This window comes from Hypanus sabinus, unplaced genomic scaffold (genome assembly GCF_030144855.1).
Source record: "Hypanus sabinus isolate sHypSab1 unplaced genomic scaffold, sHypSab1.hap1 scaffold_1288, whole genome shotgun sequence".
Classification (NCBI taxonomy): Eukaryota; Metazoa; Chordata; class Chondrichthyes; order Myliobatiformes; family Dasyatidae; genus Hypanus; species Hypanus sabinus.
The window spans coordinates 1-115,205 of NW_026779354.1; the positions used below are offsets into that span (position 1 = coordinate 1).

Here is a 115,205-nt window from a genome sequence, read left to right on the forward strand (position 1 = left end):
CACCTGCACATACACAAGTTTGTGGATCTGGCTCCCTTACGATAACGCCAGCATTCCATCGAGGAATCTCGTTCTCGTCCACAATAGTTTTTATTTCGACTTCCCCAACAAAGACAACCCTATCAATACAGCTCACCATATCTCAGTCTATTCATTTCTAAGACACAGAACCACAGTCAGTGCCAGACACCTGACCGGTAAGACTTTCCCCGCTTGGTAATTTGCACCTATCTCCTCCCATCCAGAAGTATCCAGAGTGGTCTACCTGTTATTGAGCGGGTTGTCCACAAGGGGTCTCTGCACTGACTCTGGCTTTTAACACCTTTTACCTTCCTGGCTCTCACGCAGTTTCCTGTATCCTACACATCAGGTGCAAATACATCTCTGTATGTCTTCCCTATCACGCCCTCGGCTTTCCGAATGATCCCGAGTTCATCCAGTTTCAGATCCAACTCTGTAATGTGTGTTAGACTGTGTGTTAGAAGATGCATCTGGATAGCCTTCCTACAAGTGAAGTTGTCAGGAGCTCTTGAGGACTCCCTGCCTTCCCACATCTCGCAAAGGAGTATTCAACTGTCCGGCCAGACATTGCTACTGCTCTGACCTTGCGAATATAAAGAAAGAAACAATAATTAATCAGTAAACAAATCCACCAACAGTTCTGTGTCTTCTCTCACCCAAGCTTCCTCCTTGAAGATAGAAACCTTCTTATTTCCGCTCAAAACCAATTTCCCGCTGCTCTATCCCTCTATTCTGGCTCATCACTCACACAAACACACACACACACACACACACACACGCACACACACACACACACACACACACACACACACACACAAACACACACACACACACACACACACACACACACACACACACACACACACGCACACACACACACAGACACACACACACACGCACACACACACACACACAGAAACTCTCTCCACACCATCCCATTCAACACGTCTAGGTTCAGACACAGACTGGATCTCCATCCACACCGTCTCATCATACACTTCCGGGGTCAGACACAGTGAAGCTCCCTCCACACTCACTCCCGGGAACAGGCACAGAGTGAAACTCCCTCCAAACAGTCGCATCACACGCTCCTGAATTTAGACACTGGGTGACACTTTCTCCGGACCGTCCTAGCGCACACAACCGGGTTCAGGCACAAGTTGAAGCTCACTGCCCCGGGTCCCTTCAGAAACTACGATGTTCCGAAGCTTCCCTCTCACCAATCCCCAAAACTCTGCCGATCCTGAAGTCTTGAATTGTGTGCCGGCTCGTAGAATGTGTATGCGTTTCTGTTCCGGAAGTGTGCAGGGAACAGGATGGAATTGGAAGAAGGGTTGGTTTTGTCGGGAGCACGGATATGGTGGTGAGATAGCGGTCACTGGGATGAATTGTTATCGATCCACACAGCACATTGCAGAGGCTCAGAAGCGAGAGATCGATATCCGGAGGAAGGGGGCTGGATGGAGAAACAACAGAGGTTACTTCTCCCCCTTACTCCCCAAATATCTATATAAACTGAGAGAGAGGGAAACGGGTCGAGCAGGGAAAGGATTAATAGAATCGTGGTGGACCTGCAGGGGATGGAGCGCGTTCGGGAGACGGGGAGAGGATTTGGGGAAGGAGGAGATAACGGAGGCGGCACGGAGTGTAGGGGATGGAGGGGTGATTTAGACAGGGTTTGTAGAAGTAGATGGCGGTGGCGGAAACGGGGAGTGCTGTAGGGGAAGTCATGGATGACGGTGACGAGGATGGTCGGCTGGGAAGGAGGTTTGACGACGAACAGGAGACTGAAAACTCAGTGAACCAGGAACACCTTCTTCCTCTCCGCCAGCATATTCCTGAACACATGAGCACCGCCTTCACATTTCTGCGGCATTTATAAGCTTTTTGCATTTGACATTAATGTTACATATTTGCGCGCTGCTGATCCTTCGAAATAACAAATCTCAGGTGGTCTAAGTCACAGATAATAAAACAGACCGTGAATCCGGTAGAAACGATGCGATACAGGTGGACAGGAAATTTGACACGCTGGCCTTCATCAGTCAGGACACTGAGTCCGGGAGTCGGAGGTCACGTTGCAGTTGCAGATGACGTCGGTCAGGCCGCACTTGGAGTATGGAGTTCAGTTCTGCTTGCCTTGCTCCAAGAAAAATCTCAACGAACTGGAAAGATTGCAGAGGGAGATTTCCAATGATTCTGCCGGGACAGGGGGGACTCAGTAATGGAGTGAGGATGGGAATTCTGAGACTTCTTTCAGTGACCTCATAGAGGTGCATAAAACTACAAGGGGCACGGCTAAGGCGGATGCATGCACTCTATTTCCCCAGGGCGCAGGTACGAGAACATTGTCAAATATGATTAAGGTGAGAGTAGCTGAAGACAGAAGCGGGAGAGCGAGTGGTGTAGAGTCAAGGGAACAAGAGGAATGCGGAGAGTGTGTAGAGGGGGAATAGAGAATCGAGGGAGAGACCGGGATAGAAGGGGGAAGAGTTGGGAGGAAGGGAGGCGAGAGTCGTGGTGGGGGGAGGGGGGGTAGAAAAATGCAAATGAGATGGAGGAGCCGAGAGTGGAGAGGGATGAGAGAGAGAGTTTATCGGGACGAGGGTAAAGAGAGGGTGAGATGGTAAGATTGCGATAGAGGGAAAGAGGAAAACAGGGTAAGGGTAAGGGGCAGAGCGGATGGGTTAATGTGAGTCAGAGAAGGAAATGGGTTAGAAAGAGCGCGTTATCATTTGTTTCAAGTCGGACCCACTGCCTGTTGACAGAGAATCTGGATCTGGTCAGAAATCCCTGGGCATAAATGTGCAGACTTCTCACAGATGAAGCGCTGACGAAACTCAGTGCAAATCTCAAACTCGCCGAACCATTCACATGTACCGCATTCGAAGCCTCCAGCTTTCATCCGGTACACGACATTCGTGGCCATTTTCCTATCAGGGAGGGGTAAAGAATTTCAATGCACCTCCAGCTGGCAGCTGTGTGTGTCAATCCCCTACATCACTGACGCCCTCCCTCACCATTGGCCTGTGGCACCCCAAAATCTCCCACATCCCCCCTTACAATAACCGGAATACTCAAACTGACCCACTCTCTCACTCTGCAGCCCTGCGTCAGACCCCAAAGTAATCCCTCCCCTCACTATCTCCCCACAGACCGGTTTGAGAGACCAGAATAATAACAGTACCCACCATTCTCCTCACAGCTCCGTGTCAGTCCCCAAAATATTCCTATAGCGCCAGTGTCCCCCAATTCCCCATGTCAGTCCTCAAAATGTTCCCACGTCTTTAATGTCTCCTCACAGAACTGTGTTATCTGTCTAAGTACTCACACTCACCACTTCCACCCCACCGATCAGTGTCAGTCCAAGGTACACCCACTGGCTGACTCTCTCCCCACAGCACCCGAAGTCCCCGAAATAATCCCACTGCTCAACCCTCTTCTTAGAGACCTGTGTCAATCATCAAAACATCTCCCACGTCCCATGCACTCCACGGACGTGTCTCTGTGCCCAGAGTACTCCCACTGAACCATTCTCTCCCCACAGATCTGTGTCTGAACCCAAAGTACACCCCTCCCTCATCTTTCCCCACGGACATGTGACAGACCCCAACATACTGCCACTCCTTCACACTCTCAAACAACGTTGGTCAGTTCCCAAAAGAGCACCATAGTCCCCAAACGTTCCCGCAGCCTGTGCCAGACAGCAAACTAAACCCACCGCCCACTCGACTCTCGCAACCTGTATCAATCTCACGACTCATTTTATTCTCAGGAACATGCAAGACCCCAAATCTCACCCATCTTTGCATTTTCCAATCCAGAATGCACTGCCTTGGTCCTGGACAAATTTGTTTACAAAATTCTGTGAAATTAGAGTACTATCATGAATGACTGAATTTCAGGTGTGTCACGTTATGTCTGACCCAGGGAGAGTGTGAAGGGGTAGCGCAGAAGGAGTTATCTCTGTATCTCACTCCAGGAGAATGAGATGGCAAGATGCATAAAGCCTTACTCAGTGTCTGACCCCGGGAACATGTGATGGGACGGTGTGGAGGAAGATTCACCCTGTGTCTGACCCTGGGTGTCTGTGATGGGACGGTGTGGAGGGAGCTTCACTCTGTGCCTGACCCCGGGAGTGTGTGATGGGACTGTATGGAGGGAGATTCATTCTGTGTCTGACCACGGGAGTGTGTGATGGCGCAGCGTGGAGGGAGATTCACCCTGTGACTGACCCCGGGAGTGTATGATAAGACGGTGTGGAGAGAGCTTCACTCAGTGTCTGACCCCGGGATTGTGTGGTAGGACGATGTGGAGGGAGATTCACATATACACACACACACAAACACACACACAAACACACACACACACACACACACAAACACACACACACACACACACACACACACACACACACACACACACACACACACACACACACACACACACACACACACACAAACACACACATATATATACCTTCCGTCGATCAGAAACATACCTCTTCCTCTGTTGAATTTATTTGAATTTATTTCAAGAAGAATTGATTTTGAGTTACAACAATGCTGCTTCGCCTCACCGTAGAGAATTGCAAACGGGGATAGAAAATAAAGCCGGTCTTCATTTCTGATCCAGTCCTTGGAACAAGCATGGTCTGGAATTCAGAAACAAGCAACAGTGATTCTCCCTCCGTCCGTCCCGGAGTCAGGCATTGAATCGGTATCCCTCCTCACTTACCCATCACACACTCACCGGTTCAGAGACAGAGTGAAGCTTCTCCACACCGTCCCATCACACACTCCCGGGGTCAGACACAGAGTGAATCTGTCTCCGCGTGGACCCATCACACTCTCCCAGGGTCAGATACAGAGTGAATCTCCCGCCGCACCGTCCCATCACGCACTCCCGGAGTCAGACACAGAGTGAATTTCCCTCCACGCAGCCCCATCATACGCTCCTGCGATCAGGTTCAGAATGAAGTTTCCTCCACACCGTCCAATCTCACACTCCAGGGGTCAGAAACAAAGTGATCCTCTATCCACACGGTCCCATCACGCACTCCTGTGGTCAAACACAGAGTGAATCTTCCTCCTCCCTGTCCCATCGCACACTCCCGGGGTCAGACACTGAGAAATGTTCATTGTACAGCATCCGAAAACACGATCCTGGTGTCAGAGAGGGAGTGAATCTCCCACTGCACCGTCAGACCTCACAGTGCCGTGGTTAGACAGAGATTGAGGCTACCTCCCCACCGTCCCGGCACACACTGCCGAGGTGAGGTACAGAGTGAGGCTTTCTCCAAACTGTCCCATCGCACATTCTCTGGGTCAGACACAGAGTGAACCTCCTTCCACACTGTCCCATAGCTCTGGGGTCAACCTCGGTCTGAAGCTTTCACTCCACCGCACTATCACACCCTCCTTTGGTCAATCATGGAGTGAAGCTCCCTGCACACTCTCCCATCACACAGTACTGCGGACAAACACAGAGTGAACCACCCTCTACACTACCTCTATACACCCTCCCGTGATCAGATAGGAAATGAGACAGTCTCTGCACCATCCCGCCGCATACTCCCGTGGTCAGTCAGAGTATAATGCGCCTTCTAGCCAGTGACGTCACACAGTACAGGGGTCAGAGAACGAGGGAAGCTCCCTCCGCACCGTCCAATCAAACAACGCTGGTTTCAGATATGGGGCGGCATTCCGTCCAGGCACGCGTCACCGTTACTGGTGTAAGACACAATCATGACCACGGCACATCCCATCCCAAAAGCACTCACCCCCCACCGCCCAGCCAGACCTTCCCATCACACGCACGCACTGTCAAACACAAAGTCCCATCACAAACACACGGGGTGAGGGGTGAGACTTAAACTCCCTGCACACCGTCCGATCACACACTCACAATCAGACGGAGAATGAATCTCTCTCTCCATGGCCCCATCACACACTCCACCGGTCAGACAGAAGGAGAAGCTGCCACCAAATGGTCCCATCGCGCACACCCTAGTCTAACACAGCGCGAATCTTCTTCCTCCCATCTTATCACACAATTCTTGGCGTGTCAGAGAGTGAAGCTCCCTCTGAACCGTTCAATCACACCCCACAGTGTTCACACACAAGGCGAAGTTCCGTCCACATTCTCCAATGGCGCACTCCACAACATCGAATCACACAATCCATTGTCACACAGAATAAACGTCTCTCAATAACGTCCCATCACACACTCCCGATATCAGACACAGACTGAAGCTGTCTCTCCACGAACCCATCACACACTCCGGGATTCAGATTGAAACTCTCTTTCCAAGGTGCCATGACACACTTCAGGGGTCAGACATGTGGTGAATATCTCTGTGCACTGTCCCATCACACAATCCCGCTGTCAGACACAGAGTGAAGCTGGATCCACACAGTAGTGAAGATGCAACTTCTTCCACGCAGCCTCATCACACATCACTGGGTCAAACACAGAGTGACGCATCGTCTCTCCATGCCTGTCCTGTGATGAGGAGAGGGTGAAAGAGGGGGATGATGCCTCACCTCTTCTGCTGGTCAACAATTCACAGATTTGAGCCTTGGTTTCGTTAACAGATCTGTACTTCGTTTCCATCTCAGTGAACTGCTGACGGAGATCGCTGTGCATTCGTTTAAAAGACGGACGAATCTGTGATACTGAGAGGGATGGTGAAGGATGTTTAGCGTTTACAGAGAAACGGGAGTCAGCGTCACGCTACCGAATGGGTCACAGAGAGTATTGAGTCAGTGTCACGGTGAAGCGTGTCACAGTGAAGGATGTGCCGGTGTCACAGTGAGAGGCGTCATCGGAAACATGAGGGGCGTGTCTGTGTATCTCTGAGGGGTTATCAATGCCCTGGTGAAGGTTTTGTTGTTGTTACAATGTGGTCTGTGTCAGTATAGTGGTGATGATCAATTCACAGTCTCAGCGCGGGGCATGCTCGTGTTGCTGTGATGGAGGTGTCTCTCGACATCACGGAGAGGGAAATGTCAAAGTGAGGAGTCTGTTCGTGTCACGGTGGGTGGAGTATCTGTGTAACGTGTGGATGCTGCTCTCATTGAGAATGGTGTCTGTGTCACCGTGGGAGGCATGTCATGGCCACGGTGTGTGTTCGGTTGCCACGCTGAGGTGTGTGTCGGTATGATGGATAAAACTTTGCTGTCATTGTGATAGGTGTTTCTAGTTCAATGTGAGAAATGCACCGGGTCATATCGCGGTGTTTCTCTATGTCACGGTGAGAGATATGTCGGAGTCACAGTGCGAGGTGTGACGGTGTTGCAAAGAGAGACTCGTCGGTGTCATAATGTCCGGTGTATTGGTGTGACAGTGGACAAAATGCCGATGTCACGGTGAGGGGCGTGTCTGTCTCACGAGGAAAGACCTGTTGTTGTCACGGTGGATGTGTCGGTGTCACGGTAAGTGTAGTGTTATTGACACGGTGCGGACTGAGTGGGTGACGCTCTGAGGGCTTGTCGGTGTCACGGTGAGGAAGGTGTCATTGTGACGGTGAGTGTTACGTCGGTGTTTCGGTGAAGTGGCAGTTACTGTCATAATAAGAGATAAGTCGGCTTAAAAGTGATGGACATGTCTGTGTCACAGTTAGGGATGTTTCTACGTCACAGTGCGGGACGTGTCAATGTTACAGTGACTCGGTATTACATTGGTATTACGTTGAGGGATATGTTGGTATCATGTTGAGGGATGTGTTGGTGGGGGTTGTGTCGGTGTGACGGTGAGGGGTGAGTCGTGGTCATGCTGAGAGACCCGTCAGAACCACAGTGAGGGGTGTGTTGATATCACCGTAAAGGGTTTTTCTGGGAAATGATGGGAATGTGTCGCTGTTACAGTGGCCATTTTTATTCTCTGCGGTTTTGTCGTTCCGACCGGTGTGAAACTCACCATGAATCCTCCAGCAGATACCCGTGATAATGAGGGTCGCTGTTAAAACGAAGATTATCCATCTGCTTGAGTCTGATCTGTCACTCCTTGTGGCTCGATCACTGCCCATTCCGTCTGCTGAAAAATCATTCCTTGTCTTTGCCAATCCATCGTCATAGTCCCTGATCCCTGCTGTTCCCACCCTCTGCGTTCAAATCGCTCTGTTTCCTCATGCCGAGCAGTGACCAGAAATCACAGAACGGAGCAGACCCTTCGGCCCGAAACTCGGCTATATCAATTATATATTCTATCTAAGTCTGTTTTACGACTTAGTTGCTCATCTCCATGCAATCCCTGCACATACACGTGCCTACCAAAGAGCCAATTTAACCCCAATGTCGATTTGCCTCCACCACCAACCCGGAAAGCACATTCCACTCATCGCACTCTCTGGGCAAACAAAACATTGCCGTTCACCTCTCCTGAAAAGATACTCCCTCTCCACTTCCACCGCGCTATTAGTCATTTCTCTCCGAGGATGGATGAGAAAGCTACCGGTTGCCTTGTCTATATCTGTCTTGTTATCCGTCTGCTTGTTATATTATGCATCTGATAGTTATCTTTCTGTCTTGTACATTCCCTCTGTGCTTTGCGCCCTGCGTGACCGCAGGTTTTCTGTTTGGCATTCGGTGACATTTTCCCTCCCGAGTAATGTCACCCCACCTCCTTTAATTCCTTCCGTATGTAGACGGCTGAAAATAGGGATCCCAGAAATATTGGTCTGTCCGACTTGTTCCTCCTGCAAGGACTCAATAATGTCTACAATATCATCAAAATGTGTTAATTCATGCCCTGAGCTCACCCGCCTTAAAAAAAAAACTTACAGCATTGAAATATACACAGCTCAGAACACCAGTATCATCGTTGACAAAGTTCCGCACGGAAGGTTAGTGAGGAAGTTTCAATCGTTAGGTATTAATTTTGAAGTCGAAAAATGGATTCAATAGTGACTGGATGGGAGGTGCCAGAGAGTAGTGGTGGATAACTGTTTGTCAGGTTGGAGGCCAGTGACTAGTGGTGTGCCTCAGGGATCTATACTGAGTCCAATGTTGTTTGTCATATACATTGATGATCTGTATGATGGGGTGGTAAATTAGATTAGTAAATCCGAAGATGATACGAAGATAGGTGGCGTTGTAGATAATGAAGTAGTTTTTCAAAGCTTGCAGAGAGATTTAGGCCAGATAGAAGAGTGGGCTGAAAGATGGCAGATGGAGTTTAATGCTGATAAGTATGAGCTGCTACATTTTGGTAGGAATAATCAAAATAGGACATACATGGTAAATGGTAGGGCATTGAAGAATGCAGTAGAACAGAGTGATCGAGGGAGGATAGTACATTGTTCCCTGAAGGTGGAATCTCATGTGGATAGGGTGGTGATGAAAGCTTTTGGTATGCTTCCCTTTATAAATTCGAGTATTGTGTTTAGGAAACACGGGGAAATCTACAGATGCTGCAAACTCAGGCAACAGACACAAAAGGCTGGTGGAACACAGCCGGCCCGGCAGAATCAATAGGAAGAAGCACTGCCGTCTTTTCGGGCCGAGACCCCTTGTCCGGACTAACTGAAAGAAAAGATAGTAAGAGATTTCAAAGTCGGAGGGGAGAGGGACGCGAAAATATAGGAGAAGTCCGGAAGGGGTTGCGTGAAGCAAGGAGTTGGAAAGGTGATTGGCTAAAAAAAGATACAGAACTGGGGAAGGGAAAGGAACAAGGCGCTGAAGTCCTAGGGAGAATGAAAAGGAGAGGGGAGCACCAGAGGGAGATGGAGAACAGGCAGTGATGGGCAGAGAGAGAAGTAAAAGGGGAAGGGAGAAAATAAATAAATCAGGGATGGGGTAAGAGAGGAGGAGGGGCATTAAAGTAAGTTAGAGAAGTTTGAACAAGTTAGGTCTTTATTCTTTAGAACGTAGAAGGTTGAGGGGGGACTTGATGGAGGTATTTCAAATTATGAGGGGGAAGATGCAGTTGACGTGCATTGGCTTTTTTCATTGAGATGACGGGCGATTCAAACAAGACAACACGAGTTGAGGAAGAGGGGGCAAAATTTCAGAGGTAACACAAAGGGGAATGTCTTTACTCAGAGAGTGCTGGCTGTGTGTAACGAGCTTCCAGTATAAGTGTTAGAGGCAGGCTCGATATTGTTATTAAAGTTAAACTTGGATAGGTATATGGACAGGAAAGGAATGAAGGGTTATGGGATGATCGCAGGTCAGTGGGATTAGGTGAGAGTAAGCGTTAAGCACGGTCTACAAAGGCCGAGATGGCCTGTTTCTGTGCTTCGATTTTTAGATGGTTATATATAATACAAAACATTGCATTTCTTCCTTCCTGATGACATTGCCCAGGAATTTTAGTTTCCTCTCATTTAATGTTCTCACTAAAGATCTTGCTGTATGGGGACGTTGGAGTATTGTCTCATTAGTACCCCATCTCTATGTGATATTTTCAGCATTCTTCTAAGAAACCACCTTCCTGTTGCTTCTAAGTTTCTTTTGAGTTCTGGTCTTACAGTCCACGTTTCGGAAGCACACAGCAAGATTGACCAGAAGTAGTATTTCAGTAGCCTAAGCCTTGTTGTCATAGCAATCTGTCAGTAGGTAAAATGGGTTTCATTTTTTGGAAGTTGGTTTTGGCAATGACAATTCTTATTTTTATTTCTACTCTACATCCAGCATCTTGTGACGTAAAGCTGCCAAGGTAATTAAAGCTCCAGAAAACATGTTGTCCAAATCCACACATTCCAGATCCTTTCTGTACCCAAGAAATATGGCCTTGCTCCATTTCCGAATCTCAACCCAACGACTGCCCTATACTTTTCTATAATCACCTGGAGACAAATGACTTTATGATCACTCGATACAAAGTCTGCTCCTGCACAAAGCGCTGACACCTGCCGTCTCATTCCGCAGTAGATTATAAAGTAGTGTTTTCTCTCACTGGGACTGATCAAGGAATCATCCCTGAATATTTTTGTTAAACTCTATCCCACTGGTCCTTTAGCAGTAGGCGACTCAGTCAATACGTGGAAAGCCGAAATCACCTGCTATAACAATCTTATATATACTGCAACAGTCTGCGATCTTTCTGCAGGTTTCTTCCTCCTAATCCAGCAGACTGTTTGCTGGTCTATAATGTAGCCCCATAACATGACCACGCATTTCTTATTCCTCATTTCCACCGATAAAGTCTCACTTAGACGAGCTGCCTTGTATGTTCTGCCTGCGCTCTGTGGTGAGATTTTCTCAGCCCTGTAATGTCACCAATCTTTCTGAAATTCTTCCGCTTTCTCACGCCTAAAAATAGGGAACCCCGAAATATCGTGCTGTCCTGCTTGTTCCTCCTACAACCAATTCTCAATAATGGTCACAATATCATAATCGAATGTGTTCATCCATGCCCTCAGCTGGGACGGGTAGTTATCCTGTCCTTTAATTTAACAGATAAATCCCTGACTTCACTTTGCAAAACCACCTTCCCATGTCGCTGGTACCGATATGGACCAGGACATACTATTGTTCACTCACCCACTTCAGAAACATATAGAAGGAATGGTGTTGGGAGAATAGAGGAAGGAAGGGGAGGAGATTGGAGGCTATAGAAAGGGTGTTCAGACTGCAGCCGTTGGAGCAGAACGTGTGAGTTGCCATTTTGTGGCACCCATCTCTATTTCGAGTCAGCTTAAACGCCGAAATCCACTGACCCGTGACTAGGAGTCACAGACAGAGCGAGAATCCCTCCATACAATCTCATCACACGCACCAGGAAACATGCACTGAGTAACGCTCCCTCAGCTACGATCCATCACACACAGTCCGGGGCCAGGCACAGAGTGAAGTTCCGTCCACACCTCGCGATCACACACTTCCAGGGTCACACAACCAGCGAAGCTGCCGAAATATTAAACCATTACTCTCCCGGAGTCAGACATCTGAGGTACCTCCCGCACCATCGCAGCACACTCTACTAGAATCAGAAAATGTACCAAACCCTCTCCCTTCTCCGGTCACCCCACTCACCAGTACCCAGCATTTCGGTTTCCCATTAGTACGAATTGTGTGTGTCTCTCGGAGATTGTTTGTGTGTGAGAGTGGACTGTGTGCTGCCGAATGAGGAAGGAAGGGGAGGAGAGAGGAGGCCAGGGAAAGGGTGGTGAGATTGCAGTTCCTGATGCACGTGATGTGGAACCACACGACCGGACTGTGTCTGCAGAGCTGTGGTGAAGCTCAGATCCTGGTGATAGATACCCAATTGAACGGGGGAGTAGAAATACCAGACGTCATCGCTCCCCCATACTCTCCAATATTGCCTGTGACACAGAGTGGAAGGAGAGTGGAGGGACGGCGTAGATGGGGAGCGTTTCGCGGGTGGAGTGTATCACGGAGACGGGGGAGGGGCACCTGGGTATGTACGGGATTATGGAGAAGCCGAAGTGCGCAGGATAGGTTGTGGGTCAGGGAGACGCGATAGTTTGAGTGCGAGGGATGGGTGACGGAAACGGGAGTGGTGTACTGGAGACGGAGTGACAGTGACGGGGAATAGTGGAGGAGAGAGAGAGTTTGACGGATTCGGGAAGGGGCTTTGGAGAGGGAGGATGTTATGCATGCGGGGAGGAATGTTTTCGAGTGTTTTCGAGTTACAGAGCAGGCTCAGTTACTCCCACTGTGTCCTCGCTATCACACCCTTGCCTTTCCGAATGGCCCTGAGTTCATCCAGTTCATTTTCCCACTGCTTAACGCGGCGTGTTAGAAGCTGCAGCTGGATGCGTTTAAGACCGTATGGCAAAGGAGCAGAGGTCGGCCATTAGGCCCATCAACTCATTTTATTTTCATGAGTTGATCCATTGTCCCATTTAGTTCCATTCCGCCGCCTTCTCACCATAAACGTTGATGTCCTTACTACACAGATACCTATCAATCTCTGAATTAAATACACCCAAGGACTTGGCCTCCACTGCCGCCTGTGGCAACAAATTCCACAGATCCACCACCTTCTGGCTAAAAAAAAAATCTTTGCATCTCTGTTCTGAATGGGCGCCATTCAATTCTCAAGTCATGCCCGCTCGTACTAGACTCGCCCACCGTGAGAAACCACTTTTTCACATCCACTCTCTCCATGTCTTTCAACTTTCAAATTGTTTCTATGAGGTTCCCCCCCGCCCTCCGGATTCTTCCAAACTCCAGTGAGCACACTCCAAGAGTGGTCAGACGTTTTCCATATGTTAACCCCCCCTTTCCGGGAATCATTCTAGTGCATCTCCTCTGAACCCTCTCCAACGTCAGCACATCCTTTCTTAAATAAGGGTCCCAATGCTGCTCACAGCCTCAACGTCACATCCCTGCACCTATATTGTTCTAGAAATGAATGCCAACATTGCATTCGCCTTCTTCACCACCGACTCAACCTCTTCTCTTTGTGTGTGTGTGTGTGTGTGTGTGTGTGTGTGTGTGTGTGTGTGTGTGTGTGTGTGTGTGTGTGTGTGTATGTGGGTGTGAGCGGATTGTGTGCTGCCAGAATTGGAAGGAAGGGGAGAAGAGAGCAGGCCAGGGCAAGGGTGTAGAGATTGCAATCACTGATGCATCTTGTGTGGAACTACTCGAACGGCATGTGCATACGGAGCCGTAGAGAGGATCAGATCATGTTTATGTATATCCAGTGGAATGAGGGAGGTGTAACTCTCCCTCATACACGCAACAATTGCCTGTGTCACAGAACGGGAGGAAAGACTACGACGTAGATCAGGTGCGTTTAGCGAGTGGAGTGTATCACGGAGACGGGGCAACGTATGGGAGGATGAAGAAGGCGATGTGTGCAGGAGAGGGCATGGGTCACGGAGACGAAGCTGCCAATAGGCGAGGGATGAGTGCCGGAGACGGGAGTGGTGCACCAGAGACTGAGTGACGTAGGCTCAACTTTTTGCTTCCTGACTTTGTCAGAGGTCTTAACAACATCTGTCCTAACAACCACTCAACTATTTGCAATGGCATTCTTATTTTCATAAAGTTTTAGAGAGTTCTTACAACATTCGTTCATACCAGCACTACCCTCTTTTAATGGTAAACCTCACCGATGGGGTAATAGTTCCAATCCAGTTGAGGTGTAAAAATGAGGGAGTTGTTCATGGGATACGACATGAAGCCGCTGAGCAAGGTGATGACGGTGGCCGCTGCCTCAAAGCAGGAGCCTCTGCTGACCCCCAGTGTTCACGTGGCAGAAAACAATCTCTGTGGTGAACAATTGTAGATTACCGTAGCATTCAAAGTGCCCAGTGGCCTCAAGTTGCATAACTCTGTGTGTGTGTGTGTGTGTGTGTGTGTGTGTGTGTGTGTGTGTGTGTGCGCGCGTGTGTGTGTGTGTGTCTGTCTGTGTACATAATGCGTGAAGGTGTTTTATTGATATCCTCCATATGCTTGCTACGTTTCTATTGTATACATTTTATGTGTGTGTTGTGCCATGTTGGACTGTTGGTAATCCAATTAACAGCCAGATCCTGGCTGCTTTCATGGGCACTCCCGTGTGATGGAATTACAATTAAACTTAAATCGAATTTAATTGAAATGAAATGAAACCGTCTGGTCTGAGGAGTTCTCACCTTCCGTGGAAGAGAATCCAGGGATACACATACCTGAAGTTCTCATTCCAACCATAATGCTAAACTGAAATTTCTTTCTAAATTTGACCACAAATGAACGTACATAAATTTGCAGAACCTACTCCCCTTTTTTTTCCTATATATTGGCGTCTGAAGCGTAGACAACATAGAAACATAGAAAATCTACAGCACAACAGAGATCCTTTGGCCCACAAATTTTGCCGAACATGTCCTTGCCTTAGAATTACCTAGGCTTTATCATTAGACCTCTATTTTTCTAAGCTCTACTAAGTCATCCACGAGTCTCTCAAAAGACCCTATCATTTCCGCCCCCACCGCCGCCGCCGGCAGCCATTCCACGCCGTCACAACTCTCTGTGCAAATAAACTTACCCTGAAATCACCTCTGTTCCTACTTCCAAGCACCATAAAACAGTACCCTTTTGTGCTAGCCATCACAGCCCTGGGGAAAAAGTGTCCGACTATTGTTACGTACCCCGTACCTGGGTGTCTTACCAGCAAATATAGAAGTATCCGTTAAAGTCTGGTGGTACTATTTTCAGCAGTGTTTATTAGTAAAATATACAAGTCAATATCAAGGCAAATATACAGATAATACACGTTAGCAATACTAAACCTAAAATAACAATCAATGATATACAAGCTCTATCGTTGTATAGGGGATAATGAATTATCATGAGAAAGTATAAAGTTCAGTTCAATTCATGTAGGCTCAGGTAGTTGCTGGTCGATGTGTTGTAATTGTTGGAGAGAGAGAGAGAGAGAGAGAGAGAGAGAGAGAGAGAGAGAGAGAGAGAGAGAGAGGACGATCAAACAGTGACAGCTATTGTCTTCCAAACCCTTTACTTTCTGGATCCGTCGTTTCGTTGTGGCCATTGAGGTATGACCCCTCTGTTCTTTAGCTAAACCGTTCTTCCGTGGTGGACTCGTCACTCCGGCAAAGGTGGACACACACACAAGCCCCCACCGGCCTTGCTATAACCGCTGTGAGTGAAATTGACCGATCCGTTCGGTCCCCGATGCCCCACACTTTCTCGTGGGTTTCTGATGATCACTAGTGTGTCTCCTGCTGCGTCTGAGGGGCTGACACCCCAGGCCTCACTTTTATCCCCACTCACGTGGTCTCAGGTGTCAATCAGTTTTGAATGGCTTAGCCCATCAAACCTGCCCACACCGGCTGCCCACTGAGGAATTTTAATGAACAGAATAGTACCAAGTAAACAGCCCTCTCCGCAGCCATACGTCTTTCGGGAGTCATAATATGGTGGATAAACATAACTCTCTCTCAGGCTGTTATCGGTAACAGATGTCCTGGCATGTTTTCTTTTGTCTCTCCTACTCTCTCGTTAGCAGCGTGGTAACAGCAACAGTTTGTGATTCTCCCAGGGGAGGGGGACATTGACAACCTTGCACCCTTCTGCCCACCAGAGTTATTCATCCTTCGTAACACTATCCACTGATAAATGCCTCTCATTATCGTATACACGTCGACCTATTTATCTCTCTTCCTCGGTCGCTGCAAGGAGAAAAGGTCGATTTCACTAAACCTCATAAGGCATTCTCCCCAATCCTAGCGAGATCCTTGTACTTTGGGGACCACATACCATTGAAAAATCTCGTTCTCATCCACAGTATCTCTTTTCTGTTCCACTAACAAGGAACACTCTATCGATACAGCTCGCCACATCTCAACCCATTACCTGCTGAGCCACAGAACCACAGTCAGTGCCAGAGACCTGACCGTTGAGACTTTCCCCAGCTTCAGCATTTGCACCTCTGTCCTCCCATCCAGAAGTATCCAAAGGGTCTACCTGCTATTGAGCGGGTTGGTCACAAGGGGTCTCTGCACGTCTCTGGATCTGCACTGTCTGTCACCCAGGTTCCTGTATCCTGCACGTTCGGTCTAAATACATCTCTATATATCTCTATCACCCCTATGCACACAGCGAGGAAGTTTCCTTGTTGCAGTACCGGGTCTATCAGTGTGTGGCTGTCACTATGAGGGGCGTGTTCGTATTACGACGAGGGTTGTGTCTGTGATACAAAAGTATTGTAAGGGGTTATTCAGTGTCCCTTTGAAGATGGTGTCTCTGTGCGCCTTTTTCATTCCGTATGCCTTCTGTGAATTGGTCGTTCCCTCTTGTTATCGATAAATCGTCAAGTTCCTTTTCACAAACTAACTCCCTGCACTTTCCACCAGATGAGGTCAGATCACTCTGCTCTTTCTACAGAGCAGAGAAGGTAAATCACACAACAGAACAGACCCTTTGGTTCAAGAATTGTGATATCTCAATTCTGAATTTGTTCTCCCGACATCTGTCTCCTTCCATTCCTTGCACACCCACGTACCTATAGAAGAGCCAGTTAAAAGTCTGTATGGATTTACCTCCACCACCAGAGCTGCCAGAACTTTCCAATTACCCGCCAATCTCTGTGACGACAAAAACTTGCCAAATTCATCTCCTTTGAACCTACCCGCTCTTACCTCAATGCAGGTCTTCTAATATTAGACATTTCCATCCTACGGGTAAAAGATACAAGCTCTCTGGTCTACGTGCGTCCCGTATTGTTATAAACCTCAAAACTAAACTTAACTCGAGGTTGCATCTATCCTTTTCCATAGTTATCCTGTATCTAATGGCATTACCAACACTAGATGCAAATTGTTCCCTGACACACACTTCTGACCCCTGGCGTGTACTAATCGCTAGGATGAGATCAAGTATTGCGCTCTCTCATTGGGACTAACTATCTGCTGATTAAGGTTCCTTCCTTAACTGATTAAGAAAACTATCCCAGTGGTCCTTTCACAGTCAGTACCAAGAATCTTAAACTCACCCGATGCCACAACCTGATGTCTCTTACAACAGACTCCAAACTCTCCACAGATTTGTTCCTCTAAATCCCCCGACTGTACGGTGGTCGATAATGTTGCCCCATGAACGAGTTCATACCCTTCTCATTCCTCAGTTCCACCTCTGAAGCCTCACCTTAGCTTAAATTATATAAACATTAGTCCGACAAAAACAGCGGTAAACTGAAAGGCTGAGCTAACAGACTTGCCCCTCCTGCAAACAAATCTTACTAATGGCTAAACTCTCATGCTTTCAATCGTTGGCTCCGACCCTGAGCTCATCTGCTCTTCGTATAATACTTATTGCTTTGAAATGGACGTAGCTCAGAACATGAGATCCAGCAGGTTCAACATTTTGCTCGCAGACTTTATCTGAGGTCTTAACAACATCTGTCCCAACAATGACTCAACTTTCTGTTCAATCATTCTGGTTATCATCCCCCTGCAACTCTGGCTTAAACAACACATCGACCCCTTTCTTAATGGCAAACCTTCCCGCTGGGATATTAGTTCCACTCCGGTTCAGGTGTAAACTGAGAGAGTTGCCAGATGGCGGAGAAAATGAAGGAGCTGCACAACGAGGGGCGGTGTGGCGCGATCTCCAGGCAGGAGTCTGTGCTGTCTCCCAGTGTTCATTCGGCAGAACACAAGAGCAGTTGTTGTAGTTTCTAGATTTCGGTGGCTTTTACACTGCCTAGGACCTCAAGCTGATTATATATACATGTGCTCGTGCGCGCGCGTGCGTGTGTGCGCCTGTACATAAAGCGTGAATATATCTCACTGATACCCTACATATGCTTGCTATCTTGCTATTTTATACATATTACGTGAGCTTGGTGTATCGTGTGACAGTTGGTGTTGTGTTTTGAAGCTTGTGATGGAATTGCAAATAAACTTGAAATGAATTGAATTGAAATGAAATAAACCGCTCGGTTTGCAGAGGTCGCAGCTTCCGAGCAGGAGCGCCCAGTGATACAGATATCTCAGGACTTCGTTCCAAATCCTAACATTTCAGTCACAGTTTAAACTGAATGTTCTTTCAAAGTTTGCAGAACCGGCTCCATTTTCCTGCCTATATACTGGTTAGTATATCGACCGCATACCATTGAGAAATCTCGTTCTCGTCCTCAGTACCTCTTTTCTGCTCACCTAACAAAGACTACCCTCAGGATAAAGCTCGCCAAATTTCACTCCTTTCCTTTCTGAGCCACAGAGCCATAGTCTCTGTCAGAGACCTGACCGGTGAGACTTTCCCCTGCTTGGTAATTTGCACCCCTCTCCTCCCGTCCAGAAGCATCCATACTGGTCTACCTGTTACTGAGCGGATTGGCCGCAAGGGGTGTCTGCACTGGCTCTGGTCTAAAGTGGTCTAACGCATCTCTTCCGCACATCTACCCTCACCCCATCCGCCCACCACCCCACTCGGGATGAAGTTTTGTCCATACAAACGATCGGCCTGTTCACACAGAATAGAGCAAAGGCTCAGAACCGAGAGATCAATATCCGTTTGAAGGGAGCTGGTTGGTGTAACACTAGACGTCACCTCTCCCCCTTCCTCGCCATACTTCTATATAAACAGTGAGAGGGAGACGTGTAAAGGAGGAAGACGGTTAATGGAAGCGGGGTGGACCTGCAGGGGATCAAGCAGATCAGGGAGACGTGGAGAGGTGTTGGAGAAGGAGGAGATGACGAAGACGGCACGCAGCGCAGTGAACGGAGGGTTGCTAGAGTCAAGAAGTGTGGAAGAAGAATGCGGTGGCGGAAACGGAGAGGGCTGCAGAGGAAGTCTTGGCGGACGGTGACAAGGATGGTCGTCTGGGAAGGAGGGTTGATGAGGAACAGGAGGCCGAAATCTCAATGAACCAGAAACACCTTCTTCCCTTCCGCTAGCATTTTCTTGAACGTATGAGCACCACCTCCACATTTTTTGCGGCATTTTTTTAGCTTGTTGCATTTGACGGTAATTTTACATATTAGTGCCCCACTGATCCTTCAAAAGAACAAATCTCAGGTGGTCTGCGTCACAGATAATAAAACAGACCGTGAATCCGGTAGAGAAGATGCGATACTGGTGGACAGGACATTTGACACGCTGGCCTTCATCAGTCAGGACACTGAGTACGGGAGTTGGAGGTCACGTTGCAGTTGCAAATGACGTCGGTCGGGCCGCACATGGAGTATGGAGTTTAGTTCTGCTTGCCTTGCTCTGAGAAAAATCTCAACGAACTGGAAAGATTACAGAGGGAGAATTCCGAAGTTTCTGCCAGGATTTTAGGAGCTGAGTTATGGTGCAGTCGGAAATTTTCAGGCTTTATTTTGTGACCATGTAGAGCTGTACAAAACTACAAGGGGCACAGATAAGGCGAATACATGCACTCTTATTCCACAGGACTGGGGTATCGAGAACATTGACGCGCATGATTGAGGTGAGAGTAGCTGAAGACAGAAGCGGGAGAGCCAGTTGAGTTCGATAAAAGGGAAAGAGAGGGATTGGGAGAGTGTGTAGAGGGGGAATAGAGAATCGAGAGAGAGACAGGGATAGAAGAGGAAGAGTTCGGGGAAAGGGAGGCGAGATGCGGGAGGGAGAAAATGCGAATGAAATGGAAGAGGCGGGAGTGGAGAGGGATGAGAGAGAGTGTTTAGAGGAACGAAGGTGAAGAGTGGGCGAGACGGTGGGTAAGATTGCGATAGAGGGAAAGATAATAAGGCAAGGGTGAGGGGCAGAGCTGATGATGTAATGTGAGTCGGTGAGATAAAGACGGTTTTGCCACTTGTTTAAGTCGACCCTATTGACTGTTGACAGAGATCCTGGATCTTTTCAGAAAGATCTGAGCACAGAAGCTTCGACTTCTCGCAGATGAAGCAACGCTTATCCTCACTGCAATGTTCAAAGTCAGGGTACCATCCACATTCAATGCATTCGAAGACTCCAGCCTTCATTTGGAACACGATATTCGAGGCCACTCTCCTATCAAGAAGGGGTAAGCAATATCAGCGTACCTTCAGCAGGCAGCCGTGTGTTAGTCCCCAAAATCACTGACGCCCACTCTCGCCAACGACCTGCGGCACCCCAAAATTTCCCACAATCCCACTTTCCCAGCACAGCCCTGTGTCAGTATCCAGAATTTTCACAATGGTCCACTTTCTCCCTGCAGCCCTTTGTCAGTCCCCAAAATATTCCCACAGCGTCAGTCTCTCCCAAGGCCCCATGTCAGTCCTCAAAATGCTGCCACATCTTCAATGTCTCCCCACAGGCCTGTGTTTTCTGCCTAAGTACTCAGACTCACCACTCCCACCACACAGATCAGTGTCAGTCCAAACTACACTGCCTGACTCTCTCCCACAACCTGGGTCAGTTCCCAAAAGAGCTCTGCAGCTCCAGTCTCTCCCCACAGTCCCGTGTTAGTCCCCAAAATACGTGTACATCCCACTTTCACTCCAAGACCCCGCGCGAGTCCCCACGATAAACCCAATACCTAGCCTTCTCCCTAAAGATCTGTGTCAACCACCAAAACACTCCCACTTCGCACTCTCTTCCCACAGCCCATGTCAGTTCCCACATTAATTCAACTGCACACACTCTACCAACAGACTTTGTCAATCCCCAAACAAAGCCAATTGCACACGCTCTCCATACAGCCCTTATCAGTCCGCAAACTAATATCAATGCCCACTCCTTCTAGCAAACAGCGTCAGTCCCCAAACTAATCTCACTGCCCACTCCCCTCTCGCAGACTGTGTCAGTCCCCAAACTAATCTCACTGCCCACTCCCCTCTCGCAGTCTGTGTCAGTCCCCAAACTAATCTCACTGCCCACTCCCCTCTCGCAGACTGCGTCAGTCCCCAAACTAATCTCACTGCCCACTCCCCTCTCGCAGTCTGTGTCAGTCCCCAAACTAAACACATTGCCCACTCCCTTCACTCAGCCTGCACCGATCCCCGACTCACTCTTTTCTCAGAAACTTGCAATACCCCAAATCTCACCCATAGTTGCATTTTCCAATCCAGTATGAACTGCCTTGGTCGCGGACAGATTTCTCAACAAAATTCTGTGAAAATAAATTACTATCATTAAAGTTTGAATTTAAGGAGCGTCACGTTACGTCTGACAAAGGGAGAGCGCGAAGGGACGGTGTGGAAGGAACTCTGTATCTCACACCAGTAGAATGTGATGGCAAGATGCAGGGAGCCTCACTCTGTGTCTGAACCGGGGAGTGTGTAATGCGACGGTGTGGAGGGAGATTCACTCTGTGCCTGACCCCGGGAGTGTGTGATGGGACGGTGTGGTGGGAGATCACTCTGTGTCTGACACCGGGAGTGTGTGATGAGACGGTAAGGAAGGGAGATCACTCTGTGTCTGACCACGGGAGTGTGTGATGGGACGGTGTGGTGGGAGATCACTCTGTGTCTGACACCGGGAGTGTGTGATGAGATGGTATGGAAGGGAGACCACTCTGTGTCTGACCACGGGAGTGTGTGATGGGACGTACTGGAGAGAGACTCACTCTGTGTCTGAACCGGGGAGTGTGTGATGCGACGGTGTGGAGTGAGCTTCACTTTGTGTCTGATCAAGGGAGTGTGAGTTGGGACGGTGATGCTGGAGCCTAACTCTGACTCTGAGCCCCGGAGTGTGTGAGGAGACCGTATGGAGGGAGCTCTGTCTCTCTCTCTCTCTCTATCTATCTATATATATACTGCTCTTCAGTTCATCTGACAAATACCTCTTCCTGGCTTGAACTGATTTCAAGTAGATTCGATTTAGAGTTGCAGCAATGCAGATCGGCCTCAGTGTAGGATCTTTCAAACGTGGATATGTAATAAAGCCGGTCTTCATTTCTTTTTTTTAAAACTTTTTTTATTGCATTTTTAAATGGTTACAAAGTAAAGTATGAAAAAACAATGTATGTAACCCTTACCCCCTCCCCTTAACCCCTCCCCCCTAACTGCCCTATAGAAAAAAAAGAGAAAGAAAGAAAAAAAAAGAAAGAAAGACAGAATGCCTGGTTGTTGGAAGATCTCCACATGCTCCATGGAATTCGTAATAACTTTAATATGTATATTTATTTCTTTCCCCTAATAAGCAATTGTTTCATCTTCAGAGCATCTATATATTTAATCCTGTCTTTTGTAAATAAGGGCTCCAAATTTTCAGAAATGTTTCATATTTATCTCTTAAATTATAAGTATTTTTTTCTAATGGAATACAACCATAGATTTCTTTCTTCCAAGAGTCTATACTTAAATGTGTATCCGATTTCCAAGTAACTGCAATAGCTTTTTTGCCTACTGCCAGTGCAATTTTTATAAATTCTTTCTGATACTTATTTAGTTTGAGTTTCGGTTTTATCCCTTCAATATCACCTAGTAAAAATAATATTGGATTATGAGGAAATTGTGTTCCTGTAATTTGTTCCAGTAAAAGTCTTAAATTTGTCCAAAAAGGTTGAATTTTAGAGCAAGACCATGTCGAATGTAAAAAAGTACCAGTTTCCTGGTTACATCGGAAACACTGATCCGATAAATTTGGATTTATTTATTTTTTTTTTTTGTGGTGTAATATATAATTGATGTAGAAAATTATACTGCGCTAATCTTAACCGAAGATTTATTGTATTTGTCATACTATCAAGACACAGTCTTGACCAATTTGTTTTTTCAATTTTAATATTCAAATCACTTTCCCATTTTTGTCTTGACTTATGGACTCCTTGTTTATATACCTGTCTTTGAATCAAATTATACATACAAGATATAATTTTTTTATTATTTCCTTTTTGAATTAAAATTTCTATTTCATTAGATTTCGGCAATAACATTGTTTGACCTAATTTTTCTCTTAAATAAGCCCTTAATTGAAATAACAAAATGAAATGTTATTTGATATTTTATATTTATTCTTTAATTGATCAAATGACATTAATATACCTCCTTCAAAACAATTCCCTATATATCTAATCCCATTTTGAATCCAATTATATAAAAGTTGATTGTCCATTGTGAAAGGAATAAGTCTATTTTGAATTAAAGATCTCTTTGCTAATAAAGATTTTTTTGTCTCATCATCAACATTTATATTATTCCATAAATCAATCAAATGTTTTAATATAGGAGATTCTTTCTTTTCCCGTATCCATTTAGATTCCCATTTGTATATAAAATCTTCTGGTACGTTTTCTCCTATTTTATCTAATTCTATTCTAATCCATGCCGGTTTATCTTTCTCGAAAAAAGATGCAATAAATCTAAGTTGATTTGCTTTATAATAATTCCTAAAATTTGGAAGTTGTAATCCTCCTAGATCAAATTTCCATGTCAATTTTTCCAACGATATTCTTGACATCTTTCCTTTCCAGAGGAATTTCCTCACATATTTGTTTAACTCTTGAAAAAAATTCTGGGGTAATTGTATTGGTAATGATTGAAATAAATATTGTAATCTAGGGAATATATTCATTTTTATAGTATTTACTCTACCTACTAATGTTATTGGTAATGCCATCCATTTTTCAAGATCTTCCTGAATTTTTTTCAAAAGTGGTAAATAATTTAATTTGTATAAGATTTTATATCATTATCAACTCTTATACCTAAATATTTTATACCATTTGCTGGCCATCTAAATTGAGTTATTAATCGACATTGATTATAATCTCCTTTAGTAAGAGGTAAAATTTCACTTTTATCCCAATTTATTTTATAACCCGATATTTTCCCATATTCTTCTAGTCTATAAGATAATTTGCGTAGTGAATGTAATGGATGTGTTAAATAAAGTAGAACATCATCAGCAAATAAGTTAATCTTATATTCTTCCCGATTAACTCTGAAACCCTTAATATCTGGGTCCATTCTAATTAATTCAGCTAGTGGTTCTATTGCCAACACAAATAAAGCAGGTGATAGTGGGCAACCTTGCCTAGTTGATCTGGTTAACTGAAATGATGTTGAAATTTGACCATTTGTCACTACTTTAGCTTTGGGATTAGTATTTAAGGTTTTAATCCATTTTATAAATGATGTTCCTAGTCCATATTTTTCCAATACCCTAAATAAAAAATCCCATTCCAATCTATCAAATGCTTTTTCTGCATCTAAAGCAACTGCCACACTCATTTCCTCCCTCTTTTGTGCTAGATGGATTATACTAAATAACCGAGTTACATTATCTGCCGATTGTCTATTTTTGATAAATCCTGTTTGATCCATATGCACTAATTTTGGTGAGCATTTAGATAATCTATTAGATAAGATTTTTGCTGTTATTTTATAATCGGTGTTTAATAAATAAATAGGTCTATATGATGTTGGTTTTAAAAGGTCTCTATCTTTTTTTGTCAATACTATTAAAATAGCTGTTGAAAAAGATTCTGGAAGTTTATGCGTTCTTTCCGCTTGATATATTAACTCCATAAAAGGAGGAATTAATAAATCTTTAAACTTTTTTTATAAAATTCAGGTGGAAAACCATCTTCTCCTGGAGATTTATTACTTTGAAGTGATCCCAAAGCTTCTTCAACTTCCTTCAATGTAAAAGGCATACCTAATCCCTTCTGTTCTTCTGTATTTAATTTTGGAAGAGTTATTTGTGATAAAAATTCTTCTATCTTAACGTCATCATTCTTTGATTCTGATTGATACAACTCAGAATAAAAATTCTTAAAAGCCTCATTAATTTCTAGAGGTTTATATGTAATTTCATTCATTTTTGTTCGAATTGCATTTATTGTTTTAGAAATCTGATCTGTTTTTAACTGCCATGCAAGAAATTCACCTAGTTCATAATATCTCTGTTTGGTTCTCATAATTGCTTTTTCTGTTCAATATGTCTGGAGTGTATTATGTTTTGACTTCTTATGAATAAGTTGCCTTCGTTTTTCTTCTGTCATATTGCTTTGAGATTCTTTTTCTAATTTTATAATCTCTTTTTCCAATTGATCTATTTCTATCATATATTCCTTCTTAATTTTAGAAGTATAACTTATTATCTGGCCTCTCAAATATGCTATCATTGCTTCCCACAATAGAAATTTATCATCAACTGAATGTAAATTTGTATCTAAAAAGAACTGAATCTGCTTTTTCATAAAATCACAAAAATCTTGACGTTTTAGTAGAATTGAATTAAATCTCCATCTTTCAATTGATTCCTCTTTATCTATCATTATCATTGTCATTATTAAAGGAGAGTGATCAGACAATATTCTTGCTTTATATTCCACATTTTTCACTCTATCTTGAGTATTTGTTGATAATAGGAAAAAATTTATCCTTGAATATGTTTTATGTCTATTTGAATAAAATGAATAATCCCTTTCTTTTGGATTGATTCTTCTCCATATATCAATCAAATTTAAATCTTTCATCAATGATAGAGTTAATTTTGCTACTTTTGATTTTGTAATAGCCTTTGTTGATCTATCTAAAACTGGATCTAAACAAAATATTAAAATCTCCACCTATTAATATTTTATCATGTGCATTAGCCAAATTCAAAAAGACCTCCTATATAAATTTTACATCATTTTCATTTGGTGCATAAATATTCATAAGAGTCCATAGTTCTGAAAAAAATTGACAATGTATAATTAAATATCTTCCGGCCGAATCAATTAATATATTTTGTATTTTAATTGGTAAAATTTATTAACCAAAATTGCAACTCCTCTTGCCTTTGAGTTAAGTGAAACTGCAATAACATTTCCAACCCAGTCTCTTTTTAATTTCTGATGTTCTATATCCGTTAAATGAGTTTCTTGTAAGAAAGCTATATCTATTTTCATTTTTTTATTATATGTTAAAATTCTTTTTCTTTTTATTGGTCCATTAAGACCACTAACATTAAAACTTAAAAAAATCAATAAATTAGTAATTATTTTTATTTATGTCACTCCAATCTATAATAATACCTAATCTTTCAACTTTCATTGCATCCTGGGAAATCTTTTTAGAAGTCACCATGTTGCTATGTGTGTCCCCACCAATCATCCACGCAAAACAATAGAAGAAAAATAGAAAATAAAGAAAAAAAACAAAATACCCCCTTACTAATGTTGTGAAAGAAAAAAAACACAACATTACCCCCCTCTATTGTACGGGTCATGGCAATCGCCATGATTACACACGTGAATCCAGTAGTAACCGATTCAAAGCTCCGCAGCCCCCCGCAACATAAAAAGTATATATAAAAAAAACATACCATTCTCAATTAATATTTCTAAAATTTTACTTTTCTCCCTTATATCGTCCTTAAATGTCCATCAGTTCCATTTGCTTTCTCTGTCTTCGTCTTTAACCATTACATTTAGAAATCGCTACGTTTAATTAACGAAGAAATGGAAGTTTTTGTGCAAACACCTCCGCATCTTGATAATCAGAAAAAAATCTTTTTCCTTCCTCCAAAAAATTTATCAGTGTTGCTGGGTGATGCATTAAAAACTTATAACCTTTTTCACATAAAACCTTTTTAGCTGGATTAAATTCTTCCTTTCTCTTCAAAAGGTTATAACTTATATCAGGTTAAAAAAGAACTGGTTTCTCTGCTATCATCAACGGACCTTTTCTTCTTTTAGCACCCTGGGCAGCCGCCCTCAAAATCTTCTCTTTATCCTGGTATCTTAAACATCTTATCAAAATTGATCGCGGATTTTGATCATCTTGAGATCTTGGTCTTAAGGCTCTGTGCACCCTTTCAATCTCAATTAAAGTTTCTTCTCCCATTTCCAATTTCTCAGGAATCCACTTTTGAAAAAAAAATTATTGGGTCTTCTCCTTCGGTACCTTCTTTAAGTCCAACAATTTTAATATTGTTGCGTCTACTAAAATTTTCAAGCTTATAAATTTTTCCCACGAGTTGTTTTCTTTCTGATGTCCAGGCATCATTATCATCTTCCATCTTCTTCATTCTTCCATCCATTTCTTCCATTTTGACGTCCAAATCTGTAATTTTCTTTTCCATTTTTTCCTGTTTCTTTGTCATTTTATCAAACATAGCCTCCATATTTGTTATTGTTTTCTTTAATTACTTTTTGGTTACTTTTAATTACTTTTAATGCATTTAATTTATGCATTATTTGCCTCAAAATCTTTTTTGTATTTTCAGAGGAAATTTCATCTTCTTCTTCTTCTTCTTCTTCTTCTTCTTCTTCTTCTTCTTCTTCTTCTTCTTCTTCTTCTTCTTCTTCTTCTTCTTCTTCTTCTTCTTCTTCTTCTTCTTCTTCTTCTTCTTCTTCTTCTTCTTCTTCTTCTTCTTCTTCTTCTTCTTCTTCTTCTTCTTCTTCTTCTTCTTCTTCTCCATCTTCGTCTGATTTTTCCAGAGAGTCCGCCTCTCTCTCAGACTCGATTCACTGTCGGTTTCAGTCGTTGCTGGGTTTTGTAGTTCTGGTTGCTCTCTTTTGCGCATGCTCGTTCCTTTACGCTTGCGCAGTTCTCGTTGATCTTTTCCTTTAGAAATGGCCGATGCTGCCGCAGTCTCCTTTTCTGTTTCTGGTGTGTTGTACCTGAGTCCGCAGTTCTTCAGTAGAAGTAGGCCTTGATTCTGTTCCAACTTGAGCGGTCTTCACGGTAGCAGTTTTCTTCGTCCTCTGTTTATCAGGCATAGCTTAAAACAATCCAAAGTAATTGATAAGTAACCTTAAAAAAGTATTAATTACCTTTTCTTCACTTAAACATTAATTTATTAACTTTTTTACGGGAGGGCTGGGTTCCAGCGTCCCGATCCTACGTCATCACGTGACATCCCCCCCCCCCCCTCCCCGGTCTTCATTTCTGATCCAGTCCTTGGAACAAGCATGCTCTGGAATTCAGGAACAAGGAACAGTGATTCTCCCTCTGCCCGTCTGGGAGTCAGTCATTGAATCATTAACCCCTCCACACCGTCCCATCACACACTCCCGGGGCCAGACACAGAGTGAATCTCCCTCCACACCGTCCCATCACACAATCCCGGTGTCAGACGCAGAGGGAATCTCACTCCACACCGTCCCATCACTCACAACCGGTGTCAGAGACAAAGTGAACTTCCCTCCACACCGTCCCATCACACAATCCCGGGGTCAGACACAGAGTGAATCAACCTCCACACCGTCCCATCACACACTCCCGTGGTCAGACACAGAATGAATCTCCCTCCACCCCGTCCCATCACACACTACCGGTGTCCGACACAAAGTGAATTTCGCTCCATGCCGTCCCATCACACACTCCCGGGGTCAGACGCTGAGTGAATCTCCCTCCACACCGTCCCATCACACACTCCCGTGGTCAGACACAGAATGAATCTCCCTCCACCCCGTCCCATCACACACTACCGGTTTCAGACACAAAGCGAATTTCCCGCCACACCGTCCCATCAGAAACTACCGGGGTCAGACACAGACTGAATCTCCCTCCACACCGTCCCATCGCACACTCCCGGTGTGAGACACAGATTGAATCTCCCTCCACACCGTCCCATCACACAATCCCGAGGTCAGACACAGCGTGAATCTCGATCCATACCATCCCATCACACACTCCCTGGGCAGACACAGAGTAAATCTCCCTCCACACCATCCCATCACACAATCCCGGGGTCAGACGCGGAGTAAATCTCCCGCCACACCGTCCCATCACAAACTCCCGGGTCAGACACAGACTGAATCTCCCTCCACACCGTCCCATCGCACACTCCCGGTGTGAGACACAGATTGAATCTCCCTCCACACCGTCCCATCACACAATCCCGAGATCAGACACAGCGTGAATCTCGATCCATACCATCCCATCACACACTCCCTGGGCAGACACAGAGTAAATCTCCCTCCACACCGTCCCATCACACACTCCCGGGGTCAGACACAGAGTGAATCTCCCTCCACACCGTCCCATCACACACTCCCGGGTTCAGACACAGAGTGAATCTCCCTCCGAACCACCATGAGAGGCCTTGTTGAAAGCTTTTCAAATTCGACTAATACAATATCCACCCCGGGCTTCATCAATCAACCATTTTTCATAAACAATGTGATCAGGTTTGTAAACTATAATCTCACCCACACAAAGCCATTTTGCAAACCTCAAAAAAAATATGCCTTTACCGATGTGAGTTGAGTCTATGAGTAAGAATTAATGTAAAGACTAATGCACGAGTCAACCATTTACTGGACGTACAAAAAAGCTGGATGAGCTCAGCAGGGCCGGCAGCATCAGTTGAAAAAAACAGTCAATGTTTCTGGTCGAGAACCTTCGTCAGGTCTAAAGAATCAGGGGGCAGGGGCCCTATGAAGAAGATGGCGGAAAACCAATCAGAGGAAAGATCAAGGGGTGGGGAGGGGAAGCAGAGAGGGGTTAGGCAGGAGAGGAGAAGAAGGTATCTAAGGGGAAAGCACAATGGGTTGTTGACCACACCAGACCACCACACCAGCCTCCGGAACCAGCATATTATCCTACGCAACTTCCGCCACCTTCAACAGGACCCCACCACTAAGGACATCGTTCCCTCTCTACCCCTCTCTGCTTTTCGCAGGGATCGTTCGCACGCATCTATCCGAACTTCTCTTAAATATTGAAATCAAACTTGCATGCAACACTCATTCTGGCAGCTCGTTCCAACACTCTCACAACCGTCTGAGTGAAGAATTTTCCTTTCCTGTTCTCCTTAATCTTTCACCCATCATCCTTAACTCATGCCCTCTGGTTGTAGTACCTCCCAACCCCCATGGAAAAAGCCGACTTGCATTCACCCAATCACTGGGACTTCATCTGTGCAGGGGTGATCGATACCAAAGGGATGGTTTGCATCTTCACTAGAAAGGGGTGGTGGTCAGTATCCTGAGGTTCTGCGCTGACAAACGATCATCGCAATTGGCAAACAAGAGGAAATCTACAGCTGCTGGAAATTCGAGCAACAAACTCAAAATACTGGAGGAGCTTCGCAGGTCAGGCAGCATCTTTGGAAAAAAAAGTACTTCTTCTGTTAATGCTGTCTGGCCTGCTGAGTTCTTCAAGCAATTTGAGTGTGTAGACCATCGTACGTTATAGTCTGTAACTTCCTTTTGGAATTGAAGACAATTTGATGTGGCTGAACCGAGGCGAGATAGCCGATCCTTTGCTGAGAGCAAGGAAAACACAAGCTTCGATCGGTGTCAGCACCGTGCGAAAGCCAGTTGCAGGTGCTGAGGTTTGGGCAAGATTGAGTCTGTGTTTTACTTTAGTAGCAACGTTAGATCTGTGAAGGGAGCACTGGTCTGAACTGCCCAGAGAAATTACTCTTGCCAATGGAACTGTTTTGTACGCTGACATTAAATTTCTTATAATGGACTGCACGAATCCTAATCTCTGAAAAAACTTCACGAGAATGAGCGTGAAGTCTGTTATTGCAACTACGGGGTAATGGGATCAGATTTAGCTAACTGTACGGACAATAGCTATGTCACCAGTAATATCACAACTTCTGCTGATGGCAGTTACAGAGTCGGCTGGCAGGCTGAACAAACGCTGTCAAGGGGTTATTACAATTCGGCATATGTAGTACCAAATAAATACCATCTGCCAGCGTTGAAGGATAAGGGAGACTGAGCAACGTTACTGGATTGCAGTGTTCCTGTTCTGGGACCGTGGATAGACATGAAAAGCCAGAGAAAGTAGCACCTCCTAGTGGCCACATATTTTAATTCCGCGTCCCATTCCCATTCTGATATGTCTATCCACGACTCCTCTACTATCACGATGAAGCCACACTCAGTTTAGAGGAACAACACCGCATATTCCGTCTGGGTAGCCTCCAACCTGATGGAATGAACATTGATTTTTTTCTAACCCGTTAATAACCTTCCTCCCTTTCTTAGCCCATCCCTGATCGATTTATTCCCCACCCTCCCTTTTTACGGAGACACTAATCTTACCTCCACTAATGTCCACCTTTAAGTACTCACCTTGGCATTTTAAAGTTGCTCCTTGTCATATTTGATACTTGCACGCTGGGTAAGTGAATCTGCTTGTCTACTCCTCTCTTAGATTTATAAACTTCTACCATTTCACCTGTCAGCCTCCTTCACTTCGTGGAAAACAGTCCAAGTCAGTATGATCTTTCCTTGAAACTGAATCCCGCGGTCCAGGTAACATTCCTGTGAATCGTTTTTGCATCGTTTCAGCTTAACCACATCCTTCCTCTCGTGGTGACCAGAACTGCACAGGGTACTCCTGGTGTGGTTTCATTATTGATTTGTACAACTGTAATATGATATCCCAGCTCCTCCCAAAGCCTTTTGCCGATGAAGGCAAGCATGACGTGCACCTTCTTCACAACCTTGTCTACCTGTGTTGGCACCTTCATGAAATTATGTACCTGTACCCCAAGTCTTTCTTTTCGTCAACAATCCTCAGGAACCTATTTTTCTCTGTCTGTGTCATAACCTGCTTTAACTTTCCAAAATCCATCATTGTGCATTTGTCTGACACTGTAACAAAACCTCTCTATTTCTCTACAGCAATAAATATCAATGAACCATTCACCTCTGAACCTTGGTCATATATGTTTTTATGAACCACTCACTACACCCATCTCTACTTTGTTGTGCAGGAGAACACATTGACGCCTCTCTATTTCTCTCATTGACAATTTATCTCTACATAAATAATTGTCTGACTTTTGATTCCTCCTGCTTCTCTGCATGCCATCACACTTTACCACATTAAGCTTCATTTACCAAGTATTCTTCTCACCAGCTTCCCCCTGTCTTGTTGGAGAGACCAAATGTTCAATCACAACATGTCCCCTCATCACGTTCCCCATCATTGGCACCGTGGATTCCGCACATTCTGCCTTTCCATCGGGTCATTAATATCAATAAGTCATTGATGATCCAGAACTGGTCCCTGGAAAACTCCACCAATTATATCCTCCTTACACGTTATTCTGTCTCAGTATGATAACCTGACTTCAATCAATATTAACACACTTCCTTCCCAGCACAGAGCTCTTGTCTTGTGCACTTGCCTTACATGTGGTAAATGCTCCAGAAAGTACTAAGACACACTTCTCCAACTTCCCCTATAAAGTCTCAAAACTCTGGTATCACACAGAATGCTGGTGGAATGCAACAGGCGAGGCAGCATCTATAGGGAGAAGGGCTGTCGACGTTTCGGGCCGAGACCCTTCGTCAGGACTAACTGAACGGAAAGATAGTAAGAGATTTGAAAGTGGGGGGGAATGCAAAATGTCAGGAGAAGACCGGAGGGGGTGGGGTGAAGCTGAGAGCCAGAGAGGTGATTGGTAAAAGGGTTACAGAGCTCGAGAAGGGAAAGGATCATGGGACGGGATGCCGAGTGAGAAGGAAAAGGGGAGGGGAGCACCAGAGGGAGATGGAGAACAGGCAGAGTGATGCGCAGAGAGAGAAAGAAAAAAATAAAGGGAGAAAGGGGAAAAAAACTAAATATGTCAGGGATGGGGTAAGAAGGTGCATTAACGGAAGTTAGAGAAGTCAATGTTCATGCCATCAGGTTGGAGGCTAACCAGCTGGTATATAAGGTGTTATTCCTCCAACCTGAGTGTTGGGTGAAGGGTCTCGGCCCGAAACGTCGACAGTGCTTCTCCTTATAGATGCTGCCTGGCCTGCTGTGTTCCACCGGCATTTTCTGTGTGTTGTTTTAATATTCAGTAACCCAGGTTACAGGGTCCAAGACCAGGTTCCAGATGGACAGGGTGGTGAAGAGGGGTTTGGAACACTGTCCTTCAGTCAGGGCACCGAATATAGAAGCTGGGAAGAAATGGTGCAGATGTACACCACGTTGGTTTCGCCGTATTTTGCAAATAGAGTTTAGTTTAGGTCGCCCTGCTGTATGATAGACACCATTCCGCTGGAAAGAGTGCAGAGGAGATTTACTGGGATGTGACTGGATCTCAAAGGACTGAATTGTGAAAGGTGTTTTGGACAATTTTCCACGGAATGTCAGAGAATGAGTGCTGGTATTGCAGAGGTGTATTGCAGTGTGGGTCGAATAAAACAGTCTTTCTGCCAGTGTTGGGGAATCGGGAACCGGAAGGCATTGGTTTAAGAGGAGATCTAATAGGAACCTGAAGGACAACATTTCCAAGCACAGGCTGGTCAGCAAATGGAATGAGCTACCGGGGGAGTGGTTGAATCAGGTACATTGAAGCAGTACTCGGACAGGCTAATGGGAAGGAAAGGTTTTGAAGGATATGGGTCAAAAGGTGGGAAATGGGAAAAGGACGGAGGATAACATTGTTCATAATATCGTGGTGAGGCGGTTACAGACCAGAAGCTCAGATGGGAATTTTGGTCAGTGTGGACCATTTGAGCTGAAGACTTGTTTCTGTGCTGTGTGAATCTGGCTGTAAACCCTCTTGGTTTAGTTCAATGACATTAAACTTTTCTAAATGACTTGTCATTTCTTCACAGGTTATAGACTCCAGTACAGTTACCTACTTTGTTTTCCTTTCTCTTCCACCCTTCAGCAATGGTTTTCAGCTCCACTGGGACCTTTCTGTAACAGTGATTTTTGACAGATTCCAATGTCTCTACTTTCTCTCCAGCCTTCCTGTGAAACCGTCTGGTGCAGGTCGTTGGGAACTGGATATTTTTGCTTTTAGTCCCATTAGTTTATCACCCCTGATGGTGATTGCTACACATTATGGCACAGCATTGAAATGTCACCGTTAGATATCTGTAGGATGTTTGCTGTGTCCCCACTGAAAACACCAATGGAAATTATTGAGTTAACTAATCTGTTTTTTCCTTGATATTTTTATCTTTTGTCGCATCATGAGTTACAGGAAAAATCCCGACTGTTTTGTCCACCCTGTCATTGCCTCTTTGTTTGTTCTCTGATTTAATATTTACCTTGAACTCTTTTAACCACAGACTGTTGTTTGCTCTCTGTGATTACTCTGTCTGATCGGGATAAATGTCGGCTCTAACGAACCTTCTCCTTAAACATCTGCCACTGCTCATATTCAGGATCCTTCACCGCAAGAACTCTCTGTAATACCACCTCATTACACAGATTACAACTGAAATGGCATGTTCCTGGGTAAATAAACTACTGTATGAAACTGTCTCTGACCATTCCACAAATTCCTCTTCCAATGTACCAGTTTGATTATTTTAATCAATAAACAAACAGAAGCAAACACACAGAGAATGTTGGAGGAACTCAGCAACCAGTCGACAGCTCGGGCTGGGAACCATCATTCTGATTAAAGAGAAAGAGACAAAAGCCAGAATTAGGTGATGGGGGAGGAGTAGAAGGACAAGTGAGTGCGGGAGGGGTCTGGTTTCTGGAGGAACGATTATGTGAAGAGCTGTGACAGGCAGAAAAGGCAAAGAGATGAAGAGAAAGGAATCTAACAGGAGAGACGCAGGACCACGGGATTACACAAAAGAGATGGAGAGCCAGACAGAATTGATGAGGAGGTCATGGCGGTGCGTGAGGGGAAGTGAAGGAGTAAATAGCCACCAGAATGGGGTGGGGGGATCCGAAGGAACGTTGAGGTAGAGTGGGGGGAAGAAGCACAGGATATTCATCTCTTGAATTTGAAGAAATCAATGTTCATGCCGTCGAGGTTGGAGGCTACACAATCGGAATAAGAGGTGTTGTTCATTCAACCTATACTTGGCCTCATCGCAGCAGGAGAGGAGGCCATAGTCAGACATGCTGTTGATGGCCCTTCGCTGGTCAGGTTCGACCATGGATATTGTACCTTCGCGGATGAAAGTCAATATGCAAGTCAGGGTAGTACGATACATAAAGCAAGCTGTTGCCCATGCAGGGGTGAATGCTCTCCACGCAGCTGATGAATCCAGAGCAATGGTCAAGACCGATGCAGTCAGGCACCAGAGGTGTCGCAGAATTAGGGGTGTGCCTCGAAGTAGGGATGACCGTCTCTAACGACATTTGAAATATTTCTGTCACAGCCCTAGCTGTATCTACACTAACTTCCCTCAAGGTCCTAGGGGAAATCCTGTTAGGACCCGAAGGCTTTTGCCATTTCATATTCGTTAAAAGCGCCAGTACTTCCTCTTTTTTAGTCATCATAGTTTTCACAACTACCATACTTGTTTCCCTTATCTTACACGATAACATATCCTTCTCCTTATTGAATACCGAAGAAAATAAATTGTTCAAAATCGACCCCATCCACATATAGCTGTCCACTCTGATTCTCTAAGGGACCAATATTGATATAACTGTAGAAACCTTTAGGATTTATTTTCACCATACTTGCCAAAGCAACCTCGTATCTTCTTTTAGCTTTTCTATTTTCTTCCTTAAGATTTATTTACATTCTTTATATTCCTCAAACGCGTCACTTACACCATGCTGCCTATATTTATTATAGACCTTTCTCTTTTTCGAAATAATCTTCCAATGTCCCTTGAAAACCATGGCTCTCTCAAACATCTCACACTCTCTCAAACCCGGACTCCAGCACCATCAATACTGGTTCCAAAGACCATGGAATGGCCCCGCCGTCGATCTCGGCTGCCACAGCAACCCAGGGCATATTCAAAATCCGGACTCCAGCATCATCAATGCCAGTTCCAACGACCATGGACACCTTCAACGCGATTGCGCAGACCCCAACTGCGACTCCAGCATTGAACTCCAGGCCGGGTCTTCACGTGCTGCGGTTGTGACTCCTGTCTGACCTTCCCCAAGCACCACTCTGCAATCTCCTCTCCCTCAATCCAATCGTCAGCTCCTGGACCCTCAGAGGCTCCACCTTCCTCTCACCCTAATCCTCCGCTCTCCACCGACTTCACCAGCCTCTCCCCTGTGATCTCATCTCTCATCCGTGCCGGGTATTTACCATCCCCTCCGACATTCAACTCTCTGAGGCAGAGTGCTCTGTCCTCAGCAAAGACCTCATCTTTGTGCTCCTTCGCCCACACCTCAGCGAGTTCGGCGTACGCCATGATGCTGAACTTTTCTTCCGCCGGCTCCGTCTACGAGCCTAATTCTTCGGCAAGGACTCCCACCCCCACCCATGACCCGTCTTCAACCAAACTCCTCTTCATGGACACCCCGCTCTGGTCTTCTGCCTGCTCTGGATCTCTTTATTGCTAGCTGCTGACGGAACATCAACCATCTGGACTTCACCGCACCTTGTTCCACTTCCAACCTCACTTCTTCCGAACGCTCTGCTCTCCGATCCCTCTGCACCAACCCCAAACTCAGTATCAAACCCACTGATAAGGGGTCGCTGCTGTGGCCTAGTGTACTGACCTCTACATGGCCGAGGCACAGCGACAACTCACTGATACCTCCTCTTACTTACACCTCGATCATGACCCTACTAAGGAGCACCAGGCCACTGTCTCCCACACCATCACCAACCTTGTCAGCTCAGGGGAGCTCCTATCCCCTGACACCAATCTCATAGTTCCCACACCCCGTACTTCCCGTCTCAGCCTCCTGCACAAGATCCACAAATCCACATGCCTGTCCAGGTAGACCTATTGTCTCAGCTTGCTTCTGCCCGACCGGACTCATTTCTGCGTATCCTGACACTGTTTTATCCAACCTTGTTCAATCCCTTCCCACCTATGTTCGTGACACTTCTCATGTTCTGAATTTTTTCAGTGATTTTTAGTTCTATTGCCCCCCACTGCATTATTTTCGCCATAGACGTGCAGTCCCTATATACCTCCATCCCCCACCAAGAAGGTCTTAAAGCTCTCCGATTATTTTTGGATTCCAGACCAAACCAATTCCCATCTATCACCACTCACCTCCGTCTAGAGGAATTCGTTCTCACTCTCAATAATTTGTCCTTTGGCTCCTCCCACTTCCTCCATACCAAAGGTGCAGGCAGGGGCACCCGCATGGGTCCCATCTACGTCAGCCTTTCTGTTGGCTTTGTGGAGCAGTCCATGTTCCAAGCCTATACGAGTATCTGCCCCCCTCTTTTCCTTCGCTACATCGACGACTGCATTGGTGCTGCTTTCTGCACGCATGCTGAACACGTTGATTTCATTAACTTTCCCTCCAACTTCCATCCTGTTCTCAAATTTACCTGGTCCATTTCCGACACCTCCCTCCCCTTTCTTGATCTTCCTGTCTCCATCTCTGGAGACGGCTTATCTACACATATCTTCTATAAGCCGACTGAATCTCACAGTTACCTGGACTATTTGTATTCCCACCATGTCTCTTGCAAAAATGTCATCCCCTCTTCGCAATTCCTGCGTCTCCGCCGCATCTGCTCTCGGGATGAGGCTTTTCATTCCAGGACGAAGGAGATGTCTTCCTTTTTCTATATACCGTCTGGGCAGCATCCAACTTGATGGCATGAACATTGACTTCTCTAACTTTCGTTAATGCCCCTCGCCTTCTTACCCTAGCCCTGATTTAGTTATTCCCCCCCCCGCCACTTTCTGTTCTCTCTCTGTCCATCATGCTGCCTGTTCTCCATCTCACTCTGGTGTTCCTCTCCACCTTTCTTTCTCCCTAGGCCTCCCGTCCCATGTTCCTTTCCCTTCTCCAGCCCTGTATCCCTTTTGCCAATCAACTCTCTAGCTTTTTGCTTCAACCCACGCGCTCTGGTCTTTTCTTATATTTTTGCATTTCCCCCTCCACCTCCTATTTTCAAATCTCTATCTTTTCTTTCAGTTAGTCCTGACGAATGGTCTCGGCCCGAAACATCGACAATGCTTCTTTCTATACATGCTGCCTGGCCTGCTGCGTTCCACCTTCATTTTGTGTGTGTTTCTCGAATTAGCAGCATCTGCAGATTTCCTTGTGTTTACATTGATTTCTTACAATTTTAAAAGTAAGGTTGCTATTAATTGATACCAAATTATTCAAAGGAAAATGTTCATTCTTATGAAAATTTATTTTATGTCCTGAAAACTGGCAAAAACAGGAGAATGAAGGAAGTACGAAAGGTAATGAGGTCTTAACATTAAAAATATAAAGCAAAAGGTCATCGGCATAATGCAAAAGTTCTAAAGAAAGGGCATATTTGACACAGCTTTGTGGACCAAGGAGCCTGTATTGTGCTGTTGCAATTCTATGTTCTGTATGTTCCTATTCTACCTGTTTCCTCAACACTACATGCCCTTCCACGAATCTTTCTAACATATGAAACTTGGCAACACAACCATCTATTCTATCATATAAGTCATTATATACAGCAAAGAAAAGAAGTGATCCCAACACCGACCACTGTGGAACACCACTGGCCACTGGCAGGTAACTGGAAAAGGAGCATTTTATTCCCAATTGCTGCCTCTTACCAATCAGCCAATGACCTAACAATGTTAATAACATTCTAGTAATATCCTGGGCTCTTACTTTGGTAATCAGCCATCTGTGTGGTAACTTGTCAAAGGCCTTCCTAACGTCCAGATAAACAAAATCCGCTGCATCCCATTTATCTATCCTACTTGTATTCTCCTCAAAGAATTCCAACAGGAAGACGTGAATTATTCAAAGAGTAAATAAATAGACTAAGCTCAGAGATAGTGCTTAGCCGATGACGAATTATTTTGACACAACTAAAGCATCCATTTATCACTGACTGAAGAGTCGTGGAAGATTGAAGATTGTCACCATCCAGACTTTAGGTGATCCTAACCCTCTGTGCAATTCCCAATCTACAATACAAGGTCAGCAATATTCATTTGTTACTGAAAGCTTGGAGCCATAAAAATGTTATAAAATAAACATTTAACATTGAATCGGATAGAAAACCTAATTCATAAAGGTTTGGATACAGGAGGAAGTGGTTTATGATGAATGTTAAATTGTGCCAATGCTTAAAATAAGGGATAGCAAAAAATAAAGGCCTGAAAGAGGACCACAAGCTTTAGGTTTGGAGGCCATTGTGCCTCAATAACCCCGAGTTCTATGTTGTCTGGAGACAGGGGCTTCCGCTTTGGCTCTCGGCAGTATCAGCCGTACCAAATAGGTCAATAAGTAGAGGCCAGGCTAAGAGAGGTCCACGGGTCTGGGCGTTCAGCCAAGGAATAACAACTCTGACTGGTAAGACCAAACTGCTCCAGAAACAGCAATGAAGAATTATTCTAGATCTGAGTGTAATGCTTCTCCTCAGTCTCCACGTGGGATGTGTACTGGACTGCACTGAAACCCAAGAGGAATCTACTGACATGGTGAAGAAAGCCCTGACCACGGCCAGAGAAGGAAGACATTTATTTCTGCCCTAACTGTCAGTAGTGTAATTGGCAGAAAATATAAATAAAATAGTTGCACTTGGACTTTTAGCATTTTTCATTCTCAAATTATAACAGCTCAGAAGTGGTAGTCGGATGCAGCAAATTGAAGTACTTTATTACACTGAAGGAAACAACTCCAATGTCATGATGAACATCCTCTTATCATTAGTCGTGTGCTCTGAATCATTCACCAGGAAATGCTGATGGATATTTGCCATACACACACATACTCATTGCAGAAATCAAAATCATATTTCTGGAGGTGTATTTCCTTAGCAGCAGCTTGGCTTACAATTGAGACTGGATACAATTGGAAAGGAAGCTGAAATGTTTTCTCTGGAACACCAGAGACTGAGGCGGGATCAGATAAAAGTTTATAAGATTAAAAGAGGCACAGATAGATTAGACAGGGAGTATCTGTTTCCCGTGGTTGAAATGTCAAATACCAAAGGGCAGGCATCTAGAGTGAGAAGGCATGGGTTCAAGTGGCACATGAGAGGTAGGCTTTTGACTCAGAGAGTTGTGGATGACTGGAATGCATTGTTCTTACGAGCTCTTAACAGATCTTTACTTACCAAACGGTTACCTGCTGTGTTCTGGACAGCTATGTGGGAATATGCATCTCAGACTTTCGCACATATTTTCCTGTGAATTGACAAGAAACAAAGAACAGAGAATTCAGCTTGCAGCTCCGTTATCTCAGACTATTGACTTTGTTGCCCATGGAAGAATTCCACGGCATGCTTTCTGGAGTGCTGTTGCACTGAAAAGGGTTCAGGTATGAGGACAGGTGACAGAAAATAGTTGAGAGAATAACACACGCCAATCCTCATGGAGGGATCAGAAATTAAATGAGGGAGCTAAGTTCCTGGGTGTGAAAATATCCGAGGACCTAACCTGGACCCAACATATTTATGCTGTTGTAAAGAAGGTATTTCGGCGGCTATATTTCAATAGAAATTTGAGTAGATTTTGAATGTCACCAAAAACGCTATACTTTCTTGGAAGCTTGACAAAATTTGACATGTTAGCTGAAACATTTACAAATTTCCACAGTTGTATGTTAGAGAGTATATTGACTGGTTTTCTCGTGGCCTGATATGGAAGCATCAATGCCATTGTACGGAAAAGCCTGTCAGTAGTAGTAAATATGGCCCAGTCCGTCATTGGTAAACCAAACCCACTAATCCCTCCTACCTACACCATGTCCAAATCCCTCCATCTTCCTGCATCAGATCACCTCTCAGTCTCTGGAGTTGCAGTGAAAACAACTATTTTATTACCCCTCTTGTGATAGTACACACCCTTTAACTGAGGCAGCATCCTGGTAAACATACTCTGCACCCTCTACAGAGCCTCCACATCCTTCCAAGTGTGGGGCCACCAGAACTTTATGCAGTGATCCTGACGTGGCCCAACGAGAGTTTTACCAAGTTGGAACATGAATTTTGAACTCAGTACTTCGACAAATAAATGAAAGCATTCTGTAAGCTTCTCTGAAGCAACATATCAACCTGTGTAGCTACTTTCAACTAGCAATGAATGGGGATGCCATGATCTCTGCTCAGCAACACTCTAAAAGACCTTGTCCATAACAGAGTTCTGTCTCTTTGCATTTGCCCTGCAGAGTTGCAGTTCCTCACATTTCTCTGGGTCAAATTCCATCTGCCATTTCTCAGCCTATATCTGCAATTGATCTATATTTTGTTGTATTTATTGCCACTCCCTTGTACTATCCACAGCTCCGTCAATCCTGGTATCATCTGCTAATTTACTAATGAATCCATCTACATTTTCATCCAGGACATCTAGAGACATTACAAATAGCAGAGGTCCCATAATAGATCGCTGTGAAACTCCACTAATCGAAGACCTCCAGCTCCAATGTTTTCCTTCAACCACTCCTCCTGTCTCTTATGCGAAAGCCAGTACTGACTCCAAACAGCCAATTCCCTGCCAACCACATGCATCTGAATTTTCCGGATTACCATCCAAAAAGACTTTGCCCAGCGCCTGAGTAAAATCAATGTAGATACATGCACTGCCTACCCTTATCAAGCTCTATGTAAATAGCTTCTATTTGGATAAACAAGTTTGCCAAAAATAATCAATTGAAGGTGACCATGAACAAACAGGTCCTGACTCAGTGTCGTCAGTTGGGGGTCGTATGTCCACACTGTCCCTGGGATCAAATCCACATATTTAGACATCAAAGTTAACACTATTGCTGCCAGAAGAAGTGAGAAACAAGATACACTTAAACATCATCCATAACATTTCCAACCTGTTGAACCCATTTCCCTGCAATTTAGTGAAAGACTGTCTATAGCCGTAGTTATGTGACTTGTCAGGACCTCAGTCCGAGCATGATTCAGCTGTACCCTGTCCAATCAAATCATCTCCATTCCTCCCCAAAAGTGGGACCAAAGTATCATGAATATCAGCAATCTTCCTCCAGTCTTTGAGGCACACTTTTAACTCCCTAATCTAATTGATCCTGTAACAAGCGCACGCACTTTACATAACAATGCAGAGTATATTAACCTTTTGATTCTGATTCCTATATTTATTTCTTAGCTGCTTAGCAGTCACTTTTCAGTGGTTATCCTATTTGCTGGACTCACCTGGACCAGGACCACTGATCATTTTTTTTCTCCCACCCCAAATTCCTCCGCAGTTCAGATGTGATGCCCCAAATCTATTAGTTACTTATTTATTGAGATGCAAGATGGAACAAGGACTTCCATCCCCTCAAGCTGCGCCACCTAGTAAACCAAGGTACAAGCTGTGTAATCACAGGACAATTTGTAATGATCAATTCCCAAGCCTATCGGTCTTTGAACCGTGAAAAGAAACTCGATCAGTCGGGAATATCCCAAGCTTTCCACTCAGTGGATGTAAAGAGACTCCGAGCATGATGGGACTGGAATTGTTCTCCAAACTCCGGAACGTCCCAGTCGCCCCACTCTTTGAGAAATGTGAAAGGCAGAAGATAGGAAACAAGGGGCTAGGTAATCAGACTTTAGTGGTAGGGACGATGTTGGAGTTGATTGTAAAGGGTGTGGTTTAGAGATTCTGGAAGGCACGAATAGCTTGTCAGAGGCATGGTTTCCTTGAGAAAACCTTGCCTGACTAATCTGTTGGAATTCTTTGAAGAAAGAAAAAAAAATAAGATACGCAAATATGTTGATGTTGTGTCGATGTAGATACGTTGATGTTGTGGACATAGATTTTCAGAAGGCTTTTCACAAGCTGCCACACTGTAACACTATAACACTATAACAAACTATAAACCCATGGTATTATAGAAAAGATACCAGCACGGATTCAAGAAGTGCTGATTGGCAGGAGGAAAAGAGCGGGGAGAAAGGGATCCTTTTCTGATTCATTACCCTGACTATTGGTGTTCCTCATGGGTTTGTGTTGTGACCAATTTTTTTTTTATTATTATTATATGAGAATGATTTGAGTGATGGGATTGATGGACCTGATGGAATTGATGGCCTTGTTGCAAAGTTTGCAGACGATACAAACATAAGTGAATCGGCAGGTAGATTTGAAAGAATAGGGAAGATACAGAAGAATTCGATACATTAAGGGAATGGTCAAATAAGTGGCAGATGAATCCAATGTTGAGAGGTTTATGGTTGTAAACTTTGTTAGAAGAAATGAAAGTTTTACTGCTTTCTAAATGGAAATAAAACATAAAAATCTGAAGTGCAAAAGCATTTGGGATTCCTGTGCAGCATTTGAAAACTTAATTTGTTGGTTGATTCTGTGGTCAGGAAGGTAAATGCCGTGTAAAATTTTATTTCAAGAGAATCAGAATATAAAACCGAGGATTGAATGTCTTGTAATATGAAGAGCATTTAGAACATAGAACATGGAAAACTTCCAGCACAATGCAGGTCCTTTGGCCCACAATGGTTTACAGAACATTTTTTTGAATTTATAATTTACCCCGGATTACACATAGCCCTCTATTTTTTCTAAACTCCATGTTCCATCCCAGGAGTCTCTTCAAATACCCTATTGTATCCACCTGCACCATTCCACAAACTCATCACTCACTGCTTAAAATACTTACCCCTGACATCTCCTCTGTATCTACTTCCAAACACCTTCAAAATGTGCCCTCACACATTAGCCTTTTCAGCCCTGGGATAAGACCTCTGACTATCTGCACAAACAAAGCCCCTGATCATCTTATACACCTCTATTATGACACCACTCATCCTTCGTTGTCTGAGAAGAAAAGGACAAGATCATTCAATCTATTCTCAATGGGCATGCTCCTCACTACCGGGACCATCCTCGTAAATCTCCTCTGCACCCTCTCTGTAGTCTCCACATTCTTCCTTTTGTGCAGCGACCAGAACTGGACACAGTATTCCAAGTGGGGTCTGACAGGCGTACTATATAGCTGCAATATTAACCTCTCGGCTCTTGATCTCAATCCCACAGTTGGTGAAGGCCAATGCACCGTATGTCTCATCAACCACAGTCAAACTGAACAGCAGCTTTGAGTGTCTTATGGACTTGGACCCTCTGTTCCTCTGTACAGACAACCAAATAAAGAAATGTTCCTCCAAACCATGGTGCACTCAGAAAACATATACCCACAAAGCACAGCACATAAAACACACCATTATCACAAATAAATGGCTAAAATAAAATTCACAATACATGCAGTGGGCAGCACGGGTGAATTGTAAAGAGTAAACAGTAAACAATAAACAGCTCACATTGCTCGTGATGAGACCTTGGTGGTGCGAGGATATTTATTAGGTTCTCAGCCTGAGGGAAGAAGCTGTTACCCAGTCTGGCAGTCGTAGACCTGATGCTCCAGCATTTAATTCCTAAAGATTGTGGGTGTCAAAGAGATTGGCGGATGTGTGGTACGAGACCTGAACAAATTCAACTTTGTTATTTCACTAATGCTGCCCTCAAACGTTGTTAACATTCATTCTGTCTTTGTTCCTTGAGCGTGTCCTGACAACCAGCCAGTCCAGAATTCTTGTTGTCATGGAGAATGGCTGAGAACAGAAGCAGTTCTTGCAGTCTCCATTTCTCTAAGTTCATCTTTCTCCATCTTTATCACTCATCATTCTCTCAAAATCTACATTATGCAAGCTGTCCTCTTACTACAATTTTTCTCTGGAGAACCTGCTCAGAATGGCCTAGGACAATTAATCTGGGTATGTTCCCATCTTGGCCCACAGACACTTCATAACGCCAGTCCATGGGGTTAATTCAGTATTAAGCCCGAAAGCTGAGTGCTGCTTACTATATATAAAGTCACACTCGATAACGGAGTCAGCTCACAGGGGAGCTGGAAGCACCAGTGACAGTAGATCAGTTTGACAATTGATCCTCTGCACTGGTTTGCCAGCTGACTGCACATCAGCTGGACTCGAAGAGCACAGGGCCAGTTCCAGAGCGAGCTGCTGCTCTGCTGACATCGGCAATCAATGAGGAGCTTTTTCCACAAACTCAGTGTTAAAGATTCATCGGCTGAAAACACATGTCCACTATTACAAAAAGAAAATAATCTGAACTACTTAATAAAATAGATTTGGAGAAATATACTGCACAGAAAACAGGCACTTCGGCCAAACACATCCACGCTGAGCAAGTTACCTGAATGAGCTTCTTATTTGCCCTCAATGACCCTCTAAACCTTTCTAATCAATGCACATGTCCAAATGTCTTCTAAATGGTAAAAACATGTCTATTAACTTAGTTTGTACTTAGTAAATCTGAGATGAATTTAGCCAGGGGATTTCCCAGCTTGTGAACTGGGAAGATCTGTGAAATGTCACTCTCTCTTTTTGCACTCTATGGAAAGTCCATGGTGGAGCACAGGGGCCGTCTGTTGAGTCCAATGCAGGACTTACAGTTGTCCAGTTATGGGGATTTCCCTCCACAGATACGTATTAGTCGCAATTAGAGATCAGACTTGACATCTATTGCACAAAGACCAGCTCGTTCAATTCATACAAAGTCTGCAGGGTAACATAGTATTCCTCAGCTGACGAGAAATAAATCTCAATAATTTATTCACGATGCCTGATGACCTACCTTTTTCCCTTCAGGAGCTGGGGTTTGGATTCAAAGATATTAAGTGTAAAGTGCTGACCACTGATTTGCTACGTGGAAGTGGGTGAGATGCTTCTGCATTGACAGAAAAGCTGACGTCATCCTGTTACATATTCCGGCAACAATGAATATATGTTCGGCAAGGGGTTCTGTATAACAAATAACACGTTTATTAAACACAGAAAACAAACCCCCCCAAAAGTAACCAAACACTAACGTAACCGGAAACAGCTGCTGTGCGGCAGCTCAAACAGTCCTTAAAGCGATATTGCAAAAACAGTTCTTGAAAGTAGTATTGCCAAAAGTTCGATATGCTCACAGTTCAGCTAAAAGGAGAGACTTTATAAGACTATTTAAATTTTCTTTCACGTCGCTTCACTTCCATACCCGATGTCGAACTTCTCCCACGACGAATTTACAAAATGGAACGGCTTAAAGGCACTGACCTTTCCTTTATCACACTGTCCTCAATCTCCGGCTTTCCCGCAGAGATTAACACGTGAACAGTCCACGAAATCCTTTCGATTAAGGATTAAATAAGGTCGAACCCGTTTCACCGTCGAAATAGATCCTCCTCGATCTTCGATCTTCACTCTCCACTGATTTCGGAACTAGCAGTATTTCAAGAACCTGCTGGCAATGATCTTTTAAACTTTTGGCATTTGATAAAACTTCAACCTTCAGCTAAACTGCGTCATCCCATTAAATCACGCAGTGGCATGAAATCAACTTGACAAATCCAGCCACGAGCTGCCCCTCCTCACAGGGTGGGGTCTTCCTTTTATAACCAGTAAAAAAAAACTGTCACATGATCTCTACTGGCGGGAAAATGACGTCATTTCACCATCACAAGACCATTACCTCAAGTCCAGTACAGCTTCAACCCCTGTCAAGTGACAAGGGTACCACTGTCATGTCACGAGTACGTAACCATCCATTCGTGGAATATACTGTTTTTAACTTTCCATTTGTTTTACAGTACCCAGTGAAAAACATCCACTTCATGTGACAGAAGCCATAACAGATCATAAGTCTGTTGGTTATTCAAACTTTATCTGGAGACCTAATAGAGAAATCCCATCCTTACCCATTCTGGTTTTTCATCACTCTCATCCCTACATCTAGACTCCTGACTCTTATCTGCCTCCTGACAAGCCTTTTGATAGTATCAAGTCTCCAGGAGCTTGTCAGGACGGGGACAGGATTGGACCCGAATGCAGAACGCAGGCACTGAAGTACTAGGGGTAGGACAGGATGGGGATGCCGTGGCATGCAGGGGCTTATGCAGGCGGGGCTGGATCCCCGATTTCGTGATAGGGCAGGAGGATCCCAGAGCTCGTGGCGGGCCGCATGGATCCCGGGCAGGGCCACCTCCCAGGCTAAAAACACGGAGGCATCTGCAAGGAGCGGACACCTGGGCAGGTGCGGGGCACAACCCTTAGTGAGCAATGGGTGGAAAGGGCAGAATCCCCACCGGGCAGCGGCAGTCCAGCCGGGCCTGCCTGAGGGAGGCAAGGAATCAGAAGAAAGCTGCGTCCAGCGTGAGCAGTAGGGCTACCGTGATACACCGGTTTATTGGGAAGGGCAACCAACAGCGTGACAGCGCAGGCAAGGCGACTAAGGCGGAACAGCGGGACCAGCGCACACGAGAGAAGCAGTGGAACAAGTCCAACCGGACAGAACATATGCAGAAGAGGCCGGCAACAGGGCAAAACAGGATTCCGAGCAGGCCGGCAACCAGGGAAAGAGCAGAATTCAGAGCCGGCAGCCCAGGTACAGATCGGGTTAAACCGGCTTCGGAGTAGGACAACCCACACCCAGGCTCAGTCCCCGAGTCCCTTATAAACACCTGCCCCCTATTAGGCTACAGCTGTCCCTCCTTAAGTCAAGACGATCCAATGGCTGCGGGTGACAGGAGGGCTGGCTGGAGGAAGAGAAGAATGCTTAGATTCATGGTACTTTGCTTCCACTATTGCGGAAGGATGGAGATGATTTGATTGGACAGGTTCCAGCTGAAACATGCTAGGTCTGAAGTCCTGACAAATCACATAACTAGGGCTGTGGACAGTATTTCAATAAATAGCAGGGAAGTGGGTTCAACAGATTGGAATTGGAATGTTTTTATTATTGCCATAGGTACCGCAATAGTGAATGTTTTTGCATGTATACCCTTGAGACAAATCAAATCATATCGTTACACAGTGTAATGAGGTAGGATAAGGTAAAACATTAATAATGCAGAAGGTGTAGAATAATGTGCAGAATAATTACAATAGAATTAAGGAAAAGTATGGATGAAATAATAGCATCCATGACATCACTGACGAGCGCTGCCTCAAAAAGGCAGCATCCATCATGAAGGACCACCACCACCCAGGACATGCCTTCTTCCCATTTCTACCATCATGGAGGAGGTACAGGAGCCTGAAGGCACACACTCAATAGTTCAGCGACAGCCTCTTCCCATCTGACATCGGATTTCTTACTTATTTAACTTTTTTATACTATTTTTATAGAAATCTAACTGTGATTTACTGGTTTTATTATAATGTATTACGATGTACTTCTCGAGCATAACACATTTCAAGACATATAGCAGTGATATTAAACCTAATTCTTTTTGTGAATATTAAAGAGGATACAAAGAGTACTTTTACAGATGTATAAACAGTAAAAGAGAGTGTAGAATGGATATTGGACCTCTGGGAAATGACACTGGAGAAGTTGTCAGACACACTGAAACGGCAGAGAACTGTACACGTACTTTGTGTCAGTCTCCAATGTTTTCCGACATGAAGAGATGCCAGAAATTGAAGCCTGGGCGGCATTGAGTATCATCACTTTTAATAAGGAGATATTGCTTGGAGAGTTGTAAATCCTGACGGTGGATGGACAAGACATCACGGATTCGCAAAAAGAGGCTGAAGCGATTGTGAAGGCATTCACAGTGCAAGAATAATTAGTCAGGAATTGCTCCCCGTGACCGGGAAATCACAAATGTCACTCTACTCCTGAGGAACACAGGAAGGAAAAAGATAGGAAATTATTGGTTGCTGACCAAGATTGCAGTGGACGGTGCAATTTGAGAGTCCATGCTACGGATGAGGTATAAGTGCATCTTGGTTCTTACTTCTCCTAACAGTAAGAGTGTTCACTTTGATTGTGTAAATATGTGGATTTCATCTCCAGGCACAGTGAGTATATAAGATCCCCATTTGAATACACTAAGATATGAACTGTTTGTTCATAGTCACAGTGCATTGATTACTCTTCACAAACATGTTTATCCAAATATTTGCGCCATTGCAAAATACTCCATTTGAGGTTGTTCCCCTCCCTGAATCACAATATATAGGGGACAACCACCGAAATCTGATACAGCAGCTCAAAGAAAGCAACTTCGATTTCTTCGTTACAGGTAAATCTGATTTGTCTGAGTCTTTCTGAAATAATTATTGACAAGCATTAAATGGAGATGGCTTCATTGGTAAATTGGCAGATGATGAAACAATTGATGGAGCTGTGGATAGTGTGGAGAACTGGCAATAAATACAGCAAAATGTAGATCAATTGCAGATATAGGCTGGGAAATGGCAAATGGAATTTGACCCAGATAAATGTGACGAATTGCACCTCAGTAAGGCAAACGCAAGACAGAACACTGTTATGGGCAAGGTCCTTTGGTGTTGCTGAGCAGAGAGATCATGGCATCCTAGTTCATTGCTAGTTGTAAGTAGCTACACAAGTTGGTATGTTGTTTAGAAATAGGCGTACAACATGCTTGCATTTATTATTCAAATAATTTAGCTCAATTCTCATGTTCCTACTTTGTAAGACTCTCGTTGGGCCACATCTGGATGACTGCATACAGTACTGGTCGCCCCACACTTGGAAGGATGTGGAGGCGTTGGAGAGGGTGAAGAATATGTTTACCAGGATGCTGCTTCATTTAGAGGGTGTGTGCTATCACAGGAGGCGTAATAAAATGTTGTTTCCACTGGAGCTCCAAAGGCTGAGGGGTAATCTGATAGAGGATTGCAGGAAGATGGAGGGTATGGACATGGTATAGGCAGGAAGGATTAGTGTTTGGGTGTTTTTGATTTGCTTTATAGCTAGTTCATCACAACATTGTGGCCCTAATGGCCTGCTGTTGTGCTGTACTCTTCATTGTTCTATGTTCTCCTTAGTTCTCAAAGCATTTTCATAGCAAACTGACCCATTTGACAGTTACCTTGTAGCTGTTGGTTAAATCCTTTGCGATTTACAATTTGCTATTTCTAAACTCAAGGTAAAGATTCCAATTAGAATTTTAAATCTCTCACAATATCATTAGACATGTTGGCTCCTAAACTACACAAGCAGCAATGACGTTAAATTAGTTTCGACATTCCATGTTCATGAGATGTTCTTCTGCACACCATTGATTTAACATGTGGTAATTTGAGTTAATAGCACCTTTCTGTCACCTTAAACAGTCTGACATATCACAGAAACAAATATTTTCACCCATAGAACTGCCAAAGATCAGATGACTTATCTTTAAACGCTGGAATCTCTTGTACATGAAAGTCGCTGAAGGTTCTGAGATTCTCAAACCACCCTGCCTGGCACATGTGATCAATCCATGGTCAAGGTCACTAAGATCTCATTTCTCTTCTATGCTGATGTTTGGTCTCAACAGCAAATGAATCTCTTGACCATTCCTGCATGCTTTTATGCATTAAGTTACATCGAAAATTTTGGATGATGAGATATCGGCACTAACAAGTGTAGTGGGATGTACGGGTGTCCATAATAAAGTGGCCACTGAATGTATTATGCTCTGATTGGGCTGTCCTGAACCATTTCTCTGTCACTGAGGTATTTTAGAAGTAGAGTTTCTGATAAATTGAAAAAACAGCATCCAATCTCACTCATGCAGCAACGTTACGACAATGTGATTGATAATGACACTGATAGAAAGGACAAGGACTGAACACCAGGGAGAACTTGCCCATCTTTTCCAAGGTACATGGAAATCACTCAAGAGGCTTTAACATCTCTGTCTGGATTGCTTCAGAGCTGCATTGAAATAGCATCCTAGAATTTGAACTGTTCACAAGATTGGACCTTGAACCCATTCTATAGACTCAAGGGAAGAATCACACCACCTGGTCACACTTGACACTGATACGAACTCAGCATAAAAACAACTTTAGGGAAATGGAAAACAATCAGCTCAGCAAAGGCAGCAGTACAGGAACTTGCAGCTCATACGGAATGGAATCTAAATTCAAACTCTCTGTGATTAAAGAAGAGAATAGTAATTTTAATGTTATTCTATCTACAATTGAAGGGTGTTCTAAAGTAGTCTTCAAGGCTACTAGAGTCTGTACTTCTGCAGATAATCTATTACCTTGTGACAGGTATCTGATTGTACAAGACAATATGTGGGAACTGAATTCAGCACAGATATACTATAGCCTATTGTTGAACACACACAACTTAAAACTACAAAAATACAGTATTGCCTTTAAAACTGAACTGATTTACTGTCCCAGCTATCCAACGATAAGTCATTCTTGTCCTATAGAAGGATGTCTGTATTCACTTTACCTGTATTCTCAGTTTTCTGAAATATTCTACCTCTCAATTTGTAGTTTCCAAAAGTCATAGGAGCAGAATTAGGCCATTTAAACCCAAAGGGTTTGCCCCACCATTCCATTTTGGCTGATTTATTATCCCTCTCAACCTCATTTGCTTCCCCTGGTCAGGAACCTTTCACAAACATACTAATGAATAATCTATCAATCTCCACTTTACACATCCCCAATCACTTAGCTTCACAGCTGTCTGTGGCAAGCAATTCCAAAGATTCACCACCTTCTGGCTCGAGAAATCCCTCCTCATCCCTGTTGTAAAGGGACATACTTCTACTCCAAGGCTGTACCGTCTGGTCCCAAACTCCACCACCACAAAATACATCCTCTCTACTTCAACTCTATCTAGGTCTTTCAATATCCATAAGCTTTCAATGTCCTTCTTTTCTCTTTACCAGAGCTATCAAAAGTGAGATACCTTCCTCCAGATAATGGCCTTCCAAAAAACACTTGTCGTCCTGGTGTTTCTCCTGCTGCTTGTTAACACTGAGTTTTCCAAAGCCCAAATGTCCAGTCGTCATGAAACCAGATTAAACAGTAATGCAGAGGGAATTTCTTCACAGGTAGGATTGTCTTACCTCCACTTCTTTAACAGTGTTCATTGTTGAATTTTCTTTACAGATATACAACCAAACGAAACAACATTCCTCTACAACGTGCTCCAACCACAGAACATTGATCGCACAAAGCACATAAAACTAAATATTGTCAAAAATAAGTGAATAAAATATAATTCACAATGCATGCAGTGTGCAGCACATTAAAAAAAACAACTAACAGTAAAGAGCTCACTGTCTTGTGATGAGAGGTCGGGAGTGGCAGGGCATTCATTGGTTTTGTAACCTAATGAAAGAAGCTATTACCCAGTCTAGCAGTCATAGTTCTCAAGCCAGTGCCTCCTTCCCGATGATTATAGGTCAAAGAGATTGGGAGATATGTGCCAGGGATCCTCAATGATGCTTTGGGATTTGACTAAATCAAATGTGTCAGATCATTAATATTCCAAACAACATTTTATTTAAAGTCAAACATCTATTTTTTGATATAATGAACATACTGAAATGCAATAAAAAAACATTAATTTTTCCAAGTCAAATTGAGTTTATTCTTATTATCATAAGTTCAGTGAGGTACGGATTCAGTACCAAGGAAAATTTGCATGCAGCAACATCACAAAGATGAAGGGACAGACAGCACACAGAATATAGATTATGCATTAGCTCTTCCTTAAGTCATGCCATATGCAATAAAGTCGATTTGCCATCATGAGTATATATTTTCAGAAGTTAATTGGCTGGAATAGTAATGAATGGGAGATTGGTTTGACTAGACAAAATAGATGAATGTCACTTGAGGCAGGCATCCCCAACAGGGCTGAAAACATTGTCAATTACAATTTCCCACGAGACGTTACTCACGGACAGTTATAGAAAATCGGGTTGGTCTTGCAATGGAAATGTTCCCATGATAGTTCAGGGTTTATTCATCGAGAAGATACTTTGATTGATGCACCAGTTGGGTGGGAGGTGGACGGGGTAATATTTTGGTAATATTTTCTGAGGAGCTGACTGGTCAAACTAAACAGTGAGAACTGGTGCCGAATACTTTCCTGTGTTCAATGGTGGGTGAGGTTCACCAATGACGGACTGGGCCATATTTAGTACTTATTACAGGCTTTTCCGTACAATGGCATTGATGCTTCCATATCAGGCCAAGATGAAACCAGTCAATAAACTCTCTAACAGACATCTGTAGAAATTTGTTAATGTTTCAGATAATAATTCAAATTTTGTCAAGCTTCCAAGAAAGCATAGCATTTTTGGTGACATTCCAAATCTCCTCAAATTCCTATTGAAATATAGCCGCCGTCTCACCTTCTTTACAGCTGTATCAATATGTTGGGTCCAGGTTAGCTCCTCGGACATACTGGCCCCCAGGAACTTTAAATGGCTCCCTCACTGCATTTCTGATCCCTCCATGAGGATTGGTGTGTGTCATTCACACAACTATAATGTGTCATCTGTCCTCATACCCGAACTCTATATTCTCAAACCCGACCTCCGGAAAACACGGTGAGGAATTCTTCCATGGGCAAGAAAGTCAATGGTCTGAGATAACTGAGCTGCAAGTTGAATTCACAATTCTTTGTTTCTTGTCAATTCACAGGAAAATATGAGCGAAAGTCTGAGAAGCAGATTCCGAACATACAACAGGTGACTTTGTGGTTTGTTAGAAGTAAAGGTCTGTTAAGATCTATTAAGAACTGTGCATTCCAGTGATCCACCACTCTCTGAATAAAAAAAAAACCCTACGCCTCACATGCCCTTTGAACACACGCCTTCTCACTTTAAATGCCTGCCCTTTGATATTTGACATTTCAACCCCGGGAATCAGATACTCCCTGTCTACTCTATCTATGCCTCTTTTAAACTTATAAACCTTCATCGGAATTCCCCTCAGGCTATGGTGCTCCAGAGGAAACAACTCACCGTCCTTTCCAATTGTATCCAGTCTCAATTGTAAGCTAAGCTTTCGCTGAGGAAATACAGCTCCAGAAATATGATTTTTATTTCTGCATGTGTGTGTGTGGCAAATATCCATCGACATTTCCTGGTACATGCTTCAGAGCATCGACTGATGATAAGAGGGTGTTCACCATGACACTGGAGTAAACTCTAGATGTCACATTCTCCTGTGTAGTAAAGGACTTCAATTTGCTGCATCCTACTACAAGTTCTGAGTTATCATAATTCAAAAATGAGCAATGCTAAAAGTTCACGTGCAACGGTTGTATTTATATTTTCTGCCCATTACACTACTGGTGTTTTTGGCAGCAATAAAGGTCTTCCTTCTCTGGCTGTGTTCAGTGCTTCCTTCATCATGTCAGTGTTACGCCTGTGACAATAGACAATAGGTGCAGTAGACCATTCGGCCCTACAAGCCTGCACCGCCATTTTGAAATCATGGCTGATCAATTACTATCAATACCCTGTTCCTGCTTTGTCCCCATATCTCTTGATTCCCTTATTCATGATACCTATCTAGCTCCTTCTTGAAAGCATCCAGAGAATTGGTCTCCACTATCTTCCAAGGCAGTGCATTCCAGACCCCCACAACTCTCTGGGAGAAGAAGCTTTTCCTTAACTCTGTCCTAAATGACCTACCCCTTATTCTCAAACCATGCCCTCTGGTACTGGTCTCTCCCATCATCTGGAACATATTTCCTGCCTCTATCTAGTCCAATCTCTTAATAATCTTACATGCTTCAATCAGTTCCCCTCTCAATCTCCTTAATTCCAGCGTGTACAAGCCCAGTCTCTCTAACCTCTCTGCGTAAGACAGTCCAGACACCCCAGGAATTAACCTCGTGAATCTACGCTGCACTTTCTCTACAGCCAGGATGTCCTTCCTTAACCCTGAAGACCAAAACTGTACACAATACTCCAGGTGAGGTCTCACCAGGGCTCTGTACAAATGCAAGAGGATTTCCTTGCTCTTGTACTCAATTCCCTTTGCAATAAAGGCCAACATTCCATTAGCCTTCTTCACTGCCTGCTGCACTTGCTCATTCACTTTCAGTGACTGATGAACAAGGACTCCGAGATCTCTTTGTATTTCTCCCTTACCCAACTCTAAACCGTTCAGATAATAATCTACCTTCCTGTTCTTACTCCCAAAGTGGATAACCTCACACTTATTCACATTAAACGCCATCTGCCTAGTATCTGCCCACTCACCCAGCCTATCTAAGTCACCCTGAATTCTCCTAACATCCTCATCACATGTCGTACTGCCATCCAGCTTAGTATCATCAGCAAATTTGCTGATGTTATTTTTTATGTCTTCATCCAAATCATTAACGTAAGTGGTGAACAGCTGTGGTCCCAATACCGTGCCCTGTGGCACCCCACTAGTCACCCCCTGCCATTCCGAGAAACACCCATTCACACCTACACTTTGCTTTCTATCTGCCAACCAGTGTTCTATCCATGTCAATGTCTTCCCCCTGATGCCATGAGCTTTGATTTTACCCACCAATCTTCTACGTGGGACCTTATCAAATGCCTTCTGAAAATCAAGGTACACTACATCCACTGCATCTCCCCCGTCTAACTTCCTGGTTACATCCTCGAAAAACTCCAACAGATTAGTCAAGCATGATTTACCCTTGGTAAATCCATGCTGGCTTGGCCCAATCCTATCACTGCTATCTAGATATGCCACAATTTTATCCTTAATAATGGACTCCAGCATCTTTCCCACCACCGATGTCAGGCCGACAGGTCGATAGTTCTCTGTTTTCTCCCTCTTCCTTTTTGAGAAATGCAAGATCGCTATTAAGGCAGGGTAGGAGACCCAGGAAATGAGTGAGATAAGTTTGGAATGTCCTGGCCCCCAGCGATACAACGCCACGGAAAAGGTCATTGTTTCTTGGAGGCGGAATTGTGTATTGAGTACTCTGCTTCATGGAAGCCCTCAGGCAATGTGGGCAGGTTAGGGGATGGCATCATTCCACCCTGAGTGACATCTGAGACCCTATGAGTGGGGATAAAAGAGGGTCTGGGGAACAGCTCCTTGAGACGCACCAGAAGAAAGGCTAGAACTCCTGTAACAGCGTAATAGTGAAAGCCGGCGGAAAATCCCACGTAGAAATATAGAAATATAAAACCATAAATAATTAAATAATAATAAATTATGCCAAGTGGAAGTAATCAGTGATTCAAAGTCATTTTATTCGTGACAACATTAATTCGTTATCAGCTAAGCACTGTTTCTGAGTTTAGTCTATTCATTTACTATATTAATAATTCACATGTCAAGACAAGACAAGGTAAAGGAGCAGAAGTAGGCCATTCGGCCCCTTGAGTCCGCTCCGCCACTTCACCATGAGCTTAAGTATTCTCCCATCTCCAATTTCCGACTTTTTCCCCATATTCCTTGATACCCTGACTAATTAGATTCTCATCAATCTCCTCCTTAAACACCCTCAATTATTGGGCCTCCACACTGCATGTGGCAAAGAATTCCATAATTTCACGACCATGATGCCTCAAACAGAATTACAGGACAATGAGTTCCAATCAATTTGTAATCAATGCCCACATTACACAATAATCCGTTTTGCTTTGGTATCATACTACAAACTTTCTCAATGTTTCTGTTGACATGTCACTCATTAAGTGAATACCAAATCGTCAGTCCTGTTGAAGTGCTTTGAAGTGCTTTGTAATTTAATTAAAATTGTCATTTGATAACGTATATTGATAACTTTCAACAAAAGTAATCAGTCTATAATATTAGCTAAGCAGAGTCTGCTGTGTCACATATCGGGGAATATTTCTGTTCTCTTGATAAAACTAGATCTATGTAAAGGCAACAAAGGAACACATTATGAACTTTAATTAATATTGTATAATACAATAGTTGTATCTAGTCTCAATTGTAAGCCAAGCTGACACTGAGGAAATACAGCTCCAGAAATAATATTTTTATTTCTGCAAGGAGTATGGGTGTGTGGCAAATATCAAGCAGCATTTCCTGGTGCATGATTCAGAGCACACGACTGATGATAAGAGGATGTTCACCACGACATTGGAGTAAACTCCAGATGTCTCTTTCTTCTGTGCAGTAAAGGAATTAAATTTTCTGCATCCTACTACAAGTTCTGAGTTATCATAATTCGAAAACGAACAATGCTGAAAGTCAAATGCAACTGTTCTATTTATATTTTCTGCCCATTACACTACCGGTGTTTTTGGCAGCAATAAAGGTCTTCCTCTCTGGTTGTGTCCAGGGCTTCCTTCATCATGTCAGTACTTCCACTTAGCTTTCTCTACTGTCTAGTATGCATTTCATGTGGAGACTCAGGAAAACAGTTACACTCAGATGTAGAATTATTCTTTATTGCGTTTCCAGACCAGTTTTGATTTACCAGTCTGAATTTTTATTGCTAAACTGAAACCCTGAACGGGCAGGACCCATGGACATCTCTTCGCCTGGCCTCTACTTATTTACCTGTTCGGTATGGCTGATACTACCAAGAGCTAAAGCAGAAGGCCCTGACTCCAGACAACATAGAACTCAGGGTCATTGAGGCACATGGTCCTTCAAACCTGATGACATGTCTGTGGTCTTCTTGCAGCCCTTTATTTATTGCCATCCCTTATTTCAAGCATTGGCACAATTTAACATTCATCATAATCCACTTCCTCTTGTTCCAAACCTTTATGTGTCAGGTTTTTTTTTATCCTATTCAATATTAATCATTTGTTGTATTCCAGGTTTTAAGGTACTATGCTTTCAGTAACAAATGAATATTTCTGAACTTGTGTTGTAGATGGCGAGCTGGCCAAAAGGAACGAGCACTCCCAGCAATGATCCATCGGAAGGAATTCAGTCTGCCAGAAACTTCAGTCAGACAGACAGACTGAACGACATACTTTATTGATCCCGAAGGAAATTGGCTCTCGTTACATTCACACTAAGCAGGAATTGTGTAGAAATATAGCAATATTTAACTAGAAATAATTAAATAATTATAAATTATGCCAAGCAGAAATAATCAGTGATTCATAGTCACTTTATTTGTGACAACATTAATTCGTCATGAGCTAAGTACTGTCTCTGTTATAGTCTATTCGTTTACTCTATTAATAATTCATATTACATTTCAAGCAAGGTAAAGGTGCAGAAGGAGGCCATTCGACCCATTGAGTCTGCTCTGCCACTCCACCATGAGCTGAACTATTCTCCCATCTAGATCCAATTTCCGACTTTTTCCCCATATCCCTTGATACACTGACTAATTAGATACCTATCAATCTCCTCCTTAAGCACCTTCAATGATTGGGCCTCCACACTGTATGTGGCAACGAATTCCATAATTCCACCACCATCTGGCTAAAAATATGTACCTTTTGCGATAATTTGATGAGAATGCCAGTAGGATAGATAAAGGGGATGCAGTGTATTTTGTATATCTGGGCGTTAAGAAGTCCTTTGACACAAGTGCCACACAGAAGGCTGCGTATTTAATTAAGAGCCCATGATATTACAAGAATGTTACTAACATGGGTAGTACATTGGCTGATTGGTAGGAGGCAGCGAGTGGGAATAAATGGATCCTGTTCTGGTTGGCTGCCAGTGGCTAGTGGTGATCCGCAGGGTTCCTATGGGGCCACTTATTTTTATGCTGTATATAATGACTTAGATGAAGGAATAGATGGTTTTCCTGCCAGGTTTGCAGATATTAGGAATATTGGTGGAGGGACATGAAATGTTGAGGAAACAGATATGATAGAAACATAGAAACACGGAACTACTGCACAATACAGGCCCTCCAGCCTACAAAGCTGTGCCGAACATGTCCTTACCTTAGAAATTTTGCATTATGCCGATGACCTTTTGCTTTATATTCCTAATGTTGAGACTTTATTAGCTATCGTACATTCTTTTGTCTCCTGTTTTAGTCAGTATTCAGGATAAGAGTGAACTTTTTCTATTGAATCATTTAGTATCAATTAATACTAACCTTCCTTTTAAAATTGTAAGAAATAAACTTACTTATTTGGATGGAACAATTACTAAGAACCATAAATAGTTATTTAAAGAAAATTTGGGCCTGGGACCCCAAGATCCCTCTGATCCTCCTCACTGCCAAGAGTCTAGGCATTAACTCTACATTCTGCCATCATATTTGACCTACCAAAATGAACCAGGCCACACTTATCTGGGTTGAACTTCATCTACCATTTCTCAGCCCAGTTTTGCATCTTATTAATGCCTCATCTCATTAAATTACCTCGTCTCAGTCATTTATAAAAATCACGAAGAGTTGGAGTCCCAGAATAGATCCCTGAGGCACAACACTGGACTCTGGCCTCCATGCAGAATATGACCCGTCTCCAAGCACATTTTGCCTTCTTGGGCTAAGTCAGTTCAGGATCCACAAAGCAATGTCTCCTTGGATCCCATGTATCCTTACTTTCTCATGGGGTTGAGGAGGAGATAAAACAAAGGATCATCAGTGATTGAATGGCAGAGCTGATTCAATGGGCCCGATTATCTCATTCTGCTCTTATGTCATATGGTCTTAAATAAGTATGTCTAAAATTAATTATTTATAATAATTTTGTGTTTAATGGGGACAATCTCAAGAGCACAGATATTAGGTATGGTGAATAAATGTTGCCAATATCAGTAGTAACCACTTCCAGTCTTACAATAAATGCTAATGAAGAACACATTGTATGTATGTTTCATTGATTGTTAATTATTATTACAAGTGTTGCACTATTTCACATTTCTTTAACACACATTATACAGTGTTGAACTTCTATTGGCTGGAACTTTTGGTAGTGACACTATGTTTCTGACCTTGTGCTGTTGATCAGTTTTAACCCAGATGCTCACTGTAACTTGCGGAGAAGATATTCCTGATGTCACTTTCAGGGTCTATGGTGCAGCTGTCTGAAAAAAAATGAACAGCACAAATGTCATTATTGTAATCGACATACGGCAACATACATCATCTCCAATAACTATATGATTTTCACTCCAATGGAAGAACTGCAGGAACGAGACTGCAGGATTTTCTGGGATTTGAAATCAGATGCTGTCATTCTCGTAAATGCTTATGTAGTGTTCTCACACAGCTGTAAAATAACTCTGAACTAAACACCAAGCATAAACCAATCAATGAGGCGGTCCCAGTAAGATTAACCATTTACTGTTCACTCTTCCACATTAAGGTATGGTGAAAACTGTTGATAAAACAATACAAAAAATATACTGTATTTGTTTCCTTCTTGACATCACATTTACATCATAAACACTTGCAAAAGTAAAACTACAACAACAATCTTACATTAAAGTGCAACATACAGTCAGAATCTACCCACGCCATCGACTGGCTTTAAATACACTTCAACACAAACTATCCGCAACTCTTTAAATAACAAAAAACATAAACTTTATCAATCATCATTACTTTTAACAGAATCAGCGTTAACATTTTTAATTCAACATATCGATTATCTCATGAACTTAGGGCGTTGATTCACTAATGTTTCTAGTGCGTAGAAAGAAAACTTTTCTCGCGCTGATACTGTACACATAAGCCCCCTCCCTCCTGTTTCTCCAAACCGGTATTCTCCCACAACACACGGCGTAACTGGGAGTGACGTCATCGCATGCCGCTATATATCACAGAAAACGAATTTACTTTAAACAACCTTAACTTTAACTAGAAATTGATAACAAACAAATTACTAAAGCAAAAGTATAATAAACTAAACAAATGCCTTAAAGGCAACACAGCTTAAGATCTCAAATGACTGCTCCGAAGATAAAATAATTGGTTATTTGGGGAAAGAAATAAGTATATATAATAAAGTTATTACGAACTCCGTGGAGCATGTGGGGATCTTCAGATATACAGGCACTCTCGCTTTCTTTCTTTTTTTTTCATTTTCTTTTTTTTCTGTAGGGTTGTTAGAGGGGAGGGGCTAAGGGTATATTTGTTTTTCTTTCTGTAATTATTTGAAAACGCAATAAAAAACGTTTTAAAAAGAGGATCATTAAAAAAGGTCATTTAGTACAGAGTTAAGGAAAAACTTCTTCTGCAAGAGAGTTGTGGGGGTCTGGAATGCACTGCCTCGGAAGGTAGTGGAGGCCAATTCTCTGGATGCTTTCAAGGAGCTAAAGAGGTATCTTATGGATAGGGGAATCAAGGGATTAGGGGACAAGGCAGGAACAGGGTATTGATAGTAATTGATCAGGCATGATCTCATAATGGCGGTGCAGGCTCGAAGGGCTGAATGGTCTTCTTCTGCACCTATTGTCTATTGTCACAGGCGTAACACTGACATGATGAAGGAAGCCCTGAACACAGCCAAAGAAGGAAGACCTTTATTGCTGCCAAAACACCAGTAGTGTAATGGGCAGAAAATTTAAATAGAACAGTTGCACCTGAACTTTTAGCATTGCTCATTTTCGAATTATGATAACTCAGAACCTGTAGTAGGATGCAGCAAATTGAAGGCCTTTACTACACAGGAGAAGGAGACATCTGGAGGTTACTCCAGTGTCATGGTGAGCATACTCTTATCATCAGTCGATGCTCTGAAGCATGTACCAGGAAATGTCGACGGATATTTGCCACACACACACACATGCTCCTTGCAGAAATAAAAATCATATTTCTGGAGCTGTATTTCCACAGCGTCAGTCTGGCTTACAATTGAGACTGGGTACAATTGGAAAGGACGGTGAGTTGTTTCCTCTGGAGCACCATAGCCTGAGGGGAATTCCGATGAAGGTTTATAAGAGGCATAGATAGAGTAGACAGGGAGTATCTGATTCCCGGGGTTGAAATGTCAAATACCAAAGGGCAGGCATTTAAAGTGAGAAGGCGTGTGTTCAAAGGGCATGTGATGGGTAGGGTTTTATTTATTCAGAGAGTAGTGGATCACTGGAATGCACTGTTCTTAATAGATCTTAACAGACCTTTACTTCTAACAAACCACAAAGTCACCTATTGTGTCGTGGGAATCTGATTCTCAGACGTTCGCTCATATTTGAATTGACAATTAACAAAGAATTGTGAAGTCAACTTGCTGCTCAGTTATCTCAGACCATTGACTTTGTTGCCCATGGAAGAATTCCTCAACGTGTTTTCCGGAGTTCGGGTATGAGGACAGATGACACATAATAGTTGAGTGAATGACACACACTGATCCTCATGGAGGGATCAGAAATGCAGTGAGGGAGCTATTTTAAGATCCTGGGTGCCAGTATGTCCGAGGAGCTAACCTGGACCCAAAATATTGATACAGCTGTAAAGAAGGTGTGACGGCGGCTATATTTCAATTGGAATTTGAGGAGATTTGGAATGTCACCAAAAACGCTATGCTTTCTTGGAAGCTTGACAAAATTTGAATTATTATCTGAAACGTTGATTAATTTCTACAGATGTCTGTTAGAGAGTTTATTGACTAGTTTCATCTTGGCCTGATATGGAAGCATCAATGCCATTGTACGGAAAAGCCTGTAATATGTACTAAATATGGCCCAGTCCGTCATTGGTGAACCTCACCCACCATTGAACACAGGAAAGTATTCGGCACCAGTTCTCACTATTTAGTTTGACCAGACAGCTCCTCAGAAAATATTACCAAAATATTACCCCGTCCACCTCCCACCCAACTGGTACATCAATCAAAGTATCTTCTTGATGAATAAACCCTGAACTATCATGGGAACATTTCCATTACAAGACCTACACGATTTTCTATAACTGTCCGTGAGTAACGTCTAGTGGGAAATTGTAATTGACAATGTTTTCAGCACTCTTGGGGATGCCTGCCTCAAGTGACATTCATCTATTTTGTCTAGTCAAACCAATCTCCCATTCATTACTATTCCAGCCAATTAACTTCTGAAAATATATACTCATGATGGCAAATCGACTTTATTGCATATGGCATGACTTAAGGTAGACCTAATGCATAATCTATATTCTGTGTGCTGTCTGTCCCTTCATCTTTGTGATGTTGCTGCATGCAAATTTTCCTTGGCACTGAACCCGTACCTCACTGAACTTATGATAATAAGAATAAACTCAATTTGAGTTGGAAAAATTAATGTTTTATATTGCATTTCAGTATGTTCATTATATCAAAAAATAGATGTTTGACTTTAAATAAAATGTTGTTTGGAATATTAATTATCTGACACATTTGATTTAGTCAAAGCCCAAAGCATCATTGAGGATCCCTGGCACATATCTCCCAATCTCTTTGACCTATAATCATCGAGAAGGAGGCATTGCAGCTTGAGGACTACGACTGCTAGACTGGGTAATAGGCTTCTTCCATTAGGTTACAAAACCAATGAATGCCCTGCCACAACCGACCTCTCATCACAGGACAGTGAGCTCTCTACTGTTAGTTGTTTTTTAATGTGCTGCACACTGCATGTATTGTGAGTTATATTTTATGCACTTATTTTTGACAATATTTAGTTTTATGTGCTTTGTGCGATCAATGATCTGTGGTTGGAGCAAGTTGCAGAGGAATGTTGTTTCGTTTGGTTAAAGAAGTGGAGCTAAGACAATCCTACCTGTGAAGAAATTCCCTCTGCATTACTGTTGAATCTGATATCAAGTCGTCTGACCCCTCGGGCTTTGGAAAACTCAGTGTTAACAAGCAGCAGGAGAAACACCAGGACGACAAGAGTTTTTTGGAAGGCAATTATCTGGAGGAAGAAATCTCACTTTTGATAGCTCTGGTAAAGAGAAAAGAAGGACATTGAAAGCTTATGGATATTGGAAGACCTAAATAGAGTCGAAGTAGAGAGGATGTACTTTGTGGTGGGGGAGTTTGGGACCAGACGGTACAGCCTTGGAGTAGAAGTATGTCCCTTTACAACAGGAATGAGGAGGAATTTCTCGAGCCAGAAGGTGGTGAATCTGTGGAATTGCTTGCCACAGACAGCTGTTAAGCTATGTAATTGGGGATGGGTAAAGCGGAGGTTGATAGATTATTCATTAATATGTTTGGGATAGGTTCCGGAGCAGGGGAAGCAAATGGGGTTGAGAGGGATAATAAATCATCCAAAATGGAATGATGGGCAGACCCGTTGGTTCTAAATGGCCTAATTCTGCTCCTATGACTTTTGGAAACTACAAATTGAGAGGGAGGATATTTCAGAAAACTGAGAATACAGGTAAAATGAATACAGACATACTACTATATGACAAGAATGACTTATCTTTGGATAGCTGGGACAGTAAATCAGATCAGTTTTAAAGGCAATACTGTATTTTTCTAGTTTAAGTTGTGTGTGTTCAACAATGGGCTATAGTATATCTGTGCTGAATTCGGTTCCCACATATTGTTTTGTACAATCAGACACTGTCACTGAAGGTAATAGATTATCTGCAGAAGTACAGACTCTGGTAGCCTTGAAGACAACTTTAGGACACCTTTCAATTGTAGATAGAATAATATTAAATTTACTATTCTCTTCTTTAATCACAGAGAGTATGAATTTAGATTCCATTCAGTATGAGCTGCAAGTTCCTGTACTGCTGCCTTTGCTGAGCTGATTGTTTTCCATTTCCCTAAATTTGTTTCTATGCTGAGTTCTTAACAGTGTCAAGAGTGACAAGGTGGTGTGATTATTTCCTTGAGGCTATAGCGTGGGTTTGAGGTCCAATCGAGTGAACAGTTCAAATTCTAGGATGCTATTTCAATGCCATCCTGAATGAATCCAGGCAGATATGTTAAAGCCTTTTGAGTGATTTCCATATACCTTGGAAAAGATGGGCAAGTTCTCCCTGGTTTTGAGTCATTTTCCTTTCTATCAGGGCATAACATTGCTGCATGTGTGAGGTTGGTTGCTGTGTTTCCAATTTATCAGAAACTCTACTTCTAAAATACCTCAATGACAGAGAAATGGTTCAGGACAGCCCAAGCAGAGCATAGTACATTCAGTGACCACTTTATTAGGAACACCCGTACATCCCATTACACTTGTTAGTGCCGATATCTCATCATCCAATATTGTCGATGAAACTTAATGCATAAAAGCATGCAAGAATGGTCAAGAGATTCATTTGTTGTTGAGACCAAACATCACCATCGGAGAGAAATGAGATCTTAGTGACTTTGACCATGGATTGATCATTTGTACCAGGCAAGGTGGATTGAGAATATCAGAGCCTTCAGCGACTTTCATGTACAAGAGTTTAAAGCGTTTAAAGATAAGTCATTTGATCATTGGCAGTTCTATCAGTGAAAACGTTTGTTTCTGTGATATGTCAGACTGTTTAAGCTGACAGAAAGGTGCTATTAAGTTACCACATGTTAAATCAATGGTGTGCAGAAGAACATCTCATGAACATGGAAAGACGAAACTAATTTAACGTCATTGCTGCTTGTGTGGTTTAAGATCCAAAATGTCTAATGATATTGTGAGAGATTTAAAATACTAAATGGAATCTTTACCTTGAGTTTAGAAATAGCAAATTGTAAATCGCAAAGGATTTAACCAACAGCTACAAGGTAACTGTCAAATGGGTCAGTTTGCTATGAAAATAATTTGAGAACTAAGGAGAACATAGAACAATGAAGAGTACAGCACAACAGCAGGCCATTAGGGCCACAATGTTGTGATGAACTAGCTATAAAGCAAATCAAAAACACCCAAACACTAATCCTTCCCCTATACCATGTCCATACCCTCCATCTTCCTGCAATCCTCTCTCAGATCACCCCTCAGCCTTTGGAGCTCCAGTGGAAACAACATTTTATTACGCCTCCTGTGATAGCACACTCCCTCTAAATGAAGCAGCATCCTGGTAAACATATTCTTCACCCTCTCCAAAGCCTCCACATCCTTCCAAGTGTGGGGCGACCAGTACTGTATGCAGTCATCCAGATGTGGCCCAACGAGAGTCTTACAAAGTAGGAACATGACTATTGAGCTAAATGCTTCGAATAATAAATGCAAGCATGTTGTAAGCCTATTTCTAAACAACATACCAACTTGTGTAGCTACTTACAATTAGCAATGAACTAGGATGCCATGATCTCTCTGCTCAGCAACACCAAAGGACCTTGCCCATAACAGTGTTCTGTCTTGCGTTTGCCTTACTGAGGTGCAATTTGTCACATTTATCTGGGTCAAATTCCATTTGCCATTTCCCAGCCTATATCTGCAATTGATCTACATTTTGCTGTATTTATTGCCAGTTCTCCACACTATCCACAGCTCCATCAATTGTTTCTTCATCTGCCAATTTACCAATGAAGCCATCTACATTTAATGCTTGACAATAATTATTTCAGAAAGACTCAGAAAAATCAGATATACCTGTAACAAAGAAATGGAAGTTGCTTTCTTTGAGCTGGTGTATCAGATTTAGGTGGTTGTCCCCTATATATTGAGATTCAGGGAGGGGAGGAACCTGAAGTGGAGTATTTTGCAATGGCGCAAATAGTTTCTATTTGGATAGACATGTTTGTGAAGAGTAATCAATGCACTGTGACTATGAACAATCAGTTCATATCTGAGTGTATTCAAATGGGGATTTTATATCCTCACTGTGCCTGAAGATGAAATCCACATATTTACAAATCAAAGGAGAAGTAAGAAGTAAGAAGTAATGTTTTCTTTTCTTCTTGACCAGCCTTTGTACACCAGAGTTTCTGCACACTACCATCACTTCCGTGTCTCATGGGAACGTAACTGTTGCAGAACTTCACTCAAGTATTCCCTGAACATTTGCCACACTACCGTACTTTTCCTTGAGAGCATTTGTTTCCAAATTCCTGCCTGATAGCCTCATAATTCCCCTTATTCCAATTAAATTCTTTTCTAACTTGTCTGCTCCGAATATCTCTCCAATGATATTGTAAAGGAGATAGGATTATATTCACTATCTCCAAAATGCTCTCCCACTGAGAGATCTGACACCTGACCAAGTTCATTTCCCAATACCAAATCAGGTGCAGCCTCTCCTTTTGTAGGCTTAACTACGTATTGTGTCATGAAGCCTTCCAGAACACACCTAACAAACTCCACCTCATAAAAACCCTTGCTCTAGAGAGATGCTAATCTATATTTGGCAAATTAAAATTTCCCATCATGACAACTCTGTTATTCTTACACCTTTCCGGAATCTCTTTCCCTATCTGCTCCTCGATATTGCTGGTAATATAGGCTCTCCCCTTTTCTGTTCACTGTTTTGGGGGATTTTCACTGATTTTGAAGGGCCGTGCCTCACACAGCCAGACTGTTGCAATACAATACTCTCCTCTGAGGTATGAGCAGAATGGTGGGTAAATATTCGATGGAGCAGAAACAAGTGGGGTCAGCAAAAAGGAGGCTCTAGATGTGATGGAGGCTCGAGTTGATGGGGAGTAGAAAGAGGGAACCAGAGCAGGAGGATGAGGCTACAAATGAAAGTTCAGCAACATCTGGAAACTGATTGACTGAATAAAAAGGTTTATGCTTGCAAAATGCTGGCGGGTCTCAGTAGCCCCAGCAGCATCTATGCAGAGGAATAAACCGTGAATATTATGGGCCCAAACACTTCATCCTACCTAGACTGTTTATTTCTCTGCTGAGATGCTGCCCGACTTGCTGAGCTCCTGCAGTACTTTGTGTGTTACTTTGCAGTTTATTCTCAGCATCTGCCGAACCTCGAGTTTCATATCTGCTGTGGGACTTTGACAGTTGTCATACAGAATGCCTGTTGACATTGAGTAATAAAGAGGAGAAAATCTGCAGTTATTGAAATCCAAGAACACACAAAATGCTAGAGAAACTCTGCAGGCCAGGCAGCATCTGTGGATAAAGTACAGTTTACATTTTGGGCCAAGATTCTTCAGTAGGACTGGGAACAAACAATGAGGAGTAAATTTAAAGGTGGGGGAGGGGGGAGAGAAACACAAAGTGATAACTGGAACTGGGAGAGGGAGAGATGAAGTAACGAGCTGGGAAGTTGATTGGTGAAAGAGCTACAGGGCTGGAGAAGGGCAAGTCTGATAGGAGAGAACAGAAGGGCGTGGAAGAAAGAAAAGTGGGGGGGGGGGGGGGGGAGAAACACCCGAGGGAGGTGATGGGCAGGCGACAAGAGGGAAAAGTGGATGGGGATTGATGAGGGAGGGGAGGCATGACCGGAAGATCAAGAAATCGATGTTCATGCCATCAGATTGGAGGCTGACCTGATAGAATACAAGGTGTTGTTCCTCCTACCTGATTGTGGCCTCATCGCGACAATATAGGAGGCGATGGATTGACATTTCCACTGACTCTATTGTTTCTGGAAGCTTGCTGTGTTGAAGTAGATGCTGAGATTTCTGCATAAAAACATTGACTGCTTTTGGGACATGTGCTGTTGAACCAGCACTTGTCCCCTCAAACTAATCCAGTATATTAACAACAACATGTCCCCTCCCTTTTCCAAAATATAATTCAACCACTCTAATACCATATATCCCATATGTTTACACAAATGGGAAATCAGGAATATTGGTCTATAACTAGGAGGATCCAACAGGGGTTTACCAGGATCCTGAATAGACACTACAATTGCAATTTTCCATGAGGAGGGAAGATGGCCTGAATGCCAAATAGGATTCAAAAATGTAATATTATCTCCAAAGAGCTGTGGCCATACGTTTAAACATGCAATAACTTATATCATCCTTTCCTGGAGCCGTCAGCCCTGTATTAATAATCGTTTTCCTAAATTCACACAAAGAAAACTCTACATCACTGTCATTGCTACAGCAGGTTTCCAACACGTCTGGGTATTCACTTAACAGCTTATCCCTACATTGTTTAGTCTCTTCATTATTTTGATTATGAGTTACAGCAAATGACCAAGCCAGTAACTAAACCCTCTCTGTTTCAGACACAATTGTATCACCTTCTTTAATCAATACTGGGAACCCTATGAATCCCTCACCCCCATTTTCTTAATCATTCCCCACCTCCAAGTTTAATAGTCCTTCCAATTCTAGCACAATATGACCTCTAGTAAATATTTTTCACAATCATCATTATTTTCCTCACCACGGCCTGTGACCTGTTACACTTAATAAGATCACGCGGACAGTGATACTTCTTAACTTTCCAAAATGCCACATATTTCTCAATAATTGCTTCTGCACACTCCTCCGTCCACCATGGTACAGCTTTTCTCCTATTAATGCACTTTTTAATATGAGTCTCTTCCAGCAAATTTGAGGAATAACGTGACAACCTTTCTTTGCAGAAATGCTCACCATTCCATCCACACAAATGTTCCATTCATCACATAAAGCATTAAAACTTCTCCAATTTGCTTTACCGAAATTCCACCTCCTCAAAGTGGCATCTTGGTCTAAACCCAGGCTTATAAATAGAGGAAAATGATCACTCCCCAATGTTTCATCTCCCATGACATACCACTCACTCACTGCAGCATGAATGTTTGAAACCAAAGTTAAATTTACAGCAATTTCAGAACTATTATGAACATTAAATCTCATAACTCTCCCACCAGTTAGACACAGTGACATATCTAAAACTCTTCTGCAATCAAACCAGCACCATCATTCTGAGAACAAGCCCACAGTGAAGTCTATGCATTAAAATCCCCAACCATACAACCCTTAGTGAGCTGGAGCTACATATACTCTCCAACACATCAATCGAATGCTTTCCACCATGGTCATAATAATATACCTCTTTAATGTCGCTCCCTGTTGAATCAAATACTTCTACAAGTATCTCATACATTTCATTCACATCCACAACTGTATGCCTTCTCCCTTTCTGTATAAAATTTGCAATAGCACCTTCTCTACCAAATAATCTATCACGCCTAATTACAATATGATCCTGGAAGGTAAAATTTAAATGCGGGAAACCAGGTTTCCTGAATACATACAACGTCAGATAGATTTGATAAATCAGAAATAAACTTGGAGTCTTGACCGTGAAAAATTCTGGCTTCCGGAAATATGCGTGTTCTCCCTTCATATACAGTCTGGAGAAATGTAGCGGGACGTTTATGATTGGTGAAACAGATTTAAACTAAGTGTAGTTAATATTGCCACGGTGTCTGGAGATTTAGTTCACCGATTTCTTTCAATTGATAAATGTTCGCGGACGGTCATTGTGTAAACTCAAGTCAGTTTACCAACGGATGGCCCTTCAGAAAGTGGGGCTTTAACAAATACAGTCTGAACAAACCGTGAGTGTTCAGCTCTCGTGTTGGAATGGGGTTAAGAGAAGTAACCAAAATGGGACAAAACTCAAAGAACGGTATTCTCCACGGTAATTAAACCAGAAGCAACAATTAGTGTCTTCTTCAGAGAAACCTGATGACCGAGAGGAAATGACAGGGAAGGGGTGCGTCACGATTCCGTGCCTGTGCAGTACGCAGGAATGTAACAGAGAAATCTGGATTCTGCTGAATAGTGGACAGCAATTTCTGAGTAACGGAGATAAGATTCTCAATGAGCGCGTCAAAAAGCAATTTTCAAACTTACCTCAAGTCCATGGCTCAATATTTTGTAACTCTTTTACTGAAAGCGTGAGTGGCTCTTAAATGATCCTTTGAATTTCCCGTTTGTTTTGTCTGTAAACTTCTCTTCAGTTGGAGCTGGTGTACTTGGTCACCGCCATTGTCCCTTCGGACACGGCGTGCTTGGCCAGGTCCCCGGGCAGCAGCAGGCGCACGGTGGTCTGGATCTCCCGGGAGCTGATGGTGGACCGCTTGTTGTAGTCTGCCAGGCGGTAAGCCTCACCCGCGATGCGCTCGAAGATATCGTTCACGAATGAATTCATGATGCTCATGGCCTTGGAGGAGATGCCGGTGTCGGGGTGAACCTGCTTCATCACTTTGTAACTCTCCTTCCTCGACCTCTTGCGCTTCTTGCCAGACTTGCTCGCCGGTTTGGACAGAGCTTTCTTGGCGCCCTTCTTGGCAGCGGGTTTCGGTGGATCAGGCACTTCCCCGTCGGTTTCAAACACAATAATAATCAGAAACTGTTCGGAGCCCGGACTAAATGGGCAGCGCACAAAATGGTATGTTAATTAGAATGGCGACGCTGAGCATTCCGATTGGCTGCTTGGAGAAATGAATCACCAAGCGGAACGCTGGGGGATGGGAAGCGGCACCAATGTGTGACGGTTCGCGCTGCGTTTAATACAGGAGGAAGGACAGAGGGCAGAGACAGGCGGGGGTGCGGGTTGCAATTGAAAAGGGAAACGCAAATTTCAAAAGCAGTACGAAAATAAAATTAGATAAAATATTGTAAAATTAAACACGAAGACGTTCAGTTCATGACACAGGGCAGCAGGAGAGCGAAGGAGAGATTTGGACATTTCAAAGTAAAGTTCAAATCGAGTATATTTATGTACACAGGTGAAAGGAACAACGGATTTGTAGCAGCATCACAGACACATTTCATCAGACACAACATTGACAAGAAACACTGGAATTAAATATGAATTATACCAACATATTCAAATAGTCAGAGGACTATCAGAACAAAATCAAAATAACAAAGAGATTATGCGGGCAGTCGGAGAATCACCCCTCTTGTGCTTCTTCATCTCGTCACTCTCGATTCAGTGTCACGCAACGCTGCCACATTGATCCGGCCCATGCTTTCATCCACCAGGTCCAACACTTGCCTTTGTTGGATCTTACTCCTCCGTACACTCGGCTTCGGGTTTGTGGGTGTGTGGCCAGGGTTAGAAGCGGTGGGTGCCCCTTCTTAGGATTGGGTTTGAGGGTAGGGCTGGTGGATGTATATGTCAGGCTGGAAGAGATAAAGCTGTGGAGTTTAGTATGGTGAGATATGTGGGACTATGGTGGATAGGGTAGTGTAGTGGAGCCACTTTCATCTAGCCGATGCCTTTCATTAACGTGGCCTGACTCCCACTTGGCTTAAAGAACCGGGTGTGCAAAGGGACACATCATCAGTACTGCAACCTGGGGTCATTGGGGGTTTCGGGTCGTTAATCATGAGACTCCCTTGCCCAGGTGACCGAGCCAGGGTTGATCAGACCCAGCTTGTGTTTATCCCATGGACCAAGATAATGAGAGGCACTGTAATTCTGCAAGTTGTGGGTATTTTCGAACTTGTTACTTGGCTGTATTTTGACCATTTGTAGAGTACAATATTCTGAGGCCTTGTAATCAGGCTTTACCTCCTCGTAATGTTCCACTTTCCTGCTTTAAATTTACATCTGTCTTTATTTTGCATCTGTGTGCCTGGGATTGCATGGGTTAATGATCGAGGTTTGCAGATTTGTCCATTATTCCAAAATACAAAAATCTCTGAAATCCAGAACCTTTTCTGCTGACATGACGTCACAAATGGTGAATTTTACCAGGATTAAATGGCTTGTCATATGAAAAGCGTTTCATAGCTCTGGGCCTCTCTTCCCCGTGACATTGAAGAAAGAAGAGTTACCGAATTGAAACCTATCAAATAGTGGAAGGGCTTGATTGAGTGCATGTGGAGAGGATTTTTCCTGTGGTGGGAGTGTCTAAAGCCAGACCACCCAGCTTCAAAATAGAATATCCTTTCAGAATGGAGAGGATGAGGAATTCCTTCAGCCAGAGAGTGGTGAATCGGTGGAATTTTTTGCAACAGGCAGCAGGAGAGGCCAAATCACTGGGTATAGGCAGAGATTCATAGATTCTTTAGTGGTCAGGGCATAAAGGGATACAAGGGCAGATAAGAGGTAAGAGGAAAAATTGATCAGTGATGATGAAATGGCAGAGCGGGCTCGATGGCCTAAATGGCTGAATTCTGCTCCTATATCTTATGGTCTTATGGACTTTGTGACGAAAACTCTCCCAGAGACTGGTGATCTCAGCTTTGACACAACCCAGCACCTGAGGCTCCAGATTACTTATACAGCGAATACAGAATTTCTTCATTTTCTGATTAAAGAGATATATTTCTATTTCCATCCTGAATGCATGTCAACTCATTCTGATGTAAAAGAGTAATGATGCTTTGGGCTGAGAACCTTCACACTGAGATCTGATGGAAGGGTCTTGGCCCGAAGTGTTAACTGTTTACTCTTTGTCATACAGGCTGAATGTACTGATGAGTTCCACCAGCATCTTGTGTTGCTTTGGATTTCCAGCATCAGCAGATTCTCTCGTGTTTGCGATTTACACTTCATTCTGAGGGTATTTTCCTCAGTTTTGGAACTCTCATTCAGGGGAAAGATCCTCCTTGCCTACTGTCTGTCACATCCTGAAAGAATCTAACAGATTTCCTCGTTTTCTCATTAACTGCAAGGAATACAGACCCAGCCCACTCACTGTCCTCTCACATAACCAACCCTCCATCCTTGGAACCAGCCCAGTCAGTGTGGGGAACAGTCACTGCACTCCCTCTATTGCAGGGATATCCTTCCTGAGGAAGTGTGACCAAACACGGACACTACATTCAAGGTGTGCTCTCACCAGGACCCTACAGAACCCACCGAGATATCTGTACCCCTCTTCTCCACTCCTCCTGCATCACAGGACAAAGTACTGTTTGCCCCTCTCATTACTTGTTGTAACTGCATGTTAACTCAAGTGATTTGTTTACAATGACACCCAGGTCCCTTTGAACATCCCCGTGTGGAAATGACTCTTACAGTTTGGTCCTGGGAATAGGTGATCTCACTTTTCCCCACATTCTATTCCATCCGCCCCATCCTCAACCATTCACTCTCCTCTCTACATCCCCCAAACCTTCTCACTACTGACACTGTCCGTCCCGCTCTGCCAGAGCAACAGACGTTGTCACTGAGTTGTGCAGCACAAAATTAGGGCCTTCAGCCCTACACATCCATGCTGACAAAGTGGACAAACAAAACCATTCTCAGTTACCTACATTTGGCCCATGTCCCTGTGAAACTTCCCTCTCCACAGTGCAAGAGATATTGCAATGGTGCCAACCTATATCATCACTGTAGGTAGTTTGTTCCATGTAAATAGCGCATTCTGTGTACAAAACCTGCTCCTCATGGTCCCATTTAAATCTTCCCTCTCTCACTTTATACCTGGAATCTCTAGCTTCCAACTCCATGACCCTGGAGATAACAGATTCACTACTGACCATATCAATGTCTGCCATTATTTTATCAACCTGTCTAATGTCATATACACTCTGTTGAGGAATTTCCAGCCTATCCAGCCTAATGTTAAATCCCTTTTGCACCCTCTCCAGTTTAATGTCACCCTCTGCTCAGAGGGCAACTAGAAATGTACGTCATGCTCCAAGAGTCGTTTCCCCAAGGCTGGGAGAGCTGTAATGTGACGTCACGGCCTAGTGTCCAATACTCTCCCGATGAATGCTGGTGTGGCAAACAGCTTCTTCACCGTCCTGCCTACCTGTGTTTACACTTTGAAGGAATACGATATCTGCACCCCGATATCTCTGTTTTACAGCACTCCCAGGGACCGACCGTTCCCCACGGCAGTTCTGCCCTGGTTCGTGAATGACAATGGAACATCTCTTGTTCTTGTTTGCAGGCTCGAAGGGCAGAATGGACTACTCCTGCACCTATTTTCCATGTTTCTATCTCACATTCCTCAAATCACTGAGCTCATTGATCACCGTCCTGTTGTATTGCTAGTTACATTTTTTCACACTTTAAAGGGATCTGCATATTTGCTGAGCCGGGCATTGACATTGTCAGCCGAGTCTTTAATGATTGAACTGCAGCAGCAGACCTGACTCAGCTCCCAGGCTTTTCCTTGCAGCGATACACGCACAGTGCTGGGGGAACTCAGCAGGCCAGGCAGCATCTGTGAGAAACAGTAAACAGCCGACGTTTCAGGCCGAGACCCTCCAGAATCTGAACAATGTTTGGTTTTCCTTCGATCCTTTCCCAAGTTACTGGATAACATAACCCATCCTCCAATCCTCTGCCACTACTCCTGCCCAAGAAACACACAGAGAGACAGAGCGGGGAGTGAGGGGACAGAGTCAGAGTGACGGACAGAGCCGAGAGCGGCCTCTTATCGTCCAGCTCCGCCTTCACTTTACTAGGCCCGGCAATTTCCAATGGTTTATCCGAAACACAGAGCTCCAGAGAGGGGAAATAAAACTGCCTTACACACCACGTGCATACTGAAAGATTCCTAGGAATTTACTGGCTGTCGGTTTTCATGCAATCAGAATACAGTGTGATTGGCGCAGTATTAATTTCAAATCACCCGCCAATTTCACAGCACCCAGCAACGGTGCTTGATTACTTTTTCATGTTATTTACCATTAATTGTATCATGGATTAATCTGCTTCAAAAGTAACTAAGCCAAATATATCGATAAAAATAATTAAAAGGTTGTGGACACGGCTCCCTCTGTGAGGTGTTGGGTGGCTCTTAGAAGAGTCTTTGTGTTGTTCTCCGCCTTCACTTTACTAGGCCCGGCAATTTCCTATCCGCAGCACAGCGCTCGAGCGGAAAAAAAACCTCCCTCACACAACACGGACACACTGAAGGTTTTCTGGAATTTTGCTGATTCTCATGCTTTAAATTTTAGGAAGTGCTTTTCCATTCCGCAAATACCCGAGAAACTCGGTCTGTCGCTCCCCGGCCCCGTGACCAGTGCGAGCGCCCTCACACACAGCAGTTGGTGGGCGAGGGTGCCGTCACTTCCAGTGATAAGAGGGTTAATTCATCAGAACAATTGTTCCTCTGGGTCGCGAGGGAAATGAAAGTCCGGTCACATGAAGGAACAGGATAAGACTGATATTAGGATATATAGACCACGCTTCTGGCGCCTTCTAAACCCCAGGTAAAGTGGTGGCTGAGGAGCTGGTGTGAGGTGGTTGATAACTCACTCTGAGACGAAAGGCGAGATATCGGCATTAATTGACTGAAGAAGGAACCAGCAGCGAGTGACCATCATACTACATCCTGGAGAATGAGGCAGAGGATCAGACCTCGATCGCCTTTATACAGGGGCCTGTGGGAGGAACGTGTCCAGACAGGCTCATAGTTCACCACATTCACCCTCCCCCCCCCCCACTTTGTTTAAACGTGTACCCATGTGGCGAAGTTTCTTACAGGTCAAGTCTATCATGTGGTCGAATCTGTCGCTGCGATCTACGTACCCCTACTGTGCTGATAGAGAGGGATGAGGGATCACTGTGCTGATAGAGAGGGATGAGGGATCACTGTGCTGATAAAGAGGGATGAGGGATCACTGTGCTGATAGAGAGGGATGAGGTATCACTGTGCTGATAGAGAGGGATGAGGGATCACTGTCCTATTAGAGAGGTGTGAGGGATCACTGTGATAATAGAGAGGGATGAGGGATCACTGTGCTGATAGAGAGGGATGAGGGATCACTGTGCTGATACAGAGGGACGAGGGATCACTGTCCTGATAGAGAGGGGTGAGGGATCACTGTCCTGATAGAGAGGGATGAGGGATCACTGTGCTGATAGGGAGGGATGAGGGATCACTGTGCTGATAGAGAGGGATGAGGGAACACTGTCCTGATAGAGAGGGACGAGGGATCACTGTGCTGATAGAGGGATGAGGGATCACTGTGCTGATAGAGAGGGATGAGGGATCACTGCTGATAGAGAGGGATGAGGGATCAATGTGCTGATAGAGAGGGATGAGGGATCACTGCTGATAGAGAGGGATGAGGGATCACTGTGCTGATAGAGAGGGATGAGGGATCACTGTGCTGATAGAGAGGGGTGAGGGATCACTGTCCTGATAGAGAGGGATGGGGAATCGAGCGACTGGACAGCGTCAGCGTAGTGCAGCGCAGCTTCCAGAGCGTTGGCCGTCTCGATCGCCGAGCGTAAGGTAAGATCGGAGTGTTCCAGCAGTCGCTGGCGCACGTACACTGACCTCAGTCCCGTCACAAAGGCGTCTCGCACTAGCAGCTCCGCATGTTGTTCTGCCGAGAGCGTCTTGCTGTCACAAGCTCGGACGAGTGTCTGTAGTGCTCGGAGAAACTCCGCGCTCGATTCTCCAGGCCGCTGTCGCCCGGTAGCTAAACGATGTCTTGCGTAGACGGTGTTCACCGGCCGCACGTACTGTCTGATGAGGGCGTCCAGTGCCCCTTCGGAGGTCGGCAGGTCCCGGATAATGGAATAAACTTTTGGAGTGACCCTCGAGAGGAGAATTGTGTACATAACGGCAGGGTCAGTCGCACGAAGCTCCGCCAAGTCTGATTGGAAGCATGCAAGCCAGTGTTCAAAAGCGAGAGCTGCGTCAGGGTCTTGAGGGTCCAAATCCAACCTTTCCGGACGTAAAACGGTTTCCATGTTTTAAAACTTTCAGTCAATAAAATTGATGCAACCATCAATAACTCACACCGTGACGCAAGGCGATATATCGGCTTTTATTGACTGAAGAAGGAACCAGCAGTGAGTGACCATCATATTACATCCTGGAGAATGAGGCAGAGGATTAGACCTGAATCACCTTTATACAGGGGCCTGTGGGAGGTGCCACAGGAGCAGTCAGAAGGGGGCGTGTCCAGACAGGCACATAGTTCACCACAGAGACCCAGCAGGCTCAACTTTTTGATACTTGACTTTGTCGGAGGCCTTAACAACATCTGACTCAACAACCACTCAGCTATCTGCAAAGGCGTTTTAGTTTATATGTCCCTGCAACTCTATTTTATTTCACCACTCTGCCTTTTTAATGGCAAACCTTACCGATGGTATATTAGTTCCAATAAAGTTCGATGTAAAGTGAGAGGGTTGCTCATCGGAGAGCAAATGAAGGCGCTGCGCAAGATGGAGCCGGCGAGGCGCTGTATCCAGGCAGGAGTCTGAGATGCCCCCCAGTGTTTGCTCGGCAGAAGACAAACTCTTTGTGAACAATTGTAGATTACCGTGTATTCAAAGTGCCCAGGGACTTCAAGCTGCATGAATGTGTGTGTGTGTGCGTGTGTGTGTGTGTGTGTGTGTGTGTGTGTGTGTGTGTGTGTGTGTGTGTGTGTGTGTGTGTGCGTGTGTGCGCGCGCGCGCGCGCCTGTACATAATGTGTTTTCTTGATATCCTACATATGCTTGCTTTCTTTCCATTCTATACATATTGTGTGTGCTTTGTGCCACGTGGGACTGTTGGCATTGCAATTAACAGCAGATCCTGGCTGTATTCATGGGCAGTTCTCTGTGTTGAAATTACGATGAAACTTCAATTGAAATTAATTGAAATGAAATGAAACCGTTCCGTCTGCAGAGTTCGCACCTTCAGTGGAAGAGAATCTAGTGATACACATGTCTGAAGTTCTCATTCCAACCCTAATGTTAAACTCAAAGTTCTTATTCTTTTTGGTCACACCTACACATACACAAGTTTGCAGAAACGGCTACCTCTTCGTTCCTATATGCTGGTGTCTATAACATAGGCAACATAGGTCTGTGCCGAACATGTCCCTAACTTAGATCAAACACGAGGAAAGCTGCAGATGCTGGAAATTCAAGCAACACTCACAAAATGCTGGTGGAACAGCATCTATAGGGAGAAGCACTGTCGACGTTTGGGGCCGAGACCCTTCATTAGGACTAACTTCCAGGTGAGACATCACTTCACCTGTGAGTCGTCTGGTGTGGTATACTGCGTCGGGTGCTCCCTGTGTGGTCTTCTATATGTTGTTGAGACCCGGCGCAGACTGGGAGACCGTTTCGCTGAACACCTAACCTCGGTCAGCCAGAGAAAGCAGGATCTCCCTGTGGTCACACATCTTAGTTCCACGTCCCATTCCCACTCTGATATGTCTATCCATGGCCTCCTCTACTGTCCAAATGAATGCAAACTCAGGTTGGAGGAACAAAACCTTATATACAGGCTGGGTAGCCTCCAACCTGATGGCATGAACATTGACCTCTAACTTCCGTTAATGCCCCTTCTCCCCTTCTTACACCATCCCTGACATATTTAGTTGTTTGCCTGTTCTCTATCTTCCTCCTGTACCCCCCTGCCCTTTCTTTCTCCCAAGGCCTCCCGTCCCATGATCCTTTCCCATCTCCAGCTCTGTATCACTTTCTCCAATCAGCTTTCCAGCTCTTGGCTTATCCCACCCCCTCCAGTCTTCTCCTATCATTTCTCATTTCCCACTCCCCCCACTACTTTCAAATCTCTGACTATCTCGAAACGTCGACAGTGCTTCTCCTTATAGATGTTGCCTGGCCTGCTGTGTTCCACCAGCATTTTGTGTCTTTTGTTTACCCATAGACCTCTATTTTTGCAAGCTCCATTCAACCAGACTGGAGTCTCTGAAAAGACCCTATTGTATCCGCCTCCTGGCTGAATCCATGGGCAGTCCTCTGTGATGGAAGTACAATGAAATATAAATTGAAATTATTGAAATAAAATGAAACCGTTCCGTCTGTGGAGTTCGCACCTTCAATTGAAGAGAATCTAGTGATACACATATCTGAAGTTCTCATTCCAACCCTCATGTTAAACTAAAAGTTATTTTTAATTTTAGCCACTCCTGCACATACATAAGTTTGCAGAAACGGCTCACTCTTCGTTCCTATATACTGGTGACTATAACATAGGCAACATAGAAATATAGAAGAATCTGCAGCACAATTCAGACCCTTAGGCCCGGAAATCGGTGCCGAACATGTCCCTAACCTAGAAAGACCTAGGGTTTACCCATAGACCTCTATTTTTACAAGCTCCATGCAGCCAGCCTGGAGTATCTCAAAAGCCCCTATCGTATCCGCGCCCACCACCGCCGCCGGCAGCCCATTCCACGCACACACCACACAACGTAAAAAATAACTGCCCTGACAACTCCTCTGTACATACTTCCAAGCACCATAAGTCAATGCGCTTTTGTGCTAGTCATTTTAGCCTTGGCGAAAGGGGTCTGACTGTCCACACGATAAATTCCTCCCATTATCTTGTAGACATCTGTCTGTTCACCGCTCATTCTCCGTCGCTCTAAGGAGAAAAGATCGAGTTCATTAAACCTCATAAGGAATGCTCCTCCATTCCAGCGACAACCTTGTATTTTGGGGACCGCATACCATCGAGGAATGTGTTTCTCATCCACAGTACCACTTTTCCGTTCCCCCAACAAAGACAACCCTATCGACACAGCTCGTCAGATTTCACCCGCCTCCCTGCAGAGTCACAGAATCATAGTCAGTGCCAGAGACCTGACCGGTGAGACATTCCCCTGCTTGGTCATTTGCACCTCTCTCCTCCCATCCAGAACTATCCAACGTGGGTTATCGGTTATTGAGCAGGTTGGCCACAAGGGTTCTCTGCAATGGTTATAGCGGTTTAACCCCTTTCACCTTCCTGTCTGTCACCCAGATTCCTGTACCCTCCACCTTGAGTGTAAGTACCTCTCTATATACCCGCCCTATCACCCGCTCAGCTTCCTGAATGATCCCGAGTTCGTCCAGTTCTAGTTCCAACGCTGTTACGCACAGTGATAGAAGGTGCAGCTGGATGACTTTCTTACAGGTGAAGTTGTCAGGGACTCTGGCGGTCTCCATGCCCTCCCACAACCCGTAAGGAAAGCAGTCCACTCTCCTGCAGGAATGCTCACTGCTCTTTCTAACTGCAATTATAAACGAAACAATTAATAAATTGAAAACAAATCTAGCAACAGTTTTATGCCTCTCTCATCCGTGCAGCATCAAATTGATCAGCCCTCTACCTTTCACTCGGACACTGATTACTCGAACAATGTCCGCTGCGATTGCCCACTCCTTTACTCCGAGGTATGTCCGCTCTGCTCCTGTTAATTACACGGATATAGAAATTCAAACAATGAATGAAATTCACCCCACACCGTCCCAACACCCCGACGCGGGATCAGGCACAGATTGAAGCTCCCTCCCCCCGGTCCCTTCACACACTCCGGGGGTCAGAAACTGCTTTCCTCTCCCCACCGCCAGCACTCCGCCGTTCCAGTCCTCCTTCATTGTGTGTCTGTCTCGGAGACTGTGCGTGTGTTCGTGTTCAGATGGTGAGCAGGGAAGAGCAGAGAAGTGGGAGAGGTTGACGGGGAGGGGGTAGGGAGGTGGTGTTGAGATAGTGGTCACTGGCAGAAAGTGGTGTGGTACCGCAAGACCGGCCTGTCTACACAGAACCGTGAACAGGATCAGAACCGAGAGATCGAAATCCGGAAGAGGGGGTTGGGTATTGTAACACCAGACGTCACCTCTCCCCCTTCATCACCAGATTTCCATATGAACGGGGGGAGGGGTGTAGAGGAGTGAGAGGGTTGATGGAACCGTGGAGAATGTAGGGGATTGAACGGGTCAGGTGGACGGGAAGAGGAGATGGTGAAGGAGGAGATAACGGAGACGGCAAAGAGTGCGGGAGACGGAGGGCTGATGGAGTAGGGCTGTGTAAAAATGATTGCGGTAATGGAAATGAAGGTATGGGAAATCGACATCGGGTGTAGGGTGTGGGGGTGTGCTGATGTAACACCAGACGTCACATCTCCCTCTTCCCCACAATTCCACATTAACAAAGATAGGGAGCGGGGTAGAAGATGCAGCGGGATGACGGAAACCTGGAAGGCTGTAGGGGACGCAGCGTTTCAGAGAGACGGCGAGAGGAGTTGGGGAAGGGGGGATAACAGAGACGGTGTAAGGTGTAGGGGATAAAACAGTAATGGAGACGAGGTGTGTGGAAGGGAAGGTATGAATACAACGGGGGAGGGTGGTGACGTTGAGGATGTCCTGTCTGACTGTGGCGAGGTTGGTCGACGGGGAACGGGGTTGGCGACGAGGGGAGTCGTAGGGGAGAAAGGGGCTGAAGGAGACAGGGTAGGGTGCTGGCACTGCTGGTGGTGACAGAGACTGACGGTGTGTAGAAGAGCGAGGGGGTCATGGAGATGGGCAATGTTGATTGGAAGGGACAGAGTGACTGGAACCGAGAGTGGGGAAGAGGGAGGGACTGACAGAGACGGGGGCGGGGTTGAGGAGGAGAAGTAGGCACAACTGACATGTGTAGCGGTGCACAGGAGGGGGGAGTCATGGAGTCGGGGAGGATGTTAGTGGAGGGGACCGGTTCTGATGTCGGGGGAGGGGAGGAGATGACGGAGACGAAGGGGGTTGCAGTTGAGTAACTACACGAGTTGAAAAGTCTCGTTGCATTTAAAAAAAGACGTTAGAGAGGGGCACCATATTCGGCTCTGCTCGCCCCCTTCTCTTATGTAACCTGTAATTTCTCGGCCGATGTAAGAATCATCCTTCAGGTGGGTGAACCCTCGAAAGGCATCGGGTTCCGAATGTGTTTCTAGTTGGGCATTGAAAACCTTTGACACCAACAGGCTGGAGTGGACAAGGTGTCGGCAGAGTGGAAGGCTAACAAAAGGTTCGCTTTCATTTCCCGGGCAAGGATTTAATTTTCAGGCTCTTCTGAGGCCACGTTTGGAGTGTGTTTCCCTGTCACTTACACTTTAAGACTCGGAATGCAAATTTCTGCCTATCACAATCCTTTCTGGAATGTCTGTAATTAAATGGATTGTGCTGAGCACTCAGTGCTCAACCGTAGGAGATCTATTTCTAGCACTGTGGGTTGTGATTGACACTTCGGATGCAGTTACTGCCGTCGTTTATTTTGAGTCTAAGTCTGAGTTAATTCCAGACCTGACTCTGCACTTGGGTTGACACCATCCATAACTCCCGGGCCACAGAAATTATTGTGACGTCAGTAATTTGTGACGATTTGGTCTCTCATTGAACGCGAGTAAATATCTATGGATGTCCGCTGGGGGGCGCTCTGTCCAGTCGCGTCACCGCCTGGTGTGGAGTCGATGACGCCGAGGGTGGCCAGGGACTTCAGAGGGATGTAGACTCAGCCAGTCCCGTCAAGGGCACCACCGCTCCCTCCGTCTCGTAGTTGAAACGCTGTTTATCAGGATTGCAAGACGAACTCTTCATGGTCGATTTGCACTCTGTGCATTCGAACTTTCCAGAGTAGATAACATTAGAGGCCACTTTCCCATTAAACAGTGTTAGACAATCTCAACCGAAGCAAAATAGATCCAGTTGGCAAGCCCAAGAGTTTTTTTGGACATATTCCCACTACTCCACTCTCTCCACAGCCAGTGTCGGTCTCTAAACTAATCTCAATATACTGCAATCTCCACGCAGCCCCACGTCAGTCTCCAAACTATTCTCACTACACCGATCACTCTCCACGACCCCGCGTCATTATCCAGACTAATCTCAGGGGATACATCGGGGCACCGAGATGGGCAGTGGTGGTTGGAAGACAGGAGATAACGGAGACGGTGATTTGTGCAGAGAGGAAATGTGTCAGGAAGAAGGTACAGTATTGTCATGTCATGAGTTTGATACAATTTGGTCTCAATTTTCCATGGATGTCCGCTTGGGGGCGCTCTGTCCAGTCGCATCACCGCCTGATGTGGAGTCGTCAACGCCTTGGGTGGCCAGACTCTGCAGAGCGATGTAGACTCAGACAGCCCCCTCAGGGACACTACCGCTCCACCGTCTCGCAGATGAAATTGTGTTTATCACATCAAGAGGAACTCTTCCTGGACGATTTGCATTCACTGCATTCGGACTTTCCAGAAATCATCTTGTACACGACATTTCCTATCAAAAGTGTTGAACAATCTGAACAGAAGCAAAATAGATCCAGCAGACAACCCCGGGATTTCTTTCGAACATTTCCCAGTGCATCGCTCTCACTCTCTCTTCACGGCCCCGTGTCATTCTCCAGACCAATCTCACTGCACATTTCGGGGATCCAGCGGGGCACCGGGACGGGTTGTTGCGGTGGGAAGACAGGAGTTGACGGAGACGGTGATGTGTGCAGAGAGGGAGTGTGTCACGAAGACGGGGCAGCTTGAAAGGGAGGGAATGTGACCTGAACGGGAGTAATGTAAAGGATGCAGTCTGTGACGGAGACAGGAGTAGTGCTGGAGAGCGAGGGGATTATGCATACGGGGGGATTGTGCCCTGCTACCATGAAGGGCGTGACGGTGTGTCGGTAACGTTGGGCGTTGAGTTCGTGTCCCGTTGAGTGCTGTGTCGGTGTCACGGTGAGAGGGGTGGGTGTCTGTGTTGTAGTGAGGGCTGTGTGACTCTTTCACTGACTATGTCGAGAGGTCGTTCCCTTAGTTTCGCAATGCAGCGTCATATTCCTGCATCTACCCCGCCCCCTGCGTTTTCCATCCCATGAGTTCAAAACTCTCCCTGACCTCCTGTAGAGCAGTGAACGTAAATTACCGAACAGTTGAGACCCTTCGGCCCGCAATGTTGTGATATACCAATTAACCTAAATCACATCTGCCGTCACAGGTCCATCTCTATAAATTCCCTGTATATCCACTTGTCTGTCAAAGAGCCAGCGAAACGCCTCTATCGATCTGCCTCATCACCGTCTCTGGTAACACAGTCCAAACTTCCATTAGTTTTTGTGTGAATAAAAAACTTGCCGACCTAATCTCCCTTGAAGTTGCCACCCTCACCTCAATGAAAGAAGAAACCAACAATTCCGTCCACTGCTTATGGATTGTGCTCTCTATTCCGGGCAGCATCCGAATAAATCCCTTCTGTATCCTCTCCAAAGTCCCCGCACACGTCCTTCAGCGAAGCGTCCAGAAATTAATCAGGAATCTCCGAAACGTCAAACCCAATCCCAACTCCTATCTGCTCCGCCCTTTGGTTTCCCCGCTCTCTCCCCCATCAACAGAGTGTGAACCCCAAATCTCGACATTGAAATCCCTCTCTCCTTCAACACCTCCCATTATTAAAGTGCGGACCCTTCCCTTCCGCACTGAGGTTAAACAGCGCTTCGGCTCCAACTTAGCAGGTATATCTTTGCCAGAATAAAAAGCCTGGCCGAATCCACATTTGGCAGATCATTCCGGACTCCAATAAAGTTGGTGTCAATTTGGAAACTAATCATGAGGTCAAAAACAAACTTTTCCATAATTACCTTGTATCTCATGGCTTTGTCATCACTTTTTCCCAGGGCTGAATGGTTGCCACAAGAGGACACAGGTTTAAGGTGATGGGGAGTAGGTACAGAGGAGATGTCAGGGGTAAGTCTTTTACTCAGAGAGTGGTGAGTGCGTGGAATGGGCTGTCGGCAACGGTGGTGGAGGCGAATTCGATAGGGTCTTTTAATAGGCTTTTGGATAGGTACATGGGGCTTAGAAAAATAGAGAGCTATAGGTAAGCCTGGGTAATTTCTAAGGTGAGGACGTGTTCGGGACAACATTGTGGGCCGAAGGGCCTGCATTGAGCTGTAGGTTTTCCATGCTCCTATGTTTCTATCTTTGATTTCTCTTGCTGATGAACCCGCCTTGCGGATCGGTTGTTGGTCAAATAAGCGCGTTGCACTGATTTATAATGTAGACATTTCCTTGCACCCGAACTCTGATTGGAGGTGTCCCAAGGGGAAATATATATGAGTCTCTGACACCGTTAGTCAGACACTGAGCTAGACTTACCCATACCATCACATCATACACAACCGGAGTCAGACGCTGAGTGAAGCTCCCTCACCAACATTACATCACACAAGTTCCGGGTCAGACAAGGAGTGAAGCTCCCTCCGCGCTGTCCCAAATTTTTGGATAAGGAGTGAAGCTCCCACTCACAGTCGTATAGCGCATTTCTGGAGTCAGAGAGAGACTGAATGTCCCTCCACACTGTCCCGTCACACACTGTTGGGGTCAGACACAGAGTGCGTCTCCCTGCACGCCGTGCTAAAACACACTCCCGGGATGCAACACAGTGTGAAGATCCCTCCACACCGTCCCATTACACACTTACCGGAGCAGACACAGAATGCAGTTCCCTCCACACCGTCCCATGGCAGACCCCTGTGATAAAACACGTGATGCTACGTCGACACTGTCCCATCACATACTTTCTGGTACAGACACAGAGTAAATTCCCTGTTCCCCATTCCTTCACACTCTCACCGTTCAGATATTGTTTAGTTCAACTGCCACTCCCCAGCTCAAAACCCGCACAATCGCACCACACAGTACTCAAGTCAATAGCAGATCTAAACCCCTCCGTCCTCCACTCTCCCCTCTCAGCAATCCCCAGTTGTCTCCGCCATTCCAGTTCTCTGGAATTCTGTCCCGGATACTGTAAGTGCGCGTGACAGGATGTGGATTATTCATCGTGCACGTGCTCCCAGTTTTAATCACCGACTCCATATCCCGGGCTGGGATCCGTCCCGCTGCAACGGGATGATAGACTCCCTCATCCGGAAACCACAGTCGGTAGCAACGTTACCGAGTGACAGGCTGTGCTGAGGAAGCAAGGGGTGCTGCAGAAGCGCTCAGAGATCAGAAGAATGGGAATATACGCGGCAGATTGAATACAGTGCCGGGAATCGAATGGGCATATTTTTTTTTTATTTTAAAAAGACATAAAATCGCACAATATTTTCAGAAGGGAGGGATTTTTTTAACCCAGGCAACCTGTTCATATTCTATATCTTCACAGAATGGTCTGGGTCAATATTCAGCCGGCCCAAAAATCCCCTCATAAAAAGTGATTTCACAAAAGTTTGAACCGCAGATCTATTTAGTACGTATGAATAGCCGATTTGACGTTAATAAATGAGTGATTAATATTTAATTAATTTTTCAGAGATCCAAAATACGCTTCAATATTTGCGGGTCAAATTCGATCCGGCGCAGCCTCAATGTGCAAACATCTGTAGCACCTGCAGAAGTATAAACCTTCAGGGTGTTTTAACTGTTGTAAAATGTCAAAACGGGTCAAACATGCCCGGCACAGTGTGTAAGGGTTAAAAACAATCTGCGGTGCAGAGGGATTTGGGAGACTTCGTGCAGCTTTCCCAGAAGTTTAACCTGCAGCTTAAGCCGGCGGTGAGGAAGCAAATGCGATGACAGCATTCATTTCGAGAGGACTGGGACGTAAAAACATTGACGTCATTCTCAGGTTTAATACGTCACTGCTGAGGTCACATTTGGAGTATTGTGAGCAAGTCTCGGTCGCTTATCTCACAGGGGATGTGAGACGTTAGAGAGGGCTAACGGGAATTATAACGGGATTGGGATTCGTATTACTGGAGGATTATTTTACAGGTCTGGGAGACAGAACACCCACACACAGCGATTCAGGAACAGCTTCTTCCCCTGCGCCATCACATCTTTCAATGCATCAGCAAGAACTCGACATTTTTGCGCTGTTTATTAATATTTGTAATTTACATTAATTGTACATCTTTGCACCGTACTGATGCTTCAAAAGAACAAATTTCGGGACTTATAAGATTCAGATAATAATTGAAATAGATTACTGTGGAAAACATCCGATAGGGTGGACAGGACAATTGCCCCGCTGGTCTTCACCAGTCACACTGAGTACAGGAGTCGGGACGTCACGTTGCCGTGGGACAAGACGTCGGTGAGGCCGCCCTGCTTCAGGAAAAATGCCATTGAACTCGATATATTGTACAGGGAGATCTACGGGGATATTGCCGAAACTCGGAGCACTGAGTTGTGGTGGGAGGGAAGGAGTGTTGGGACTGTATTCCCTGGAGCGTAGTTATAACCTTACAGAGTTCCATAAACTCGAGAGGAACACAGACAGAGGGAATGCGCACAGACTTTCACCCAGGGTTGGGTTGTCGAGATCCAGACCGCACAGGATTGAGGTGAGAGTGAGGGGAAAACAGAAAGAGAGAGAGAGAGAGAGAGAGAGAGAGAGAGAGAGAGAGAGAGAGATCAGGGAGACGGAGGGTTCAGAGTGACCGGGGAGGGGAGATACAGAGTGCCTGGCGGAGGGAAGGGGAGAGAGGTCAGAGGTAGGCAGGCAGAGGGGGCAGAGAAAGTGCGGGCGGAGAAAGGTCGGGGAAATAAGGGGAGGTGAGGGCAGAGAGAAAGGTAGAGGGAGCGGGGAAGAGCGGGACGGGGAGGAATGGCAAGAACGAAGAGGACGATGTCGGTGTCTGGTAGGGAGAATATGATGGTGAAAAGAGGATGAGATGGAGTAGGAAGAAGGGGCAGAGAGGTGTAAGAGGTGGGCAGAGGGTGCAGAGAAAGTGCGGGCGGAGAAAGGTCGGGGAAAGAAGGGGAGGCTAGGGCAGAGAGAAAGGGAGAGGGAGCGGGGAAGAACGGGACGGGGAGGAATGGCAAGAACGAAGAGGACGATGTCGGTGTCTGGTAGGGAGAATATGATGGTGAAAAGAGGATGAGATGGAGTAGGAAGAAGGGGCAGAGAGGTGTAAGAGGTGGGCAGAGGGTGCAGAGAAAGTGCGGGCCGAGAAAGGTCGGGGAAAGAAGCGGAGGCTAGGGCAGAGAGAAAGGGAGAGGGAGCGGGGAAGAGCGGAACGGGGAGGAATGCCGAGATCGAAGAGGAAGAGGTGGGGAGAATATGATGGCGACAAGAGGAGCAGATGCAGTAGGAAGAAGGGGTTGAGAGCGTGAGGAGGAAACTTGAAAGGATTTAGGAGTGAAAGTGAAGGAGAGAGAAGGAGGAGAAAATGGGGGTAGTCACTTGATTCATGTCGACTTCACTGGCTGTTGACAGAGACCCTGGATCATTTCAGGAATATCCGGTAGCAAAGGTGCCGACTTCTCGCAGATGAAACGGTGATCACGATCGCAAGGGCGATCTCCTACGTACGACTCGCAGTCTATGCAGTCGGATCTCCCCGGGGACTGATTGTGCAGGAGGCCCAAGCTCACATTCCTGTCCAAGAGGGTTAAACAATTTCAACAGAGACAAAACAGCTCCAGCAGAGAACCCGAGCCGAGACCGTCCCCAAGATCATCCCATGAATTCACTCTCTCCTAACAGCCTGTGTCAGTCTCCAAACTCATCCCATTCAACCCCTCTCTCCCCACCGCCCCGTGCCAGTACACAGACAAATACCCAGTTCCAATGTCTCCCGACAGCCCTTTGTTCCCCCATCTAATCCCACCGAACCGCTTCCTCACATCAGTCCTCCGTCAGTCCCCATACGAATCGAACGGGTCCACCCGCTTCCCTCCATTCTGATCTGAGTCCCCGAACAAAGCCCACTATCCCACTGTCTCCCCACAGACCTATGTCTGTCCAGAAATGAATCCCACTGTTGCTCTCTGTGCCGGAGCCAGATTAATCCCGTTGCCCCTCCCTCTACCAAGTGCTTCCTGTCTGTCTCCTAACATATCCCACTACACCGCGCTCTCCCCTCAGCCTCTGGTCCACCTCCGGGCTTATAACACTTGACACCCTCTCTCCCACATCCTTGCGTCAGTTCGCAAATTAATCCCGTTAACACATTACGTACCGCCGCCCTGTATCGGTCTCCAAACTGATCCAGTTTTCCTTCTACCGCCCCTCAAATCTAAGTCACTCACTAAACTAATCACACTGTTGCTCGTTCTTCTCACAGCCCGGCGAATATCTTCAAAATAACCCCACTGCACCGCGCTTTCTTCAGCGACATGCGTCAGGACCAGAATGATTCCTGTGTACTGATCTCTCCACACGGCCACTTGACAGTTTCCGAAATATTCCCACTGTCCTGTCCTTCCCCTGCAGACAGGTGTCGGCCCCAAAATGTTCCCATTGTACCATCCCACCCCATTGAATTACACAATCCTATACCTACGTCAGTCTACAAACAAATCCCAAAGCCCCGCCCTGTTCCCACAAATCCACTTCATTCAGTAAGCAAACCCCATCCCCCACCCCAGAGATCAGTCCAAATCTCACCCTACTTCGCATTTTCCAATCCAGTATGCATAAGTCAGATACAAAACTCTTTGCGATACAAAGCTCTGGAAAAATAAATTTATTTCATTAATGCCAAAATTGAAAAATATCTACGTAGCTTCTGTCCGTTGATTTCAACAGGAATCTGTTATGGTTGGTTCACTCTGAGTCTGAACACGGGAGAGTGTGTTGGGACGGTGTGCAGGGAGAGTCACTCTGTGTCTGACCCCGGGAGTGTGTGTTGGGACGGTGTGGAGGGAGCGTCACTCTGTGTCTGACCACGGGGGGAGTGTGATGGGACGGTATGGAGGGAGATTCGCTCTGTATCTGACCCCGCTGGTGTGTGACGATCCCTGTGTTACTGTGGGATCTTCCCCTGCTGTGACACATACCGCTTCATCCCTTGTATTGATTTCCAGCAGCCTTGAATCACGGTTTGAACATTCTTGTCTCGCTTGGCGGAAAGATGTTTCAAACGTGGAGACGTAATAACACCGGTCTTTATTTGTGACCCAGTCCTCGGAACACGTTTGCTCTGAAAATCAGGAACAATGAACTGTGACACACCCGGCTGACACACAGGTCAGGAACAGAGTGAATCTCCACCAACACCGCACTATCGGACAAGTTACAAGGTTCAGGCGTAGTGAAGTTCCCACCAAACCACCCATCACGCACTTCCGGTGTCAAGACACAGAGTGATTTCCGTACCACTCTGTCTATCGCACACGCACGGGGAGAGACACAGAATCTGCCGACTGGTACCTATTGAAGCTACTTCAACCCCACCGAAGGAACACTCCCAAATCGATGCTCGCTCCAAACCGTCCCATCACTCACTCGGTGTGTCAGAATCAGACCGATGCTTCCTCCACACCGTCCCATCACAGACCCCTAGATCAAACAGGCAGTGAAGGTCACTCCACTGCGCCTCGTCACGCAGCCTCTGGGCCGGACACAGAGTGAATCTCCCTCCACACTCTCCCATTGCACACCCCCGGGGTCAGACACAAACAGTGAAGCTCTCTCTGGTTTCAGACTGCACGCTGCTCACTGTCAAATGATACGCTCTTGCGGACAGATACAGAGTGAATCTTCCTCCGCACCGTCCTATTACACACCACTGATATTTGACACAGAGCGGAACTCCATTCAGGCACGCGTCAACTTTCCGGGTGTCAGACACACACGCGACTACCCGCCCCCCCCCCCACCCAATTTAGAAGCGCTCACCCATCCCCTATAGACACAGGTTTAAGTTCCCTGCACACGATCCGATCACACACTCACACGGTCAGGAACAGATTGACTCTCTTTCTCCACGAACCCGTCACAGACCCCCGTGGTCAGACGTGCAGCGAAGCTCCCAGCACACTGCCTTTCATTCACTCCCGGGGTCCGATGTGAAGTGAGGCTCCCGTCCACACTGTCCGAACACACACATTAGGAGTCACACACAGAGTTTAGCACCTTCTACAAAGCCACATCACGCATTTCCTGTGTCACATTCTTACGGGTTCAGATTCTGCGTGTTACTCCTTGCAGACCATCTCATCACACTCTCCCGGGGTCAGACACAGAGTGAATATCCCTCCACTCTGTCTGATCACACTCTCCCGGGGTCAGACACAGAGTGAATCTCCCTCCACACAGTCCCATCACACACTCCCGGGGTCAGACACAGAGTGAATCTCCCTCCACACCGTCCCATCACACACTCCCGGGGTCAGACACAGAGTGAATATCCCTCCACTCTGTCTGATCACACTCTCCCAGGGTCAGACACAGACTGAATATCCCTCCACACCGTCCCATCACACACACCCAAGGTCAGACACAGAGTGAATCTCCCTCCGCACCGTCCTGTCACACACTCCCGGGGTCAGACACAGAGTGAATCTCCCTCCACACTGTCCCATCACACACTCCCAGGGTCAGACACAGAGTGAATATCCCTCCACCCCGTCCCATCACACACTCCCGGGGTCGGACACTGAGGGAATCTCCCTCCACACCGTCACATCACACCCTCCCGGGGTCAGACACAGAGTGAATCTCCCGCCGCACTGTCAAATCACACACTACCGGGGTCAGACACAGTGTGAATATCCCTCCACTCTGTCTGATCACACACTCCACACCACCCCTCACACAATCCCTGGGTCAGCCGGTAAAATTTATATCCCTCCACAGAGTCCAATCACACACAGCCTTGCCAGACACAATGTGAATCTCTCCCTCTCCACGGCCCCACCACACACTTCAGCGGTAAGACACAGAAAGAAACTCCCTCTGCACACATGGCATATGTCCGATGGAGAGTGATTCTCCCTCTACAGCTTCCAAACACACCACAGAGCAGACTGTCAGACACTGAGGGAAGCTGCCACCTCACGGTTTTATCACACAGTTCAAGTCTAACACGAGTCCCCCTCCTTAAGTCACATCGCACTCTCTGGCGAGTCGCAGAATGAAGCTCTGTCTGTACCGTCTCACAACACCTCCCTGTGTTCACACACAAAGTGAGGTTCACTCACGGGGTCAGACTCCCTCCACAACATCCAATGACAGAATCCGGTGTCACATAGAATGAAGGTTCCACTGCACTATCCAATCATAAACTCTTCGAGTGAGGCACAAACGCTCTCTCTCAGTACGATCCCATTACCCCCTCTACGAGAAACACACTGAGTAAACCTCCCTCTGCACCATCCTATCACTCACTCCCGGAGTCAGACACAAAGTGAATCCCCCTCTGTACCGTCCCGTCACACATAGTGAAACTCTGTGTCCACGGTCCCAGAACACCCTTCAGAGTTCAGACAAAGGGTGAATCTCTCTGGGCACTTCCCATCAGACGATCCCGCTGTCAGACACAGATTGTAGCTGGAACCATACCGATCGATCTCAGAATCCCCGAGTCAGATACAGAGCGAAACTGTAATGTTACGTCTCACAATCCCATGGTCTGACACAGAGTGGATCCACATCGCAACGTCCCATCACACTCTCCTAGATTCAGTGATAGAGTGAAAGTTCCTCCACGCAGCCCCATCACACACTCACCGGGACAAACACAGAGTGAATCACCCTCCACACCATCTCTTCACACACACTCCCAATGTCAAGCACAGTGACGCTTCCTCTCTCCATGCCTGCCATGTGACGAGGAGCGGGTGAAAGAGGGGGATGATGCCTCACCTCTTCTGCTGGTCAACAATTCACAGATTCGAGCCTTGGTTTCGTTGACAGATCTGAACTTCGTTTCCATCTCGGTGAACCGGTGACGGAGATCGCTCTGCATTCCTTTACGATCGGGCAGATTAGAGTTCCGGTGACATCTTTCGTTCGACTGACGAATCTGTGACACTGAGAGAGATGGTAAAGAATGTTAAGAGTTTACAGTGACACGTGAGTCAGCGTCACGCATAAGAACAGGTCACAGAGAGTGTTGTGTCAGGGTCACGGTGAAGGGTGTCACAGTGAAGGATGTGCTCGTGGTGCAGTGAGAGGAAACGGCGCCACCTTGAGGGGCGTGTTTGTGTTACTCTGACGGGTATATCAATGTCCCGGTGAAGGTGTTGTTGTTGTTACCGTGGGGGGGGGGGGGGGGGTCTGCGTCAGTGTCGTGCGCGGCATGTCCGAGTTGCTGTGAAGAGCCTGTCGGTGTCAGTGTGATAGGAGTTTCAATGCCCCGGCGGGAATTGACAATGACGTTTCCAGGTGTCATGGTGAGGTGCGTGCTGGTCGCAAAGAGAAGGTTACGTCAGGAACAATGTGAGAGTCATGTCATGGCCACGGTGTGTGTGAGAGCGACACGCTGAGGTGTGTGTCGGTGCAATGAAGAGTTGCACGTCGATGTCACTGTGTTCAGTGTGAATTTAGCTCTCGGTATTTGTTAAGGGGTTTGCCTATGTCAGAGTGAGGTGTGGGTAATTGCCTCAGTGAGCAATGCATCGGCGTTATGTTGAGGGGTGATCCTGTCTCAGTAAGAGGTGATACAGTGGCGTGTGAGTCTTTGTCACGATGCGGTGCAGAGCGGATCGCTCTGAGCTCCGTGAAGGTGTCACGGTGTACGGTACCTCAGTGTCACAGTGAAGAGCGTGTCGGTGTCACCGTGAGGTGTCTTTCGGTGTCGCGTGAGAAATTTAATCAGTGAGACGGTCAGGGACATGTCAATATTACAGTGAGGGGACGTTGCGGTCAGTGTGACAGCTACATGTGGGTCACAGCGATGGTCGTGTCAGTGTCGCGGTTAGGAGTGAATCTGCATCTCATTGAAGGTCGTGACTGTGCAACTTTAACATCATTGTTGACGTGACAGCGAATGGCGTGTCGGTGACAGCATGAGACCTGATTGTGCTACGGTAAAGGCCGTGTTTGTATCACGGTTTGACGTGCTGTCTGTCCACTCTGTCCACTCTTTTCCTCTTAATATCTTGTAGACCTCTATCTTGTCTTGTCTCATCCTCCTTCCCTCCAAAGAGTAAAACCCTAGCTCCCTTAATCTCGAATCATAATGCATACACTCTAAACCAGGAAACATCCTGGTAAATCTCCTCTGTACCTTTTCTAACGCTTCCACAACCGTCTTACAGTGCGGATATCAGAACGGGACACCAGTACTCCAGGTGTGGTCTAACCAGAGCTTTATGGAGCTGCATCATTGTATCGCTACTTTTAAACTCTGTCCCTCGACTTATGAAAGCTAACAACCAAAATCGATTTAACTACACTGTCTACCTGTGAGGCAAATTTCAGGGATCTGTGGACACGTACCCCCAGTTCCCTCTGCTCCACCACACTGCCCAGTATCCTACCATTTACTCTGCACTCTGACTTGGAGTTTGCCCTTCCAAAGTGTACCACCCCAAACCTTTCCGGGTTAAACTCCACCTGCCACATCTCAGCCCACTTCTGCATCCCATCAAATTCTCTCTGTAATCATCGACAATCCTTAACGCTATCCACAAGACCACCAAACTTTGTGTCATCTCCAATCTTACCACCCACCATTCTACCCCCCAATCCATGTCGTTCATAAAAATCACGAAAAACAGAGGTACTAGAACCGATCCTTGAGGAACACCGCTAGTCACGGACCTCCAATCCGAATGTGTTCCCTCCAGCACGATACTCTGCTTTCTCCAGGCAAGCCAATTGTGAATACAACTGGCCAAGCTTCCCTGGATCCCATGCCTTCTGAATTTCAAATTAAGCTCCACCGTGTGGAACTTTGTCAAATGCCTCACTCAATTCCATGTATATCACATTCTCTGCTCTACCCTCATCTGTATGCCTTTTCACCTCCTCAAAGGATTCTATCAGGATTGTTAGACACGATCTGCACTTCACAAAGCCTTGATGACTGTCCCTGTTCAGACCATGATCTCTAAATGCCCATTGGTGTTATCCCTAAGAATCTTTTCCAACAGCTTTTCCACCACGGACGGAAGGCTCACTGGGTTATAATTATCCGGACTATCCCTACCTACTTATTTGAACAGGAGGGAAAAATGTGCCTCCCTCCCTTCCTGCCGGACCATTCCCTCGGACAGCGCGGACATAACGATTCTACCCAGGTGATCAACAATCTCTTCTCTCCCCTCGTGAAGCAGCCTGGGGAATATTCTTTTAGGCTCCTGTGACTTATCCGTCTGAATGTATTTAATCAACTACAACAGCTCCTCTCCCCTAATATCAGCATACTCCAGAACATCAAGCTCCCTCATATTGTCTTCACCGTCATCAATTTCCCTCTCATTTGTGAATACAGAAGAGAAGTATTCATTGAGAACCTCGCTCACTTCCACAGTCTCCAGGCACATGTTCCCACCTTTATCTCTAATCGCTCCTGCCTTCAATCCTGTCATCCTTTTGTTTTTCACATAATTGAAGAATGCCTTGTTTTCCTTTACACTATTCGCCAAGGCCTTCTCTTGCTTCCTTCTGTCGACAGCGACTTCTTCATCTCTTTTCTTTCTAAACTGCTTTCCTCAATAGATACATCTCTTTCTGGCTTCCTAATCTTCATGTACACTGCCTTCTTCCTTCGGTGTTACGGTAAGGCGGGTGTTGGTTTCACTGTTGTGTTTTACAATCTCTATATATTCCACTCTCTTTTTTTACGGTCTGACTCCACTCGGAGACCGTTCCACTCACCATGGATCGAGAGACCGGCCACTGTCACGATGAGGGCGGACGTAACTAGGCAGATTATGCAGATAAGTCGGTAGGCTGTTTTTCCAATCTTCACTTTCGACTCCTGTTCCTGCGCAGCTGTGGAGATACCATACGACCATAAGATCACAATAAGTATTTAATAAGACAATATGAGATACTTAATGAATACGTTACTTCAGTATCTTAGTGACTGTCGTGATGACTTGCAGGAAGCTGCAAGGCCTGAGCATGTAGATGTTGAGAAAGAGGATCTAGTGGAGCATTGCGAGAGCATCACATTGGATAAGTCATCGGTACCGGACGAAACATACCCCAGGCAACCATGGGAGGGGAGGAAAGAGATTGCTGAGGCTCTGGCAATGATCTATGCATCATCAGTGGAGACGTGGGAGGGTCCGGAGGATTGGAAGGTTGTGAATGTTGTTCCTTTATTCAAAAATGGGACAAGAGATAACCCAGGAAATTATAGACCAGTGAGTCTTACCTCAGCTGATGGAGAAGATCCTGGAAGGCAGGATTTATGAACAGTTAGAGAGGTATACTCAGTTTAGGAGTTGTCAGCATGGATTTGTAAATGGCAGATCGTGCCTTACGAGACAGATTGAATTTTTGTGGGGACGCGACTAAACACATTGGTGAAGGAAGAGCAGTTGATGCCCTTTAGCCCACAATGCTGTGTTGACCCTTAAACACTGCCTCCCATGTAATTCAACACATTAAGTTCCTCCATATACCTGTCTAGTATTCTCTTAAATTTCACTATTGTATCTGCCTCCTCCACTGACTCAGGCAGTGCAATCCACGCACCAGCCACTCTCTGAGTAAAAAAAACCTTCATCTAATATCCCCCTTGAACTTCCCACCCCTTACCTTCAAGCCATGTCCTGTTATATTGAGCTGTGGTTCCCTAGGAAAGTAGCGTTCACTCTCCACTCTATCAATTCTTGTCAATTTCCTGTATCATCTACCATGTATCCTCTCATCTTCCTTCGCTCCAGAGAGTAAAGACTTTGCTCCCTTAATCTCCGATCATAATGCACACTCTCTAAACTAGGATTCATCCTGGTAAGTCTCCTCTGTACCCCTTCCAATGCTTCCACATCCTTTCTATAGTGAGGCGACTGGAACTGGACACTGTCCTCAAAGTGTGGCCTAAAATGTCAAGGGCCTTGATAAAACTGTGCAGCCATGTTCAGGGAGTTATGAACATGGATCCCAAGATCCTCTGACCATCTAAAGTTGTTCGGCACAGCATTCTAATCTGAAGGGTTGTATTGTGCTGTAGATTCTCTACGTCTCTATGTTCCAACAATGTTTAGGGTCTTGGCTTTGATTGTGTGTCACTTCTTTCATTTGATTTACCAAGGCCCAACATTTTAGGTTTTAACCGGTTAACCTCTATCTGCCAGGTCTCCAAACCATATCTGTAACTGATCTACGCCCCACTGAATTCCTGGCTAGTCTTCTCCGCTCTCCACAATATTGCTTTCCCTTCTTCATCAGCTCGTTCCCATTTCCCTCTGTTATTTCCGACCTTCAGACACATGCTTTCATTTGAAAGACTGAACGCAATATGGTACATTTACACTGAAGTCCTCTCACATTCAGTATGGTGACCTATTTGTTCAAATTTAATCTGGACTCGTCTGCGGATCAGTGGAAACACTTGAACTCAGTGGCTAGAGGTATTGGTCCCGATCTGGGAATTGAAAAGTGTTTTCACTGAATCACCTACTGTGCAATGATGGGTTCGGAGAGCTATAATATGATTAGCAATAGCCAGTATGGCTTTGTCAAGGGCAGGTATGCTTGACGAGCCTGATTGAATATTTGTGAGGATGAGACTAAACACATTGTCGAAGGAAGAGCAGTAGATGTAGCGTATATGTATCTCAGTAAGGCATTTGATAAGGTAGCCCTTGCCAGTCTTACTGAGAAAGTAAGGAGAAATGGGATCAAAGGGGGTATTGCTTTGTGGACCCAGACCTGGCTTGCCACAGAAGGCAAAGAGTGGGTGGAGACCGGTCATATTCTGCACGGAAATCGGTCACCAGTGGAGTGCATGTGGGATCTGTTCTGGGACCCTTATTCTTCGTGACTTTTATAAGTGAACTAGATGAAGATGTGGAGGGCTGGGTTCGTAAGTTTGATGACACAATGTTTGGAGTTGTTGTAGATAGTTAGAGGGCTGTCAGAGGTTACAGCGGGACATTGATAGGGTGCAAAACCGGGCTAAGAAATGACATATGGAGTTCAACCCAGCTAAGTGTGAAGTGGTTCACGTTGGTAGGGCAGATTACAGTACTAATGGTAAGATTCTGGGCAGAGTGGAGAATCAGAGGGATCTTGGGGACCTAGCTCAAAGCAGATGCGCAGGTTGACTCTGTGATTAAGAAGGCGTACGTTTATTTTGGCCTTAGTTAATCGTGGAATTTAATTTAGGAGCCGAGAGGTAATGTTGCAGCTATATAGGATCCTGGACATACCCTACTTGGAGTACTGTGCTCAGATCTAGTCGCCTCGTTGTAGAAAAGACGTGGAATCCATAGAAAGGGTGCAGAGGAGATTGACAAGAATGTTTATTTGATTTGAGAGCATGCATTATGAGAATACAACCTATTGACGGAGGATGAGAGGTGACCAGATTTGAGGTGCACAAGATGAGGAGAGGCATGGATCGTGTGGATAGTCAGAAGCTTTTTCTCAGGACTGAAATCGCTCGCAGAAAAGGACATGCTTTTAAGGTGCTTGGAAGTAGGTACAGAGGAGGTGTCGGGGTAAGCTTTTTTTTTACTCAGAGTGTGGTGAGGCTGCAGGAAGCGGTGGTAGAGGCGAAACCGATAGGCTCTATCAAAGGACTCATGGATGGCTACATCGAGCTTAGAAAAATAGAGGGTTCTGGGTAAAGCCTTGGTAGTTAGAAGGTAGGGACGTGTTCGCTTCAACTTTTTGGCCGAAGAGCTTGTAATGTGCTGTATGTTTTCTATGTTTGAATGTTTCTATATAGATCACGATCAGGAGAGGTCCTACAGTATAAAGAGTCACAGTTACAGAGAGAGGGCAGTGCCGGCAGGCTATAAAATGCAAGGGGCCAGGACGAGGTAGATCGTGAGGTCAGGACTCCATCTGATCGTCCCAGGGGGCCGTTCGATAATCCGATAGATACGGGCCAGAAGCCGTCCTTCAGACTGGTGGGACGAGCTTTAGTACCTTTCTCCCCGATGGGACGGAGTCCGGCTGGGTTGGATGGGGGTCTATGGTTATGCTGGCTGCTTCACGGAGACAGAAGGAAATGTCCACGGAGTGAAAGTGTCAGGTTTCCATCTTTGGAGTAAGAGAGCAGGACGGCTGGTTAGGGCAATGTACCAGGCGTGATGGATAGGGAATTCAATGACCTATTGTAGGGCTGCTTTGTATAAGGGGGTGGGGCCAGGGGAGATTAGATTTACCGATATTTTTGCGGAGGACCTGATTAATAGATAAAATGCACACTGAATTCAACAAATATTTTTACTGGGTACAAAATGGTAGAACACTCAGGGAGATAGAAGAGAGGAAGGGAAGGACGAAGAAAGAAATGAGCGGTGAGAGAGGGAGGGAGGGGGGAGATCCTGAAGATCGAAGATGGAGAAAAGTAAGAGATACTGGATGGCCTGAGAGCAGTCAGATTTTTTTTTGCGGAGGACCTGTTTGTCCTGATTGGTCGATAATATGTACACTGACGTTAACAAATACTGTCACATGATCCCAGATGGTGGATCCCTCTGTGAGATGGAAGAAGGGAAGGGAGGGAGAGTCGGAGAAAGAACAGGAAAGGTGAGAGAGGGAGAGTGGTGGGGGGGGAGATCCAGATGGTGGAAAATGGAGGAGTGAGAGACATACTGGATGGATTGAGACCCAGGGAGAGATGTCCGGCTAATTCGCTCCGGAAGGACTGATCAGTTACGGGGAGTAGATGTAATCTACCTGGACGTTAACTATTTCTCAGATGGTACACTGCTCTGGAAGATGATGGTACAGGAGTCGGGATGTCCCGTTGCAGATCTACAGTGACGCCGCTCTTGTTCAGTGTTGGTCGCTCTGATATAGGAAAGGTCACGATGCCGGAATGTTTATGAGTATGTTTGACTCGGGGGAGTGAGGCATGGAGAGAGGTCGGGCACGTCGGGATTTTATTCCTTGTATCGCAGGGGTGACCTTACAGAGTTGTATCAAACCTCGAGGTGCACAGGCAGGGTGAACAAGCACAGACGTTTCTCAGGTCCGGGGTTTCCGGAACCAGAGGGCCCAGGATTGAGGTGAGAGTCGATTGCGTGGAAGGAGAGAGATGAGTGAGGGAGTGGTGTTAGAGAGGTAGGAGGTAGACCGAGACGAGTGGGGTAAAGAGAAAGTGAGAGTGAGAGCATAGGTGTGGAGAGAGAGACGGACAGTGGGGCTTAGGGGGAAAAGTGGGGATATGGGGAGAAACAGGGGAATAGATGGGGAAACGTTTGTAGTAGATTAGTTGGGGAGAATCGGGAACCTAGTAGTGGAGGCGACTGGCGTAGGACAGGGGAAGAGAGAGAGTGGTGGGTAGTGTGGGAAGATGGAGGAGTGAGAGTGGAGCAGATAGAATGAGGAGAATGAGGATGTTGCCGGATTGGAGGGAGAAATTTATGGATAGTGATCGGTTAGGTTGGGAATTTAATTCTTGGAGTGTTGGGGTGACCACACAAAGACGCATGAAACCATGAGCCGAGAATGCGTACGGCTATTTTCCACAGACTTGAAGAATCGAGGACCAGAGCGCACAGGTCTAAGGTGAGAGGGGAATGAGATTTAATTGGGACCCGTGTGGGGGTTGTCAGTCTATGGAACGAGCTGACAGAGAATGTGGTCCAAGCAGATGGATTACAAACACTTGGGAGTATGAGACTGACCACTCCAGAATGACGTCATCGCTATTTGTGCAGCCGTTGACAGCCCGCCGGGTCCCGAGGAAATGGGAGGATCTTCGTCCTCATCGACGCGGAGTTTCTTTTTCCGGATGTTCAGCTCTGAGTAGGTGGAGTTCAGACTGTCTGGGAGAGAGAGAGAGAGAGAGAGAGAGAGAGAGACAGGCAGATTAGTAAGAGAGTGAGAGGGGTAGGGAATGGGGGAGGGAGTCGGGGAGAGAGAGAAGAGGGAGAGGGACAAGTAAAGGGAGAGAGGGTATGAGGTAGCGAGAGAGAGGTTGGGGGCGACCGGGGAGAGAGAGAGAGGACAGAGACGTGGAGACAGAGAGTACGTGAAAACGATGGATAGAGAGGGAAGAGCGCGGTGGGCATTGGACAGGAAAATGCGAGAGAAAGAACGGGGAGAGAAAGGGAGAGGGGGCAGACCGTGTCGGGGGAGCGGATTGGGAGGCGTGAGAGATGAATGGAGGGGAATGAGAAGGGAGATGGAGGGCGGGCGGAAGTGGGAGAGGGAGGAGGAAGCGAAAACAAGAGAATTTCAGTGAGAGGGGAAAGAGCAAGCGGGAAGAGCGCCGGGGAGCGGGAGAGATGGATGGAGAGAAAGAGAAAGCGTGGAGGGGAGATGAGTGGCTAACTTCGAGACAGAGAGAAGTGGGAAGAACTGGCGGGGTTGACGGGGATATAAGTGAGCAGAGAGAGAGCGATAGAGAGGGAGAACGAGAGTGGGAGAGACGGTGACTGTGATAGAAGAGAGATCGCAGGGAGAGGGGGCATTGAGAGAGGGAGAAGAGTACGGGACAGTGGGAGACAGTAGGGGAAATAGTGTGAGGGAGGGAGAGGAGCTAGAGGGAGAGAGGAGACGGTGTGATAGAAAGGGAAAGGGAAAAGAGAGTGGTGTTAGAAAAGAGAGAGAGGGTTAAGGTTTAATATCGCGCTCCTTCTCCCCATCTCGCCCACAGTCCTGCTTCCTCACTACAACAACACGAATCTATCTGATCTCCACCACCCCTTCCCCACATCGCCTGCTCCTCATTGCGCCTTTCTCTGCACAACATGCCATCTTCCCACAACACTCCCTCCACAATACATTCCACGGCGCTACCTCTAATCCGCCCCTCCCAGAGTGCAACACTCCGTACAAATCGTAAAAACAGAGAATCCACCACCCACTCCCCCCCCCCCCACTTCGCATTGCTCACCCGTTCCCTCCGTGTTATTCTCAAACATGGAATCATTAGTGTCAACTGGACGTTTGCCCTGAGATCTCGCGACAGGATTGGACACGTCACCTAATCAGGGATGAACGAACAAAGCTGAAACTGACCTCGATCTGTCCGGACTCGGGTTGCCGAGAGGGTCTTGAAATTAACTTCCGCGTACAGCACATCAGGTTCAGCTGGACACAGCAGAGTGAGAGTCAGACACACTGTGAATCTCCCTCCGCACGGTTCCATCACACATTCCTGGGGTCAGACACAGAGTGATGCTCCCACCCATGGTCCGATCACACACGACTGGGGTCAGACACAGGGTGAATCTCCCTCCGCACGGTTCTATCACACATACCTGGTGTCAGACACAGAGTGATGCTCCCACCCATGGTCCGATCACACACGACTGGGGTCAGACACAGGGTGAATCTCCCTCCGCACGGTTCTATCACACATTCCTGGGGTCAGACATAGAGTGATGCTCCCACCCATGGTCCGATCACACACGACTGGGGTCAGACACAGGGTGAATCTCCGTCCACGTTGTCCTTGGGGGCCGTTCGATAATCCGGTAAAAACGGAGCAGAAGCCGTCCTTGAGACCGGTGGGACGAGCCTTCGTAACTTTCTCCCCGATGGGAGTGAGTACGGTCGGGTGGGAGTCTTTGGTTATGCTGGTTTCTTCACGGAGGCAACAAGAACAGTAGACAGTGTCCATGGATGTAGACATGTAAGATTTCCATCTTTGGAGTAAGTCAGCAGGGCGGCTGTTTAGGGCAGTGTAACAGGCGTGATGGATAGGGTCTTTAATGGTCTGCTCTGTATGAGGGTGTGGGGCCAGGGGGGATTAGACTGATCGGAGTTATTGCGTAGGACCTGTTTGGCCTGATTGGTTGGTAAAATGTACAGTGACAAATACTGTCACAAGATCCCAGATGGTCGATCACTCTGGGAGATGGAAGAGAGGAAGGGAAGGACGAAGAAAGAAAGGAGAGTTGAGGGAGGGCGAAGATCCAGATTGTGGATGTTGGTGGAGGAAGAGAGATACGGATGGCCTGAGACCGAGAGAGAGTCGCCGGGCTAATATGATTGGGAAGGACAGATCAGGCACGGGGACTAGATGTAATCTACCTGGACTTTAACAAGGTCTCAGATAGTACACTGCTCTGGAAGATGATGGTACAGGAGTCGGGAGGTCACGTGTCAGATGTACAGTGACGCCGCTCTTGTTCAGTGTCGGTCGCCCTGATTTAGGAAAGGCCACTGTGCTGGAAGGTTCACGAGGATGTTGGACTCGGGGGAGTCAGGCATGGAGAGAGGTCGGGAAATTCGAGACTTTATTCCTTGGAGCACAGGGGCGATCTGACAGAGTTGTATAAAACCATGACGGGCGCGGGCAGCGGGAATCAGCACAGACGTTCCTCAGGACCGGGGTACCGGGAACCATTGGGCAGACGATTGAAGTGAGAGTCGATGGCGACGAGGGAGAAAGTTGAGGAAACGCTGAGGCTGTTTTAGAGAGAACGGAGAGAGACGGGCGAGAGAAAGGGTGGGAGAGGAAATAGGTAGTGGGATGGGAGTGGGGGAGAGTGGGAGGACGGAGAAGAATGGAACGGATGTGGAGAAAGAATGCCATAGATTTGTAGGAGTTTGTAGGAGAGTGGTGGGGGAAAAACAGGACGCGTGCAAAGGAGGAGAATGGGGTAGGAGTTGGTCAGAGAGTTTGAGGAGTGCAATGTAAGAATGGATGAGAGAGCAGGAGGAGAACGAGGATGTTGCCGGACTCGGGAGACTGATCAAAGGACAGGTTGGGACTGTAATTCTTGGAGCGTAGTGATGAAGATACAGAGACGTATTACACCACGAGCGGTCAACGCGTACAGTTATTTTTCCCAGACATGCAGAATAGTCACATAACCATATAACCATATAACCATATTACAATTGCAGCACGGAGACTGTTTTAGAGAGAATAAAGAAGGAGAGAGAGGGGCGAATGAAAGGGTGGGAGAGGAATTAGGGAGAGGAGAGAGTGGGGTGGGTGTGGGGGAGAGTGGGAGGACGGAGAAGAATGGAACGGATGTGGAGTAAAAGACCATAGATTTGTAGGAGTTTGTAGGAGAGTGCTGGGAGAGAAAAAGGACGCGAGCAAAGGAGGAGAATGGGGTATGAGCGGGTCAGAGAGTGTGGGGAGTGCAATGTTAGAGTGGATGAGAGTTCAGGAGGAGAACGAGGATGTTGCCGGACTCGGTAGACTGATCAAAGGAGAGAAGTCGGACAGGTTGGGACTTTAATTCTTGGAGCGTATTGATGACCTTACAGAGACGATTTACACCACGAGCGGTCAACGCGTACTGTTATTTTCCCCAGACATACATAATAGCCACATCACCATATAATCATATTCAAATTGCAGCACGGACACACGCCATCTCGGCCATTCTAGTCCTTGTCGAACGCCTACTCTCACCTAAACCCACCGATCCGCACTCAGCCCATAACCCGCCATTTTTTGTCCATATACCTATACAATTTTGCTTTAAATGACAATACCGAACATGCCTCTAAAATTGCTTCTGGAAGCACATTCCATTCAGCTAGCACTCTCTGAGTAAAGAAATTCCCCCTCATGTTACCCTTAAATTTTGACCCGTAAGTCCCAACTCATGTACTCTTGTTTGAATCTCCCGTCCTCTCAATGGAAAAAGCTTATCTACGTCATCTCTATCTATCCCTCTCATAATTTTATATACCTTTACCGTCCCCACTCAACGTTCTGCGCTCCAAAGAATAAAAAAACTAACTTCTTCAATATTTCCCTGTAAGTTAGGTGCTAAAACCCAGGCAACAATCTAGTAAATCTTCTCTGTACTCTCTCTATTTTGTTGACATCTTTACTATATTTCTGTGACCAGAACTTTACGCAATACTCCAAATTCGACCTTACAAATGTCTTGTACAATTTTAACATTACATCCCAACTCAAATACTCAAAGTTCTGGTTTATCAAGGCCAAAATACCAAAAGCATTCGTCACCACCCTATCCACATAAGATTCCACCTTCAGGGTGCTATGCACCATTATTTCCAGATCACACTGTTCTACTGCATTCTTCAATGCCCTACCATTTTCCATGTATGTCCTATTTGGATTATTCCTACCAAAATGTAGCGCCTCACACTTATCAACATTAAACTCCATCTGCCATCGCTCAGCCCACTCTTCTAAATGGTTTAAATCTTTCTGCAAACTTTGAAAACCTACTTCAGTAGGCACAACGCCACCTAACCTAGTATCATCTGCATATTTACTAATCCAATTTACCACCCCATCATCCAGATCATTGATGTATTTGACAAACAACATGGAACCCAGTACAGATCCCTGAGGCACACCACTAGTCACCGGCCTCCAACCTGACAAACAGTTATCCACCACTACTCACTGGCATCTCCCATCCAGCCACTTTTGAATATGTTTTACTACTTCAATATCAATACCTAACGATTGAACTTTCCTAACTAACCTTCCATGCGGAACCTTGTCAAAGGCCTTACTGACGTCCATATAGACAACATCCACTGCTTTACCCTCGTCAACTTTTCTCGTAACCTCTTCAATAAATTCAATAAGATGTGACAAACATGACCTTCCACGCACAAATCCGTTGAATCTTCCTAATCAGACCCTCTCTATCCATATAGTTATTATACCATCTATAAGAATACTTTCCATTAATTTACCCACCACGGACGTCAAACTGACAGGCCTATAATTGCTTTGTTTACTCTTAGAACCCTTTTTAAACAATGGAACCATATGAGCAATACGCCAATCCTCCGGCACAATCCCCGTTTCTGATGACATTTGCAATATTTCTGTCAGAGCCCCTGCTATTTCTGCAATAACCTCCCTCAAGGTCCTAGGGAAAATCCTGTCAGCACCCGGAGATTTTTTTCACTTTTATATTCCTTAAAAGCGCCAGTACTTCCTCCGCTTTAACCGTTTATTTACATAACTTCACTACTTGTTTACCTTACCTTATACAATCCAGTAATCTTCTCCATAATGAATACCGAGGGAAAGAAATTGTTCAAAATCTCCCCCATCTCTTTCGGCTCCGCACGTAGCTGTGCACTCTGATTCTCTAAGGGACCAGTTTTCTCCCTCACTATCCTTTTGCTATTCATGTAACTGTAGAAACCCTACGGATTTATTTTCCCCTTACTTGCCAAAACAACCTGGTATCTTCTTTTAGCTTTTCTAATTTCTTTCTTAAGATTACATTCTTTATATTCTTCGATCACCTCATTTACTCCATGCTGCCTATGTTTATTGTAGATATCTCTCTTTTTCCTAACCAAGTTTCCAATATCCCCTGAGAACCCTGGCCCTCTCAAACGTTTAACCTTTCCTTTCAACCTAACAGGAACATAAAGATTCTGTACCCTCAAAACTTCACCTTTAAATGACCTCCATTTCTCTATTACATTTTTCCCATAAAACAAATTGTCCCTATCCACTCCTTCTAATTCTTTCGCAACGCTTCAAAGTTAGCCTTTCTCCAATGGAAAATCTCAAAAATCTCAACACTGGGTCCATTCCAATCTTTCTCCGTAATAATATTGAAATTAATGGCATTGTGATCACTGGACCGAAGTGCTCCCCAGAACATATACCTCCATCACCGGACCTATTTCATTCCCTAATAGAAGATCCAACACTGCCCCTTCTCTGATCGGTACCTCTATACATTGCTGCAAAAAACTCTATTCTGTACATACTTTACAAATCCAAATCATCAATCCCTTTTGCAGTATTGGCTTCCCAGTCTGTGTGCGGAAAATTCAAATCTTCCGCAATCACAACCGCGTGATTACTACAAACATCTGCTGTCTCCTTACAGATTTGCTCCTCCAATTCTTGCTGTCCATTAGGTGGTCTACAACACATCTGTAATATATTAGACGAGCCCTCTAATCTATCCTGCCGGAGCACCGCTGTAACTTTTTCTCTGACAACCAACGGAACATCTCCCCCTCTTCTCCCTCCGATTCTATCACACCTGAAGCAACGAAATCCAGGAATATTTAGTTGCCAATCACACCCCTCCTGCAACAATGTTTCAATAATTGCTACAACATCATATTTCCAGGTATCAAACCACGCTCCAAACTCATCCACCTTTCTTACAATGTTTCGAGCATTAAAATAAATGCATTTAAGAAATTTTCCACCACTTCCTTTCTGTTTATCACCAGCAGGACAAATACATTTACAGCCTTCTTTTTCTCCCTGCTCCCATACGTCTGTTCCTACACTCTCGAGGCCCAGAGCGCACAAGGCTAAGATGAGAGGAGAAAGGGATTGAATTGCGGAGCCGAGAGATAACTTTTTTTTTACCCAGACGGTGGTCAGTCTATGGACTGAGCTGACAGTGGACGTGGTCGATACAGATGCAATAGAAACACGGACTCTTGAGATTATGGCACGTGACCCCTCCAGAATGACGTCATCATTGTGAACTCTGACCTGATTGTGCTGTGGTTGACAGCCCGTCGGGTCCTGGGGAAATGGGAGGTTCTTCATCCACATCGATGAGCGGTTCCTCTTTCCGATCGTTCAGCGCAGAGTCAGTGGAGTTCAGACCGTCTGGGGGAGAGAGTCGGTCAGGCGGATGAGAAGAGAGTGAGAGCGGTAGGGAATAGGAGAGGTAATCGGTAATTGACAGAAGAGAGGGGGGTTGAGAGAAGAGAGAGAGGGATACGTAAGGGGTGAGAAGGGGTGAGACAGCGGCAGAGTGTGAGTGAGAAGAGGGGAGAGAGAGAGGACAGAGACGTGGGGATAGAGTGAAGGTGAAAACAATAGGCAGAGTGGGGAGAGAGCGATGAGGACATTGGGCATGAAAGTGCGAGAAAAAGAATGGGTAGAGTGGGAGGAGGAAGGGGAAAATGAGTCGGGGAGAGAGGAGTGTGAAGGTGATAGAGCGAAATGAGATGGGAGAGCGAGAGAGGGTAGAAGAATGATAGGAAAGAGAGAACAAGGGGATTTCAGAGAGGGAAAAGAGCGAGGGGGAGAGCGACGGGGAGAGAGGGGTGTTTAGAAAGGAGTTAAAGGAGCGAGGGGAGATGAGCGACAAACGGATAGAGAGGTAGGAGGAACGGGAGATGTGGCGGGTTGGAATGAGAGTTAACAGAGAGACATAAAAAGAGTACGATGGAGAAACCAGGAGTGATAGAGACGGTAACTGTGATAAAGGAGTGACGGGGCAATGAGAGAGGGCAAATAGAAGGGCACAGTGGGAGTCAGTAGGGGAAATAGTGTGAGTGAGGGACAGTGCAGAGACGGCGAAAGGAGACGGGGTGAGAGAAGGACAGGGAGATGACAGAAGGCGAAAGAGGAAAAAGAGAGTGGGGTTAGAAAAGGGAGAGAGGGCTTAAGGTTTTATACCGCCCACGCTACTCACCGTCTCTCCCACCGACATGCAAAGCTCCGCACGGAAAAGCAAAGGGAATTTCCCCGTCATCGCATCTCTCACGCGTTCCCTCCGTGTTATTTTCAAACAGGGAATCGTTGGAGTCAACTGTAAGTTTGCTCTGAGATCTCTCGACAGATTTGGACACGTCAGCTAAAGAGGTTTAAACCGATAAAGATGAAACTGACCTCGATCTGTCCCGACCGAGGGTTCAGGGAATGTCTCGAAATTAAGTACATCAGGGTCAGCTGGACACACGTCAGTGAGGGTCAGACACAGAGTGAATCTCCCTCCACACAGACACATCACAAAATCGTGGAGTCAGACACAGTGTGAATCTCCCTCCACTCAGCCTCATCACAAACCCGTGGAGTCAGACACAGAGTGAATCTCCCTCCACACCGTCACATCACAAACTCGCGGAGTCAGACACAGAGTGAATCTCCCTCCACACAGCCACATCACAAACTCGTGGAGTCAGACACCGAGTGAATCTCCCTCCACACCGTCACATCACAAACTCGTGGAGTCAGACACAGAGTGAATCTCCCTCCACACCGTCACATCACAAACTCGTGGAGTCAGACACAGAGTGAATCTCCCTCCACACAGCCACATCACAAACTCGTGGAGTCAGACACCGAGTGAATCTCCCTCCACACCGTCACATCACATACACCCAAGATCAGACACAGAGTGAATTTCCTTCTACACCATCCCATCACACACTCCCTGAGTCAGACACAGAGTGAATCTCCCTCCACACCGTTCCGTTACGGATACCGAGTTCACCAACAACCTCTAGAGTGTCCCATCACACACTCCGGGAGTCAGACACAAAGGGAATTTTCCGCCACACCGTCCCTTCGCACACTCCGGGAGTCAGGCATAGAGTGAATCACCGTCCCATCACACACTCCCGGGGTCAGATACAGATAGAATCTCCCTCGTCACCGTACCATCACACACTCCCGGGGTCATACACAGTATAAAGCACACTCCACACTACCTTATCAAGCAATCCCGTGGTCAGAGACAAAGTGAGGCTTCCTCTAGACTCTCTCAGCACAGATTCCCAGAATCACACACAGTGAAGGCACCTCCACACCTTTGCGTTACAGATTTCGAGTTCACCAACAAACTCTACAATGTCCTATCACACACTCACTCAAAGAAGATGTCAGAACAATAGAATGTCATTTTGAAACAGTATAGTCCTGATCAAAGAATGCGGACATTTAGATATTGAAGTTTACAGGAAACCAACACACGCTGAGCCTTGACTGAGTATTGAGTCTCTTAGCCCATGAGAACATAAGCTGCGGTTTACCAGTACTTCAGAGAAGTATTGAAAGCGTGCGGCTACACTGACTGGGCCGCCGAGTAGACAGCAAAAAATAAAAATAGCAGCGACTTCAGCTCAACAGACGGACTTCAGCGGTTCTCACAAAAAGCCTCCATCACCTTCTGTCTATCATTTCTCTCTCTGCGTCACAATCTCCCAATTTCTCTGCCGGGAAAGCCTCTAACCCGCGTGAAATTTGTGTGTGTGTGTGTGTGTGTGTGTGTGACAGTGAGAGAGAGAGAGAGAGAGAGAGAGAGAGAGAGAGAGAGAGAGAGAGAGAGAGAGAGAGAGAGAGAGAGAGAGAGAGAGAGAGAAAGAGAGAGAGAGAGAGAGAGAGAGAGAGAGAGAGAGAGAAAGAGAACGCATCCGCACCGTCCGAACCAACATTCCCTGTGTTCGACATAAGTGAAGCACCTGTCCCACGACCCATTCCCGGAGTGAGACATAGTGTGCGCTCACTCACCCACCGTCTCATTATACACTCTCGTGGTCGGAACTAGAGTGACGCTTCCTCCACACCGTCTCATTTACCATTCCCCCGGTCAGAAAGAGTGTGATGCCCCCTCCACACTGTCCCGTCGCACACTTCCGTGTTCAGACACAGCGCGACACTTTCACCACAACTTCCTGCATCCATTGAACCATAGAACATCACAGCACAGAAACAGGACTTTTGGTCCTTCTTGGCTGTGCAGAAACATTTCTTTCGCCTAGGCCCACAGACCTGCACCTGGGCCATATCCCACCAAATCCCTCTCATCCATATCCTAGTCCAGGTTATTTTTTAACGTCAAAAGTGAGCCCGCATTCACCACTTCATCTGGCATTTCATTCCACACTCCCACCACTCCGTGCGCGAAGGAGATCCCACGCCACCATATGGATCCCTTTAAGCTTTTCCTCCTTCATCCTTAATGCATGAATTTGATTTTTGTCTCCCCTAGCATCAGTGGGAAATAAAACCTGCTTGCTTTCACTATACCTATATCCATCATAATCCATCTCATTCTCCTACTGCCCAGGGAATAAAGTCCTAACCTATCCGACCGTTCTCTGTAACTCAAGTCCCAGCAAGATCCTTGTAAAGTTTCCCTGCATTCTTTCAACATTATTAATATCCTTCCAGTAAATAGGTGACCAAAACTACACACAGTACTCCAAATTCCGTCCCACCAATGTCTTAGACATCCTCACCATTACATTCCAACTCGTATACTGAGTACTTTGATTTATCAAGGCCAATATACCAAAAGCTTTCTTTACGATCCTAGACACCTGTGACGCCACTTTCAGGAAATTACGTATTTCTACTCCCAGATCCTTCTGTTCTATTGCACTCCTCAGTGTCCTACCATTTACCTTGTATGATCTTACCTTGATTTGCCCTTCCGAAGTGCAATACCTCATAAATGCCCGCGTTAAATTTCATCTGCCATTCTTCCGCCCATTTCTGCAACTGGTCCAAATCCCTCTACAAGCATTGAAAAACCTCTTCACCGTCCACTACACCTTCAACCTTTGTAACATCAGTAAATTTGCTGATCCAATTTGACACATTATCATCCAGATTGATATAGTTGGCAAATAACAATGGACACAGCTCTGATCCCTGTGGCACACCACTAGATACAGGCCTCCACTCAGAGTAGCAATCCTCCACTACCACTCTCTGGATTCCTCCATTGAGGCAATGTCTAATCCAGCTGACCACCTCTAGATGTATATGCAGCGACTGAATCTTCCTAACTAACCATCTGTGCGGTATTTACTATAGTCCATGCATACAACATCCACTACCTTCCCTTCAGCCACTTTCCTGGACCCTTCTTCGAAAAACTGTAATAGATTGTTTACGCATAACCTACCACGCACAAAGCCATGCTAACTTTTTCTAATAAGTCCCTGTCTAACCAAAAACCTGTAAATGCTATCTCTTAGTATTCCTTCCAATAATTTACCTGCTAACATTGTCAAATTTACTGACCTATAATTTCCCGGCTTACTTTTTGAGACTTTTTTTTTTAAACAACTGAACTGCATGAGCTATCCTCCAATCCTCTGGCACCTGACCAGTGAATATTGACATTTTAAATATTTCTGCCGGGGCCACTGCAATTTCAACACTAGTCGCTTTCAAGGTCCGAGGGAATAGCCTGTCAGGTCCTGGGCATTTATCCTCTCTGATTTGCCTCAAGACAGCAAGCACCTCCTCCTCTTTAATCTGTGTAAGTTCCATGATCTCCCTACTTGTTTGCCTTGTTTCCATAGACTCCATTTCAGTTTCATAGCAAACACATTTGCAAAAAAGAAAAATAATACCTCTCCCATTGCTTTTGGTTCCATACATAGCCGACCACTCTGATCATCAAGAGGAACAATTTTATCCCTTACTATCCTTTTGTTCTAAACATACGTAGAAGCTCTTAGGATTATCCTTCACCCTGACAGCCAAAGTAACCTTATGTTTTCTTTTAGACCTCCTTATTTCTTTCTTAAGTATTTTCTTATTCTTTTTATACTCCTCAGGCATCTTATTTCCTCCCTGTTGTCTGTACACGTTAGGCACCTCTCTCTTCTTCTTTATCAGATTTCCAATATACCCGGAGAACCAAGGTTCCTTATTCTTACTCACTTTGACTAACCCTGACAAGATCCTACAAACACTGCACTCTTAAAAGTTCTCCTTTGAAGGCCTCACACTTACCAATCACATCCTTGGCAGAGAACAAACTGTCCCAAACAACGCTTTTTAGATCCCTGCTCACTTCTTGAAATTTGGCCGTTTTCCAGTTTAGAACTTCAGCCCGAGGACCAGATCTATCTTTATTTATGATCAAGTTGAACTAATGATGTTATGATAATTGGAACCAAAGTGTTCCCTTGCACACACCTCAGTTTCCTGTCCTAAATAATTTCCTAAAAAGAGATCTTAATATTACATCCTCCTTCGCTGGTACATCTATATATTGATTTAGAAAACCTTCCTGAACACATTTCACAAAATCTAACACATATCGACCTTTAAAAGTGTGGGGGTCAGACACAGTTTGAAGCTCCCTCCACACCGTCCCATCACACACTCCCGAAGTCACACACACGGTAAAACTTCCTCAAAGCCGTCACATCAAACACACCCGGGGTCATGCACAGAGTCATTCTCCTTCCACACCGGACACTCAGACACAGAGCGCAGTGTCTTTCACACTGCCCCATAACACAATGGCCCGGCCAGACACAGAGTCAAGATCCCTCCACACCATCTCAACACACATACTCAGAGTCAGGCACGGATTGTAGCTCCGTCCAGACCGTCCCATCAAACACTACCGGGGTCAGACAGAAAGCAAATCTCCCTCCACACCGTCCGATCACACAGTCCCGTTATTAGAGGCAGAATGAAAACACAGTCCCGAGGTCAGACACAGAGTGAATCTCCCTCCACAGCGTCCCTTAACACACTCCCGGGGTCAGACACAGAGTGAAGCTCCCTCCACACCGTCCTATCACACCGTCCTAGGGTCAGACACAGAGTGAAGCTCGCTCCACACCGTCCCATCACACACTCCCGGGGTCAGACACAGAGTAAAGCATACTCCACACTAACTTATCAAGTAATCCCGAGTTCAGAGACAAAGTGAGGCTTCCTCTAGACTCTCTCAGTACAGACTCCCAGGATCACAGACAGTGAAGGCACCTCAACACCTTTGCGTTACGGATTCCGAGATCATCAACAACCTCTACAATATCCCATCACACACTCCCTGGGTCAGACACAGAGCGAATCTCCCTACACACCGTCCCATCACACACTCTCGGGGTCAGACACACTGTGAATCTCCCTCCACACCATCCCATCAAACACTCCCGTGGTCAGACACACTGTGAATCCCCTGCACACCGTCCCATCACACACTCTCGGGGTCAGACACAGAGTGAATCTCCCTCCCATCCGTCCCATCACACACTCTCGGGGTCAGACACACTGTGAATCTCCCTCCACACCATCCCATCAAACACTACCGGGGTCAGGCACAGAGTGAAGGTTTCTCCACACAGTCGCATCACACACTCCCAGGGTCAGACACCGAGTGTTTCCTCTCCCCACCGTCCCATCACACCGTCACGGGATCAGACACAGAATGCTGCTTCCTCCTCTCCGTCCCATCAAAAACGGCAGAGGTCAGTCTATGAAGCCCCCTCCACACACTCCTCGGTTCAGATACGGAGCGAAGTTCCCTCCGCACCGTCCGATCACACACTCCCTGGGTCAGATATAGACTGAAGCTTCCGCCCTCTGTCTCTGCCCTATTTACTTCGCGATGGAGACCGAGAGTAGGTTTCACGAGCTGCATATTAATGTAAGTCTCCCTGTCGAGGAGGATCCTGCGTCTGCGCTCAACGAGAAAAATTCACTCCGGATGAGCAGCTGATAAAGAGAGGAGCCGAGAGCAGGTGAAGGAAGTGTTGGGAATGAGGGAGACTGAGGGTTTGAGAGGGTGTGGTCTGGACCGATCAGAGAGGATGTCTGGGGTGTAGTCAGAGTGTGGATAATCAGAGGGAGGCTATATTGATGTGAAGGATAGGGCTTGGCGGAAAAAGAGACGTGGAATAGGGGGTTCAGAAGGGGGTGACGTGGGGAGAGCCAGGGGCCGAAATAGAGAGGGTGGATCCCTGTACAGAAATTAGGGAAAGAGTGAAAACACAGCGGGAGAACTAACGGGGGAAAGCAAGAGAAAGAGAGAGAGAGAGAGAGAGAGAGAGAGAGAGAGAGAGAGAGCGACGGACCGTGAGGTGCGAAGGAAGAGAGGGAAGAGAGAAAGCGCTACAGAGAGGGAGGAGATTTGCAGGGAAGTTTAAGAGAGATAGATTAAGGAAGTTGGTGGGACCTAAGAAGAGAAGTAGGGAGAGAGAAAGGAATTGAAGTGAGAGAAGAGTGACGGATGATGAGTGAACAGGGAAGGAAAGACGGGCGGATATATTCTCACTCATACATAGCCTTTATTGTCAGACAGATTTGCAGCGAATAGCCCACCACAACCCCAACCTCCAGTTGATAGCTGGTTTAAGCGTCAGCGCTCCCATTGCTCTTTGTTTATCGTCGGGGCTTCAGACCCTCTGTTCCCTGGAAACCACGGCCCCGGAACTACCCGCAACACCCACCGAAGTAAGCGAGCCCCCTCCCTCCGAGAAGACGGCAAACAATAGATTGTCATTTTCAAAGTGTGTAGTACTGATCAAAGAAAGCGGACATTTAGAAATTGAAGTTTACAGGAACCGAGCACACGCTGAGCGCTGTCTGAGTATTGAGTCTTTTCGCCCATGAGAACATAAGCTGGGGTTAATCAGTATTTCAGAGAAGTATTGAAAGCGTGCGGCTACACTGACTGGGCCAGCATCCAGACAGCAAAAAATAAAAATAACAGCGACGTCAGCCCAACAGACGGATTTCAGCAGTTCTCACAAAAGCTCCATCACCTTCTGTCTGTCGTTT

At 45.4% G+C, this 115,205-nt stretch overlaps 2 long non-coding RNA genes across 6 annotated transcripts; one reads left to right on the plus strand and one right to left on the minus strand.

The window, feature by feature from the left end:
* Positions 1-18,923: 18,923 nt before the first annotated feature.
* On the minus strand, positions 18,924-71,044 carry LOC132386741 (uncharacterized). 5 transcript variants are annotated; one of them, XR_009509643.1, is made up of 4 exons: positions 70,409-71,044; positions 59,736-59,828; positions 40,197-40,266; positions 18,924-21,495 (listed from the first exon to the last, which is right to left on the minus strand). It is a non-coding gene; the product is annotated as an uncharacterized LOC132386741 (long non-coding RNA). The 5 variants fall into 5 exon arrangements; XR_009509644.1 differs by lacking the exon at positions 70,409-71,044 and adding an exon at positions 63,480-63,562; XR_009509646.1 differs by lacking the exons at positions 59,736-59,828; positions 70,409-71,044 and adding an exon at positions 51,938-51,960.
* On the plus strand, positions 49,109-59,821 carry LOC132386742 (uncharacterized). The gene is made up of 4 exons (XR_009509648.1): positions 49,109-49,138; positions 51,758-51,922; positions 53,526-53,572; positions 57,697-59,821. It is a non-coding gene; the product is annotated as an uncharacterized LOC132386742 (long non-coding RNA).
* Positions 71,045-115,205: the final 44,161 nt, after the last annotated feature.